Here is a 121,896-nt window from a genome sequence, read left to right as displayed (position 1 = left end):
TTTTAAAGATTAGTTGATAACCTGGATGCAACTTTGAGCTGGCAAATAAATTATACTTGAGAAATCAGTTAATTCCTTATTCTCTTTGTATACTGTAAAAGAAGTCCCTGCTTTTTAAATAAAACATACACAGTTCAACACCTCCCCCGCCCATGATTTTGAATGTTTGATTTCTTTCTAAAATATCCACTCTGCAGCCCACACTCAGTATTTCACTATCTGCACAAAAGTTACATGTTATGTCATGTTATATACATGTTATATATATGACAACATGTAACTGGTGTCAGCATCTTTAAAGAGCAAGAGTCTTTCACATGCTCAGGAAAACTTTGGACCTACACAACTGGTATAAAGAATAACAAATGTGCCTCACTGTATAAGTGTTGCTTTCCCAGCATGAAGATATATTTTATATGAAAACATGTTTGTTTTTGCTAGAAGTTTCTTTTGCAATCCATATGACGTTACTCATTATTTTAACGATCAAAGAACAAATTTTCACAAAGGCAAACCTAATGTGCATTTTTCATATTTATTTTTCAATTCAAAGACCATGGTGCTTAATCTAAGCAATAAACAATATCTTAATATCAGTATTGTTTAAATTATCAATCATGCAACTTCTCATAAAACATACAAAGCCAATAGAAGAAAATTTCACCTTTTATGAAACATAAGAAGAAAGCTATCTTCATCAGGGCCAAGAAGTTAGTTGATTGAAGAATTCAAAGTAAAGTAATTAAAAAAAATAAGAAGATCTACCTAGTAATTTAAAGGTTTTCCCCATCAGCCCAAGAGAAGTTGCAAATCTAAATTCTTCCATTCAGAGATATTCAGTTCACATACATATTTTATTAAATAAGCAATACATAGCACAAGCAGCTTGTCCTCCTCAATCTGCCTCCTTAGGAAACTTTTCTCATTTCAATCCCTTGTAATCATTAACTATTTCCTACCAAAATCACAGAAAAGCTATACTTGTGTCCATCCCATTACTGTTTGCATGCTTTATGAACAGACATTCCTTTCATCCTATATGTAAAAAAATCAAAGGAACACCTGAGAGTCAGATCAAAAAGTGTAAACCGTTTAGGTTCAAATCCTTACAGTATTTATTTCAGGAGGATATGGGCAGAAATTTCCCACAGATTCACGAGTCCTCTGTTTTGATTAATGGAGACATAGGAAGTTATTTTCCTTAAATATCATTCATCCATATTTTTGTCTTTTTCTTTCTTTACATATTTAGCAAAACTTTCTATCAGGTATTTAATTAATCTATCAGTATGTAATTAAGCTGAAGAGTTGTTAAAATATTGCTTTTTTAAGGACTTCAAACTGGTTTAACACCTGGGTAGAGAAATCAGGAATACTGCTTGTGAGAGCAGTCTTTACTCCTATGAAACACTGCTGGCTGGTAAAAGTCTACAAAAATATTTTTTTAAACACTCAGATTTGTCTTGATCATCTACCCTTCAAATAGCTTGAGCAGTCACTATCATTATTTTTTCTCTAAAGAATTATGCAGTATAAACAGCTACACATTTAGTATTTTTAGTCACATAACCAATTGTTCTGCTTCTAACAAGGAAATAACCAGAAAATAATGGAATTGTGGGGTTTTCATGGAATCTTCTAATGAGGAGGACAGAGTTTTCAGATAATGTCAGTGTTTTGCAAGATACACAACATTAAATGTGGGATAAAAGTATTGCTTAACCAGAAGAGAAGTAAATTAGAGAACAAACAACCTACTTTGTTGTTATTGTTGCTGTTGTTGTTGTTACTGCTAACTCCAATTATATTTCTGGAGCATAATCACTTCTTTTCTCCTATCTATAATCTGGCATTCACCCGTTTGGGGAAAAACATTTTAAAATAAAAAATATTCTAATGCCTGAGCTGTAGGATAATACAGATGGTAGGAATTATAATGTACTAAAAAATAAAAGTGAAGCCATCTTGGCTCTGCTTAGGACAGAAGGGGGCTAAAAGCTGCTGGTGCCAGTTGCTCTTAAGTTTTTTAATGCACAAGTGAAAAAGGTTTAGTATGGGTTCCCATACCAATCACCCTGATTCTGCTGCAGCAACTCAGTGACAACAAGATTCATGTCACATTTATGTTTCTGCAACAGATGGAGATTAACTTGTCTGTCACAGAAGCCCATTTCATGTAGGTGAGCCAGAAATGAAGCCATATGATTTTCAGTGTTTACAGAAGCAGCCTGGAAGGATGAAAAGTATGGAAATATCAATATAAAGAGGAAACACATATAAATGCAAAGTTGCATAAAGCAAACATTTATGTACACCTCAGATACTCAGATAAGAATTCTCCAACTACAGTCATCCCAGTAAAATTTAAATTGGAATAATTTCTACTATACTCAGTATTATTTTCCTTATTTGTAATAATTCACTATATTACCCAGTTATTATCTTTGCATTCACAAAAACTAGCAACCAGCTTTTTAGATTGCTGTTTCCTTATCTGTAAGGATTAGTTGTGAAACTACAAAATGTAGTTTTATCCTTACTCCTCCATATTTACTCTTATCCTTACTCCTCCATATTTACTTTTAAAATTTATAAGGCCAGGTACTTTAAACAATATGACTTGGTTGCATGCAGCACAAATAATTAAAAAGAAAAAACCCCATCATACAACAGTAATCAAATATATAAATATAAAAAGATGACTAAGCACATAATAAAACAACCAAACGGGGGTTCTCACTCAAATGGCATCTAATGCATCAGAGAATTGCCAGTTCTTAACAACTATAAGACCTGGGACTGTTGTATTGCACGGCGGGGTTGGGGGGATTGTTCCAAAGAGTAGAGGCAGCCATAGAAAAGGCATGTTTCCTGGGTCTCATAAGGTGACAATATGATCTATTTACCTGATCCATGGAGGCTTGCCCAACAAACAATGCCTTGTATGCTGAGGCAGCCACTGATAAGGCCCCTTTCACCAGGCCACCAGCAAGGCTATTTCCCGGGCTATGTCTGCAAATCAAATTGGAGTTAAAACATACAAATATAGGGAAAGGCCGTTTTCCATATCAGATCACTGATCCACCCAGCACAGTATAATGTACTCCAACTACCAATAGTTTCCAATTCAATGACCCAATATCTTCAGTGAACATGCCAGAAACTAAAATTAACATTTTTTGCATGAGTAGTGCAAGAGTAGTGAATGATAGTGAGTAGTGAGATTGTTCTCTTAAAACCATTTGTCTGCTCTAGGTTTTTTTGCCTGAGTGATGGCTTCCTGTTTCAGTAGAGCAGTTTTTTTTAAAAGCCTCAATTAATTTGTTCAACTGTAAGATTAAATCAACATTTCTGAAAAAAGGAAGAAACAAAAGGCTAACTGACACATCAAAAAGCTCACTTAAAAAATTGTTATTCACATCATGATGAAATCTGTTTGATTTTTTTTTTTACCTAGAGGATTCAGGATACATTGATGGGTTATTTATATTTTCTTGAGATGAATCCTCAGAATCATATCTCTGTAATTCTACAAGAAAGTGAAAATAAAAGTACATGAGAGCAAGAACAAAAAAAGAGAGAAAAGAATCCCCCTTTGTGCTCCAGAAGGAACAGAGAATATTCCTACAAAGCAAATTTGTAAAATTTACTGGATTTACTTAATAAAAATAACAATTTGTACATACATATACTTCAAATATACATAAATCTCTGGAGAGCAGCAGTCTATAAAGTGAAGACTTCAGTTAGAAACTACTGCTTACTGTCTATCATATAGAACATTGCAATACAATACCTTCTCTTATTCGGACAGGAACCAACAGAGCTTCGTCTAAAGTTTCTTCTTCAGAACTCTCAGAAAGAGCCCGAAATCTGTTAGAGAAAAACAAACAGATATTCATAATAGTGTAGTGTACATAGTGTAAGCCGCCCTGAGTCTTCGGAGAAGGGCGGGATATAAATGCAAAAAAAAAAAAAGTGTACCAAAAGCCCCATAGAATGAAAATTGGGGTTACTGGTCTGTACTACATGTTCAGGTAAGTTCCGTTATAATATATCTATTATAATATAGTAAAATTCCAGATGGCTTTATCATTTGGATTTATGTGTACATTTTGGCTTGGTATGTACACTCAGAAATCAAGAGAATTCCACTTCTCTTTGGAAGGCTACTTATAATTATAGGAAATACTGAAATCTTAAAGGTTCTGGAATATTCTTAGTTTACTTGGTACCTTATTAGCCGTGGTTCCCCACTCTGAGGGGTCAGTGACACTTCATCAAGGGTCTGAGAGGTAATCAGCATATCACTAGTGCTATTCACTGGTATGTGGCTTGCTTCAGGATTTGCTGGAGCCATGGTAACATTTTCTAAATTTGACTGAGAGAGTGCTGAACTATACATTGACTCGCCCAGAGGACGACTAGTATCAAAACATTCTGGAAGGACCATGATATAATCTTCAGAACCAGAAGATGCCTGACTGCTGGATTCATCCTGAGTATCACTGTCAGCTTCTCCATTTGATTCTTCACCATCTTGCACTGGGGGATCTTCTAGAAGACAGGGAATAGTGTTTCAGTATAAATGTCAACATTGCAATCCTTTCCACAATGCCTTCATCATTCTCTTTGGTAGGTATACCAAAATTACAACCCTCATAAACTAAAAATTTATTCCCCACCATCCAAATCATAGGTAGTCTTCAGTCACCTTCATTTCAAACATGTATCTTAGAGAGGAACAGAAACTATGAATGTGCGTGGGGTGTGTGTCATCAAGTCAGCTTTTGACTTCTGTTCAACTGAACTAATCCCTCCAGTTTTCTTAACAAAGTTTTTCAGAAGTGGTTGGCTATTGTTCCTTCTGATGGCTGAAAGTGACTGGCCCAAGATCACCAGCTGGTTTCATGCCTAAGGTGAGTTTACGACTCCTGATCTCCAGCCTGATGCCTTAATTATTACACCAGACTCTCATAAACTATGAGTAATTTAGTGAAATATTTAACTGTAAATCTCATTATTATGTTACTCTGTTCATCTGATCCAATTTGGGAACTTCCTCATTAAGCCAGATACTTACATTCAATTCATTAACTCTTCAGAAAAACAAAGACTAATCATCAAGCCTTACCGAATTCAGGAGTTGGTACTCTGCGCTGTAATTTCTCTGATACAGAAACAGGGTTAATTGAATCATTGTTCTCTGAGCTGCAGTGGGCAATATCGGAGAGTGTTTGCAGAGAATCTAAATCAACAATAACAAAAAGGAGGAAATAATCAATGGCGCTGGAGGTATTTTCTGAATATGGTAGATTTTTAACAAGATATTTGAAAGCACTCACTATGAAAAAGCTTCTTTTTTTGTGGGGGCTGATGGTCAGGTGCAGCATCTAAGGTGAGGGAACGAATGACTGTTTCACATACAAACTGGGTTCCACTCATGTCTTCCTCTCCTTCTTCTTGGTTTCCTGAATTTTCAGATTTCCCTTTGCTGACTTGAGCACCTGTAGGATGAGATTAAATATTCTTGGCAGTATTTACCAAAATTTTCAGAATAGAGAAAACTATCACAGACACTGAGTTTGCATTTAATCTCTGATACTTCAAGCAGTGAGATACATCAAGAGGAAGCCTGATACCATTCAAGCTACAGGGTTGCAAGAACAGGGTTTTCACAAAACATCAAGAGCCCAATTTGGAAGAGATTTCAGAACCTGCATATTGCAGCTTTTATACAAACATTAGAAATAGTTAAATTTCTAAGTCTATAAAATTTAGATTTTATAGTATTTGAATATAGGCCTAGTAAAAAGACTTATGTTGAGCCAAGAATATTCTGGTTATCAAGGGATGAAGGGTATATTGCAGCAGGGGCTACATTGTAAGAAAAAGGCTGAAGATATAAAATACAAAACTAGATAAATCTGTTGAAAACAGTTTAGATTATCTTGGTCTATAATATAGCTTTAACTAAGTGCATACAACCTTGCAATCATTTGTCAGTGTTTACTGACATAGCTATCACTAAAACTATCTGGTAAAAATTCCAAATTCTAAAGTTAACAGCTTTACAGCAAAATATATCGTCAATAATAAAGCCAATTAAAATGGTTGGTCATTCAGTTCTTAGTTGAGGCTTTTGACCTCTACTTGATAAGGAAACCCAGTGGAAGAACAGGGAATTCTTAGGGCCACCACAGTATTCTCATTGCTTACCAGACAGTAATTTATATGTGATTCTCTCATTCTCTTCTTGTTTCTGATCTAAAACAGTTGTTTTTGGCAGAGAGGTGGAGTCATGGATTTTGTATGGGCTTGGACCTTGTATGGAATCTGGAAAAGCAAGATAAGGATGATACCAAAGGAAGAACCATAACCCACCCCCCCTTTTTTTTTGTATTTCTGAAATTATTTTTAAAGATTCTTTCCATTGCCTCATCTGTAGGAAAGAAAAGTGGTGGATTGGTCAGCAAGTAAGGACTAAACATACCTGGAACCAAATAGAAAGAAATAAAAATTTCCAATAGTTGAGAGAAATGCATCGGCACATGATTAGCTGAGCATCAGTTTATACGGAACTGAAAGGTTCATAAATTTATCCTGTTCAGTTCAACTCTTATTTACAGTCAGGGATAATGTGGTAAATACATCCTAATATGTTGGCCTAGAGTATCAAAGGTAGCAGATGCTGATCCAGCTATATTTACCTTGAGGAAACTAATAAGGAGGGGACTAAGCCTCACAAATTAAAATCTCATTACAGTTCTATACTGTGAGAAACCTCAGAATCTTTCACAATAAGCAAATAGCACATTGCTTGCTTAATAGAGCAGGCAAAACACAGTAATTGCAAGAAACAGTAGCAGATCCAGAAGATTCCAGGAGCTGGCAGGGAATCCCCTACTGAAAAAGTATGGGCCTTAGCAGTCTAATGTCAATTAGACATACTATATTGAGAAAGCAGAATGAGAATGTATTTGCCACAACTTACCAACAGGAGTATTACGAGGGACCTGCTCCAATTCTTGCACTATGTTAATGTCCAGCAATTCAAACGAGAGCAAATCCTAATGGGAAGAAAACAAAATGAACAATTTAATGATAAAGAAAACTTATGGATTTTTTTTCTCTGAACCCATTTTGAATTTTGGTCTGTACCAGACATTTCACCTGGGCTGTGAGAAGATCAAGTGATGGGATGTAAAGCTCTCTAGCACTGACGATTCTTTTCATCTTTGATGAAGCAACTCGGTTGGCCAAATTTACTTCCCCTTTAAATTCTGAAGATCTTTCCTATAGAGAAAAGAAGTAATACTGAAGGATGCTCCAAGGTGATTTTGAGGCAAACTATTTTACTCAGGCACTTCATTGTATTGTTTATACTGCCTTTCATACTACTTTGATCTCCACATTTTCATTTTGTTATTCTATATATAAAAAAGACTGAATCTATTTTAAATATTTAGTATAGAGAATCTGGAATTCTATTTTGTTTAATTCTTCAGTTAAACAAAAATGCAAAATAAATCTGCAAAGTTTACTTCTTCAATACATCCTTGTATTTTCTAAAAAAACCCAAGCAACACTAGTACATATTCTCCCATTGTTTTGCTCATTCAGAAGTTAAATATTATTTTGCTTAAAAAATAATATATTCCTTATATTATTGAGCTGAGAAATAGATGGAACAACCATCTTGCAATTAGTTTAGAATGAAGTTAATAGTATAAATAGATTAGGATGTTTTCCGGATCCTATTTTTGCTTGGAGAACTATCTCATGCAGACTAAACCATTAATCCTGATAAGGTTTGTGATAGTCCTGCAAATGTTTTGGATGAGAACTCTCATAATCTTCAAGATGATTATAACTCGGCTTTCTATGTTATCTGATCAAGATCTCTCTTTTCTCAGTTATACCTTAAAACATTAGGGGTTCAAATTGTTAAAACAAATTAACAGCCCAAAGTTGATTGATTCTAGGAATTTAAATTATTTGAATCAGGAGAGAATATGCACATTAAAGAAGAAGGGCCACTGAGTGGAGACAATACAGATGTAAGGCAAAAAGAAAAAGAAAAAAGAGAGAAGGCAGAGATGTAATAGAATTACAAAATGGGAGAGGTAGAAAAAAATATTGAGAGGGAAAAAAAACATAGTCTTAAATAGATATTTAAGACTATATGAGGGCCTTACCTCTTCTTTGTAAAGAGACCTACTATTCTGGCAAAAGCTAGGCATCAATCTGCCATGGTCAGGCATATTGGAAATAGTGGAAGAAGAGGAGTCAACCACAATACTGCACCAGATCCGGGGTCCAAATTGTTCTCCTTTATGTGATAACCTCCAGTGGGATGTATAGGTTCCTTCTGTTGCTGGAGCTTTAAACTCCACTGAGACAAACCCCTCTTCCCCAGGAAGTAGGGAAGGCACAATCACATCTTTTTTTCCAGAAGACATCAGAGTTATGTTTCCCCACATAAATTTTAGCTGAAATATGAAGAGAAGAGAAGGTAACACCAACACATGCAAGTTTCTCATATTGGTCATGAATAAATGTTTTTAGGCCTTATGTCCTATAAGACTTTTTTAAGTAAATGTTGGTAAACAGAGACTCAAACTTCCATTCTGAGTTGAGCTTCATTCTGTGGCTCTCAGGCACTACACAACACAAAGAAAAATTACTGTGAAGAAGACATCAGAATCCGGCATTTAAATATCTGGGACTATGACATTGAAGCCCACCTCTCAAAAATCTCTAGGGCTGCAGAGAGAAAGTTATTAGAGCCATTATTTACTGGAATAGTAGAAAAAAAAACATTAGCACGACTCAGCCCAAAACATGCAACAAAGTACTACTGCACTTTACGAAGTACCGTCCCCAATATTGATGGCAGGAAGAACTAAAGGAGATGAGCAAAGGGAGCAGGCTCAATGCCAAAGCTAGACCTTTGCATGTATTTTTACAAATTAAATATTGAAAAACACCTTGGTATCTGAACTCCATGTCATATTGCCTGTGTTCCTCATACGCCAATGCTTCATGAAGATAATCTTTGGTGGGAGGCGAGTTCCGTCTGGTAAATTCTCATCTACAAAGGCAGCACTCAGTGTGGAGACAACTGGGCATCGCCGCAGAGAACTGTAAAACGGAGGAAAACGGAGACAAATCAGTAAAATTTCAAATCTGCAGGCTCATTAGCCATTCTAAGTAGGTAGTCTAGGAGCAGTAGCCCAACACACCTAGCTATCTAGGAAGCTAGTCTAAAATGTATCAGGGATTATGAATTTACATACTACTGAAACTCTAATTCCTGTAATCTTTAACTAGGCAAAACAGACCATCATAGGGCAACCATTTTTGAACCAAGGTACCTCAACCGGCTAACCTACAGAAGGCTAATCTGAGACCCACTGTGATATCCAGGAGACAAGACAAAGTTGTCCTCTGCCCTTTGTTTTATTTTGATTCACTATACAGGCTGGGTAGACTGATCCCTACCACTGGCTGCTGGAATGTGGTTAGTCATGGTAAAGCTGGCAGGAATTCAAAGTCATTCCCACTTCCAGAGTTTTTGCTCTGTTTCTCTGTTAAGGAAGTATCTCTGAAATGATGACCCAATAAATTGCAATTTATCTAATAGTCTGTTAAAACTATATTTTTAGAGAAGTAGGAAGTTAAAGACACTGAAAATACTAGAAATGCACAAATCATGAGCTGGCTAGAAAAGGAACTCATAGTCCACTAAAAGCCAAAACAGAATAGGCAGAATGTGCTTTCCAAACATAACCCAGGTCTAGGCTTGCTTACAGAAGTGTACTGGATTGTAGCCTCTCAGAGTTTGCAGCTGGCAAACCAGTGTGGTCAAGAGCATGAACTGATTTCCACAGATTAAATTTTTGATGCAATTTAAGCTGCTTCTTGAGTTCCCGTGTTTCAGCTTTACGCTGCTTCTTTGCTCCTCGTAAACGCTGCTTTTCTGTTTTCAGGAAATGCTTGTCCACCTGCTTCTGGAATCTGAACAATTAGAAATAAGGTATTAATTCTGCTTCTCCCCTATTAAAAAATATATGGAGCTGGATGCCCCCTAAGTTAGCCGGACAATCTATGATTAGAGGACCACTGGCAATAAACAAGCATCCTTTTCGTGACATCCAAATACTATTGTCGGTTGCCATCTTTTCAGCAGTAAAAGTCATTTAAAGAATCTGCTTTTTTCCTAGGCTTAATAAAACAAAGCAAAATAAATACAGCACCTCTGTTACCCCCGAAACAAAGCCCTTATCTATCAGAAATTCTGGCCTTTGTCCATTTCAGTAGGGCATCTACAACCATCATCCAGTTCTCCCTGAACAACAGAGTATTCCCTTGTTGTTAAAATGTTAGCCTGCCTCTTTTCTACCTAGGCTTAAATCAGATTCTAATTTTGTCCAATATCAAGATGGAGCCTTTGCCATTTCAAAAGAACTAATCTACTAGAGGTGAAAGAAAGGCATGGAGACAAACCAAATGTTGAATTTCCCATGTTAATATGAACTTAGCTATATCTTTGATTCCTCCATGAGGTTTACTTACTGTATGTTATTTTCATTATCATGAGCACTCTAAACATAAACAATTCAAGGGGAGTCACAATAAAAGCAAGGAAGTTGGTTGCTTACCTGATTTGCTCTGAAGTGACAAGAGATGATGACAGCTGTCCGAGACTCTTTGTGTCTGAAATATGGCAAGTGGGCCTCCGCAGTTTTAGAAAAACATGGTCAGGGTCATGGAAATATAACCCTGCTTCACACAATTCACAGATGTTATAGGTTGGGCAAACACTGGGAAAATAAGAAAGGCAATGTGGTGAATTACTGATCTGTTTCCGCTATTAACTATTTAGTTATCTGCTAAAATACTTTCCCAGCTGTGCTGATATATTGAGATATATCAGTGTATTTATAAGTACAATATATTTGGATGAAATTTTAGGGGAAGATATAAAAGCAGAATTATGAACCAGTGAAGCTTCTGTAAGGAAAATAAAACCTTAGATTTATTTTTCTCAAATGTTGTTTGAAAAACAGAATAGGGAGGGGATTTATAAGCTTTAAAAAGTGTTAATAAACAGTTACTTTTCTCTGCAGAACACTTTGTGTGGACATATATTCCAGCTGCCAAGATCAAGGAAAAGAACCTTTTATCCTACCGCATCAGCCCTTTAAGCTCCCACACTTCTGCCCTTCTGAAAGTGTATAAAAACCTGGTTTTGCCAGTTGGTTTGTGGCCTTATGGGGACATGCACCACTGAAGACTGATGAGGTAAAAGAATATCCGTGGGCTGCCCATCTCCTTGGTTCTAAATTTTTATATAGTGTTTTAAATCTTAATTATTTTTGTATTTATCTTTTCATTGTCTGCAAACCGCCCAGAGTTGCTTTATCAATAAGAGGGGCAGTAAATAAACTCTCTCTTAGAAAACTCCTATAAGCAAACTTTCTTGCCAAAACAGGGAAGTAATAAGAAATCAGAATGGGAAGAAAGGTTAGAATGGCTAATAGTCCTGAAACTGTTTAAAAAAAATTCTTTCTTTTTAGAGCCCCTTTATGGTTGGGTAAATTTTGGTAGTTCCTGAAGAAGTGCAGCTGCAGTAAAAAAATGTTATTGTTTCAAATTGTGTCCTAAGCTATTTTCTGTATTAACAAAATATAAACTGCTCAAGCTATGTGATTAGAGCAGCATTAGTCTCAGTAAACAAATCAAAAATATAAATGAAAACAGCTCCTTTTGCCAATGTAGTATCGTGCAATATTTATTGCCCAATTTCTCTCTTTTTGTTTTTGCTAAAGAAGGAAAATGGAGCACAGGTAAAATATAATATTTTTTAAAGCAGAAATGCTATTGAAAGGAAGAATGTGAAAATCACTGATGTTCCTCTCCCAACTACTCAAGAAATAGCACTAACTACCTTTGAGTCCATGAGATATCCCTACATAATGATATCCCTACATATATCCCTACATAATGATTAGAACATTTTTGTTTAAATCAGGGGCCTCCAACCTTGGTCCCTTTAAGACTTGTGGACTTGAACTCCCAGAGTTCCTTAGCCAGCAACAGTCACTAGAAAACCTCATTATACCGATTTCTAACCTCCTGGAAAACCATGGAAATTTGCATTTTAATCCCCTAGTCCTACCTGCACTGATAGCGAATCCCCACTATGGGCTTTTGACAATTATTACAGGAGAGCAGCCAGTCATAGGAATTGCCCTGCACCAAAGAACTTGCGGGAGTTTGGTGTCTTGAAGTGTTCATGGACCTTGGAAGCTGGTTGGTAAGAAGCAGCTTGTCATTCAACTTTTGATCCAGCATTTTAACAGTGTCTTGAACAACTTGCTCCCGGAACTGCAAAAGGAAAGGAAGAGAGAAAGAAAAGCAACCTGAACAAGTGTCTATTGGCTTTTAGTTTCTTGCTCTGATCTCTATTCCCAGAACTGATGCATGCACTCCACTAGAATGGACAGGCAGCGAGTTGGTTTGAAGAAAAATAGTATTGCATAAAATATACACTTTAATAATTTGGTGTATTTGTAATTTGGCAACCACCCTTACATGCCTTCAGTTATCACATACTAACCATGAGAGGTGAATGTATTGATTTTACCCACCTCCTGACCACACTACACTAAGCTGGACAAAACTGCCCTCTTAAATCAACTAGGAAATTTGGGTTTAGCCAATTTGGATCAAATATCAGTTTGTGGGTGAAGCTCTATCCATGGTGAATAATATCCTTTTCTTTACTTGTAAAGAAAGAGGTATTATTCTCCAACTCTCTTTGAATCACCCCCCCTACCCCGAAGCCCTTTCTGAAGGCCTCTTGCATAACAAGACAAATAGAAAAGAAACCACATTCACCTTTTCCAAGTAGCTTGTGAACCATTCAGGAGGGACCTCACTGTGAAGGTGCTCACTCTAGAGATTAAAAAAAACAAAAAACGCTAACAGCAAAACTTAACATAACTTCTTTGTACCTATTCATATTGAATTTGGCAAGACTGAGAGAATAAATAAAGGCACTCTTCAGACTTTGCCATGTTGTTTGTTTGTTTGGTATTTTTATTTAAAAATAAGGCCAGGCTTGCCACTAGAAACAATGTCATTGTTCTGGCAGAACAGAATGTAACCTGGAGTTTGATATTCAACGGGATGCTTGGAAGTTTGCAAATATGTTCAGTCAGCCCAAAATTTTCAAAGCCCAAAGCAAAACCTCTCCTATTACTTCTAATAGCCAAGAATACTGGTCGATTTCATAAAACTCTGAGGATCTTTTAGCATTATTTAACACAGCATTATTTAAACAGTATTATATCTTTGATATATCCACTTTGCATATAGTGGATTACTAACTGGTTAATTAAATGTAGCTGAATATTTTGATAATACATTTTGCTAGTGGTTTTAGAAAATAGCTTATGATTTCTTCAGCTTTTTACTACTTTAAAACTTTTAGCAAAATATATATTTAGGGGGAGGAGCAGCAAATTCAGTTAATAATTTGTAAGAAACAAATCTTTCAAACAAGTCTGAAATGTGAAGAATGGTTATGTACTTCAAAAACCAGGAAAATATTTACTCTTCAGAAAAAAAGCATACAGTCCACTCAATACCTAAAGATAAAGGTTGATTAAAACAGAATGAAGCATTGCCACACTATAATGCAATTAAAATCGTAACTTTTTGAAGTTGAGATAGAAAGACCCAAAAAGAAAAACACGGTGTTAATGGATAGTTGACAGGATAGTTCTAGATGCCAGAAAACACATCTTTTTACTTCTACCTGTATCCTTTTTGTCTTTCTTTTAGTATCTGTGTCTTTTATGAGAGTTTGAGAAAATGCAGCCTTCTTTTTAACTTCTGGAACAAATGGTTCCTCAGATGTCCCAAAGATCAGTCCTGAATTCCTGCCTGAAGGAACTCTTAATTCATAGACATTTATCTGGAGCCGACTGCCTTGTTTCATTGCAATCTGGGGGGAAAAAACCCCTTTCAGTAAAGTTACTTATACATAGTCATTCTAATAAATTACATGCCATTTTAAAAACAATCCTTTCTTTCTAAAGTAACATATTTTTTCTAAAGTAACAAAATATTAAAATTTTAAAAAAATAGCATTGTGACAGGTTGAAGTGCTTAGCAGAAGGAAAGCAGATGATCTGCACTAAGGTCGTAGTTTTCTCAGGACAAGACCATAAGCACCAAGACAAAATGGGAAAATTCTAGAAGGTACTTTTATTGTGGAATGTATATGTCTTAGATGTAGAATATAAAAGACAGGAAAAGCTGAAAAAAGTATTTTTTAAAATTGCAAAATTGACCTCTGATCAAGCCAGATGGATGTTGTATCAGTAACGGATCTTTTCAAACTCAACATATATGGAGCTTTTCCTAATTTCTAAGGCCCAAAAAGATAAAACCAATTTCCTCTTTTATGTAATTATTTCTATATTCACTTCACTTTTAATTTCCTAGAAATTTCCTCAATGGTCTTCTCATAACCACAACTGGGATACTAAGTGGTTTTGCCAAAATAGCTCCTATGACTTCTACATCTGGGACAAGAGAGCTAGTACCCTTTACAACCAGACAGATATCCATCATCCAGGAATTAGACCAGAAAAGAGAATCTAAACTCTCTAAATCTAAAGTTAGGAATCAAACCTTTGGGAATGGAAATAGTAATAATAATCTTTCACATAGAATAAATGACAAGGACACAATCACAACTTTTATTAAAAATCAGAAATGTTGCAAAACAAAGAAAGACTGGGTGCTTAAAATCTAATGTGGAAATTAACAGAATAACCATAAGAATGTGGAGAAAGTAACATAAAAACTGAAGCACTTATATGTATTCTGACCCAACTGAAGAGGAAGGTAATACAGGAGTAATTTGCTATTGTCCAGAGAATAACTCTTTACGGCAAAGTAAACAAACAGTATTGACTAAAAAGAATTTCAGTATCTTGGAATTGGACTAGGATGGACTAGTTTAAATGATTTTATTGGTTGATATAAAATCTCAGACACATCAAGAAATTTAAAAGACTTGATTTGTACTGCTATAAAAATAACCCTTCAAAGCTAAGCTAATCCATTACCTTAACAGCCTCTTGATATTCCTCTAAATAGAGAGACAAACAAACCGTGGTTAATATTAACATTATCATGTCCAGAATTGTATTTGTAAATAAATTACTATATTTTAATCACATTTGGTAATTCCTTCTTATTCCTTGATACAGATTTCAAGGAATTATATCTCCGAATATAATTTGAAGTTTAGGAAAGAAAAATTAATACACCCTGCAGGACTTGCTATAGCGTTTTATTATGGTGTACAATCCATCCTATTAATTTCATCTCTTCAAATGTAATGTAATTCTATATTCAAACTATTTAAAAGAAAGGAAAAAACCCAAGAAGAATCACATATCCTGGGTAGTATGAGCAATCCGCATTTCAGTTTTGAATTAATTTTGAGAAAATTTAAATTAGCATTGAACTTAATAAACTTTACATAATAGGAAGTGACTGAATAAAGAGCTAAAGATTTCATTAGGTTCAGCCTCCTCCTTAAAAGACTACTAAACAAGCTGCAGATACAAGCCTCATTCTAATATAGAAATAGACAAATGCTGGTTACTAGATAATCACCGAATACAGTTTTTACAGGGGAGAAACAAGGCATGATATGTTGTTTACAAAAATATACTTCAGTACTATTAAGTACTTCTATGTGTCCCTTATTTAGATCGCTACCACAGCAGGACTCCTCAGCAGATTCTATGTGTTAGCCAAAGGCAACTTACCTGCAGTGTTGATGGATACCTGTGAAAAGAAACCAAACCATGAAAGGAGGCTTTTAATTGCTGCTTATAATATTCGTAACAGGATTTTTCACGTGAACATTACAGAATAGATTAGCTTCTGACATCATAGTTATTACAGACATTTATTTTTTTATTAAAAAGATCTCTCCCCCCGCCATCCTGCCTTCCTACTAAGAAACTACATAGTTCAAAGTAAAATCAACAAGGCCATACAAATTAAGACTACAGAAAACGTTATTTAAACAAATATTGCTGGTTACACCATATTCAAATGTAGTCACTTTCTCTCCCCCGGCTCAAATATGCTGCCATCTCACTGTTATGGGTAATCATTTTGAAGATGACTGGTATAGATACATCACAGAGCCTACCAGTCCATCCCAACTTGGTGTTCCCTGGATGCCCCAGCCAGAGTTCTATGTTAGGTGGGAATTTTGAAAATTGTAATATAACTCATATCAGGAGGAAACCTTCTGTACAACTAAAGAATAAATCACTCCTCCTCCCACAAAAATATTTTCTGTCGGACTTATTTCTCAAGAGTGGACAAATTTGGAGCAAAACGCATGTACATTTTTCTTCTTTTAGACACACATTATTGGTCTTTTCCTAATTTCAAGAGCAAACTATTTTTAAAGCATTGTTATCAGGGGAAGGAGGGCAGGATTCAAGAAGTGTCCTTATTTCTTTATAAAGACGTAATTCGTTAACCCTTGACTTACAACTCTTTGTTCAGTGACCCTTCAAAATTATGATGGCACTGAACAAAGGGACGTACAGCTCCTGCCCAAAGTTCCAACCACTGCAGCACTGCCAGTCACATGATAAAAACCCGGACTGCAAGGATCACATCCTTATGATTACAGATTCACTGCCACTCCCACCCCAATGGGAAAGCGAAAGACCCAGGCATGATGGGACAGGAAAAAGGCTGACACATCTCAGGAATGGTAGGAGCAAGGAGGCGGCTTATGTGCTGGTGTGCCTAGCTGGCTGAGGTCTTCTGGCTATGGCAGGTTTCTGTCCATACCTTTAGGTAGGCCTAACAACCTGAGACTTCCAGGTATGATGGTAGAATGAGGCGGCCCAGGCCTCTCAAGAGTGGCAGGGGAAAGGGAGGAAGTCTGTGAGTCAGTGGGCTTAGCTAACTGCAACCTCATGACCCGCAGATTTCCATATGTTGGTAGGTGCCAGGATTCCCAAGGCCTTCATCACCCCTTGAGGCACTGCTGGGATTATGATCATTGAGGCAGTTACTTGAATGTCTTGCTTTATGACCATAATTTATGAAAAAAATTTCTGAGCTTTATTGTGGTCGTAAGTCAAAGACTATCTGATTATTATTTTTTAAAAAATACCTTTTCAATCCTGAAGAGGTAAGCAAGCCTCCAGAGAGATGTCAGAAAAATTAGATAATCTGTGAAACTATCTATTACACAATACAGACCAAATATTGACTGGAAGCTATTTTGCAAGGAGAAAAAAAGCTTCTTTATAAAAATATATGAAGTTCTTTTTAGTGTTCTATTCTTTCAAAAGTACAAGGATACACTTTTTACTTTTAAAATGAAGCCTTCATAGGAATATAGAAATGCAGTACCTCATCATGGTCCTCATCTAGGTATTTGATCTGGATATTCTTCAGTTCAAATGAGACTTTCACCTACAACAGAAATTATCCATATTGAAATGGCTCAGCTCCACGATGACAGAGAAACAGGCAGCTATGATTAATCCTTTTTATTGATATTTCAAAAGTGTAAATGAAGCCAAGAGCAATTCTACTCCTCCATGTCAAATCCAAGGTTTATATATATTTTGTACTTAAAAGAATCAAAGCTTTGCATCCCAGTGAATAAGTCTATAAACTGTTTAGAATATTTTGCATATATGTATCTTGTCCATTAATCAAAATGTGACTTTGGCAATCTTAATTTCCCCTCCCCAATAGACTTGAGTTTTCAACCACATTGCAGACCTACTAAAAATAAATCAAGTAAATAATTTCTTCTAACAGACCCACAGAATAAAACTAAAATTCTTAATATATAGTACAGCACAGTACAGTAAAAAGTAGAGTATTTTTTTGTGAAAAAAATGAGTATACACAAATATACTAGCAAGTTAAATATTTCCACACAAAAGGCAAAGCAACCTTATGTCAATATTGAATTAAACCACTTGCAGCAAAAACATGCAAGTTCATGCCCATTTTTAAATACTGTCCACAGCTGCTCTAAATTTACATTTAATCTTGATTAGAGTAATACTTTCCATTTCTTGTAATGTTAAATGCTGGTCCAAAAACATCTCAGATCTACTTTCTGCAAATATATAAAAAGCAACTTGGAGGTGCAAGCAATCTTGTTTGATCCTGAACAGACTGTAATTCAATCCCATCCACTTTCTGCTATGAAGCACGGATTTGTCAGTGAACAAATAACTTCAGCAAGAACTATTCACTTACAAAGAACATTAAAAAATGAAGAGAATACTATTGGGAGCTCGGATATATTTTTGATGATCATCTGGTAGCCTATACCAATTATTAGATTAGTGTGTAGATTTGATTACTAGAACGTTGTTGTTCCTTGTCACTAATCTTGCACTTATACAGCTCTGCATAAATTGAGGGAGAAAGTTGAAGCTGTAAAAGATGTCAATGTCGGCTGGCGGCCCCCAGGAGTAGGGCCTTCTCTGTTGGAGCAGCGACGCTCTGGAATGAACTTCCCCCTGGCCTACGCCAAGTGCCTGATCTTCGGACCTTTCGCCGTGAGCTAAAAACATACTTATTTATTCAAGCTGGACTGGCATAATGGTTTTTTAACATTTTAAATTGGGTTTTATTGTGGTGGGGTTTTAAATTTTTAAAATTTTAAATTTAAATTTTTATACATTAGCCTTTTTGTAATATGCTTTATTTTAATTGGGATTTTAATTGTATATATATTGTGTTTTATTTAGGCTGTACACCGCCCTGAGTCCTTCGGGAGAAGGACGGTATAAAAATTTGATTGATAGATAATAAATAAATAAATAAATAAATAAATAAATAAATAAATAAATGTTATACTAGTTTGACTACTGCATAGCTGGGATACCATAGACATGCAACAGCCAAATTGCCTTCAATCTTTTCCATTCTATGGAATTAATGAAGAGTGGGGAATTTAATGCAATTGCACTAATAAAATGTCCAATTTGCTAATCAAAGGATGGGAAGAAAGCTGAAATCATTCCATGAATGACTAATACTCTTAACATTTTACAGAAACAATCCTCTCAAATTTTATTAATTGTTGATTTACTACTTCAATTACAATATGAATTCTAAATACATATTAGAATTAAACAACAAAGATAGAAAAAAATAACAAATAATTAAAGCTTATTAACAGTCACATTGGGAAAATGGATAAACATTTACAACTCGTCCAAAACATGCATTCAGAGACCACCCTGCTCTAGGGCCTGCTGAAAAAGCCAGATGTTTGTGAAAACTTAAAACAATAAGTGATTTGAAGACAGCAAAGGGAAATATTAAAACTGTTATTGATCAGTAAATCAATTAGGAAAGACCCAACTCACCATGGCTTCCAAATCAGCCCATGCGGTTTTAGATGATACAAGGAAGTTCAAGGTGTTACCTTGGAAGGTCACACTGAAATTTACCTGGGGATCCATTCTGCGAATCTGTGGAAAGAAAATGAAAACATAAATTAAAAAAACAATATAGTTATTCCAAACTTAACTTCTTTTTGAGAGGAACCAAGCAGTCACAATATTTTTATATAACTCAAAGAACCAAAAACCTGGGATTAGAGTCACCTGAATTTTTCTCTTCCTCTCCCCATCCTTCTGAATATTCTCCTAAAGTGTGTTTGCTTATGAGAAAGATAAGAAAACAATGATGAAATTAAGGAAATTTCATCATGTTTTCTGACTGCTAATTGATGTTCATGGATACACTATGTGCTTTGGTTAAGTCAGGTGCACAGTTCTGTACTTTGTTAGGTCAGGTTCACCTAACCAAATACACCAAGATTAAAAAACCCAGAATCATGTATATAAAGTCAAGGTTAATATGGATTAATCATTATGTTAGTCATGCCATACTGAGAATATGGAAAAGATAAAAATCCAAACTGGGTCCAAAAACACCTTTATGATTCTCTGCCCAATAATTTTTTTATAGACAAGAAATAATAGGCAAACATAAAGGCTAACTTATTTTGAAATACTGAAGTTTTGTAAAGGGAAATGTAAAATACAATTTTAAAAATTGAGGCAGAGAGGGATATAATCGTCGATTAGATTCAGTTAAATATCCCTAGATAATAGGGATATTATTTACAATTAGATTTAAAATAGATAAAATAATTTATAGTTTTTAATATTCTAAGATTGAAACAGAACTGTGTACAAATATAGAATATATAATTGCAAAAACGTATACTATTGAAATTTGAAATGGAAGAACAAACAGTTATGGAACTTTTTTTATTGCTACAATATGCCAAAAAGATTTGGCATTATTCACAATGGGGGAATAGCTGAAGATAACGGATAATACAAATCAAGATTGGGAACACTAGAACTTTGCACATATTCGTGTGTTGTAAATACAATCATATCTGCAGTTTGTAATGCTTCCCAGAATGTACATGTTAACTTGTTCTTAGTACAAACCATGTTTCTATATTTGTAATAGTTTACAATGCATTGTATGTAAGGCATGTGGTTTCCCACCATTTTGAGGTAGAAAAGCAAGTATTCTTTAGACATATTTTTATAACTGTTAGGACTATCAACAGAAAAGCAGGTCTACAAAATGTATCCACAGTTATAAAAATAATCACTGTCATTATTCTAGAAGAGATTATTGAAATCACTTCTCCCCACAGAGCCATAGAAGGACAGCTCTGGTTTTAAATTCTATCGAGCTTTATTGTAGGACATGTACCATAAACACCAGTATGTTATATTACCTATAGAACAGTTTCAAAAGAAAAAAAAATATTCTGGAATATTTGAAAGTTCCATACCCTTACAGGAACTTAAAAGTGGTTTATCTGAAATAGTGTGTTTTGGCTACATAATAACTTCACAAACATTCCAGGCAAGCACCATGGGACAACTACCATCTTGAAAATCCTTGGAACAGGAAATTGCATATCATGGGATCTACCGGAAAGTCACCATCTTAACAGGCCTACTTGCTACAGTGCAAAGTATCTAGTTAGTAGGCTATTTCCCCAGGATTAACCGCAGTATTATTAAAACTACGAAAGCACAGGGGGTTGCTGCCTTAACGCTGCAATTATGTGCTTACGTATATGGAGGTAAAAGCATCAAAACGGACGAATGTATGTAGTAAGCATACATAGCATTTATCTCAATATCGCACATTTACTCGAAGGAGAGATTAAGGGCGTTTCCGTTGTGGCTTCGCATTAAAATAGAAATAACCAACTTGTAAAGCCTTAAGAAACAGTTTATTATAACGCGGGAGCCCGGAAAAGTTGCCTGCTGCTGCTGTTGAAGCAACTACCGAAAACGGGTCATTCCGCTCCTCACAGGGACGGGAGAAGAGCCGATTTAGTAACACAAGCGTTTCCTCCCGAGCACAAAAGCTACGCGGTGTCCGCTTCTTCTCCAGGACGGAGCTTACTCCTCGCTTACCAAACGCTCAGCAAACCCTCATCAGTCGGCATCCGCCACCTGGCGCCCTCCAGCTGCACTAAAGCCCGCAACCCATGGGGGGGGGGTTTAAAGCCGAGGCGGCTATTCTACTACCCCGCACGACTGGAGGACGCCTCTCGGGGGAGGCAGCGGACGTGCGGGACGGAACTTACTGGACTGCCCAGCAGGTTCTGGACGTCTGACGAGTGGACCTCGGTAAAGCCCAAGGTTCCACGCTCAGCGTTCGCCATCCCCTCCCCAACGCTATGACGCAAGAAAATCTCAGACCCGTCGACCAGCTCTTGCGACCGCCGCTGCTTAATGCGCCTGGGCCTCGCTCTTTTATACTATTGGCTACCCGCGGGGAGAGGGGCGGATCCCGTTAAAAGAACAACAATAACAAGTAAGGAGATCGACGCATCTCATTACCAGGGGAAAGGATTTCCGGGCCCAGAGCGTGGTAGAGGCCATTTTTACGTGCCGTCTGTGTTGCAACCAGCCAATGAAAAGCCAAGCGTTCGACTGCAGTAGAAAGATCGCGGCGAATACAAAAATCGTCCGAATTCACATTGGATTCCGTGTGAACGTTTTCCTTATCGGGAAGAAATTATCACCGCCTTTTCGAGATTATAGATTTTTTTTAAATTGGCCAAGTCTGATTGGACACACAAGGAATTTGTCTTGGTGCATATGGTCTCAGTGTACATAAAAGGAAAGATACGTTCGTCAAGAATCATAAAGTACAACACTCAATGATAGTCAGAGGGTACAAATAAGCAATCAGGAAACAATATCGATATAAATCGTTAAATTTATAAAAAACGATGGAGGGTCAGTTTGGGCTAGTGATTAAGGCAGGGGTCTTCAAACTTGGCAGCTTTAAGATTTGTGGACTTCAACTTCCAGAATTCTCCAGCCAGCTATGCTTAGCAAGTCTTCAAGCTGCCAAGTTTGAAGACCTATGAACTAGATGCTTGCATCATCTTCCCCCGAACTCCTTTAGTGATAATACTAATAAGCGCAAAGCTGGCTGAGGAATTCTGGGAGTTGAAATCCACAAGTCTTAAAGTTGCCAAGATTAGAAACCCCTGCCTTAACCACTAGCCCAAACTGACCCTCCATCGTTTTTAGCTAGCTTTAATTACATTTGAGTAAGGCTACATGGTTCGGTTGTCAGAAAATAGTGGTGGGAATCCTTTCGTACTCGAGCAGCGAGGACTGTAACGCCATTCTTTCCCTCCCCCGCCTATCTGGCATTACCAATTGCTGGGAATCTTGCAGTCATGGAATCCGGAAGCTACGAGGTGATTGGTTAGCAGGAGGTTGCCTTTCCCCCGCCCCTCCCGCCGGAAATCAAAGGGAGGAAGGCGCGAAAAAAAAACACATACAGCGAGAGACGAAAGGCGTAGAAGTCGCTTTTTAGGGGCGGCAAGAGTTTGGAGCGAAGGAAAGCAGCGTTTAGGTGAGTAATACCTATGTAGCAGTGTAACTCGGCAGTGACGGTAGACTATGGCTGGAGTTTAGATGCGCATTCTTTTAAAATCTCGGAGATTTTAATCAAGAGGCGCTTATTAGTTTTATCACTAGTGAGTTCGGGGGAAGATGATGCAAGCATCTAGTTCAGAGGTCTTCATACTTGGCAGCTTTAAGACTTGCTAAGCAGAGCTGGCTGGAGAATTCTGGAAGTTGGAGTCCACAAGTCTTAATGATACAAGTTGTATCATTAAGTGTTAAATTGTACCCTATGACCATCATTTGTGTTGTAAATGTTGTACCTTGATTAAGGTATCTTTTCTTTTATGTACACTGAGAGCATGTGCACCAAGACAAATTCCTTGTGTGTCCAATCACACTTGGCCAATAAAAAATTCTATTCCATTCTATTCTATTAAAGCTGCCAAGTTTGAAGACCTCTGATCTAGTTCATATGATAAAAGACTGGAATAAGCATAGCTGGCTGAAAAATTCTGGGAGTTGAAGTCCACAAGTCTTAAAGCTACCAAGTTTGAAGACCTCTGATCTAATTCATATAATAAAAGGCTGGAATAAGGGAGAGATAAATTGTCTTTGTCAGCAACTAACCTTTCTTTCCACAGTCTGTGTAAGCTAATTCTCCTCCCTTTTTGTTACTATATTCGCTGTATAACCAGGGAAAGGGGAGAGGCGCTGTGTAGTAAAGTGACATTATTAGTAACTTTGTGTGACATATAAATCCTTGATTAAAGTTTACTACTTAAAAAATGGCATTTGTTTCCTGTCCATAAAAAAAAAGGATTTACCTACAAAATGAAACAACTGGAGGTGGATAAAAAAAGAACAGTCACCAGTAATGCCTACTTATAACTTGATTTCATGAAATTATTTTGGATAGTTTGTGAAATTAGATAGAGATAATGCTGAAAAATACTTGGGCAATAAATCAACGATATTATTAATGAAAGTTTGTTTATCAAAATTTTATTAGAGACATTGTGGGAAAATTGAGTGTGACTCAGCTGAGTCACTTATAAATGAAGAAGGGAAATCCTTAGCAACAGCACTTAGACTTATATACTGCTTCATAGTGCTTTCCAGTCCTCTCTAAGTGGTTTACAGATTTAGCATATTGCCCACAACAATCTGGGACATCATTTTACCAACCTCAGAAGGATGGAAGGCTGAGTCAACCTTGAGCCTGGTGAGAAGCAGAAGTAGCCTGCAGTACTGCACTCTAACCACTGCGCCACTGCGGCTCTTATAACAATGTTCAGGATTCTGTGTTACCACAGATTAGTATTACAAAGAAACTAATTTGATGGAGTGGTTGAAATGTCAGGTTAGAAATGAGAGATTGTTCTAGTCCTGTTTTAAGTAAGAAAGCTGGCTGGGTGACTTTGGGCCAGCCACTCTCAGCCCAACTAACTTCACAGAGTTTTTGTTGGGAAAATAGAAGGAGCCCAAATACTTTTCAGCATTATCTCTATCTAATTTCACTGACTATCTAAAATATTTGTCACCCTGAGTATTTATAACATAATAAACGAAGCATATTTTTTTAAAAAAGCCTGCTGGATGATCTTAGACCATTCACTTTTGCTTTGTTGGCTTGAAACACTGGCATTCCAACTCTGTCAAGGAGCTGCTAAGAAATTGACCTCTGAACTTGAGAAAGACACTATCTTTGCAAAGGGGCTTCTTTATAAATATAAATCATAAGTAATTCAGGCAAAGAAAAAAAATTATGGAGTTCAAATTCTTTTTATTGAACCAAAACAAATTATACATCAGAAAGCAAATGGTTAAACGATAAAAGACATGAATATGTGTGAGATTTTAATAATAGAAAATATTGAATCTAGATAATTAGATTCAAAAAGTGGCAAATTTGTGGCTTATACTACTCTTTTCTAATTGGATATATATCTTTCTTAAAACTTAAAAATTATATTCAGAACTTTTAGAATAAGCTCTCTATAGTTTTGTGTTAAAAAGACAAGTTCGTGCAAACCAAAAGAAATTGCCTTGTCTAAGAAGAAGGCATATTTTGTCTAAAGTTAGAATATAGTATTCCTTTATTGTCATTGTACATCGTGTATGCAACGAAATTGGTTCCATTTCAATTGGTACAACAAAATAGAGACCTAGACCATGTTAAAATTGCTAATACTATCTTTTAAAACAATAATAATGAAGCCTAAAATACCAACCCAAGAAGCAGGCAATGGCAAACCACTTCAACATCTTTGCCAGAAATCTGCAGATATGCTGTCCAGATAATCTCCAGGTGTAAACAGTGATTCAAAGGCATACACACAAACATAGCACTATAGACACTTATTGAAATCTGGGCAGTTCGTGTTTCTTTGGTCTTCCTAGCTATGTGGGAATTGATAGATACCTCCATAGATCTTGTGAGGTTTATACAGATTCAAACCTATTCTAATCTTTCACTGCGTCTTGATTTTTCTAGATATAAAGCATTTTATTTAATTTGCAAACATAGAAGAATCTGAGACATCCAAAATAATGTTCCATAATATTGTGCAGTTTTAATTGCCTAATTCAGAGGCTACAAAAATACAAAAAAGACAAGTATCTTCCTCTTTTATCCCAGGAGGGAAAAATAATAGCTTAACAATAAATCATAAGTAGCTTAACAACTATTTTGCTTAGAAACATAGATTTTGGGCTTGTTTTCTGGTTGTTAGTCAATGACTACCTGGAATCTTTCTTCTACCCATAGTTAATTTCTTATGTAAAATAAAGCCAATTAATCAATCTTTGTCAGAAACTTCCAGTAATGGAAACCAAGTATAACTATTTTTTTCTTTTAACTCTGATCAAACAAGCATCTTATAAACCTCTAAATTTATAATTTTAATCATTATGAATGGAAATACAAATATTAGTTCCTTTATTGCTATTTATCCCAGTGTAAGTATGGCGTTCCAAAGGACAGGAATGGTTAGGAGGCAAGCAAAAGCCAAAGGAATGAAATTGATTAGTCTTGTCAGTTTTGAGCTTGATATCCAGGTGCCAAGATAAACATTTCAAAGGCTGGTGGGCAAAACAAAAATAGAGTTGTAGTCATGTGATTTTCCATTTAGCAACTGTTTCACTTAATATTCACTTAATATTAGAGATACCAGTCTTAATTGCGGCTGCTAAAGGAGAAGTACCTGTACTATATTTCAGAATGCTACACAAAATTAACATTTTTTTCTGTTTTCAAGGTGTATAACTAGCTATGGATTCATCTGTTCCAAGTGTTGGTGAAGTTCATGAAGTGCTGGTAGCTTTCCAGAAAAATTTGGAGTGTTCAATCTGGTATGGAAAAAAAATCTGTTTGAATATCAAGATTTTATTAAAAATGTATAATATCTGACAAACTCTGATCTCACATGTCTAGATATCAGATAAACAACATAGGGAATGCTGTTCCAGAAATATAAATTATATATAGTTTTATTTTCACAGTGCCGGAGTTTGTCTGTCTATAGTATAATATGTTTAGAAAGTTTCTGGACATTAGAAAAGAATATATCTTTACTACATACCATGTTTTTCGGTATATAAGACGCACCTTTTTACCCCCAAAAAGAGGGTGAAAATCTGGGTGTGTCTTATACGCCAAATGTACCCCTGTCCACCCGCCACCCCCATCCTTCGGAGGTTGTCAGCCGAAAATCCTCTGTGTGGAAAGCGGGTCGGCTGTAGGACATGATCCGGGCCCTCTTCTTCTTCTTCTCCTTTTGGCGTCGTTGATGCATTTCCACTTCGCTTGCTTCTTGGAAAATGCTTGCAGGCGCCATTTGGCTTTGAGGAGCTGAGGCAGAGGAGAAAGCCGTCCTTCTTCGCTGCTTGGGGAGTTCCTGCCATGGGTTGGGAATCGAGGGCGCGAAGGGGTGGCGGACTTTAGGAATTGGCTGGGTTGTCACATTACTGCGGGAATTGCTTTGGGCAATGGGGGAGGAAAAAGAGCCTTGCCTCCCTGCTTGGCATTTTCCGGTGTTTTTTTTCTCAATTCTCCAAAGCAAAAAAAGAAAGCTGAAGCATTAGTTTTGTCACCTGTCATTGAATTTCCAATTACTGACTACATCACTAAATGAGTTACAGTCCTAATTGTGATCTCTAAACGAGGACTACCTTTATAATACAAATGTTTAATATTTTCTGTTGATATAAAAAGTTGATGTGAATGATTCTAAGTTAGCAATCACACGCGCTATTAAAATATTATTGCATCAATACATGGTACATCTTACTTTTTATAGAATAACTTAACTCAATTATTTTTGCAGTGTAACATCAATGGTACTTTGAAGCGTCATTTCTTTTTGTAATTACAAAATAGTAGTCTTTAGATGGAGCTCTGCAGCCATATTTTTGAGCTAGGTTTTTTAATGGAATTTCTTTGAGGACAAGGCTAATTTGATATGCAGTATGTTCAGTAGTCTGTCTCTTTTGCTGAATTGTTCTTTTTTACTTCTATTAGTTTTATTCTTTTGTATTATTTGAGATGTTTTGGATGTTCACAATGTAGCCTAAAGTAAAATCATAAATATATATGCATGTAATGATTATAAAATGAGCACTGTACTAAAACAACCATGATAAATATAGCTAACAGCTCATAAAATATATAAAACAAATCAATATCAGTAGTTACTGGGAAAAAGTAACCTATTTTGATTTGGTTGTTAAAGGGACAATAATAGAAAACCTAGGCTTCTCCATAGTGTGGCAATGGGAGGTGCCATTCCGGGTTTTTTCAACTCTATGGCCTGAGTTGAAAAAATTCTGAGGATCTGCCTCCCTGGTGATGTTCCCCAGTTTTTTTAAACTCAGCCTCAGCTATGGTCGCTTAATTTTTAGCTCCAGAGTTTTAGAACTGAGCTATATTATTCCCTGAATATCTTTTTCTTATTTTTGGATTTTTGTTTTTGAGATACTATAACCGTATATAGCTTTCGTCGTGAGCTAAAAACATATTTATTCATTCAAGCAGGACTGGCATAAATAGTTGATTTTAAATTGGGGTTTTAGTAATATTTTAAATTTTTTAAATTATCGGCCATTTAGTAATAGTTCATTTTAAATTCTTTTAATTGTATATATTCTGTATTTTATTTTGGCTGTACACCGCCCTGAGTCCTTCAGGAGAAGGGCGGTATAAAAATTTAATAAAATAAATAAATAAATGTGAAAAACCTGGGAGAAATCTTTGATGGGACCATATAACATTAAGGTTTAGTAGTCTAATACAATAATATCAATAACATGTTTACTGATATATGTAAAACATTAATATATTTAATAAGCAAGGCCCTTCATGAATTGCTATCTTGTACAGAGAATGAGATTGTGTTTCTCATTCATGCTAACTGCTTTACCATTAGAAATATATACAGTTAATCCTCAATTTATAACCACAATTATGCCCCAATTTTTTGTTCCTAAGCAAGACAGTTGTTGAGTTTTGCTTCATTTTACCACTTTCCTTGCCATAGTGGTGTAATGTTTCCTGCCTGAGCAGGGGGTTGGACTAGAAGACCTCCGAGGTCCCTTCCAACTCTGTTATTATTATAGTTAAGTGAATCGCTGCAGTTGTTAAATTAGTAACACAGTTGTTAAGTGAATCCGGCTTCCCTATTGACTTTGCTTGTGAGAGGGTCACAAGAGGTGATCACGTGACTCCAGGACTCTTCAACATGATAAATACATGCCAGTTGCCAAGCGTCTGAATTTTGATCACATGATCATGGGGATGCTGCGATGGTCATAAGTGTAAAAAACAGTCACAACTCACTTTTTTCAGTGCTGTTGAACTTTGAAGTGTCGCTAAACAAAAAGTTGTAAGTTGAGGAGTACCTTACTTTCAGAAGGGACATTTATGACAGGTAATCATAGGCAAAAGATCAGAGTAAGTACAATTTACTGGATAAGAAAACAGCAAACCCACTCCTGAGGGGCGAGATCTTCAGCTCGGTTGGTATGCAAGAACTTGCTTCGAAAAAAACAGAGGACCAGTTTATATGCAGTGGTACTCATGATGTAACTGGGTTAAAGCCAAAAGAATATACAATCGCTGAAAGTTCAGCACTGCAAATAAATGGATACATTTATTGGTACATGGGATGTTAGTATCATGAAGTTAGTATCATGAACTAAAGCAAACTTTAAAGAATGCTTGAAATCAGTCTCCTGCACTGAGCAGAATTTGACCTTAATGGCCTGAATGAGTCTGGCTAGTCCTTTGATTTTATACACAGTATTAACCTAGGCCAAAATTCATCCTAGTTTTATTTTTTATGTGTGGCAGTGACCAACTGAAAGCATTCAGGAAGGTCACAAAACAGACCTGGAAATATCTTATCCGATTTTAATTCAAAAGGTTAAAATATACCTTCATTGTTGAAGTCATTTCTAACATCTAGGCAAACTGTCCCATAGTCTCAGGCAATGCACAGTTTGCCTAAAATAGTAGTGGATTTCAACCAGGAGCCACATGTTGAAAGATCCTTAGTGGATTTCTGCACATAGCAGAAAGTTGGACTACAGAAGATGATTTATAAACTATCTTAACTATGATTTTAAATACAAAAACTCAAATGGTATAATCTGTTCCCATAAGATTTGGTCATTTTAATTTGCATAATTTCTCATTCAATATTTTTGAAGCATGACAAAACAAATTGTACATCATATTCAGTTCCAGTTTTCTGCCCAAGTGACTGCTGGGGGGTCATGTGACTTGGGCGTGGCCAACTCAATGTCACTCACATCGAGTGGCGCCTCACCAGGCCTTTCCTCGCCCCTCCCCTCCCAGTCATTCCTCACTTCGTCTTGCATGTTATGGTGAAAGTGGAAACTTTTTCAAAGTCATCTGCCCCTTAATACTAGCCAATAAGATAAGATTTTGCTATCAGAAGACCTGATGTACATTTCCAAGTATTGTTTATCACCATTCTCTTGGTAGGACTGAATGGAGTGATTTATAAAGAATAAGAGAGTTGGACGGGACCTTGGAGGTTTTCTTGTCCAACCCCTGCTTAAGCATGAGACCCTATACTATTATGGACAAATTTCTTCTTAAAAACCTCCAATGATGGTATACCCACAGCTTCTGAAGGCATCCCATTCCTCTGATTAATTGTACTCACTGTCAGGAAATTTTTTCTTACTTCTAGGTTGGAGCTGTTTGAAAAGTTTCCATCTCACAGATCCATCTCACAATTACTTCCAGTTGAGCCAGGCACTATCTATTCTATACCTGTTCATTTGGGGTTTTTCTTGCCTAAGTGTAAAATCTTACTTTACTTGCCATTAAATTGAATTTTTGGTGAGAAATGATTTTCTACAGTGGCATTCATAATGATTTTTGCAATATACACTAAAGCTTGAAGAATATATCTCTGCTTATACTGATAAAGATTATTCTTTTTGAACATTAAAACATATAGTCAAGCAAATATTTCCAATCCATTGTAAATGAAAATTCATTTGAAAAGTATTTTCAAAGCAGTCAGTCAGTTGATGTCTTACCATTCTTCCTCTTCTCTTTTAATTAAATTTTTCTGCTTTATTTTTTTTTCTTGGGCCTTATCACAATATTCCAAAACTCACAGATCCTTCGCAAAAAACCACTTCTAATTTAACTGGAATACATTGTTTTCATTCTCAGTTTTTCTGGTTATAGAACTTCCCTTCTCCTTCACTCATCATTTCTCCCTTTAATGATGTTTGTAATTACTTGCAAGAAAGGGAAGCATTTAATTTTGGAGCTGTCTGGGCAAGGGCAGCCCGCCGTATCCAAGCCCGGCTTCCGTAAGCAGTGATCCCAGCACCGGTCCAGCAGTCACCACTGCCTCATGAGCCAGCCAGCCTGCCGAGCCCGAGCCCACCCCCGCCAGTCTCCTGGAGACCAGGTGCGAAGGGATGATCGTGCCTGGTCCCACGTTGTCCTGAAAGGCCGGCAGCCAAGGCTTCCAGGTCCAACAAAGGGGCTGGGGGCGGGACTTCTTCCCCTTTCTATTTTGGGGAGATTTTTAAATAAAGGGCTGGGAACTTCAAACGAGGCATACCCATCCCACTGACAACTCTGGGCAAGGCAGTGGTTCAGCTTTCCTGACTGGCTGTGACCTTACCTTCCTCCTCTGGTGGCAGAGGGCAAGGCGAACAAGCCAGGGCTGAGCTGTCGCCGCTCAGCTCTACCCCAGCCCGCAGCTTGCCCCCCGTTGAAATTTACCTGGGGATTACCTCATGCTCCCTGGTTGCCCGCCCCCCTCAGCAGGCAAGACCCAGCAGCTTAGGAGAATCCGGGCAAGGGGCGAGATACAGGCTGGCGGAGAGCCAAGCGGCAATGGCTCAGCCTTGGCTTGCCTTCCCCTCTGCCACGACCCATGGGAGAAAGGTAAGGTTGCGGGACGAAGAATAGAATAGAATAGAATAGAATAGAATTTTATTGGCCAAGTGTGATTGGACACACAAGGAATTTGTCTTGGTGCATATGCTCTCAGTGTACATAAAAGAAAAGATACGTTCATCAAGATACAACATTTACAACACAATTGATGATCAATATATCAATATAAATCATAAGGATTGCCAGCAACAAGTTATAGTCATACAGTCATAAGTGGAAAGAGATTGGTGATGGGAACTATGAAACGATTAATAGTAGTGCAGATTCAGTAAATAGTCTGACAGTGTTGAGGGAATTATTTGTTTAGCAGAGTGATGGCCTTCGGGAAAAAACTGTTCTTGTGTCTAGTTGTTCTGGTGTGCAGTGCAGTCATGGGGGAAGAAGTGGGGAGAGTGACCAAGGGGCTTCTGAAGGAGGGAAAACAGTGTGGAGGTAAGAGCCGATTCAGCAAAGGATGAGACAGCAGTGAAAACTTGCAGGAGCAAGCAGGGCAGTGTGGGGGGAGGTGTCCCTTTAGAAAGGCAGGAATTGGCATGTCTCCCAAGGCGAAGGGTGAGCAAGCGACATGCAGACGAAGGCCCCGGGAAAGGCCAGAGCCAGGGACTGGTACATTCCTGAGACGAAGGCTGAGTGGGTGGCATGCGTGCAGAGGCCCTGGGAAAGGCCAGAGACTGGTGCATCCCCAAGGCAAAGGACGAGTGGGCGGCATTTGGGCAGAAGAATGGCAAGAGCCAGGCCCGAAAGGCGTCCGGGCCTCGCTGTGTCCACCCCAAGGCAGCCCTTTGGCCGAGCGCCTTACCTTTGCGGGCAGCCATTGTGAGCAGAGTGAGCACAGAGATCAGCTGGGCTGGCGTGGTAGGCCATGGTGAAGGCAGGCAAGTGGACGAGGCACAGAGATCAACTGGGCTGCGTGGTCTGAGCAAGTGAAGGAGCCAGAGAGTAGCTGGGCTCGGGCATGACTAGTCACTGGTGCGACAGCCATTGATGCAATTAGCCGGTTCTCCAAACTTTGCAAAATCTTAACTGGTTTGTCTGAACCGCTCCAAACTGGCTGAATCACACCGCTGATCATATTCAAATAAGAGGTACATCATATATTCATGTAGCATTGCTACATTGACAGGTTTATTTTTTTATTCCTTTTCCAATTATTCGTAGCAAGAATTTGTCTTCTTTTTTCAGCTGTTTTCAGCACATCAGCACATTTTTTGAGATATTTATCACAATTCCAAGATTCCATTCTTACTTAATCAGTATCAGTTCAGAATCACATATATGTACAATCCAATAAATATTATTTTGTGTTTATTTACACTAAGCTATTCATGCTATTTTAAAGCTTGTTTATTCTATTTAGAGATATTTTGGAACTGTCCATAATTTTTTTTGTCAAAAACTTACCTACCGTATATACTCGAATATAAGCCGATCCGAGTATAAGCCGAGGTCCCCAATTTTACCCCAAAAAACTGGGGTAAACTGGGGACTCGAGTATAAGCCGAGGGTGGGAAATGAGGCAGCTACCGGTCGGGGAAACCCTCCCTCCCTCAGCCGAGAAGGCTGGCGGCTCCCCCGCCCCGCCCTCTCACTGCACCGGCAGGGCTTCCCCGCGCTAATGCAAAAGCCTGCCAAGTTTGCGCCATCCGGTATAATGTGAAAAAAAGAAGAAAAGAAAAAACTCGAGTATAAGCCGTATATACTCGAGTATAAGCCGAGGGGACGTTTTTCAGCACAAAAAACGTGCTGAAAAACTCGGCTTATACTCGAGTATATACGGTAAATAAGAAATTTTAACTTTGTGATGTATACATATGAAGAAGTTACTCCAATTTTGGCCAAACAGCTGATTTTTTAAAAACATTGATATTCTTGCTGCAGTAATTATTTGTTATCATGGCAGCAAGCACTTTATGTTGTATCAGGCATTATGCTTCATACCACCATTTTGTTTCTTTTACTTTTCCTCTCTGCATAGTTAATTTGATTAGATGGTTAGCTAAAGAAAGGACCACAATATAAAACTTCGTTCTGTACAGGGTGGTATGTCGGGGGTTTATAGACCACTGAAGCACAATTTTCATACCTTAAAAATGAGTTTTAGTTTACAAAGGCTTTACAAAGAATAAATCTATTATACTGCAAGATTAGAGTGTGTGTAATTACTATAATATGCTAGAATGGCTACTTCACTAGCATTAATTCTTAGAATTACAGCATATTGAAGGTACTTTGACATGCATAGCTCTGATGTTTTATTTCTTTCAGTTTGGAGGGGTTGAAAGAGCCAGCCGTAACAAAATGTGGTCATACCTTTTGCAGGTAAGCTTCCTCAATTATCAAAGCTTGACCATATCAGCTAATTGATTGATGGTGATGAGCGTTGTAGAGAGCTTCTGGAGGACATGTGACACCGAAAGGATGATGTTAGGATGTTAAGTGTTCATTCTCAGGATTTTTAAGAGGTTTTCATGTAGAAATCTTAGATAATTTCTTCTTGAAAGACAAGGAAGCTATAAACAATGTGGGTATGCAGGCATTTAAAAAACAAAATAGTTATAATTACCTCCATCCATATCGAAAGGCTGAGTCTCCAATATTCATCCTGAATATGTTTCAAAACCATATACCATATCACCAGCTGCCTGAATTGCCTGTTGCCATGATTTATTCTGTGGGTCCTTTTTTTGCCTGCCACCGGAGTTATGGTGTCCTCTCATGTCCAAAGTTTTGCCTGCTGCAGACATAAAAGTCATTTCTTAAAATTTAGAATGTTCCAATTTAGAATACAATAGAATAACAGAGTTGGAAGGGGCTTTGGAGGTCTTTTAGTCCAACCTCTGCTTAGGCAGGAAACTCTATACCATTTCAGACAAATTGTTATCCAATCCTTTCTTAAAAACTTCCAGATTTGGAGCATTCACAACTTCTGAAGGCAAGTTGTTCCACTGGTTAATTGTTCTGTCAGGAAAAATTTTCTTAGTTCCAGGTTGCTTCCCTCCTTAATTAGTTAAGGGACACATTTGATTTTTGGCGGAGCAAGGACCAAAAAATACTGGTCAAGCTAATACAGGGGTGTCAACCTGAGGCTGGAGGTCAGATCTGGCCCGTGTGGACATCCTGAAAATTAAAGGGCCAACCTGCATCACTTCAGCCTGGACCATGCCATCCTGGCAGGCAAATGTGTGCGCAAGAGGAGGCGGGCGCATGTGTGGACAGGCCCAGTTTGCCGTGGCCGCGTGCAGGGCAACAAAAGTAGTCTGTGGGAATATGGTAAAAAAATTAGTTCAGATCTTCCAACTTCTCACGGAAAAAAAAAGATCTTGCAAAATTGGAAGGTCTGAACTGACCATAGTCCCACAGATTACTTTAGTTGCCTGCATGCAGTTGTGGCAAACAGTGTTGGAAGGCAGATTAGTGAATGGATGTGGCTGCTCTTGTGGAGGTGAGGGTTAGGCATGGGTGGCCTGGCTGAAGGGCCCTTAGGTAAGCTGGTGCGGGATGGGTGGGGCAGCTCTGCAACCTCTGCCTTGCTTCATCCTACGCCCTCCACATCGCCTTGCTTCGTCCTACACCGCCCCCCCCAATCGACTTGCTTCGTTCTTCACTACTACTTCTTGCTTGCTGCTATAATAGAGCAGGAAGCTGAGCAACACATTGATGCGGCAGCCATAAAGCGAAGCGGTGAGGATTGGAGGACAAAGCAAGGCAGGGGGTGCAGAGCTTCCTCCCACGCCCCACAACAGCTTATCTGGGTGCCCCCCAGCCAGGCCATCAACATCCACCTGGCAGCTCCAGCAGCCCCAGCCAGGACCCCACATGTGTCACTCAGTTTCTTGCTTCATTGCGTCTACGAGCAAGTAGAATCGAGCCAACGGCTATATGGGGTCCTGGAAAGGGCACAGGTTTTGTCTGGAAGGGAAGGGGTGGGGAGAAGAAAGAGGGAAAGAGGCCGAGTGATAAGTGCCCTGCCAGCCACCACAGTGAGACAGCAAGAGAGAGCAAGAGAGCGATCTGATCCAACCTGTGTGTGTGTGTGTGAGAGAGGGGGGGGGGGAGGGTCTAGTTGCTCCGTTTGCCTGGGCATGGAGCCAGGGCTGGGGCAGGAGGTGCTTCCTCCTGTCTGGGCATGAAGCCAGGGCTGGGGCCAGGAGGTGCTTCTTCCTGTCTGGGCATGGAGCCAGGGCTGGGGCCAGGAGGTGCTTCCTCCTGTCTGGGCATGGAGCCAGGGCTGGGGCCAGGAGGTGTTTCCTCCTGTCTGGGCATGGAGCCAGGGCTGGGGCAGGAGGTGCTTCTTCCTGTCTGGGCATGGAGCCAGGGCTGGGGCCAGGAGGTGTTTCCTCCTGTCTGGGCATGGAGCCAGGGCTGGGGCCGGGAGGTGCTTCTTCCTGTCTGGGCATGGAGCCAGGGCTGGGGCCGGGAGGCATACTAGGACATTCCTCAGCGTTCGGAAGCAGATAAGAAGGCCCCGGCTGCAGTGAGAGCGGGCAAGACACAACAGCAGCGCCAAAAGTAGCTGCCCCGCCCCCTGCCTCGCTTCACCTCATCCTGCAGGACGAGCCTCCTGCTCCACCCACCAGAGACCACTGGATTCTCTCCCCAACCCCGCCCGGCCCTCACAGGCACCAGTCACGCGAGTGATATCAAGCTGGCCATGTCCCCGGGCAAAGCTCAATCAACCGCAACCACCCTGGCCACGCCCCTCCCCAGCGGACAATCACAATGCTGATCTTTCCTCAGTGACATCGAGTTTGACACCCCTGAACTAATAGATTCCAAGGCAGGCTCATTTAGTTTGTTAAAATTACTATAGCAGTTAGGTGCAAGTATAACATGAGACAGGAGTAGTGCATTTTTTTTCTAACCATTGGCTCTCCTTTTATTTTAATTAATGAGGCAATCAAGGGAATATCATTGCTAGTGCAGGAATACCACATTGAAGTGGGCTCAATTTTTAGATATGGCAGTAGGATTAATGTACCTGTGTATATTAAATATAAAAACACATAGAAAATCCAAGAGCTGAAATTTAGTAGTTGTACTATCAAATTTTAGAGATGCAGTTTGGGATGGTATGATGGTTTTAGAAATTATTCTAGAAGCCTTGATGTGTCCTATAGATTGCTGCCCCTCTTGTTGCATCGTATATTGTGCATCAGTGCTTAAAAAGGACATTTTAAATCCTATTCTCTATTATCACATTTTGCTATTTAAATTGTAGAATAGTGTTAGGATAACCTCTAATTTAATCTGATTTCATTTCATTTATTAAATTGGTGTGCTGTATAACTCTTAGTGGGTCTGTGTAATTCACAAGAAAAAAAAATTGGAAAAAAAGCAAAAACATTAAAAGATGGCTATGATGAGAAGAAGTGAACATAATGAAAGCAACCAACATGCTCACACTATCTACGCAAGGGTGTGAAACTTGTGGACTGCGGGCCGGATGGGTCACCTGCAGGCCATGCCCACCCCAGCTCCATGAAGGGGAAAAACATGAAATGTCACATGACGCAGTGAGTTTGACAGTGATCAACAGGGACTTCACTCACCTTTGCCAAAGTGATGTAAATAAGATTCTCTCATAGACATCAAGCTCAAAATGCCACATTTCGGAAATACATTTCTTCAGGCATTTTACTTTTACCTTTACCTTATCTTACCTTACTTTACTTCTATTGATTATGTTTGATAATGATATGATAGATAATGATTTTGACCCTGAGCATTGTACCAATTTCTGCTAGCATGGTGCTTGCATGCACCTACACATTTCCCTCTTTCTTCTCCCTGCTCTTCCTCCTTCAGGCAAAAGCTGCACTTTTCGTCCATTGCAGTGCCGTGCCCGGGATTTATTTTGACAGTGGCAGGGCTTGGGGGATGGTCAATACCCGTTCATGGTGTGACGGAGACGGTGGAAGGCAATCCCCCCCACCAGATCAGATCAGCCTGATGTGGGTGGAGTGGGAAACTGAGCAGCTGTCGTGTCCCACTCCTCCGCTGACGGCCGGGTCAGGGAAATCCGAATCAGGCGTGCCTCTGCAGCTCTGCCAAAGTCCTAGCAAAGTCCTCAGGGCAGGCAGGAGACCAGAAAGTGACTTCAGCAAGATATGTTTAGACTTTGCCTGACTCAGAGAATGCCAGAAAGCAGGTCCTTTATATAGGCCATGGGGTATGGCTCCATGACTCAGCACTTATACTGGCCTGCCCCTCCCTTCCTTCTGACGCCACCGCCTATCAATTCTTCTGAAGCGAGGGTCACTCCAGTCGGCAGCTGTTGGTAATTGACCTCCCTCAGGCTCACATGCTGTGGGGGAGGGGGAGGGGTCTAGTTGCTCCGTTTGCCTGGGCATGGAGCCAGGGCTGGGGCAGGAGGCATACTAGGACATTCCTCAGCGTTGAAGCAGATAAGAAGGCCCCGGCTGCAGTGAGGCGGGCAAGACACAACAGCAGCGCCAAAGTAGCTGCCCGCCCCTGCCTCGCTTCACCTCATCCTGCAGGCCATGCCCACCCCAGCTCCATGAAGGGGAAAAACATGAAATGTCACATGACGCAGTGAGTTTGACAGTGATCAACAGGGACTTCACTCACCTTTGCCAAAGTGATGTAAATAAGATTCTCTCATAGACATCAAGCTCAAAATGCCACATTTCGGAAATACATTTCTTCAGGCATTTTACTTTTACCTTTACCTTATCTTACCTTACTTTACTTCTATTGATTATGTTTGATAATGATATGATAGATAATGATTTTGACCCTGAGCATTGTACCAATTTCTGCTAGCATGGTGCTTGCATGCACCTACACATTTCCTCTTTCTTCTCCCTGCTCTTCCTCCTTCAGGCAAAGCTGCACTTTTCGTCCATTGCAGTGCAGTGCCGGGATTTATTTTGACAGTGATCAACAGGGACTTCACTCACCTTTGCCAAAGTGATGTAAATAAGATTCTCTCATAGACATCAAGCTCAAAATGCCACATTTCGGAAACACATTTCTTCAGGCATTTTACTTTTACCTTTACCTTATCTTACCTTACTTTACTTCTATTGATTATGTTTGATAATGATATGATAGATAATGATTTTGACCCTGAGCATTGTACCAATTTCTGCTAGCATGGTGCTTGCATGCACCTACACATTTCCTCTTTCTTCTCCCTGCTCTTCCTCCTTCAGGCAAAAGCTGCACTTTTCGTCCATTGCAGTGCCGTGCCGGGATTTATTTTGACAGTGATCAACAGGGACTTCACTCACCTTTGCCAAAGTGATGTAAATAAGATTCTCTCATAGACATCAAGCTCAAAATGCCACATTTGAAACACATTTCTTCAGGCATTTTACTTTTACCTTTACCTTATCTTACCTTACTTTACTTCTATTGATTATGTTTGATAATGATATGATAGATAATGATTTTGACCCTGAGCATTGTACCAATTTCTGCTAGCATGGTGCTTGCATGCACCTACACATTTCCTCTTTCTTCTCCCTGCTCTTCCTCCTTCAGGCAAAAGCTGCACTTTTCGTCCATTGCAGTGCAGTGCCCGGGATTTATTTTGACAGTGGCAGGGCTTGGGGGATGGTCAATACCCGTTCATGGTGTGACGGAGACGGTGGAAGGCAATCCCCCCCACCAGATCAGATCAGCCTGATGTGGGTGGAGTGGGAAACTGAGCAGCTGTCGTGTCCCACTCCTCCGCTGACGGCCGGGTCAGGGAAATCCGAATCAGGCGTGCCTCTGCAGCTCTGCCAAAGTCCTAGCAAAGTCCTCAGGGCAGGCAGGAGACCAGAAAGTGACTTCAGCAAGATATGTTTAGACTTTGCCTGACTCAGAGAATGCCAGAAAGCAGGTCCTTTATATAGGCCATGGGGTATGGCTCCATGACTCAGCACTTATCCAGGCCTGCTCCTCCCTTCTTTCTGACGCCACTGCCTATCAATTCTTCTGAAGCGAGGGTCACTCCAGTCGGCAGCTGTTGGTAATTGACCTCCCTCAGGCTCACATGCTGTGGGGGAGGGGGAGGGGTCTAGTTGCTCCGTTTGCCTGGGCATGGAGCCAGGGCTGGGGCCAGGAGGTGCTTCCTCCTGTCTGGGCATGGAGCCAGGGCTGGGGCCGGGAGGTGCTTCCTCCTGTCTGGGCATGAAGCCACGGCTGGGGCCGGGAGGCATACTAGGACATTCCTCAGCGTTCGGAAGCAGATAAGAAGGCCCCGGCTGCGGTGAGAGCGGGCAAGACACAACAGCAGCGCCAAAAGTAGCTGCCCCGCCCCCTGCCTCGCTTCACCTCATCCTGCAGGACGAGCCTCCCGCTCCACCCACCAGAGACCACTGGATTCTCTCCCCAACCCTGCCCGGCCCTCACAGGCACCAGTCACGCGAGTGATATCAAGCTGGCCATGCCCCCGGGCAAAGCCCAATCAACCGTAACCACCCTGGCCACGCCCCTCCCCAGCGGACAATCACAATACTGATCTTTCCTCAGTGACATCGAGTTTGACACCCCTGAACTAATAGATTCCAAGGCAGGCTCATTTAGTTTATTAAAATTACTATAGCAGGTGCAAGTATAACATGAGACAGGAGTAGTGCATTTTTTTTCTAACCATGGGCTCTCCTTTTATTTTAATTAATGAGGCAATCAAGGGAATATCATTGCTAGTGCAGGAATACCACATTGAAGTGGGCTCAATTTTTAGATATGGCAGTAGGATTAATGTACCTAAATATAAAAACACATAGAAAATCCAAGAGCTGAAATTTAGTAGTTGTACTATCAAATTTTAGAGATGCAGTTTGGGATGGTATGATGGTTTTAGAAATTATTCTAGAAGCCTTGATGTGTCCTATAGATTGCTGCCCCTCTTGTTGCATCGTATATTGTGCATCAGTGCTTAAAAAGGACATTTTAAATCCTATTCTCTATTATCACATTTTGCTATTTAAATTGTAGAATAGTGTTAGGATAACCTCTAATTTAATCTGATTTCATTTAATTTATTAAATTGGTATGCTGTATAACTCTTAGTGGGTCTGTGTAATTCACAAGAAAATTTTTTTGGAAAAAAAGCAAAAACATTAAAAGATGGCTATGATGAGAAGAAGTGAACATAATGAAAGCAACCAACATGCTCACACTATCTACGCAAGGGTGTGAAACTTGTGGACTGCGGGCCGGATGGGTCACCTGCAGGCCATGCCCACCCCAGCTCCATGAAGGGGAAAAACATGAAATGTCACATGACGCAGTGAGTTTGACAGTGATCAACAGGGACTTCACTCACCTTTGCCAAAGTGATGTAAATAAGATTCTCTCATAGACATCAAGCTCAAAATGCCACATTTCGGAAACACATTTCTTCAGGCATTTTACTTTTACCTTTACCTTATCTTACCTTACTTTACTTCTATTGATTATGTTTGATAATGATATGATAGATAATGATTTTGACCCTGAGCATTGTACCAATTTCTGCTAGCATGGTGCTTGCATGCACCTACACATTTCCTCTTTCTTTTCCTTGCCCCGTCCCACCCAACTCCTTCTCCCACCGGTATGTCATACAAATGCACACTTTTTTCCCCTTTGAAAAGAAAGGAAAACCCAGGTGGGATAAATTAGCTTACTTTCATTAGTGAATTGAAAAAGTTCTCATTTTTTTATTCACTACCAATGATTTTTAAATGGTTATGTTTATGCTATACCCATAATTACAATGAATGCTTTCAGTGAAAATAACAGGTGCTAATAATGTCATTGTATTCTTTTGTTCCTGAAAAAGAGACTGTGGAGGAGTAAAATTTTAAATATCATAAGCTCTTGGTGTTTGAAAATTTGTTGATATAAAAATCTGAGATACAAGCATAGAAAAGAAAAATAGTTTATATTTACAAATATGGGAATGTGCCAGGAGGAAGATTAATTTTTCCCAGGGTGACCTTTTTTTTTAGAAAAAAAGAATTTCAGTTACCGACTAAACACATCGTTTTTCTTCTTTTCTAGGTTCTGTATTTTGAAACTGCTTACATACAAGGAAGGTACAACACGGTGTCCACTTTGCAATGCCAAAGTCACTAAGAGGTAAATCCCTTCCAGCACAAAATATATTCCACGTGTTAGGAGACCAATGGATAAAATGCTGGATTGAATTGGACGACGAAGCAAAACTAGTCTCAGAAAGACTAGGGTACTCACTATTCAACTGCTAACACCAATCTGTGCAGTGAAGGCATTGATGTAAAAGGGTTGCAAATATTTAAAGCTTGCAGAAAAAGTTACTCTAGTTTATTGATAGGAGGTCCATCTAACATTTGTTGGCTTGTTTCAGAAGTCTGAGGGACGATATCTATCTTAAGGAAGTATCCAAAGGAATTCTAGAAACCATCCATGCTTTTGAGCGCGATACTGGACGGAAATGTAGGTATTGTGCCTTACCATAAACTTCATAGAAGGTTTTTTATTATCTTTTTTGTGTGATGCTGAATTGCACAACTGATCTTTGTGTTTTAAAGGTTGATTTCCACTTAATTTAAAATTCTAAATTGTATTATCTGTAAAGTTTGCATCTTCTTCAGCCTTGCTTCAGTCTCTGAAATAGGTACCATAATATATCTAATGCTACTTTGATTTTTGGGGCTACTGGTCCTTCAAACTCTTGCTATTGACTATTCTGGCTATGTCGGTGAATGCTGAAATCTGAAGTATGTGGAGACCATTAAGTCAGCCTACTCATGCTCTAATATATTTAGTACTAGTATCAGAAGTACAGCTTCCATACACCTGGCTCAAAGACCATAATTGGATTTGTTGTTTTGAAGCTCTGGCACTTTGTTTGTTTTCCTTTCCTTTTTTTGATTGATTAAGATCCAAGTTTGGATGATGTCTAAAGACACAGTCCAATTGGTGGAAGCATTTCGCAACTAAGAATGAGTATGCTTTTTAGGTTTTATATTTTAGAAATATATTTATTAAAAGTATTGCTATGATAAAAAATAGCTTGTATTCTGCAAATGTAGATTCATGTTCTTTGCCACTGCTAAAAGCCTCCCTCCCAAATTTAAATCAGAAGAATCACCAGAATGTTTGTATTATACCGTTCCATGTGCATTTTGGTTTTAAGTACACCAGAGCACAATGGTAGAAAATCAATGATTTTAAAATAAAAAAGCTAAACACAATTCAGTCATGTATAAAATACCTGGCAAATAAACATGCTTTGACTTAGTACTATAATTTTAATACTAGGGGGGCAGAGGTCGGCTGCGAGGTGCCTCACTTGTGGGGTGCCACAGGGGTCGATTCTCTCGCCCCTTCTGTTCAACATCTATATGAAGCCACTGGGTGAGATCATCAGTGGCTTTGGGGTGAGATACCAGCTGTACGCTGACGATACTCAGCTGTACTTTTCCACCCCAGGCCAACCCAACGAAGCTGTTGAAGTGCTGTCCCGGTGTTTGGAAGCCGTACGGGTCTGGATGGGGAGGAACAGGCTCAAGCTTAATCCCTCCAAGACGGAGTGGCTGTGGATGCTGGCACTCCGATTCAGTCAGCTGCAGCCGCAGCTGACTGTTGGAGGCGAGTTATTGGCCCCAAAGGATAGGGTGCGCAACTTGGGTGTTCTCCTGGATGAACGGCTGTTGTTTGAAGATCATTTGACGGCCGTCTCCAGGAGGGCCTTTCACCAGGTTCGCCTGGTTCGTCAGTTGCGCCCCTTCCTTGATCGGGATGCCTTGTGCACAGTCACTCATGCGCTCATTACCTCCCGCTTGGATTATTGTAATGCTCTCTACATGGGGCTCCCCTTGAGGTGCACCTGGAGGCTTCAGTTAGTTCAGAATGCAGCTGCGCGGGTGATAGAGGGAGCTTCACGTAGCTCCCACGTAACACCACTCCTGCGCAGACTGCACTGGCTACCTGTGGTCTTCCGGGTGCACTTTAAGGTTTTGGTTACTACCTTTAAAGCGCTCCATGGCTTAGGGCCTGGGTACTTACGGGACCGCCTGCTGTTACCTCATGCCTCCCACCGACCTGTACGCTCACACAGAGAGGGACTTCTCAGGGTGCCGTCTGCCAAGCAATGTCGGCTGGCGGCCCCCAGCGGTAGATCCTTTTCTGTGGGGGCTCCTACCCTCTGGAACAAGCTTCCCCCGGGCTTACGCCAAATATCTGACCTTCGGACCTTCCGCCGCGAATTAAAAACACATTTATTTATTCGCGCGGGGCTGGCTTAAATTTTATTGGTTTTAAATTTTTACTATTAATTTTTAGTGGGTTTTAGTTTTTATGTTCCAAAGTTTTAGGCCAATTATGTAATAAGTTTTTTAATTCGTATTTTAATTGTATATTACATTGTTTGTTGTCAAGGTTCCAGAAAAACCTCTTCTGCATAAAGAAAACTCAGAAGCCATTGTCTTTAAGAGTTCTTTATTAGCATGAGGAAACTGGCACACAATGAGTGAAATTCCAAAACTGAACTTCCGGATTCTTTTCCCAGTTATACAACCCCCAAGAGTCCCACCCCCCTGACCCCTTTGATGGTCACATGGTCCCACATTCTCCCAGTTCATTCGAATATCCTCTCGTCACTCTTCCTGCAGATGTGAACACCATCCGACCTTGACCGTCTGAAGAATGTTACCATACCCCTCAGCCCCCCTTATTCCCCTCAGGGGAAAAACATGGCAGCGTCTGGAAACGTAAAGTCTAGTATGGTTTCCAGGCCTGACATTTGTTTTACCTGGCTGTACACCGCCCTGAGTCCTTCGGGAGAAGGGCGGTATAAAAATTGAATAAATAATAATAATAATAATAAATAATAATACTATCTCCAAAGTTACCACTCTGCATAAGTACCATGAGGCTTTATCCCTTGTGCTTTTTAATAGAACGTACAAAAATTAACGTTCAATTCTTTGAAATATGATAATCTGGTTTATTTGTAAGTGGCCCAGTAATTTAAATGATTTCTCTGAATTAGTTCATACTGTTGCAGATTGTTCGTGTTTAGGAAATTAACTTGCAAAAATGGTAGAATAAGCATTATGACATGATTTACAGGAGAAATATAATGTTTCAGAATTTTAAGCCAAATACTCTCATATGATACGCACATGTGGTGTTTCTATGTGTGCGTGTATCTTTGTATGTAAGTGTGTGTATGAGTATAGATATAGATACACACGCACAAATGTAGGTCTTGGCATATTCGGGTCTTTTCCTGTGTAAGGTTGAGAGTATCTTAGCAGCGTTTCAACGAGGTCTCACTCATCATCTTCAAGCTGGTGCTTTCGGCTTCATGCTTGTGCAAGCAAAGCGTGGTCGGACCTGCCATCTTTCTATAAATACTGGTGGGAAGGTGGGGAGTGTTGCTGTGAGCGGGTTGGTTGGCTATGTGGTTGCATCTTGACTGGTAGATGGAGTGGGTGTTTGCAGATTGGTCGGCTGTTTCCTAGCATCCTATGTGGGTGTGGTCTTAGGTTTTTGTTGTTGTAATGACCTGGTTAATGGGCTGTGTGGAAACATCCTGAGTTCTGGGAATGTGACCTCCTGTAATGGTAATGGGCTTCCTGGAAATGTCCGAGTTCTGGGAATGTGACCTCCTTGAGTCTTCTGCTGTAACATCCTTGGTAGTAGGTTGTATTGTAATGTCCTGAGCTTTGGTGTTGTGGCCTCTAGAGTTCTGTGATGTGATGTCTTAAGCAGATAGCTGTGATGCAGCATCCCTGGGTTTTGGTTTGGCTCCGAGTCCGAAGTCTTGTCATATGTTCCTGGCATGTATCAGCTTGCTTTGTGTGGGGCTCGGAGGGGGGCGCAGCAGCCAGTGGTGCCAGCATGGTCTGGCTTCTGGATGGTGGTTGTGTTTCATCTTTGGGATGGGTTTGGGTTTGAATCTGGTGAGGATGATTGGTGGTGGCGTCGTGTGTTATCTTGGGTCCGGTATCAATTTTCATGGCTGGGACTCGTTTGTTGACTAAGGCTAGTTTGTCTGGTAAGTGGGAGGTGTCGTCCCATTTGTTCATGTTGTGGGGGTGTTTATTTTGATGGCTTCCATAATTATTCTCTTGTTATAGTGTTCAGTTTTGGAAATTAATTTGGTTCCTTCAAAATCAATTTCATGGCCTGTGGTTTTAAAGTGCTGGAAAAGGGAGGAGGTTTTTTTCTTCTTTTCTGACTATGTTCTTGTGTTCTGCGATGCGTGCATTTATTCTCCTATTAGTTTGTCCAATGTATGTGGCTGGGCAGATTTTGCATGGTATTTCATAGACTCTTTGGTTTTCTAGATGGATCTTATCTTTGGGGTTTCTTAAAATGTTAGCTATTTTTTGGTCTGTGCAGAAGGTTGTCTTGATATTTTGTTTGTGGAGAATTTTGCTGATTTTATCTGTGGTGCCTTTGACGAATGGGAAGAGGGTGATGCCATTGTCTTGTTCTGTGTCTTGGTTCTTGGGCAGTCCAGAACTCAGGACATTTCCAGAAGTCCATTACCACTACAGGAGGTCACATTCCCAGAACTCAGGATGTTTCCACACAGCCCATTAACCAGGTCGTTACAACACAAAAGACTAGGACCACACCCACACAGGATGCTAGGAAACAGCCAACCAATCTGCAAACACCCACTCCATCTACCAATCAAGATGCAACCACACACCTAACCAACCCGCTCACAGCAACACTTCCCACCTCCCCACCAGTATTTATAGAGAGACAGCAGCTCTGACCACACTTTGCTCGCACAAGCATGAAACCGAAAGCACCAGCCTGAAGATGATGAGTGAGACCTCGTCAAAACGTCGCCAAGATACTATCAACCTTACACGGGAAAAGACCTGAATATGCCAAGGCCTACATACCTATACCCGTGAAAACCTACGAAATCACACACAAATGTATATATCTGATTACCAGGGTCCCTAGAAGTTGAGATCAAAGCCACTTTATTCCTGTAATCAACATCACTGACTACATTCTGTTAATAGCAGTGGGAGAATGTTCTTTCTTAATTCACAGGAAATAGACAAGGGTTTCAGGTAACCCAGTTTCTCAGTTGTGAATTTTAAATCGTGAGAACTCTTTGCTTCTATAAAATGGTATTTAATAGATTGCATAAATCAAAGTCCTTTAAAAATCATCCCATAAGCTGTAAAATCTTTACCTACAACAACTATTATGTTTCAGGGTGACACTCTATTTCTCTCAGTTACAGATGATTTGTGTTACCCCAAGAAAGTGTTAGAAACTGTTTCTGCTTCATCCAAATATAAAGAACAACCGATTATTAATTGTAAGGGATATAGAGATAGATCGAAACATATGAAGAAAGAAGAAAAGAGAAATACTGAATCGGTAATAACATTTTTCCTTTCTTTTCCCTACATATTGACATTGCCCTCCCAATTGTTAACGTATTGGTTCACTTTTATTTTCATTTGAGAAGTTATTGCTTGAACTGAACAGACTGGGAAAGTGCAAAAATACCTCCTATTGCAATAGATTAATTTCAGAAGTTTCTGAAAGAAAAGCTGTGCTTCTTGCTTGTGATTGAAATTACTGCTGTAAGGACGCTGTAATTCAGGAAAGCTGCAATAAAGAATTGCAGTAAGAGACTCTGTAGAATAAATATCGGACAAATAGCCTTGGTCATATGAAATCAGTTTGTTTCCCTGATTGTTGTTCTCCCATCTTCTGTGTCCTGATCTGACTTTTAAGTCATACAGTTTTTCCCTTAGGGAATATTCATCCCACTGATGGTATACTATGGGCCAGTTATCAGTCACAGCTGCTTCTCCGGGTTCACTGCCTGCTGACAATTGTTGGAAACAAGTTTTTTTTCTGAGTGAAGGTTTAAATTATGAATGTTCGCGGCATCCTGAAACCGAGGGGGTGGAATAGGAGTATGTAAGGGGATTTAAGATGCGGTGGAAAGGCCATGAGTATTTTTGACTTTGTATGTCACTCAGTGCTGGGTTTCCAAGCTTTCCAGGTTAAAATGCTTCAAACAAAAACTGTGTTGCTTGTGGTTTCTTGGTGCTGGATGCACGGAACTTGACAACTCTATTCTACATCTAAGGACTATATACACACAGTATATATTGATTCTAAGCTAAGAAATACTTTGTTAGCTTATACCAACCATCTTTCAGTATCAAAAGGGTATATAGAATATGACTAGGCTAAATGGCTAGCTAACACTATTTTTAGTGCTTTGCTATTTTATGTTTTTGAAATGTTTTTAAACCTCTGATATTAAAATCATAGCCAATGAACTATGATTATTAGGGAGATTGTAAGTGCAGTTAATGATTAATTAAATCTATTAAAGTTAGAATGCTGCTCTGTGACTATAATAGAGATAGATTAAAGTTGATGAACTGTTGCAGGAATTAAAGGAGATGAAAGGATTCTATTTCTTTCTAAATGCCTGACGACCATTTAAGTAATATTTGGTTGTTGAAAAAAACAGGCACCAAATACATGGTGCTATATCACTATTAAGTCATACAGTTTTTCCCTTAGGGAATATTCATCCCACTGATGGTATACTATGGGCCAGTTATCAGTCACAGCTGCTTCTCCGGGTTTCACTGCCTGCTGACAATTGTTGGAAACAAGTTTTTTTTCTGAGTGAAGGTTTAAATTATGAATGTTCACGGCATCCTGAAACCGAGGGGGTGGAATAGGAGTATGTAAGGGGATTTAAGATGTGGTGGAAAGGCCATGAGTATTTTTGACTTTGAATGTCACTCAGTGCTGGGTTTCCAAGCTTTCCAGGTTAAAATGCTTCAAACAAAAACTGTGTTGCTTGTGGTTTCTTGGTGCTGGATGCACGGAACTTGACAACTCTATTCTACATCTAAGGACTATATACACACAGTATATATTGATTCTAAGCTAAGAAATACTTTGTTAGCTTATACCAACCATCTTTCAGTATCAAAAGGGTATATAGAATATGACTAGGCTAAATGGCTAGCTAACACTATTTTTAGTGCTTTGCTATTTTATGTTTTTGAAATGTTTTTAAACCTCTGATATTAAAATCATAGCCAATGAACTATGATTATTAGGGAGATTGTAAGTGCAGTTAATGATTAATTAAATCTATTAAAGTTAGAATGCTGCTCTGTGACTATAATAGAGATAGATTAAAGTTGAGGAACTGTTGCAGGAATTAAAGGAGATGAAAGGATTCTACTTCTTTCTAAATGCCTGACGACCATTTAGGTAATATTTGGTTGTTGAAAGAAAACAGGCACCAAATACATGGTGCTATATCGCTATTATCTACTCACCCACATATTTCAAACTACAGCTCCGCATCAATGGTGGATTGCTACCGGATCGGCCGAACCAGTAGCAGCGGCGGGATGCTCTGCCCACCTGCCCAGATACTTCTGCGCATGCACAGAAACATCATGCACACGAACGAACCAGTAGCAAACTAAATTGAAACCCACTACTGCTTCTCACATTTGATGTTTTCCCCCTCTAGGTCAAACTATTTGCATGTGACACTTCTCTTCATTTTGCCACAGAAAAATGCAAAAGTTCTGCAAATACCAAATACATATATTTAAAAAAACGTCTATAGTAAAATTGAGCAATGCAGGATCTTAAAGGAACAATGTTTTAATAATATTATTCTGTAATAATGTTTTGTTTTCTTGGCAGGATCATAACCCAATCTTGTCACAGAACAATAAAAATGAATCAAAATATTTCTTCAGAAACAAAAGAAATTCTAGTAAAACTATGGTTTTGGAAATCAATAAGGAGCACAGTAAGTAGTGGTAGTACAGGTAGTCCTCACTAGTGACCATTCAAAATTATAATGGCACTGAAAAAAGTGACTTATGACCATTGCACATCCCCATGGTCATGTGATTTACATGCGGATGCTTAACAACCGACTCATGATCTTTTCCAACCTTCTGACAAACAAAGTCAATGGGGAGATCAGATTCACTTAACAACTGTGTTATTAATTTAATAACTGCAATGGTTCACCTAACAAATGAGTCAAAAAAAGTCATAAATTGAGGCAAAACTCAATTAACAAATTTCTAACTAAGCAACATAAATTTTATTCTCAGTTGTGGTCATAAGTTGAGGACTGCCTGTAAAAATGCTTTCATTCTGTGTAGGTTAATTTTAAGGCACCATGGTCTTTTATCTTCTTAAATCTTCCTGTTTTATTTCCTTTATTTTATTTTTCTAATAATATTATGATGCAATTAATAATGCTAACAAGAACATCATTAGCTTTCCACCTGGCCAAAGCTACTGGAAAGATAAAGTTTGTGGGGGAGCAGGCTGCTCAGAATAATAGCTAGCACCTGTGCTGCTTTCTGTCCTGTCTCTTTTAAGCCTTTCCCCAGCCAACACAGTGCCCTTAGCTATAAAAGCTTTCATAAGAAACAGTTGCCTGTGGTGAAAGTGCCTATGAGGAAGAGATGTTCTTGCGAATTGATTGTGTGAGGTGTCTCGGGAGCTCTATGTGGTTATTGACTCTTGTGTTTGGATCCCATTATATTAGTATGGTTAAAAAAAAAATCCATGACACACATCCCAGAGGTCTTTTTCCAAAAGGCAGCTGGATTTCCTTAGGTTCCCCCCCGCCCCTTGAAAATGTTTTTCTTCTCCTCCAAAAAGCTTCTTAAATGAGTGATGGGGAATGGAAGGATCTGAGTGCAAAGAATATAAATCCTTCCATTTTTCACCATTCAGTCAGAACTAAAGAAATTTCTTGGATGAGAAGAGAAACATTTTCAAGGGAAAGAAAAACAAAGTCCAGTTGCCTTTTGGAAAAGCACCTTTGGGACAATCATGACGGGAATTATTGAGAATCTCCAATAGACAACCCATAACATAGCTGAACTGGGATTTATAAGTCTTCGTTACATTCAAGTCCAGTATGAGAGCCATTACAGGCACCAGTTCTCTTGCTCTCTCTCTTACTCTATTACAAGGGTCTGTTACCTCTTCTATTTGCTTATCCCTTAATTTACTCTGTGAAGTTTTTTGATTTCCCAACTCCAGCATTACCATCAATTGTTCCACATATATGTTGGAATTTCAACTCCTATGATCATTGGAATTACAGGAGATACGGTCCCAAATCAGTTGAAAAACAAGTTGAGGATGGTTGCTGTAGTCCATATCCTACCGAAATTGACTTTTTCTCTTCCCTATTCCAGATGCACTGTTCACATTCCAGCAGATAGCTTTGATTTAAATGTTTTTTATAATTTCTGATTTGATTAACTTGGATTTAAAGAGGTATTTGCTGGAAAACATTGACCTCAGAAATAGAATATTTGACAAAACATTAGCCTAGTTAAAAACCAATTTTTAACAAAAAAAAAAGCCCCCTTAGCCTCTGAAAAAAGTGGCTGTGATCCTGCTTTATTTAAATGATAACACTGGTATTTGAATCCTCTTTCTGAAAAATGTGCTAATTGCAAACTTTCCTCATCTAAGGATCAGTGTCATCTGAAGATACCTTTCAGGAACAGAACATAGTCAACTGGTAAGTTAATTTTCACTGGAGTTGTTTCATTTGCATATTTTGGGATGTCAGAAATGTTATTAAATACTAGATAGGGTACCTATTAAGGAGATATCATATTCTTTATATCATGAAAAGACAATTTCTGAAGAAGAGGCAGTAGCTTTTTCTGTGATAGGTACTTCTGAGAATATGTATTTTTCCCACTTTGCCTAGCTAGGAATTTTATAAACATGTGGAAAAGGACATAACAATGTGATTATATTACTTAGGAGATTTGCTTGAACATAAACGACATTGATTCCTGATCCCACTGGGTAATATTGCATTAATGCTAAGCTTGATTAAATGTTACTAGTTCAGCATTTATCTACATTTTCTAAACATGCCAAAGTAATTTGGATATTATTGGCAAAGTCCAGATAATACACTCCCGTTATTTAGGAGATTTCATTTACTTTTTACTTTTTCACTTGTGATCTTTTTAAAACGACATGAAAGAATGAGAATATAGTTAAATAGTATACAGTAGAAAGATAAAAAGAGTCTATTCATTTTTTGTAGGAGGAATTTCCCAGAGAGGCAGGCTAATAGAACATCAAGCCCAGTAAGGGCTGGTGGGAGGTCCTCTTTTCCTAGTCACAAAATAGGGAAGTGCCATCAATATCTTACCTGGTATTGTTTAGTTTTTGGGTTTTTTTTACATAGTATTCATGGTTGAATATAACTTTATGAACTTTTCAGACCTTTAATTTTCTAGAATTTTTGTTCATTCTTTTCTACAGGATGGATTGTGAAAGTCCTTCCTCATCTCAAGTTGATAAAGACTATATTATGAATTGGAGCCAAAGTTCTTGCCACATAGAACGTCCTGAAACAAGTGCCAAAATTAAACCATCCCTAAATATAGGTGAGAGTGCTTCCCCATAGATGGTAATGGTTTATTGGTGGGATACTAAATACAGGAGTCCAATAGTTAGCTGAGTTGCATTTTTATAGGTGGCCATTTTTTATGATATGCAAAAGCAGTATGCAGGGGATTGACCTTGGGCATGCAAATCAGTTTATTCCTGACATTGGCGAGAAAACATACTTCCCTTCTTAACTCCATGTATCACAGATTAGTCAAGAATTGTTGTCCTAGGATAATGCATATGGAGTCACAGTGTTTCTGTTAATCTGTGTATTGACAAATTTATAATTTGCAAGGCAGATACCAAAGAAGAACACCAAGAGATGCTGAAGCTTTAGTATAGCTTTAAAAAGGTTTAAGAAAGTGCCCTTTAATAATGACAATATTAGGAGGATGCAATCCCAATCAGCTGGGTGAACTCTTAATGGTAAGGAAGGTTCATGTTACGGAATTTGACTCAAAAGAAAACTGAAAAAAGACATAAATCTCATAGTCCTTTTTCCCCATTTCTCACCTTTTTGAAAACTTCACCTTGGTTCTGGGATAATTAGCGAGAGGGAAATCAATATTTGTATTTACATTATTTGGAAAGGAAGAGATTACAAGACAGTAAGCAAACATACAATGGAGGAGTACACATTAAAAGAAATACCTTGGCAACAATATTTCTGGCTGTTTAGGATACAAAAGAGAAGCCATGCCAATATTAGATGGCAGTGGAAACTAGCTCTGGATATTAATTAAGTAATAAAAGTTGTAGAATTAAGCTAACAGTAGTTAGCATCTTTCAGGGAAGAATAGCTTTCTTGGAAAAGAAAAGCAATTTAGGAAGAGATAGCTTGTTCAAACAACCTCTCTCTCCTGGGAAGGAGGGAAAGGGGGAAGAAAATACAAAAAATACAAGTTAGACAATCTGGCACAGGACACACGGCAATAGCCACACCTTCTGAAAGAGAAAGAAAAGAAACTTAAAATGGAATATAGAGCACCATGACAGAGAATAATAATATTGCATTTAATGATCACAAATCTTCCTTTAAATTAGAGTCACCCTTGAGGTCAGACAGTAATTTGTCACTCTTAATCCTTGCACCCATTGTTTACTTCCTAATTGTTTGTCCAGTGTTAATTTTGGTGTTAATTTCTGCTCATTGAGGTGAGATGTTTCTATCTTTTTGTTTCCTTTTTGGCTTTTAGACAGATGGCCAATTTGTTTGAATGCTAGGCTTCCAGGAATTCCCTAGGATAGTGGTGGCGGAACTTTTACTCACCGTGTGCCAAACAAGTCCGTGCTTTGTGCACTTTGTGCACATGCGTGCCATCTATGCTAATGCACGGCTCCTCCCCATGCACTGCAAACACAAATGCACATCTGTGCATGTGTACAGCTTTCACGCATGCGCCCCACCATGTGCTGTGCACACAATTGCACCATCTGTGCATGTATATAGTTTTTGCATGCACAATGCACGCACACGAACATTGTCTATGCGTTCAATGTGCACCAGTACTTGTACATATGCCCAAATGCGTGCACATATGCAGAAGAGCTCTAAAGACCAGCTGCATCCCCTGAAGTGCGCGCATGCACACAGGAGTCCCGAACACCAGCTGGGGGGCACAGGCATGCGCAGCTGCAGGTGAGTTGGGAGACAGATCGCATGCCTGGAAAAATGGCTCTGCGTGCCACAATAGGTGGCCGAATATTCAGCCGAATAGGTTGTAAAAAAATGCTTTTAATGGTTTTAAAAAAAGGCTCTGAAAATCAGGCAGCTGAACTAGGATTGTCAGAGCCTTTTTTTTTACCTTTACAGGGATTTTTGCTACTGGTTCTCCGAACTACCTGCTGCCATAGCTACCAGATCGGCCAATCCAGTCTGAACCGGGAGCATTTCACCCCTGGTCGCTTCCAACTCTGTTATTCTATATTCTAAATCAACCAAAGCCATCCAAAACATCCCAAGTAAGCTGAAAGACCAAGGTGTCCCAGAAGAAAAAACAGGAGTCAAACTCCTTAATTTCACAGCACATGGACAGACTTAACCGGGGTTAAATGTAAAATTTGTTACTACCAGTTCTGTGGGCATGGCTTGGTGGTGTTAATGTGACTGGGTGGGCATAGCCAACTTTTTTTTTTTAACTTTTAAAAGCATTTTTTCTACAACCACTTTGGCTGAAGAGGTTATAGAAAAAAATCTTTTAAAAGGCTCCTCTGATGATCCCAGCTGAGTTGCCTGATCGTCAGAGGCTTTTCTTTTCTTTTAAAAGCATTTTTTTTTGCCTTTAAAAGAAAAATAAGCTTCTGATGATCAGGCAACTCAGCTGGGATCATCAGAGGAGCCTTTTTAAAGAATTTTTCGTACAATCTCTTCGGCCAAAGAGGTTGTAAAAGCCTCTGACAATCCCAGCTGAGCTGCACGATCATCACAGGCTTTTTTTTTTACTTTTAAAAGCATTTTTTCAGCCAAAGAAAAAATGCTTTTAAAAGTTAAAAAAAAAACACCTGCTGATCGTGCGGCTCAGCCGGGCATGGGGGTGCGCAGGGATTTTTGCTACCTGTTCTCCGAACCACCCGCCGCCATTGCTACCAGATTGGGTGATCTGGTCCGAACTGGGAGCATTTCACCCCCGGACTTAACCATATGAAACTGAGAAACCTAGACCATGTAAAGTCCAAAACTGCTAGAGAATTCCTAGAACCTGGCATCTAGATAAATTGGCCATCAACAGGTACATAGTGATTCTCATTCAAAAGTGACAATTAAAGCCAAAGAGGAAACAAAAAGACCAAAACAGTTCCTCACCAGCAAGCAAGCAATAACCACATGAGCAAATAATAACATTACACTGACTGCTTAGCACTGATGATGTTATCTACTTTGGTAATAAAACATCTGCAAAGAAACAATCAAGTTCAGAGAGCATCAAAGACCCTATAGCTCAACCTTGAGCTACAAATATCTTCTATTGGGGTCATTCCATGTCAAGTGGTCTGGGCTCCCTGCTTGATGGATTTCAATGAAATTTTGTGTTAACATACACACATGCTCCCAATGAACATTGGTAAAGTGTTACATGTGCTGATGCAATACTTGCGGAAATATAATCATTTGTGTGACCCCATACCACAGCCTTCGACAGTATGACTCTGAGGTTCCAGCAACTTTGAAACATAATATCTCGGGCAATATTTTGTTGAGAGAAACAAAACCTGGCCATCTTGTACAACGTTTTGCACTCTATTAAACGAAATAATAAAAATATTCTCATGAGCGATCTCCAATTTGGAGCAAAGTTGGCCAAAAATATTGCGGCTCGAAAAAAAGGCTTCTTTCTTCAATTTCTTCTTTCGGAATGTATATAAATTTAATTCCATGAATGTTTCTGTCGCAAAAGTTGAACAGATCTGTCGGTGTCACTTTTAGTCGGTTGATGGTCGCTGAAGGCTGGCTTGAGCAGCCAAATATTTAGTTGTGCTGCCAACTTCATTGCATAGTAATTTCGTGAAACAAAATCACATGGTGAAACATTCAGGAAATTAAATATATATATGTTCCGAAGGAAGAAATCAAAGAAAGCAGGATGCTACAAGAAGAAAGATGGAAAATTAGCAGCACAATAGCTGGCACAAGTTTCTGCCAGTTGATTCAAATTCGATTTCTGTCAGCAAAGTTTCAAATGACATGATTAACTTTGTGGCCAAAATGCCCAATACCATTGATCTGAATTTAAAATAGGCCAACATATTTCCTGCTTGTTACGTTGCCTGCATTTATGACAAAAAATGGTGGGTAGGCAACGTCATGGAAATTTTGATAAAAAAAAATGATGCATTGGTAACATTTATGCATCCACGAGGCCCTGCTCATTCATTTTGGCCTGAAAAACAAGATGTTTGTTGAGTTACAGAACCACATCTTATTTGCATGCTTTCAGCGCCTGTAGTTACTTTGTCAAGTCGACAGTATCAATTCCCAGAAGTGATGCTAAAGAATGTGGCACATAAATTCAATAATAAATAAGCGATTGTTGGAATTTGGCAGTTCATATGAACAATATGGACTTCAACTTGGGAACCATATAAGATACTCACTCTAGGCTTCAGAACCTAGGATAAGCTGCCCAATTGTCGGCTTGGAAACTGGACAGATACCCACACAAGGCTTTAGAACCTCAAGGAAGAAACCAAACTACAGGCTTGGGATCCTGAACCAAGAAACCCACCTGTGGCTGGTATTGCACGGCTATCAGGCGTGCCCCCTATGATGATGGAGTTGATGGTTCAAGTACTTGAACTGCTAGTAACAATGTCATGAGCTCTACAGAGAATCATTAAAACTTCCCAGGATATAATCGGGCTCCAACTACCAGGACGACACTTCGAATCTCGCTGTTTGAGGAAGTTCCATAGCATTCTCAGAGACTCTTCCCATCCTGCTTACAATCTTTTTGGACTGTTGCCTTCAGGCAGAACAATTAAAACTTGGACCACACATTTTCTAAATAGCTTTTATCCCAGAGCTATAATTGCACTCAACAATGAACTAAAGGGCCACCATCAGTGAGCTGTTGGACAGCATTACTTGGTCTGTTGTGTGGATGTTTGGGTGGTTTAGGGGTGGGGAATTTGTGATGGGTGGGGGTTTGTTTGGGGATTTTTATGTGTGTTGGACCTGGTCTTTGGATGTTAAGTGAATTTCGTTGTATGGGTATACTGTGTATACACGTACAATGACCATAAAGTTATTATTATCATGGACCAACACAATATAATAGTAGTAATAATGTCTATATAAAACCAACAAGATGAAACAATAATAAAATGCAGTGTTTAACTTTGTTCCTATTTTTAGGGCTTTATATGTCAGCAATGAAAAATGAACCCTACTTTTTTAGAGGGTTTGAAACATGCTCTTTCTTATGAAAATGATTTAACAATTTCCAGAAGGTCTTTTTTTTTGTAAAAGCAGGCTGAAAATATCCTATTTTTGGCATTTTTACAAAAAATTTCAACTTTATACTAAATTTGTAAACTATTAATAAGCAGTAGGAGAATGAAATTTTATATTCAAAAATCTTGTGTTGCTAGGTTATTATGCAAAAAGTTTCACCTTTCTCATACCTTTCCTGCCAGAGATATAAAAAGCCAAACTTTAACCTTTTTTTTGAGCTGCAATATTTTTGGTCAACTTTGCTCCAGATTATCTAGATGGAAATTGCTCATGAGAATGTTTTTATTATTTTGCTTAATAGAGCGCAAAACGTTGTACAAGATGACCAAGTTTTGTTTCTCTCAACAAAATATTGCCAGAGATAATATGTTTTAAAGTTGCTGGAACCTCATACTGTCGAAGGTTGCGGTATGGGGTCACACAAATGACTATATCTCCGCAAGTATTGCATTGGCACACCTAACACTTTACCAATGTTCATTGGGAGCATGTGTGCATATTCACACAAAATTTCATTGAAATCTGTTATGGTCGAGCAGGGCAGTTTTCTGAAATCAGACCACTTGACATGGAATGATCCATTGGTATGAATAGAGTTTTTGGAATGAGAGAGACCAAGTATTGTTTATTACACATAATAATGAATCAAGCAGCAGGGAGGATGAGATGAATATGAGTGATAAATGGATTAGATAAACTGCCTCTAATTTGTTGACATTTTTCTTTTTTAGGTATATGTGGAGCCTTACAAGGGAGAAAACTAGGAAGCCGAGATGATACCAAAACAGTCAATGAAAACTTAGAAGTTGTTGAGGGAAACGTGACTGTCAAACAGCAACAGGATGTATCTTTTCAGATAGATAATGGAGACAAAACTCTCACTGAACAATCTGCTGGAAATTTATCAGTTGTATGTGAAAATAAGGAACGCCAGTTACAGGCCCAGACTATACCTGACTGCTGTGTGAGTGAAAGTTCTTGGAGGAAAATGAGACAAAGCTTGGATAAAGTCATGCATGAGTTGGTTTCTAAAAGCAAGGATATCCTTTCTTCTAATTCACTGGTGAATGGTTGCGATGAAAAGCTTCTTCAGGATCCAGATCCAGATTCCTCAGATTCTGAGATCTCTCAACCGCTGAGAAAGGTATGGGCACAAAGGAGAATACCAATAGATTTCAACGATTGCATTAAAAGTCAGGATGTGAAAGCAAGCAATAAGGAATTAGTTAGAAAAAGAGAAGACCCTGTTTTGGAAAATAGTGATCAAGCCTTTGATGCTGTTAAAAAATCCCCAGCAGAAGAACCGGAAGCTGCTTTTTCAAAAACAGCCTGTGTTGTGGAAGCAGTGTCCATGTTGAAAGGAGATGGAGATAAGCAAACTCAGAGTGAATGCCACGTGTTACCAGAATTGAACCTAACAGATACGAAAAACAAAAAAAGTTATTTGAACAAGAGGAGTAAAGAATTAATCAAACCACTTGGTAAATGGCAAGTGTTGAATAAAAGCCCTATGCTCTCTGAGGAGACCCAGGAAGCACTGGATATTAAGGAGCTGAGAAAAATGAATCAAGACCAGATGAGAGTCAAATGGAACAGGAAGCGTCAGTTGTTCACAAAAGATGCCAGGAGACAAAGTGAACCAACTAAGAGAAAAATAAATGTGTATGAGAGAGATGGTATCAAAACTGTCAATGAAAACTTAGAAGTTGTTAAGAGAAACATGACTGTCAAACAGCAACAGGATTTATCTTTCCTAGATTCCTGCATGGAACAACCTGGTGTTAGTTACCGACAGGATGATAGATGTTCCTTTTTCTTCAGGACAACACAAGTACAATTGGCTGGTGAAGCCATGAATATGAGTACAAATGAACAGATAGATAATGGAGAAAAAACTAACACTGAACAATCTGCTGGAAATTTATCAGTTGTATGTGAAAATAAGGAATGCCAGTTACAGGCCCAGACTATACCTGACAGCTGTGTGAGTGAAAGTTCTTGGAGGAAAATGAGACAAAGCTTGGATAAAGTCATGCATGAGTTGGTTTCTAAAAGCAAGGATATCCTTTCTTCTGATTCACTGGTGAATGGTTGCGATGAAAAGCTTCTTCAGGATCCAGATCCAGATTCCTCAGATTCTGAGATCTCTCAACCGCTAAGAAAGGTATGGGCACAAAGGAGAATACCAATAGATTTCAACGATTGCATTAAAAGTCAGGATGTGAAAGCAAGCAATAAGGAATTAGTTAGAAAAAGAGAAGACCCTGTTTTGGAAAATAGTGATCAAGCCTTTGCTGCTGTTAAAAAATCCCCAGCAGAAGAACCGGAAGCTGCTTTTTCAAAAACAGCCTGTGTTGTGGAAGCAGTGTCCATGTTGAAAGGAGATGGAGATAAGCAAACTCAGAGTGAATGCCACGTGTTACCAGAATTGAACCTAACAGATACGAAAAACAAAAAAAGTTATTTGAACAAGAGGAGTAAAGAATTAATCAAACCACTTGGTAAATGGCAAGTGTTGAATAAAAGCCCTATGCTCTCTGAGGAGACCCAGGAAGCACTGGATATTAAGAAGCTGAGAAAAATGAATCAAGACCAGACGAGAGTCAAATGGAACAGGAAGCGTCAGTTGTTCACAAAAGACGCCAGGAGACAAAGTGAACCAACTAAGAGAAAAATAAATGTGTATGAGAGAGATGGTACCAAAACTGTCAATGAAAACTTAGAAGTTGTTGAGGGAAACATGACTGTCAAACAGCAACAGGAGTTATCTTTTCTAGATTTCTGCATGGAACAACCTGGTGTTAGTTACCGACAGGATGATAGATGTTCCTCTTTCTTCAGGATAACACAAGTACAATTGGCTGGTGAAGCCATGAATATGAGTACAAATGAACAGATAGATAATGGAGAAAAAACTATCACTGAACAATCTGCTGGAAATTTGTCAGTTGTATGTGAAAATAAGGAATGCCAGTTACAGGCCCAGACTATACCTGACAGCTGTCTGAGTGAAAGTTCTTGGAGGAAAATGAGACAAAGCTTGAATGAAGTCAATGAGTTGTTTTCTAAAAGCAAGGATATCCTTTCTTCTAATTCACTGGTGAATGGTTGCGATGAAAAGCTTCTTCAGGATCCAGATTCAGATTCCTCAGATTCTGAGATCTCTCAACCGCTGAGAAAGGTATGGGCACAAAGGAGAATACCAGTAAATTTCAACGATTGCGTTAAAAATCAGGATGTGAAAGCAAGCAACAAGGAATTAGTTAGAAAAAGAGAAGACCCTGTTTTGGAAAATAGTGATCAAACCTTTGCTGCTGTTAAAAAATCCCCAGCAGAAGAACCGGAAGCTGCTTTTTCAAAAACAGCCTGTGTTGTGGAAGCAGTGTCCATGTTGAAAGGAGATGGAGATAAGCAAACTCAGAGTAAATGCCACGTGTTACCAGAATTGAACCTAACAGATACGAAAAATAAAAAAAGTTATTTGAACAAGAGGAGTAAAGAATTAATCAAACCACTTGGTAAATGGCAAGTGTTGAATAAAAGCCCTATGCTCTCTGAGGAGACCCAGGAAGCACTGGATATTAAGGAGCTGAGAAAAATGAATCAAGACCAGACGAGGGTCAAATGGAACAGGAAGCGTCAGTTGTTCACAAAAGACGCCAGGAGACAAAGTGAACCAACTAAGAGAAAAATAAATGTGTATGAGAGAGAACTGAAACAATCTATTTCTTTTTCAGAAACAATGCTATCTTCCTCTGTAACAGAAGTTGACTCCTGTGTCCTGCAGAAAAATATGAAGAAATCAAAGTCTTATTCATATACCAGCATGATTGATAAACTGCACCTATGTGATGTAGACATGGTTTATGCTAACCATGAAAAGTTTCCTCATGTGATTGGGAAAGACATTCTGAATATTGAAGAAACTGCAGAGAACCACAATGCAGATTCCCAAGACAGGAGCTCATGCTTGCAGTTTCATCCTGGAAAGGTAGAACAAACAGTTTTCAAGGATAAGCAGGTCGTGATACATCAACTTGATAAATATGCAATTAGTTCTGAAATAATACAGAGTGATGGGATTTGCACAGATAATTGCAAGTCCCCTGAAACCAACAATAAAGCTAAAGGGAGTTGTGAATTGAATCTGGAAACTGAGAGTGAACTGGATACAGGTTTCATGCAGAATATATTTGGCTGCTGCAAACGCCAGTCATTCTTGCTACGTCCAAGTGCAGTAAATGAATTGGCTGTGGATATTAAATATTTGCAACGGCTAAGCCCTGACAAAGGGGATAAAGATGGAACATGCAAAGAGAAATGTGATTTTTCTTGTGACAAGAATAAAAGTACCTCTATCCAAACACTAACATTTTCTACATCCAGTTTTTCTGAAAATAGCAGTCTGCATGTTACAAGTTTCAGCCATATTAATAGGAGTAGTTCTGGTTCAGTCCACTTTCAAGAAGCAAAATTCAAAGATATTGAAAACAAAAAAATGGATCTGAATCCTCAGACAGAATTAATGAAGAAACATTATTTAAATTCTGTACAATTTTTATTTGGATTCACCAATGCTGAAAAGAAGAACCCCATGGAAGAAAAGCAACTGAACAGTGACACAGAAAAAGCTGTTGATGTTTCTAGCACTGGTGGGATTAAGAGCGTGATTCCCCAACTGAATTTAGAAGAGCATCAGCATTTTGAACTGTCAGAGACACCCGACAACTTGCTGGACCCACCTACCAAAAATAAAAAGGGTTCACCAAATCTTTGGGATAAGAATGACATCTTGGCCATGGCTGCTAAAGTAGACAAGCAAACCACTAATGGGACAGATCTGGACAGCAATAACAAATGCAGTCCCACGTTGAAGAGTCAGGAGTTGGTTTTGACTTACCAGAAATTGCTACAGAAGCTGCCATCCTCAGAAGAGGATTCTGGTGAAGATGAAAAGCTTCCTTGTTTTCAGGCACTAATAAATATGCAAAGCACACAATCGCACCCAGTAAAAGAGAAGGAGATACCAGAAGAGGTGCTAGGATCAAAGAGCAGCAGCAGAAGTTGTTTCAAACGCAAAAAAGAAGATATCTGCCAAAGCCAAGAATCAGAATTCTCTCTGAATTTATTTTCCTCTCAGTCAAATGTATCTGTGATCTCTGACAAGACTTGTAATTCAAAGGATTTAATCCCATTCTCTAATTCCAAAGAGAAATTGCCCAGTCTCAGTGAGAATAACAAAGACATTTCACCTAGTGATAAAGTCTCTATAGATGCCGAGCAACTAAAATGTGAGCAAGAAGACTATGCACATTCAGAATCCAATTTAGGTACAAAATTGCCATTGCAAGTATTACCTAGAATTGCTTTATTTTTAAATACCTTTCTGCAATTTTGAATATGCATTTCTAGCTCCAATGACAGAGAAAATGTATTAATCTTGGTGCTTCTTAATGAATTAATCCAAGGATTCTCAAACTTTACTAGGTTATTAATTCCTTACAAGTAACACATGGATTTGCTTTGCCCACCAAATAAAATCAAGGGAGGTTGGAGCAAGTAATAAATGACTTTTATTTTGTGACCCTGTTCCCCCCAAAATAAGACATCCCCTGATAATAAGCCCAATCCGGTTTTTGAGCGCATGGCAATAAGGCCAAGTACTTATTTTAGGGTTCAAAAAAATATAAGACAGGGTCTTATTTTCAGGGAAATACGGTACTTGTATTGCCGTATTTTTTGGTGTATAAGACGCACACACCCCACACCCCCGGTCAAAAAAAAAGTAGGTGGAAATATCTGCATCTTATAGAGTGAATGTTGCTAAAGCCCTGCCGGCCCCCACCTACTGGCTTCTGCCTCCTTGCAACAAACAGCCTGATCAGCTTCAGTACACCCCGATTTAGCATGAGCAGCTGATTGGTTTTTGGATCTCGGTACATTTCATTTTCAGCCTCCGCGCCTCTCATTTTTGGCCCGTTCGAGGCAGCAGGGATCACCGCCGCAGCCTATCCCTACTGCCTGGAACGAACCAAAAATGGGACAGGTGGTGGTGATAGGTGGCAGCAGCGATGGGCGGCAACAGCGATCCCCACAGCCTGGATCAGCTGAAAGGCGGTATTCTAGGAGGCAGATCCAACTGCCTATTAGCTGGTCATGCTAAATCAGGCTGTGTTGAAGCTGACCTTGCTGTTTGCTGCAAGGGGGCAAATTGCTGGGAGGCAGAGACAGATTTTTTTTCTTGTTTTCTGTTGTGACCTAGGCTTACTGAGTCATTAAAACACACGAGTAGTCCCAAAAAACTTTTATGAATTACTTTCATAGGTGAGTCCCAATTAGTTGCAAAAAGTTCTTCGGGAGAAGTCCTTTGGGATAATCATTAACCTTTATCTCCCTTGACATGCTACCAAAGACCTACTTGGCAAAGCCACACAGAGTCCAGAATCAAACAGATGCTGACTGGGAACAGAATTAACGTTGCTTTCCTGCAAAGGGCCCACGTGCCTTTGCTCCTCTTTTAAGCCTTATGGGAGGGGCCAATCATCTCTAGGCCTTACTCCTGAGTCGTCCCTTTTGTTTTAACTGTTCTTGCCTTCTGGCAGCTCTGCGCATGCACACACTAGGAACAGGCTCCTCCTGTTCCTCTGCCTCCCTGTTTCAACTGGAGGCTCCGAAGTCCACGCATAACTCCCAGATGGCCCTGGCCCCATCTCTGCCTCCGATGCAGAGCCCTTGTCTGAACCTTCCTCAGACCGCAGGACTGGCCCATATTCTTCCCCAGCCTCCTCACTGTTCGACTCTGCTGCCAGCTTCGCAGGCTGCTGGCGGACCACAACATTTTCATCCCCAAAAACTAGGTGCATCTTATAGTCTGAAATATCTTTTAGTCCAAAAATTATGGTAATTACATTTTATTTACATAACAAAATAATGGTACTGTAAAATTTAAAAAACAAGTTTAACCATCCATTTTTTTTAATTCAAAGAATTAACTTTTTTATTTTTGCATTATTACTGAAATCTGGGTTTCATTTTTGAGACAATTCTCGTTTCTTATCCATATTAATTTTTAATCAGAATTTGCTCTATCAATTTAATCAGAATTTGCTCTTTCTATCAATAATTGTTAAATATTGTTTCAAAAATGGGATGTTGTAAATGTAGTTATTCATTTTACACATAATAGTAGCTGATGTGTCAATTGAAATCCCTAAAAAAATTGTCAAATGCTGAAAGAACTTCATGTAATTCATAATTTTTATTATAATTTTAATCAATTTCAATTTCTTATTTTAAACTGAATTTTTATTCTGCTTGTCTCCCAAAAGAACTGGTAACTAGATTTTTTTTTTTTTTTGTCTATTATGGTTTGTCATGCAATCAGCCAGATGTTCAGGCTGTATTTGGCATTTTTTATTCATCTACTGAATTCTTCCCAGGGACCTGGGATAGGCAGATATGGATGTTATAGGACAGTGATGGCTAACCTTTTTGCCATTGCGTGCCAAGGGGCGGGGGTCGTGTGCGTGCCCACACCCATAATTCTATGTGTGCATGTGTGTGCGACACTCTCCACCTGCTCCTGGCATGTGATGGCCTGGTAGGCCCATTTTTCTCTCACCTGGCTCCAGAGCCTCTCTATGAGTCTGGGGAGGGTGAAAACGGCCTTTCCCACCCTTCCGGAAGCCAGAAATGGCCTGTTTGTCAACTTCTGGTTGGACAGGAAATGACTTTTTTGCTATCCCCAGCCTTCAGAGACTCCTTGAGAGGGTCTGGAGACTGGGGACAGCAAAAAAGTCACTTCCTGTCCAACCAGAAGTTGGCAAACAAGCCGTTTCGGGCCTCTGGAGGGCCTCTGGGTGGATGGGGAAGACTTTTCATCCTCCCCAGATTCATAGAGAGGGTCTGGAGCCAGGTGAGAGAGAAAAGCGGCCCTTCCCCACCCCCAGCCCCTCTGGAGGCAGGCAAACAGCCTGTTTTCCTACTTCTGGTGGGCCCAGAAGGCCCGAAGCTGAGCTTGCGTGCCCAGTGATATGGCTATGCATGCCACCTGTGGCACGCGTGCCATAGGTTTGCCATCCTCGTTATAGGACGTTAGGGTGGAAGCTGATTCAAGTAAAACTGAATTCTGCAATTGACTGGTAGTGAATTTGTCAGTGTTGATGGTATTGCTCCAGTTGTTTTGGGATGGTACCCAAGGCGCCTAATGCTAATGGAAGTACATTTGCTTTCTTTTGCCACAGTCATTCTTTTTAGATTTGCAAGTCTTTGTATTTTGTTACCTTCTCAATTTCCTTTTCTTGTATTCTGCTTTCTCCAGGTACTGCCATGTCCATCATCCAGACTTTTTTGTCTTATTAACCATTGTTAAGTTTGATGTATTATGTGATAGGGGCCTGTCTGTTGGAATCCCGGAGGACATTAACATTTAATTCTCTCTAACTTTCTCTGTTTTATGGTCTCATCAGTTTTTGCTTGCAGAGAAATGGTATTTCTTCCAATGCGCTATTGTTGCTACTTTGTTCTGCTGTTGCTTGTAGTCAGACTGCAATCCTCTTGAAGCACCTAAGAAGGTAGTCCATTGTTTCTTCCACTTCTTTACAGTGGTGGCACTTACCACTGGTTTTGTATGTACAGGTAGTCCTCAACTTACAACAGTTCATTTAGTGACCATTTGAAGTTAGAACAGCACTGAAAAAAGTGTCTTATAACTGTTTTTCACATTTATGACCCTTGCAGGAGGGCCTGGTCACATGATCAAAACTCAAACGCTTGGCAACTGACTCATATTTATGACAGTTGTAGTGTCCAAGGGTCATATGATCCCTCTGCTGACAAGCAGAGTCAGTGGGGGAAGTCAGATTCATTTAACAGCTCTACTACTAACTTAAGCATTACAGTGACTCACTTAACAACCGTGGGAAGAAAGATCATAAAATTGGACAAAACACATTTAACTGTCTACTTAGCAACGTAAATTTTGATCTCAATTGGGGTAGCAAGTCAAGGATTATCCATATTTGTTTTTAAGGCTTGGTCTTGTGCAGTCAGAATTACCCTCTCCATTTCTATTTTTTTCAACTTTCTTGCTCATAGCCATTGCCAGCTCTTGTTATTATGTGCTTTACCTGTTATTTTTTTTAAATTTTCTGGCCATGTAAAATTTTCCCATAACTCTTTTCTGTTCTTCATTTGGTTCTTATAGGCCTGTTTGGCCTCTCCAGTACACAGTAACTCTTCCTGATATATATACTGGCTTTAGTACATCTTCTTCATTGTCTTTCAGATATTCTTCCAATTCCCTTATTTCTTCTTCAACCTTCTGATGTACTTGCAACGTTCCATGCCTACATATTTTCTTTGGTAAATAGAATCTGTCAACAACACTCTGAGAATAAAGGGCATAATTCATTGTCATTATTTTTTTAGTCTTGCTGTTCAGGGTTTTTGTTCCTTGAATCCAGTCTACTATTCCAATTATCCTGTTTCCCTCCAAAATAAGACATCCCCTGATAATAAGCCCAATCAGGCTTTTGAGCGCATGGCAATAAGACCAAGCACTTATTTCAGGGTTCAAAAAAATATAAGACAGGATCTTATTTTTGGGGAAATATGGTTATGTATCTAATGATTGGAACTGTTCAGAAGTTAATTGCCTTAATGGTATTTCCTCTACTGAGTTTGAAGTTTAAGATCTTCATTCTGTTGATATATTCACATCTAACCTTTTGGTTGATTTCATTGTGCTTGATGTTGCCAGCTTGAAGGATACCCAGGTATTTGTAGTAATCATCTTCATCCAGATGTAATGTTATTTTTGTATGGCATCTAGATTTCACTATTTTTCCCCATTTGACGGTAATCATGGCACATTTGTCCAATCCCAACTCCATTGCAATATTTTGGCTGTATATACAATGTTATGCAGTGATTCTATTTCAGATGGTGTTTTTCCATACAGTTTCAGATCATCCATTCAAAGGAGATGGATTAGTCTAGCAGATGTTTTTGATGTTTGATAGCCATGATCTCAGGTACTCAGTATTGCTGATAGAGGAATTTGTGCAATGACAAACAATAATGACTTTGAGTCTCCTTGCAAGATTCTTCTCTTGATATTAACCTCTCCCAAACTATCACCATTAACCTGCAGCCACATCTTCTATTGTACCATCGATCTTTGCACAAAGCTTCTGATGTTTCTCCCGTGTTTCTCCACCAGAGGTCTTCAGGAATGGCCTCCGCAGCTGAGAAATGGGCTCTGGATTGATGCACGTGGCACCCCCTGCCCTTGTTTCGCTGTCGATCAATCCGGATCTCTCTTATCAGCTGCAGAGGCAATGATGTTAACCCTCTGGAGCGCTGTCCTATCTGCCACTGTGCAATTGGCAAACCATACACAGGTGCAGTAAATTAAAATACACTCTTATGTTGCAGCAGTAGAAGGTCACCAGCAGTTTTTCATTCAGTTGTTGTTTACTGACAAGTCTCAGGTAGTATAATCTCTGCTGAGCCCTTTTTACCAGTGCTGCAATGTGAGCGCCCCATGTCAGGTCCTCTTTTATGATAACACCCAGAAACTTAAAACTAGCTACTTGCTCCACTTGGTCTCCATTAATAACCAAGGGCTGGATGGTCCAAATTACCAAATGGTCCATTGTTTTTTCAGTTTCTTTGCATAGGCAGCACTTAATGTCTGTTGCTGTCTTCTCAATACTGGTTTTGTATACCTTTGTTCTTAAGGGTTGATCTTGTGCAGCCAGAATTAGTCCCTCACTCTCTTTCTTCACTTAGCCAGTTTTTAACCATTGTCTAAAATCTGGTTAAAAAAGTATTGTTTAAGAGCAGAAAAAATGAAGAAAGACCAAGGACTTAATTCTGACTGCCTTAATCATATTTATTGTTGTTGTTGCTGTTAATCTTCAATTCGATTCACAGTCTGGGACTGGTAAAAAATTAACAATTCAAGTCCTAACCAAGGACCTCAGAACTCTTAAGGTAACATCTGAGTATATAGGCAGTTCCAAGTAAAGTAATCTTTTGCAAAATCAGAATATTCAGCTCTGATAAGTTCAAATTTTCCATGTATCCAGTGGTGGGATTCAGCCAGTCCGCATTGGTTCGGGATAACCATTATACTTTGTTAATTTGTCTCTTTAACTTGGCATTTTTAGCCCAAGTATGCTCACCAAATTTCTGAAGAACTTAAATGACCTCTCTGCTAAAGGATTTCACTTTATGAGCAAGGGTTGGCTGCTGATAGTTATCTTTCCATTTTAACTATTTTAATTCCTCAAGGTGCTCTGGCACCCTGCCTGATTTGTAACTCTGGGTTGCAGGGATTGCTGATGAAAAGGAAGGTATTCGGACAGAATGGTTTGGGTTTCCATGATGGCTGTGACTGTCATTGAATTTCAGTATGTCAATGATTTCAATGATTGGTGTTTAGGGCAGCTTTTTGCAAGCAAAGAAGCTTTTATATTTTTTGTACACGTAATCCTTGACTTGACAGTTTATTTAGTGACCATTCAAAGTTACAATGGCACTGAAAAAAAGTGACTTATGACCGTTTTTCACATTTGTGGCCGTTGTAGCATCCCCATGGTCACAAGAGGCTGGGCGAGGTGAAGCACCCCTCGATGTGAGTGATGTCGAGTTGGCCTTGACCACCCAGTCAGTCATTAGAGCAGAGAACCAGTTGTTAAATTATTTGAATCCCACCACCACTACAACCCAGCCCACCTGGGCTCCTATTATTATTGGTATAACCATTGATTTCTTCTTCCACAATTGCTGAATTGAAATTTGCAGATTGCAATATTTATGTTTTTTTCCTAGTTATTTCTCTTCAATTTGTTCATCACCTGGTATTGCAATATTAATGAACCAGACTATTATCATCATCGTTGTTGTTATTATTGTTAGTGATTTAATCTTCAATTTGATTCACAATCTGAGGATGGTAAAAACTTAGCATTTCAAGTCCTACCCAAGAACCTAAGAGCTGTTAAGGTAACGTCTGAGTATACAGATAGTTCTGAATAAAATTATATTATTATAATTATTATTGTCAGTTTTAGTAATACTCAAAATATCCTAGCTTGATTACTTAAAGCATTTTTTTTTAAAAAAATTGGTTTCCCAGTCTTGAAGTTACTGATGCCACCTTGGTCCATCAGTTTGAGAATCCTTGAATTAAAATATGTGTCTCTGTCCATTGAAATATTTCATTTCGCTTTGTGCTTTTATTCTTTTTTAATGTCTATGAAGAATTCCATTGTAATGCATGTTTGCATTTTGCATTTCAGAAGTTAACTAATTCTTTTTAGCATAGATATATACAAAATAGTAAACATGCTTTGTTTTAAGGTCAGGAAAACAGCCACCAAATATGTTATTGGAATAATCTTGGATGTATTATTTTGGTTTAAAATATGAAACATTTCAGATATTCCAACCATAGAAGATAATGAAATTCGGAATAAGGTTCTTGCTTCACTTTTTTCACTCCTGGACTACTAAGTAGATGGACAAATAATCTATGTTTCTACTCCATGCCAACCAGCTGGCAGTAAAACGTTAATGACTATTTTTTTGAAAAAGTTAGAACTACCTCAGTCAGTTTGGAATTTGGATGGCAAATAGCTCGGATTGCTATCCCCCTTCACATTCTATGTATCTGCATCAAGTTCACAGATAAGTCTAGCGCCCTCCTCTTCCAAAATCCAGCCTGTTTGTTTTACAACTATTGAAAAAGGCTACAGCTGTATTGTTGGTTCAATAATAAAGAAACATTACAGTACAGCTTTTTTAAGTAAGAGAAAATCATTATTCCCTCAGGCTTTAAATCCCAGAACTTCCATTTCAGTGTACTCTAAAGCTCAATATCAACAGGATGCAAAAGTGTATAAGTAAATACTATAGCCTAGCAAATGAATTACAACCATTATTTATTTATTTAATAAATTTATATGCTTTCCAACTCTCAGCAATTCAATTTTGATTTCTTCTAGCAAAGCGTTTATTCAATAATTTTACCAGACATACAGTTGTGACCAGTTATCTCCATATTTATTCTCTTTCTCTGCAAAAGAATAAGCAGAACAGTCCATAATAACTTGAATTCTGAATTATATCCTTAGTATCTTACTGTGCTCCAGCATTCCAGCATCCCTATTAAATCATTCCATCAAAGTGCAACCCAGTAGCAGCCCAATAGGATCATGATCCGGCCATAGGTTCGAAAAATTTAAAAAAACAACAGCAGTCCATTGCTGTTTACATACTAAGCTACAGATACATCAACTGGCTTAGCATAATGTGTGAATCAAACCATATTAAATATGTGACAAAAGGGCTATCCGGGTCTCTGCTGTATCAGTCTTTCTAAATCAGACTTGAAATTACTGTAATAAAATTAAATCCTCATAGGTTGAGACCACTCATAAACAAAGGTATAGCTTAGAGAAACATTTCTACTTTGGGGTTCTGCTCAATTTCTTTCTCATATATTTTATTTATTTTATTTTATTTTTCATTACTTAACATTAGGTAACCTCAATACCCAAATAGCTGCCTGTCATATAGGATGCTTTATTGCTTGTATAGCTAGATTGTCTAAATTCAGATGCTGAAAAAAATCTATAGAGTTCTGTAGTTTCTTGAACTTCCTCATGTTATTCTTTAAAGAGCTTTCCACACCCAACTCTTCCCAGGAATTGTTTGCTCTCTCTTACTCTCTGTAAAACATTTTGTTTCTGTAAGGTGAAGAAATGATGCCCTATGCCAGTGAGGCAACCCCTCTGGAAGATTCATTAGGTCAATTCTCCCAGAGTGAAATTCTCACCACACAGGTATGAGATTGTATGTTTTCAGACATAAATGTGATCATCTAATTTATGTGAATGGCAACATAAGATTAGTTAGATGCTACTTTATAAGGAAGAGTTTGCAATGAATGTGAATAATTTGAGAAGGATTAGCTAAAATTATAAAAGGTTTGAAAATTCATTTAGGTGATAATACAAACGTCTGGGTATGTTTAATCTGTTAGAGTTTATTAAAAAGTGCATAACCATGACATTCAAATATGGGGAAGATACAGAAAAAAAGATGCTTTTACTTTTGGTTCAACTATTTTTTCCCCTTAACAATTCTTATTGGATCTTTTCTCTTATTTATCCTGGCTAGTAATTTTGATAAAGATGTCCTGTTCTCACAATTAAATTAGAAAAAGTGAGGAAACTGGTATCTCACCAGAGGTCTGTAGAAACCTCATTGCTCTAGGAAATTGTTTCACTTATTGTCTATCTGTATCTTAACACATATCTTGCATTGTTTCCTTTGCTCTGTAAAATGGATTTTTGGGTTCTCCACCAACTGTGTTGTCTCTGAAAGTTGACATGAAGTTTATGATATTCTAGCAGGCATCCTTTAATTTTCATGAATTTAAAATCCTATATAAGGTGAAATACTTTCTTCAACAGGGCCTCATGGTTGACTAAGCCACAGTGAGATCAATGAAACCCCATTTCCTTCAGTTTGAAGCCATCCTCTGTGTATTGTATTAGATTAACTTGAGCTGGACAGTTTTTGCTGGGCCTGAAAATTAAAGTTCAATTATTAAAGTTAAAAAGATTAAAGTTAAATATCAAAAATGGACTAACCCAAAAAATATAATTGTGAAATTTGAATAAATGGTGGCCAGAAAATTACAGGCCCAAATTTATTAATTTACTTTGTTTTCAATTCTGCAAGCAATTGTATAAACTTGATGAACTGACTGATTCATGACAATGCTATGGACAGTGAAGAAAAGAAAAGAAAATGAATCATTGAACAAATCAATCCTGAGATTTCATTTGAGGCACAAATTAACAGGCAAACAATACTACTTTGGATATATAATGCAAAGACCTAGCTCTGTGGAAAAGAAGGGTGAAATGGCATAAATAGGAGACCAATAGCAAGGTCAATGGATCCAGTTACAGAAATGATAGTTGTGCTGTTGTACAGGTAGTCTTTGACTTATAACCACAATTGAGCCCCAAATTTATGCTGCTAAGTGAGACATTTGTTAAGTGAGTTTTGCCCCATTTTATGACCTTTCTTGCCACAGTTGTTAAGTGAATCACCGCAATTGTTAAGTTAGTAATATGGTTGTTAAGTGAATTTGGTTTCCTCATTGACTTTGCTTGTCAGAAGGTAACAAAATAATAATCATTTGCCTAAATATGAGTCAGTTTCCAAATATCTGAATTTTGATCATGTGACCATGGAGAGTCTGTAATGGTTATAAGTGTTGTCCCCAAAACTGGGTTCTTGCTTGGTGTCGAAGCCGATAAATCACCAGACACAAGGTGTGATACAAAATTATACTTTTATTTTGGTACCAAGATATAAGGACCCTGGTTTGAAAAGCTAACCAAGGGCCTCGAATAAAGTCGTACAACAATTCTTATAGTCGAAGGGTGGTCCCATACATTCCCTTTGCCCTTCACCTAATAATGCATGCATAGCATATAATATTGATTGGTTGTTTTACAACCCCCTAAAAGTCCTATGCTTCTTATGCTAATAATAGCTAAAATGTCGCGTCACCTATATTTCACCCCAGGTCACGGGTATGTTGCAAAGTGTGCCAGCTATGTGATTTTTGGGGGTTTTCTTATAAGCGAGCTATTCTTGTTCCTAATATCCTGGCTAGTGGTTTTCTAACAGATAAAATGCTAACTTCTGTGTGCAGCCCCCCCTTCCTATTGCAAAAAGAACAAACAGTTTTGTCTCAAGGCAGTAGCACCCCACTCCCCGCGACCCCTGCCTCCTTCTGCAGTAAGAGAAGACAGGAAAGAGCAAAGCTCTTATCTGTTTGTTATAAGGCAAAGAAATGAAGATGAGAGAAAACGTTTTATCAGAATTCATATTCCTCACTCTCATGTCCATTCCATCCATAACTGGGTCCTATCTCCACATGTGACCCTTCCTCTGATTCCCAGGGCCTCATCTGTACATACATTCCATCATCTGATCCTTCATAAGTATGAAAAATAGTCATAAGTCACCTTTTCCAGTACTATTGTAATTTCAAATGGTCACTAAATGAACCATTGTAAGCCAAGGACTACCTGTATTATTTTTTTGGCTTGAATAATCAAAACTATCTTCCTTTTTTTTATACTAACATTTGTACCAACAATTTAAATAAATTAGATGTAGATAGAAAATTCTGGAAGTCTTTTTTGGAAATGAAAAAAATGATCAGGATGGGTAAAAGGGGTCCTTTTTATATGAAAGATTAACTATTCAGGACAAAGAACTTCCTGATGCGGAGAAGGATGCTGGAAAATTAAAATTTAAAATGGACAAGGAGAAAGAGTTTGGTGCAGTGGTTAAGGCAACAGGCTAGAAATCACAAGACCCTGAGTTCTAATTTTGATATAGGTATAAAGGAGGTGAACTTAGACTAATCACCCTCTCTTAGACCTAGGAAGAAGGCGGTGGCAAAGTACTTCTAAAATCTCACTAAGAAAACCTCAGAGATTAGTTCAAGCAAATTCCAGGAATCAAAATGGTCTTAAAGAAACCCAAAAAGAAAGAAAAAGAAAATAGACAAGAGAAGATTGATCTCATGAATAAAAATGGACTAAATGAAAGCTAATTTTGCATAAACTCAAAACAGTTAATGTTGATGCTATTTGCCTGCAAGAAACATATTCATTAAAACCATGGCAATTTAATTGGGGGGAAAACTAGGGTAGATATATACAGTAGTAGGAAAGACAAAAATTGAGTAGTATTTCATTTTAAATATTAGGAATACTAGAAGAATTAAAAGATAAAGAAGGAAGAATTTTAATCCTGAAATTAAGAAAAGAAGATCTCAGTGCTGGCATGACTTTATGCTCCAAGCTCAAATAAGGAAAATTCTAGAAAATATTATTTCAGTTATTGATAGGCATTATAGGGGAGGAAATCATTATTGTAGGAAATTTGAATAGAGTGCTAGGTTGAAGCTTAGACAAATCATCGCAGGGGGAAAAGGAGACAGCACCTTTTGAAAAGCTTTTCAATATGTGGATATACTGGCATTAATCAATGCTTGGAGATTTTAAAACTATCCCAAAGCAAAAAATTAGAGGTGTTTTTTTTCTAGCAAGATATCAAATGTATTCGAAAGTTTATATGTGCTAGATTTCAAAGGCTCTCGCGCCATCTATTAAAGAAGTATGGATATGCTCAATGGTGTACACAGATCACGCACCAATTCTAATATCTTCAGAGAGAAAAATGCCTTTCAGATGGTGAATGAATTATGCTCTGTTACTTCAAAAAGTATATTGCAGAAATACAAAGAAAAATTAAAGTGCTTTTTGTAAATATATACAATTCTGGGGATATCAGAGGTAACTATTTGGGCTAACTATATTTTAATCCAGCCTGATCTTCGGACCTTCCGTCGTGAGCTCAAAACATATTTATTCATTAAAGCGGGACTGGCATAATTAGGGATGTATTTTAATTGGGTTTTTTAATATTTTTTAACTTCTTAATTTAAATTTTAATAATCAGCCTTTAAAATTTGCTCTTTTTAATTGTTGTTTTAAATTGTATACATTCTTGTTTTATTTTGGCTGTACACCGCCCTGAGTCCTTCGGGAGAAGGGCGGTATAAAAATTTAATAAATAAATAAATAAATAAATAAAATAATAAAGCTTGCAGCAAATAAAAAAAGAAAAATCATAATTAAATGAGAAAATAAAGGAAATAGAGCAGATTTATAAAACCAGGTTGACAATACTCAAATTACTAAATATATTGAAGATCGCAGAACTCCCAAAAATTATAAAAATATGTTTATTTTTATAATAAATGTTTATTTATTTATTTATTTATTTATTTCGATTTTTATTTATTTCGATTTTTATGTTAAAATTCCCTTTTCAAGAACATTTTAAAAATGCAAAGAAACATTTCATATATCAAATTAGAAAAGAGAAAGAAGGATGATAAAAGCTATAGAGAACAATAAATTATATACAAGATCATATCAGAACATGAAAAAAAATAGGAATTATATTCCAGTCACAAAATTGACAGTGAATTTGAAAAAAAAAATATTGGGCCTAAAGGATTTACAGAACATAAAGATTTATTTCAAAACAATTACAGCAATTAATGGAAATAAATAAAATTGTGAAGAAGATAGTTAAAAGTTTCATTACAAAATGTTCCGCGGATGACATACAATTGTCAATTATTGCCAAGGAGGGAAAAAAACATATAACAATAAATATGATGGTTTTGTAAAAAGACTCAAAAGTACTGGAAAGAAATAAACTTTAGGAAATTCTGGAAATAAAATTTGAATTAAAACCACAAATACTTTTATTAGAGGTGATCCCAGAAAACATAAATGTACAGCATCATAATTTATTAAGATGCATGTTGATAGAGACAAGACTCAATCTGTTACAACATTGGAAAAGAAAAAACTTTCTGGCAATACAATTGAGAGACTAGGCAGCTATGAAAACAATGACACTATGATATTTACAGCAGATATTTTAAATTCAAGTAGCAATGATTCCCTTATACCTAACATTACACAGCAAGTTAACTTAAATGTTTTCTGGGGGGGGAAAAGGAAACTATTTAAAAGAAGTCGAAAGATTCAAAGAGAAATTTATTTATTTATTTATTTATTTATTTATTTATTTATTTATTTATTCAAATTTGTATACCGCCCTATCTCCCGAAGGACTCAGGGCGGTTCACAGGCACATAAAACATTTATATACAATTAAAATAACTATTAAAAAACTTATTCTAATGCCAAATATTAAAAATATAAATATAAATCTTAAAACCAAATTTAAACCCCTGTAAATTTAAAAATCTATAAATTTAAAATCTAAATTTAAAATCTAAGCCAGTCCTGCACAAATGAATAAATGCGTCTTGAGCTCGCGACGGAAGGTTCGGAGGTCCGGAAGTTGTGAGTCCTGGGGAGTTCGTTCCAGAGGTGGGAGCCCCACAGAAGGCCCTTCCTGGGCGTCGCCAGGCGACACTGTCTAGCTGACGGCACCCTGAGGAGTCCCTCTCTGTGAGCGCACAGGTCGGTGAGAGGTATTCGGTAGCAGTAGGCGGTCCCGTAGATAACCCGGCCCTATGCCATGGGCGCTTTAAAGGTGGTTACCAACACCTTGAAGCGCACCGGAAGGCCACAGGTAGCCAGTGCAGTCTGCGCAGGATAGGTGTCATCACGGGAGCCACGAGGGCTCCCTCTATAACCCGCGCAGCCGCATTCTGAACTAACTGCAGCCTCCGGATGCCCTTCAAGGGAGCCCCATGTAGAGAGCATTGCAGTAATCCAGGCGAGGCGTCACGAGGCGTGGTGACCGTGCATAGGGCATCCCGGTCTAGAAAGGGGCGCAACTGGTGGACCAGGCGAACCTGGTAAAAAGCTCTCCTGGAGACGGCCGTCAAATGATCTTCAAACGACAGCCGTTCATCCAGGAGGACGCCTAAGTTGCGCACCCTCTCCATCGGGGCCAATGACTCGCCCCCAACAGTCAGCCGAGGACTCAGCTGACTGTACCAGGATGCCGGCATCCACAGCCACTCTGTCTTGGAGGGATTGAGCTTGAGCCTGTTTCTCCCCATCCAGACCCGTACGGCCTCCAAGCACCGGGACAACACTTGATAACCGTTGGGGTGGCCCGGTGTGGAAAAGTACAGCTGGGTGTCATCAGCGTACAGCTGGTACCTCACACGAAGCCACTGATGATCTCACCCAGCGGCTTCATATAGATGTTGAACAAAGGCGAGAGGATCGACCCTGCGGCACCCCACAAGTGAGGCGCGCGGGCCGACCTCTGCCCCCGTCAACACCGTCTGCGACCGATCGGAGAGATAGGAGGAGAACCACCGATAAGCGGTGCCTCCCACTCCCAATCCCCCCAATCGGCGCAGCAGGATACCATGGTCGATGGTATCAAAAGCCGCTGAGAGGTCTAACAGGACCAGGGCAGAGGAAGATCCCCTATCCCTGGCCCTCCAGAGATCATCCACCAACGCGACCAAAGCCGTCTCAGTGCTGTAACCGGGCGGAAGCGGACTGGAGCAGGTCTAGATAGACAGTTTCATCCAGGTGTAGGGAAACTGATATGCCACCATACTCTCTACAACCTTCGCGGCGGGTTGGAGACCGGACGATAATTACCTAAAACAGCGGGTCAGGAAGGCTTCTTGAGGAGGGTCTCACCACCGCCTCTTTCAAGGCGGCCGGAAGACTCCTCCACCAAGGAAGCGCTTGTAATTGCCTGGAGCCAGCCTCGTGTCACCTCCTGAGTGGCCAGCACCAACCAGGAGGGGCACGGGTCCAGTAAACACGTGGTGGCATTCAACCTACCCAACAACCTGTCCATGTCCTCGGGAGCCACAGGGTCAAACTCATCCCATAAAATGTCACCAAGGCCGCCCTCAGCCGTCTCACCCGCGTCACTACAATTCTGGTCCAAACCATCCCGAAGCTGAACGATTTTATCGTATAGATAACCGTTAAACTCCTCAGCACGTCCCTGCAACGGGTCATCCCGCTCCCCCTGATGTAAAGGGAGGCGAGTCACCCGAAACAGGCGGCTGGGCGGTTATCTGCCGATGCAATGAGGGAGGAGGCGAGCTACGCCTCGCTTCCTCAATGCCACTAGGTAAGTCTAGTATAGGACTTCACTAGTGTCCGATCAGCCTCGAGCGGCTAGACCTCCAGGAACTCTCTAGGCGTCTTCTCTGGCGCTTCATCCTCGCAGCTCCTCGGAGAACCAAGGGCGGTTGGGACCTGCGCCGGGTCAGAGGCCGCAAAGGCACGACTCGGTCTAAGGCCCCCGCCGCGGCCTGTTCCCAGGCCGCAACAAGTTCCTCAGCCGAGCCGTGAGCCAGACCCTCAGGGAATGGCCCAAGCTCCGTCCGGAACCCCTCCGGGTCCATCAGGCGCCTGGGGCGGAACCAACGCATCGGCTCCGTCTCCCTGCGGTGGGGGGTAGCGGTCAGAAAGTCCAGGCGGAGAAGAGTGATCTGACCATGACAAAGGTTCAATGACTATTTCCTTCAAGTCCAGATCTCTCAACCACTGACCAGAGACAAAAATCAAGTCCAGAGTGCCACCCCCAATGTGAGTAGGGCCATCAACTACTTGGGTCAGGTCCAAGGCCGTCATGGAAGCCATGAACTCCCGAGCTGCTGTCGATGACAAGCCGGAAGATGGCAAGTTAAAGTCCCCCATGACTAAAAGTCTGGGGGTCTCAACTGCCACCCCGGCCAGCACCTCCAGGAGCTCGGGCAGGGCGACTGTCACGTAGCAAGGAGCCAGGTACGCGATCAGTAATCCCACCTGACACCTATGACCCCATCTCACAAAGAGGGATTCGCACCCAGCAATCTGAGGTACAGTGGTCTCCCTCGGCTCTAGGCTCTCTCTAATCACAACCGCCACCCCTCCACCCCTACCCTGGGCCCTTGGCTGATGGAATGCACGGAAACCTGGCGGGCACATCTCAACAAGGGGCACACCCCCTTCCGTGCCCAGCCAGGTTTCCATAACGCCTATAAGGTCCGCAGCACCTCCCTGAATAAGATCGTGTATTAGGGGGGCCTTATTGACTACGGACCGTGCGTTGCATAACATCAGCCGAAGGCCCAGGCTCTGAGGGTCTTGACCATCCGGGGAACGGGAAAAGGACGGGGGATCGGGGCGCGTGATCGCCTGCAAGCATCGACCGTGCGCCCCCCCCAAAACGATATGGTCCCCTCCTTTCGCCATATCTGCCCCTCCCACTTACCGTGCAAATCAGACCACCCTCACCAGCAGGAACGCAATCTCCCCTAACCTCCGAACCCATTAAAAACCGTCGCGAGCACGCGCAAGGACTGGCTCCCCACCCGACGGGCTACCCCAACACCCGCCCTACCCTCCACCCCTTAAAAAGCCCTATCTAAAACCCCAAAGGCTCTTTTTTCGCATGCCACCTCTGTGGGTCCCAAGACCCGTCATTGAGGCCGGCCCTTGATAATCTGGCGGGCCATTCCTGCGAGGCAGGGCACCTCACAGGCGCAAGAGTTCCAAAGCAGAATATCGCATAAATGTTCAAAAGCATAAGCAGGAGAAAGAAGACAGCGAGAGGTAGTAGTATAATGTCTGGGGTGGCAGGATGTAATGCCAAATCCTAATGGATACCCATCTGCCAGAATATCTTCGGATGGTGGCTGGCTTAACGCTGACACAAGATAGTACAATAAGCAGATGTAGTCTGATGGTAGAAAGTTATTACTACTCTGCACCAAGCTCAGTCCTAAAATCCATAATCTAATAGAGGTGGTATTCCTCTCTCTGTCCATGGCGTCTCAGCTATTTCCAAGGTAGATGGTTCCACAGTAGATGTTTCAAGATAAAGTCCCACTGCAACAGTCGGTCTCCAATCATCCTCCCGGGAAGTTCCAAAGATGGCCGAACCCAGAAAACTCCGGCCGGCCATACAAAGTGCAAGATGACAAATGCAGGTGACAATGTTACAGATGGCAATGTAACTTCCTGGTCCGGGAAGAAGCAGGCCTAGCTGGGCCCAACCAGGCCAAACTAGGCCAGGACACCTAGCCTAGAAATGAGCAAGAATCACAGATGTTCAAACTATTATAAAGCAATGTTTAAATAGCATTTCAAGTGGGAAGAGGGGAACTACTAGAATGCTTTATCCGTTCATGTTTTTTATTCCTTTTTTTATTTGTTTTGCCTTTTAAAGTGTATTTTAATAAATATATTTTTACTACCTTTGCTCTAATATAAAATATTTATAAGTGTTCATTTCCCTTTTCTTTGTTTTTGTTATTGTTTGTTTTGCCTAATGATGAGTAGATTCAAGAAATGTGTGACTTGCCAATTTTTGACAAGACATTTTTTTCTATGAATCAAGGTATTAAAATGATTTTCCTTTTGCACATATTCCATAACATTCAAACAATTCCAAACAGACAATTTTTATGTGTGATTTGATAAATTGCTTTTATATATTTGTAATTTATTTAGATGTTTTATTGAAATTTAATATGTCAATTGTTAGGATTTTATTTCCCTCTCTCTCACTCTCTCTCTCTCTCTCTCTCTCTCTCTCTCTCTCTCGTAATAGAGCTTAATTAGTTTACCTGTTGGATAGAAGTGTATATTACAATTTTAAAAATCAGTTTTGTTTATTTTTTTTTAATTACAGTCTAATTACAATGTATTTTTAAAAAATTAAAATGAAATTTACAGTGAAAAATATTGTCTCTGACCAAATGAAAAGGGATCTTATTTTAAGTAATTCCCCTGCAATATAGTATTATTATTTTGCAATTTAAGGCATATTGAAAGAGCTCCTGATCTTTGAGTTTTAGATCAGGATTGGAATCCAGAAAAGAAATTATTTATCAAATTTAGATATCACCCATATCACTCTCAAAAATTACTCCAAATGGTTACAAATAAAAGCACAAAAAGTTAAGCACCTAAATTCTCTTCTTGATACTGGTTTTATTAGTGCAGCCAGAATTAAGAGTAGAGTTGGAGGTTTATCGTGTTCTTATTTTCCCTCTGTTTTGTAAGTTGGGAAGATAAACAATTGCCCTCATTTTTGAGCTGAATGACAGTGTTACCCTTTTATTTATTTATGCCACTTATATTAACTCAAAACCTGAAGTTGTTAGATGACTAATGAGACAATTCTGACTAATAGTTCTGTGTCAGAAGCACTGAAGTGCTTCCTTGATGAAAGGATTTGCTTGTGATATCACCATGTATTTCTCTGTGTGTCTCACTTCTGAATGTTTTATTCTCTGTTCATTGATGAAAAGTTATCTGAGGCAAGCCTGTGTCCTGTTCTTTTCTGTTTGTAGCAAAGGGATGCTATGCAAAATAACTTAAAGCAACTGCAGCAGAAGATGGCTATCATTGAAGCTGCCCTCAAAGACGGAAGCCAGAGTGTTGGCTCTGAAGGATGCTCACTGGAAAGAGAGGAAACTGATTTCAAAAGAGAGCAGACAGAAAAAAGAAAGGGTGAGCTGGCAATGTTCTGAAACTGCCTTTCTTTCAAAAAACAATATTCCTGAGAATTTAGAAATGTCTTCCTATTTATAAAACATTAACAAAGTAATTCATTTTTAAATGGAATATCTTGTTATGAATTTATGTATTAAATGCATACGTTATTGAACAAATGCATTTAATACATAAATCCTCTGTTTTTTTATTCTCAGAGAAATATTAAATCTTCAATTATTTGCTGGATTTAGTATAAACTGTATAGGACTCAAGCATCCACTAGGGATTGACTCAAAGCTGAGAGGAGCAATCCATTGTAGATGCTCTCTATTTATTTTCTTCTGGCAGTTTTACTCTTTCATTCGAAACATATGCCTTCTGTGCAGTATACTACCATGGTATAGATTGTCACTGATGAATTATAGAGTTAATTTTGTTTTGTTACTAGTGGAGTTTATGAATATTAATTCAGAGTTCTGTTGCCATGGCAGTGGTTTTAAAATGGATTTTGATTGCATTGTTGTGATGGTGTATTAGCTAGTTGAGGGAAATAAACTAGTTTGGTCCAAGAAATGAACTTGTTCCAGGATTTTTTCTTTGCAATTCTTTTGAACTGTGCTTCTATACAAAGAAGATAAGTTTAATTATCATATCATCAGAAAACCCAATTACATTTCATGGAACAATAAAATATACAATAATGAGATTCCAGAGGCTTATAACTTTTGACATTTTATTGATGTAGAAGAACTGTAGTTAATAGACATAATTAAGAGCCTTCTACAGAAGGATACTTCAGGTGAACAGCAGAAATGTCTGTCAGTTTCAATCCTCTCTGGGATACTGCCATGAGAACCAGATTGAAAATATCAATGGGAACAAAATAGTTGCTTCCAAGTTTTCTAGAAAAGCACCATTCTAAATAGACAAGGTGGATCAGAATTATTAGGACAGCTGAATTCTTTCAAAAGATTCTGTTCAGTAGATTGCCACATTGTGTTGGAATCCCTGTAAATCTCTAGGATGAGAACATTCTAGTGAAAAGTAGAATAGCCATAGATATGAAGTACTCAGAGATACTTTGTTTTGCAATCCACTTTGGGAATGTTACAAATTTTAATTTAATCTCAATCTCAAGTAAAATTAGAGTTTGTAATCCCCATTCTCAGTCACCCTCAGACAGCAATTCCATAGCATGGCTGTCTAGGTGAAATTAATTTAAGCTTGTGCAAGGCTGGCTCTGATTTGTATTAAATATAATATTTTGAGATCAGGATCATTGATGTTTCAATTGCCCATTAATCCTCCCACTTACCCAATTAAATATGGAATGTAATGGATTTATCTAATTTCTCATGAGTCAGTTTCTAATTCTCTGGAGATCAAAGGAAAACTTACTCTAGATTAGGGAAATAAATCAGCAATTATTTTACTTAAATAGTAATAGTTGTAAGGGATGCGGTGGCTCAGTGGCTAAGATGCTGAGTTTGTTGATCGAAAGGTCGGCAGTTCAATTTGAATCCCAAATGCCGCGTAACGGGGTGAGCTCCCATTACTTGTCCCAGCTTCTGCCAACCTAGCAATTCGAAAGCACATAAAAAATGGAAGTAGAAAAATAGGAACCACCTTTGGTGGGAAGCTAACAGCATTCCGTGTGCCTTTGGCGTTTAGTCATGCCAGCCACATGACCCCAGAGACGTCTTCGGACAGTGCTGGCTCTTTGGCTTTGAAACAGAGATGAGCACCGCCCCCTAGAGTCGTAAACGACTAGCACATATCTATGAGGGGAACCTTTACCTTTACCTAGTAATAATTGTTTAATCTGGAGAAAAAGGAAGCCAACATTCCTGATTCTTATAAAATATTAAGGAAACTACAACTGCAACTGCTTGCATTTCTTAGCTGTAATGGCCAGGTTGGAGGGAGTTAATTAGTAGTGTGTGGTGGAATTGTTCTTGAATAAGCCAAGTATTTCACAATTCTCTATATAACGTATACTTTAAGAACAGAAATTTATTACTTATCATAAATTCCAAAAATGTTTGCAGTTTTGGGGCCCCATGATCTTTTCATGTATGCTACTTATATACAAGTCCATTTATTAATACCTCCCATATAGTGAGTGTGAAATATTATTTTCTGGGTTTGAAGAATTATATCCTGAAAGAATCTTATTTGCTGGGAGGAAAATACATTAATTAAAATAATGTAAAAATACATTCATTTTGCTGGAACAACCTTATAGATGCTTGTTTTTTAGGATCTCCAAATCTAATCAAAGCCAGTTCCTTTGATTGCTATAAATAATAGAACTGAAATATTAAATTAGTGAAATCAATCAATCAGTTTCCTTTGTACCCCAAAACAAACTGAATACAACATAATAAACGCAGCCCTTGTTTGTATTTATTGGTAGCTTGATTACAAATTACAGTTTGTTCTTTTGGCTAGTTTAAAGTCTTTTTCTTCTTTTTAATTGCATTTTGGAGAGACGAAATACATTAAGACTGTTTGAAAGCAGAATAAATGTGCACAAATATTATTGCCTCAGGTCTTTATATTTTTTCCATGTTTTATCTTCTATTTTATCATTCATCCTATCATGTGCATCACTTGACATTTTCTACTTTTAAAATGTGATTGACAATTAGAAGTATAATTTGAATATTGTGTAGGTCACATTAAGCTGCATTGCCTAATAGATAATTAAAAGATACAGGCATTCCTAAGAAGGAAGAATAGATATATATATATATGAATGAATATATATATATATATATATATATATATATATATATATATATATATATATATATATATATATATATATATATATATATATATATATATATATGAATGAATATATATATATATATATATATGTGTGTATGTATGTTTTCTGAGGTTTTCGCGGGTGTTTGGATGTAGGTCTTTGGTTATTTGGGTTTTCTCCCGCGTAAAATTGGAATGTCTTGGCGACATTTAAGTCTCATTCGTCATCTTCAGGCTTCAACCGTGCTTCTGGGAGCAATGTGTGATGCAGCTGTTTCTTCCTTTTAACTGCTAGTGGGGTTTGAACTGATTGGGTGGGAGCTTGGCTGTGCTCTGATTGGATGGAGGTTTTGTGCTCTGATTGGCTGGGGGTGTGTCCTGTTTGGGTGGGGGCTTGGTTGTGCTCAATTTAGTCTGTGTTGCAGGGGGATTTGAGCTGGTGAGCTGCATAGCTGTTGTTTGGCTTTGTGGTGGTGCTACATCTTCATAGTGGGTGTCAGTCTGCTGCATGTATGGATTGGAGGGGTTTGAAATGGCTAATGTTGCAGCTGCGGTCTGGCTTCTGGTCCTTGGTCGTGCTTCATGATCAGTGTGGGTTTGGGTCTGCTTTCTGGGTGGATGTGCGGTGGTGACATCCTGTGTGGACCTCGTGAGTGTGGGTCTGGTGTCATTCCTCGTGTTAGGGACTCGTTTGTCAATAAGGGCAGGTTTCCAAATGGCTGGTAGGCGGGAGGTATCATCTCGTTTGTTCATGCTGTGTGGGCGTTTTTCTATCTCAATGGCTTCTCTGATTATTCTGTTGTTAAAGTGTTCAGTTTTGGCAATAGTTCTGGTCTTTTTAAAGTCAATATCATGTCCTGTGACTTTAAAGTGTTGGACCAGGGAAGAAGTTGGTTCCTCTTTTTTGACTGAGTTCTTGTGTTCCCCCCACTAAAATCCAAGACAGAGAACAAGAAAACGGCACAGCCCTCCTCCCATATATAAAAGGCACCACAGACAGAATCAGCAAGATCCTCCACAAACACAACATCAAGACAGCATTCTGCACAAACCGAAAAATATCCACCATCCTAAGAAACCCCAAAGACAAAATTGAGTTAGAAAATCAAGGAGTATATGAAATCCCATGCACTGCCTGCCCCACCACATACATCGGACAAACCAACAGAAGAATAAGTGCACGCATTGAAGAACACAAGGACCAGAAGCCAGACCGCAGCTGCAACATTAGCCATTTCAAACCCCTCCAATCCATACATGCAGCAGACTGACACTCACTATGAAGATGTAGCACCACCACAAAGCCAAACAACAGCTATGCAGCTCACCAGCTCAAATCCCCCTGCAACACAGACTAAATTGAGCACAACCAAGCCCCCACCCAAACAGGACACACCCACAGCCAATCAGAGCACAAAAAAAACCTCCATCCAATCAGAGCACAGCCAAGCTCCCACCCAATCAGTTCAAACCCCCACTAGCAGTTAAAAGGAAGAAACAGCTGCGATCACACATTGCTCCCAGAACCACGAAGCTGAAGCCTGAAGATGACGAATGAGACTTCGTCGAAACGTTGCCAAGACATTTCCAATTTTACGCGGGAGAAAACCCGAACAACCAAAGACCTACATACAAACACCCGTGAAAACCTCAGAAAACAAATATATATATATATAAAATATATTTTTGTTTCAGAAAAGTAACTTTATAATAATTGTTGTCAAATATAAAAGAAGTCATTAACTAGATAAACAAGTTTTTTTTTAATTTTCTTTTTTAGAAATGCATAGTGTATTGGAAAAACCAGTCTCTCCCTTGGCACATACCACCTGCTGTAACACAAAGAAAAGGAAAAGAAAGAGTCTAATTTTGACTGGAGGGCAAAAAATGTCTCTGGTAGGATCTGGTTTAAACCAGAGTGAATTGGTAAGCATGCTCTGATATGCTTGTAGATTTTTCATAGCATCAAATATAAATTTTTCTGAGCTTTAACATTTTGTGGGAAGCATTCTTTTAAAGATAACCCTGCTTTCACAGCTATTTTGTAAAATATATAAAGCAATAAAACAGTAAAAGCAGAAATCAGTGGTGAAATCTGAACTGGTTTACTACCGGTTCACTGGCAACGCACATGTGCAGTGCGCACCATGCACCAATGTGAGGTGCGAGCGCACAGTGCACGGCAAAAGGAGGCATGCGGTAAGTAGAACAGCGCAGGGAGGGGAGTGATCAACTGTGGCGCATGATCTTTTTTTTTTACTTTTAAAAGCATTTGTTTTACAACCTATTCGGCCGAAGAGGTTGTAAAAAATGCTTTTAAAAGTAAAAAAAAGCCTCTGACGATCGTGCAGCTCAGCTGGGATCATCAGAGCTTTTTAAAAGCATTTTTTACAACCTCTTCAGCCAAAGGTCTGCACGTGCATATGTCGTGCATGCGCAAAGCGCATGCGGGCAATGCGTGCACTTCCGGACCGGTAAGGAAGGTATGTAGATTTCATCCCTGATTTAATTATAACCATTACAATTTGACAGCAGGAGAGATAAAGGATTTATTTCTCCTATAACAGCTGTGGTGGCACAGTGGTTAGAATGCAGTACTGCAGGCTAACTCATGCTCACTCCAGGAGTTCAATTCTGAACAGTTCAAGATTGACTCAGCCTTTCATCCCTCCGAAGTCAGTAAAATGAGGAGCCAGATTGTTAGGGGCAATATGCCAACTCTGTAAACTGCTTAGAGAGGGCTGTAAAGCACTAAAAAGTGGTATATAAGTCTAAGTTCTATTGCTCTATGAATGTATTTATTGGCTCCTCACTGATGGCGTTCTGCTGCTATGTGATGATCTGTCAAACTAATCATTCCCTAAATCTTTGAACTATCCTAATTTTGGATTTTATCTGTTCTACCATGGTTTTATAGTTCATAATCATAGTATAAAAGTAAAGTAGTTAATGTAAGGGAAAAGCGAGATATACGTTTTTTTAATAAATGAAATATTCCATTCAGAAGTCAGCAATCTCCAGTGTACTAATAAAACCACAATTATTTCTAATTCAGTTTTATTTTTCTTATAGAAATTAGTACGTAAATTTGCCAAGAAAACTAAGAGCACTTGGTCTAATACAATTACTGAAAAAACAACCCATCTAATAATGAAAACAGGTGAGTTAAAAACACAAAAGTGAACTTCCTATTTGTTTTATCTTCGTAATTGATTGGGTAGGTATCTATACCTTTAGGATTGTGAGATCTTAATAATATGGAATAGCTAGTCTTGCCTATTTTAGATCTTTCATAAGGATCTTCAAAATTCTATTTTACATTGTTGCTCATTCATGTTCAGAGGTGATCTTTCTAATTGTTAAATGTTGGATATAGTGATTAACACAAAATTCATACTATATCATATGCTGCTAATATTTCTCCCTGAAGCATCTGGCTAGCTGTTCCATATTGGTCAATATATCTCCTAATAATTGTAATGGTATGTAATGGTCTTGGAAGTCCTGAATTAAAATCCGTACATTTCCTGTCCATTTCTTTTTTCACACTCATATGCAAAAGTATAATTTTTCTTTTTCTGTTCCAACATTGTAGCAGCAGAACACAATAAAATATGATTCAATGTTTGAATTTATATCTAGATTGCAAACAAAAGCAACAAATCAGCTAGAAAAGTTAACCGTTAGTAAAGAAAGTTCAAAAACAAATAAATTATCCTGGTAAACAAATATATGCGCCTTATTATTTAGGATACTGTGTCAGCTTTCTTTGAGTTAATATGGTATTTAAATTGGGTGTATTTCAACTGAGAGATTGTGCAGTTTTGGCAAACTTTATGTTTTCCTCAAATATTCCTATAGCTCCTGTATAGGTTGGGAATTCTGGGGTTTACAATCTAATAAATATTGAAGTGAGAAAAAGTATGGTAGTGGATGAACCAGAATTCCTAGTTTATTTCTTTCCCTCTTTTGAATGCCAGAAGTGTGATTGCAAACTGTACCTATTTTTTTCAGCTTCTAAAGTTATTATATGAAAGATAAAAGTGTTAAAAATGAAAAAAAAACTTTTAAAACAATTGCACCTGATAGGTTTACTAACTCCCATGATTTTTGTAATTTTGCTCCAAGAGCTAATAAGATCAAATGCTAACATAGAAATCTTGTAAGATTTCAGTTGCTTTTCTCTTACTTCATTTGGACAATCTGTAATCTGTGGCTGCTTTTCAGCAATTTTGCAAACTTGGGAGGCATCAAAAAAGCCACTGATCTTTGTTTGAAGGACTGCTTACCTGCCTCTGTACTATTGCTATCGGTGACTATAATACAGTTCTTATATTCTTTTATCTACCATTAAAAAGACTCCATTCCTTCCATTTATATAAAGGAAGCTGAGCTTTTTTTGTAGCCTGCACTTTAAGACACAATTTGTAATCTTTCATTTTATATTGTTTCAAACTGTTATTTTGGCCAGGCTATGAAAAATATCATTTTAAAAGGAGGTATGTAATCATTTAAAATAAATCAGTAAAGTTCTAGTTCAGTGACGGGTAACCTTTTCGGCACCGAATGCCGAAATGGGAGTGCATATAATCCTTTTTGTCACCAAGGGACAGAGCGCGTGTGCAGGCCAGAAACCAGGAAAGCAGAAAAGCCCCAGACAGGGAGAGAAAGTTGGGCTGCCTCCCTCCGCTGGAAAGCTGGAGCTCCTTCCCGGCCTTGGCAGTATGGGGCGGCGGCGTTCCCAGGACTTGGGGTTGTGGGGCCAGCAGGCAGGAGAGTTTTGCCCCAACTCTGGCTGGGATGAAGTATCCCCCCAGCCCGCCACCAAGAAGAATCCAACGCAGCCCCTCCCCTCTCCTTCCTGGTTGCTTCCTGGCTGGCACACCTCTTACCCCTCAACAGCATCTCAATACTGCGCTCTCCTCTAGCCCTCCTGGGGCATCTCACCTCCCTGACAGCAGTGGCTCCTGCTTTTCCTGCTCCAGCATCCCGGCCAGGAGCAGCAGTACAAGAACTGCCTCTGCCCCATTGCAGCAGCAGGCAGGATGGCTGGTTGCCCAGCCAGCAAACCCTGCCTCTGTGTGCCTGAGCTGGCTGGGCACTCCAGTGCCATGGGCTGGAGGCTGGGGCCACGAAAAGCCCACCCAGGCAGGGAGGGAGGAAAGCCCCAGCCTTCCTGTCCTGGCTGCCAGCTCTGCTCCCCTTACTCTTGCTCCCCTTGTGGGTTCCGGCTCGTCCATCCGCATTGGCCAGTTGGTCTTTGTGCATGCATGCGTGCCAGAAACTGGAAGACGAGGTTTTCCAGCGCGCAAATGCATACCGGGCGACTGCTCTTTTTGTTTTTGGCGCTCCCACGTGCATGAAGACCAGCTGGCCAGCACACTGGAACCCAGAAGAGCACAGCTCCGTGTGCGCAGAGAGATAGCTCTGCATGCCACTTCTAGCATGCATGCCATAGGTTCACCATCACGGCTCTAGTCTCTATAACTCAACAAGCTGCTTTTGAAACTGGACATATTTTTGAAAGCAGTTTCTGACATTGTGTGAAGACCTGCTATAAAGGAAATATTTTAAAAATAGTCAGTGGTCAATTTGTTTAATATTGAACACTGGTTTTTCTCTCTCTCTTTAATCTTCAGATGACAGTCTGGCCTGTGAGAGAACCCTGAAATACTTTATAGGTGTTGCTGCAAAAAAATGGGTATTGAGCTACCAGTGTAAGTGTGAATATGCAATTTTTAAAAATCAATTTTAAAAAAGGACTTCCTTTCTGGTACTCTGTGTATTTCAGTTTAGTGTTCAGGCATAGATTCTTATTAATAAACAGTTCATATCATTAACATACAATAAATTATTGTAAGTTAGCTGTGCAATTATATCTGACATTTTGCCTTTAGCTAGGCAAATTTCATCAAAATTTATCCAATAAAACAATATAAACAATATAGGAAAATAAAGGCAGAAATACAATATTGGACAGTTCCATAAATCCATGGAGTGTCAATTAGCCAAAAGAAAATGTTTATCGTTAGTAAATATCAAACACTGAGTAGAAAGAAAGACATTCACAATTTCTAGGTTGACTGATACCAAGGATAGTTTAAGACTGTTTCTTGAGCAAAACCAGATAAAATGCTTGTAGATATTCAGAGTATATGCTACTACCATTCTTTGCATGACAGAGTGAAACACACAAATATACAGAATCTTGCATGAGCTTTCAAGATCATGTATGAATTGTGGGCAAATGATCTCTGGAATTGTTAGAGGAAACTAATGCTGTGGTCTGAATTTAGTTTGCATACATTAGATCTTTCAAATCCTTTTAGCTAAGCTAAACTAAAATTAATTGTTCTGATACTCTGATACTATATTTTCTCATTTTATCTAGGGTCATACTAATAAAAGTAGATATATTTTTATATTTGTTTCATTTTCATATTTCTTATACCATTCTCCTCCAAGAATTTCCTGGAATATGATTTAAAAATGTGGGAAATTATTATTGAAAATATGGGAGCAAAATATTATTTGAAAATACGGCTGGGATTCAAAAATTTTAGCAACCAGTTCTCTACCCGGTTGCTGGGTGGGCATGGCCTACTCAGCCTCCTGCACCACAGGGAGGGGGGCCATTTTCACCCTTCCCAAGCTCCTTCGCCCTTTCCTCAAGCCTCCGGAAGCCCTCCAAAGGCCGGAAATGGGCCTGTTTCTAGAACTTCGGGGAGGCCCATTTTTCACCCTCCCCAGGCTCCAGAGGCTTTTCTCGAGCCTTCCGGGAGGGTGAAAATGGCCTTCCCCAAGCTCTGGAGGCCCTCCACAGGCCAGAACCTGGTGTGTTTCCAGAACTTCTGGGAGCCCTGTTTTTCACCGTCTGAGACCCCCTGCATTTATCTGGCATCTGAAACAGGCTGCGTGGAGACTCCGCAGGGCCGGGCCAGCCAGTCCTTGCAACTACCGGTTCAGCGAACCAGGTGTAAAATTAGCATTTGATTCACCTGAACTGATCCGAACCGGCTGAATCCCACCCCTGGGACAAGAGAAGAAAAGAATACCAAACATTTAAGTGTCCTTCTTATTTCATATAATTTAATTTGATTGTTTCTTATTGCCAAGCATGTATTTTTTTTCTTGTGACATTGTGATACATTGTTTTGCCTACAGTTGCTCTTAAAGGAACTGGCATTATCTCCAAAAATTAACCACAAACTATTTCAGCACTGGAATTCTTGTAGAGAATTAATTTTAAAATCTGTATGGGATAAGGAAGTGATGTTTCTAGCGGTGTATAGTAATGCTGGTGGCAGGCACTATTATGTAAATATAGACTTACTCTTTTGCAACCCTCCATGCAGTTTTCTGTTGTATTTTTAAAATAAATGTTACAGATGATAACAGGTGCTATTTTAAATAATAATCATAATCATAATAATAATAATAATAATAATAATTTCTGCTTCAACTGGTCTAGGGATTATACATTCATTCGAAGCAGGAAGAGTTCTTAAAGAGGTAGGTCTGGTGTTTATGGGAAGGGATAGGTTTTGTTTTTTTAACCAATGTATAATGCTTGCAGAATCCTTAAATGAGGAAGGTGGGAGAAATTAGCATATCTTTTTTTAAATGCTTTAATGCTTAGTCTTATACAATTCTCACTATAATATTGTGATAGTAATTTAGTGTATGTAAATCTTATAAATCTTCAACTGCAAAGTATCTGGCATATTTTAAATATCTAAACCAAGAAAAAATATTTCTGACTATGTAAAAAAATTTTACTTGCAGATGAAAATCCACAATGGCACGGTTAACTGGCTATAAAATTAAAGCTATCAATAATGAACCAATGATTTGCTTAAAGTATTATGTAATATTTACTAAATTGTTTACTTGTTTTATCCAGTACTAAGTTTACTTGTAACCTGCTTTTGGGCCTTTGGGCTGTAAACAAAATTGATTGATTAATTGAATACTTAGTAGATTCTAATGACCAAGAAGAGAATAGACATGAAAAATAGAGAAATCCTTAGTATGTCTATAAATTGCCTCTTGAGAGGAGAGGAGCAAGTAACAACAGGGGAGGCCGTTCTTTAAGGATTGGAAAAAACAATTTCCTAACTTCAACTGGAGCTTCTTTTTTTCTTTCTTCAGGCACTGCATCTGACATTTTGCCTGTGACATGCTAAAATGGAATCAAGCCACTGAAAGGCGTAGCATACATTCAAAAATGTAGAAATATAACACAATAAATGTTCTGTTTCCCAAAGTGACAAACAAACTTTGGACAATTTGAATGTCTTACCAAATTTTGTTGGATGAAAGAAGATAGTGATATTTAGCAGGGATAATTGCTGGGATGCTATACAGACTGGGGCCTGTATCTTCCTGGACTAACTAGGACCCTTAATCTTGCAAGGAGCCAAAGAGATTAAGATTGCTGAGAGAATTTCTTCTCCTTTACTGAGTTATGGAGAAGCACTGATAGTTAGGCATTGCTCTGCGTGTTTGGTTGTTTGAGGTTCCTGATTTGGCAAATAACTTGAAGGTAATATAGATTGATGGCAGAGATTAAGGATCTGCTGGGTCTTATTTACCAATGTTAGCAGAGGAAGAAATTATAACTCGTTATCTATGATGGCATCTATCTCTGATTCTTTTTCTGAATGACAGCTAGAATAACTGAATTATTTTTCAGTCCCTTCCTGGATTTCATTGTATGTTGGAGAAACAAGATTATTATTTTTTAAAATGTATATCTTGGTCTCCTGCACTTTATTTTTTTCATTTCCCCACTCAACTAGAGCAGACTCTAAGCTTCAGAAAAATTCTGCTTCAGTCCTGCTTGAGCTGCCTCTTATGTTGAAGGAGGAAGTTGAAAAGAGGAGAGGCCAGCAATTAGACGATGGATAGATTTTTTCCAAAAGCTTTTATGCTATAATTTTGATCCTCAGTATATAACTAACCTGTATGTTCAACTACCGTCCTATTATTGATCATATTAGTGTATTATTACTGAAGTGCTAAAGGGGATTTGCTTAATTATATAGTGGTTTCCACTTAAATATAATTTAAATCTCCTTTTTTTAATACAATAAAATGTAGGATAAGAATTGTATTGCTGTACTCATACATTCTTTCGACTGCTTCAGTTTGGATATTTGATTTCTATGTGCCATAATTCTTTTTCTGCTTCAGTTATAAGATATGGCTCAGCCAGGAATTCGTTGGCATATGATTCTATTTGTTTTGTTTTCAGGAAGATTATGAAGTGAGAGGAGATATAGTCAATGGGAGAAACCATCACGGACCTAAAAGAGCAAGAGAATCACCTGGTGGAAAGGTATGGCAATCGTAAGTGGTACCTCACAAAAGAAAAAAGTTGTCCTCAAAGTGTGCCCCTCTTCTTTGTCATTACAGGAAGTGAAGAAGGTTGAGAAAAGGGTTGCTTTCACAAAGTAGAATCCTGAGAAGGACTTTCATTTTTCCACGGGTCATGATGATCCTTAGGAGAAACATAGAATGCAGTTATATGGGATATAAAATTCGGACAATATGTGTTATCTATCTGGATAACACAGTCTGCCTGAATAATTTTTGCAGCAATGCTTACAGCTACTAGCATGTCTCAGCCTATCTTGAAGTTTTTCAGATTTGTTTAAGTGGAATAATATTGTCCCAAATGAGGATGGAGATGGTATGATTTCCTCTTTAAAAAGTGACTTATTTTCTGAGCATTGATAATACATTCAGAAATTATAAGGAAAGGGAAAGTTACAATTCAAGATGAACGTAACTAATCCCCCCCCCCAAAAAAAAAGAGGGAGGCAGATTATAATGAGGAATCATCGCTGGGAGTTAGTGCAAGTAATGTCGCAGAAGCAGTAGTGCTTGCATCCTGCTATTTTGTTTTTATTATTTAGTCCTCTGTTCTTGGAATCCAAGGATTTGGAGTCTTGTCTCTGTTCCTGCATAGAGGTGAATGCTGGATAGTATGTAGGTGGGAAAGAGGGGAGAGACCAATTTAAGTTGGTCCTTTCTTTTCCCCATTTTAATAGTCCCAAAAGATATTTCCAGATTTTCTCTTGCCTTTCCTCTCAGTAGGAAAGTCTCTTCCAAGCTAGGTAGAAGCTTGGTAGAAAGGTGAAATTGATGAAGCCAAGGCAACAGACATTAGCTATAGTAAAAGTGGATAACATTAGCCAGTAGTTATTTCCGCTTCTTTCCCAGTTTCATTGGCTTAATTTTTTTCTTTCAGGTGGAAGATAGAGTATATTTGTGTATAGTACTTGATTATCTTTTCTTCCCTATGATTTTCTCTGCCTTTAAGAATTTTATTTCCCAAATTTCTTATTTCTCAGCCATTTCTGTACTCAGTACCTAACCACTTTTTAAAAAAGAAAAGACAATGAATTGAATTTTCTTCTGCTTAACAATCTAAACTGTTCAGAAACCTCATATCAGATCTTTCTCCAGTCTCACTGAAATGTCTCATTGTCAGTCTTCTGCAGCTCACCTGTTCCGTTGTCAATGAATGATATTCCTGAATGTAGTTTTTACTGTGTTCAAATCATATGAGTTGAACACATTCCAACCTAGCTGGTAACTTAAATCACATTATTTGAGTTTAATTCTATACCATGCTTACATATTTGTTTTCCTTTCCTTCCCAGCTTTTCCAAAGATTTGAGATTTGCTGCTATGGGCCATTCACTGGCATGCTCCCAGGTAAGGGGATTGGGATTCTTGAAGTAAGTTGAGGGAATGAACCTGACTAAAGTCTGTTTATTCCCCGTTTTGGTTGTGAAAATAATTGAGTTCTGTCAAAAAACGATCCAACTTTTTGAGAAAAAGCTAACTAGCTTTAATAGCGTAATATTCTTTGCTCACTCAGTGATATTTATCCTTTAGTAAGGCAAGATTTATGTCTTGCTGTAGAGACATTTCTGAATCTTGAATTTTTAGCTAGATTAATCTACATACGTTTGCCCATTTTTGCATAATTCATTCTGCTCCTGATTGTCATTAACAGAGACGATCATTCTGGGTGTGTAGATAGTTTTATCTGTATTCTTTCTCAAATTGTAATGTGGTTTGAATATCTGTCTCCTTATCTTTATTGGCTTACTTGATGAATAGTTCTTAAAATGCAAGTTGCAAGATTGTATGCTGTCCTGATTAAATGCTATCTCTTCATCTTTTTTTCTTAAAATTAAATAACTTAGTATCAGGAAGAGGGAACGCTTAGAAAATTTGCAAATGGCACAAAATATAGGATAGCTAATATCTTGAAAGACTGAAATAAAATTCAATATATCATCTTAATAATATTATTTAGCAACAATCTTGGGAAGGGTGGTTTATAGCCTGTAAAGGATTTCCAACTGTTGCAACATGTCCCCACTATGATCCAAAATCTCCTGCTGGCTTTCTCAGAAACGCAATTGGAAAGTTGCCCACTCCTCGGAGGCACTCTGTTCCACTTAGTTGGAGCTCTGTCCACTTAAGAATCCACAAGCTTCTTAATGACCATAACTGATAGTGTTGGAATAGCAATCATTGTGCAAAGCAGCCACTTAATGGCTTGCTTAACAATTGTTTTGTTGAAAAATTGAGATTCTAATCCCAATTATGGTCATAAATTGAGGAACCTGTACAAGTTTGCATTTGGTGATTAAATTTTGTGACCAGTACTAAGGTCCATTTTTACAGGGTTCAGAAAGCTATATATATATAAGCAAAATACCACTCATACATCATCACAAAATCTCCAGAACCATAAAGCCTACAAATTTGAAATTTGGCACGTATGTTCCTCTTGGCTTCTAGGTGCTCGCTAAGAAAGATTTTTCAAAATGACCATCAGTTCATTAGGGTTTCTTATATTGTTATTAACACGCTCTGATGCTAAGGAGTTAGATGTTCTACTCCCCCTCCCCATCTGAAAAGAACTCTATTCCAACTACCACTTGGGCGTGGCCAGCACATGACTCATCTGGCCTGTGGGCTGGGAGTTTAAACATTCTACTCCCCGCCTGAAAGAGAGAGAAGAGGAGAGGCCTCTGTGGGGCCAGCCTGAGGGAGAGAAGGGAATAAGATGGGAGGGGCCTCTGTGGAGCAAGTCTGAAGGAGACAAGGGGAGAGAAGAGGATCATTAGGGCCAGCCTGAGGGAAAAAGGGATAAGATAGGAGAGGCCTCTGTTGGGCAAGCCTGAGGGAGAGAAGGAGAGAGGAGAGGATCATTAGGGCCAGCCTGAGGGAAAGAAGGGGATAAGATAGGAGAGGCCTCTGTGGGGCAAGTCTGAGGGACAGAAGGGGAGAGGAGACGCCAGTCATAACTACTCATTAATTTTCAAGCTGTAAGTATCGATTTATCAAGCCCAGTCACATAGTTTCATAGCAGAGCATGGGTATCCAGCTAGTATAGAATATGCAGTTGAAGAACCTGAAACAGATTTGATTGTAATGTCAGTAGTCATCAATTTGGGCTTAACATCTTATGGGGGATAAAATACTTTGCCATTATATGTAATGCATTTTGTTTATCTTTTGGGAATTTCTCAGAACAACTGGAATGTATTGTACAATTCTGTGGCGCCACCGTTGTGAAGCAACCTCACTTATTTACACATGCAACGGTAAGCCTGATAACTATAGGTGACACCTATCCTGCGCAGGCTGCACTGGCTACCTGTGGCCTTCCGGGTGCGCTTCAAGGTGTTGGTGAACGTCTTTAAAGCGCTCCATGGCATAGGGCCGGGTTACTTACGGGACCGCCTGCTGCTACCGAATACCTCTCACCGACCCGTGCGCTCTCACAGAGAGGGACTCCTCAGGGTGCCATCGGCGCGACAGTGTCGTCTGGCGACACCCAGGGGAAGGGCCTTCTCTGTGGGGGCTCCCGCCCTCTGGAATGAACTCCCCCCAGGACTTCGTCAACTTCCGGACCTCCGAACCTTTCGCCGCGAGCTCAAAACTTACTTATTTATCTGCGCTGGACTGGGTTAGTTTTCTTAAGTTAATGGGTTTTTAATGGGTTTTATCTTTAATTTTAATTGTGGCCAATTCAAATAAGTTTTTAATTAGTATTTTAATTGTATCTACAATGTATTCATTTTTTACCTGGCTGTGAACCGCCCTGAGTCCTTCGGGAGAAGGGCGGTATACAAATTTAAATAATAAATAAATAAATAAATAAATAAATAACTATATAGGCCAGTTTGAGAAAGAAAGATACCAACAATCAGCATTTCCCACCTTCCCTTTATTCTTTCAAGATTTTGGTAAAATTAGCTGGTTCTGCTTAGATATAAAATCAGATCAATGGCGTATCTTTCCCTGTATTGCTACTAGAAATCCTTCACCCAAGTCATTGGGTAAATAAACATAGATGCATGCAGTTCTGTGGGATTGCAATATGTCACCCACTTAGAAGACTTATACAGTACTCATTTCTTTTTAAGAGAAAATATATTTGCGAATGAGTGGTAACATATCAGTGTAGGGCATCTTTTAAACTACAGTGTGTAACCTTTATATTCTGTCATGGCTTTCCCATGAATATCATGTATCTCCTTTAACTTTTATTTTGTCACATAGAGTAATTGTTTCCTTGTGAAATGGTTATTTCTTCTGTGACTCCCCATCTGATTGCAGTATTATAGCAAGCTGAAGAATAGTATGCCTTAGCAGTACAAATTATAAATAGGAAAGATGCATTGATCCTATATGCCACTTTCCTTTTCTTTTTTGTCTTTTATCCTGCAATCATTTAGGATTCCACTGCTGTGATAGTTGTTCAGCCTGATGCATGGACAGAAGAAAGCACCTGCCAAGGTGAGATGATAATGCTCCTTGTGTCTCCCCAGTCATAAAGGCTTTACAAAATGTCTGACTGACTTCTTACTTAGTATAATAAAATACTACAGCAGATAAACATGTGACAGAATAAGAAGTATGGTTGGCTTTAATCGTCAGGCATGACTGTCATTACCACCCAACTTCTCTTTCCCTAAGAAATTGGTAAAAGACATTACTGTTCTTCAACAGTAGCAAAGTTGGAAGGGACCTTGGAGGTCATCTAGTCCAATCCCCTGTTCTCGCAGGAGACCTATGCTATTTCCAATAAGTGGCTGTCCAGTCTCTTCTTAAAAACCTCCAGTGATGAATGGGGTACTTACAATGGAACAATGGAACAAAGGCAATTTGTTCCATTGGTTAATTGTTCTCATATTAGGGATTTTTTTTTGTAATTTTAGGCTGTTTCTGTCCTTGTTTAGTTTCCATTCGTTGTTTCTTGTCCTGCTTACTGGTGCTTTGGTAAATAAATTGCCCCCTCTTCCTTGTGGCAACTTCAAGTATTGGAAGATTACTATCTTCAAGTATTGAAATATTACTATCATTCTTGTCCTATATACTTGTCCTTCTTTGCATTAGACTAGGTATACCAGTTCCTGCAATTGTTCTTCGTATGTTTTAGCTTTTAGGCGCCTAATAATTTTGTTGCTCTTCTCTGAACTCTTTCCAAAATTTCAACATATTTTTTGTATTGGGATGACAATTGGATGCAATATTTGAAGTGCAGTCTTATCAAGACTTTATAAACCGGTACTAGTACTTCACATGATCTTGATTCTATCTCTCTGTTAATGCAACCTAGGATTGCATTGGCTTTTTTGACTGCTGCCGCATACTGTTGGCTCATATTTAGATGGTTGTCCACTGGGACTTCAAAATCCCTTTTCCAGTTACTAGTGTTAAAACCAGGTTTCATCTAGTCTGTACTTGTACTTTCAATTTTTCTTGCTTAAGTGTAAAACCTTGCTTTTCTCTGTTATATTTCATTTTGTTGGATAGGGTTTAATGAACTAGTTTATTGAGATCCATCTGGATCTTGAGCCTATCTTCTAGTATATTGGCTATTCCTGCCAGCTTGGGTTCATTTGCAAATTTAATGAGTTCCTCTATTCCATCATCTAAATTCTTTATGAAGATATTGAAAAGTATTGGGTCTAATACTGCTTACTTCCTTCCATGTAGATATAGTTCTAATAAGAACTACAAGTGGAGTGCAGTTTGTCAGCCAGTTACAAATCCATCAGGTGACGATGCAGTCTATTCCACATTTTTCTATTCTACCAAGAAGAAGATTGTGATCAACTTTTTCAAATGCCTTACTGAAGTCCAAGTATACTATGCCCAGTGCATTTTGCTGGTCCACTAATTTAGTCCACTTTGTCAAAAAATGAAATAAGATTTGTTTGACATGATCCGTTTTTGTCAGACCCATGTTGGCTACTTTGCTTGCTTTTAGTTGTTTGCAAATCTGCTGATTGATTGTCTTTTCCAGGATCTTCTCAGGTCTTGATGTCATGCTGATCTGTTTTTTCCTTTCTTAAAGATAGAACCACATCAGATCTTTTCCAGTCTTCTGTTAGTTCTCCGGTTCTCCAGAATATTTGAAATATACGATTTACGTCTCTTACAGGGAGAAAGATACAGAACAAGAAACTTTGAAATGCCTGCCTCTACCTGAACTGTTCAGAACAGGCTTGTCAAACTCAAGGCCCAGGGGCCGGATCCAGCCCGCAGAGTGCTTAGTTCCGGCCCATAGGACTGCCCTGGAAACAGCAAACAGAGCCTGTGCTAATGAAAACAGAGCTCAGGAGTGCTTCAGGCGGCGCTTCAAAGCTCTGTTTTCGCTTGCAGAGGGTTCCAGGAATCCATTGCAACCAAAAACAGACCTCAGGAGCCCATTTTCATTGGCAGAGTGCTTGGGCCACCACAGGCGCTCCCAACCAGAGTGACGTCGAGCTGGCCATGCCCACCCTGGCTCCCAAGGTCAAAGACAACTCTGATGCGGCCCTCAATGAAATCAAGTTTGAGACCCCTGGTTTAGAAGTTTCTCCAAACAGTAATACAAGTGAGAGTTTGTTGTCTTTCAGTTTTCCATATCTGCTCTTGGAAAATCAGAGAATGCAATTGAGTTGCATGAATAAAAAGCTTCTCTCTTACCTATACGCATTATCTTGTAAAAGGATGGTTGTTGTAAACCTTAGGATTTTCCATGCTCAGGTTAAGGCATTTGAAATGTTGTTCATCAAAGTGGCTTAAAAAAAGAACTCTGAAGAAGAAGATATAGGCATCAAATGCCTGACTGCCTGTCTGGTATTTTGCAGAGCTCCCGCTGCAATGCAGCATTGCTGTAGTTTCACGTGAGTGGGTGCTGGACAGTGTTGCCTACTATCAGTGCCAGCCATTCAGTGACTACATCGTTGCACAGGTATGATGGAATTAGCTCTTAGAATTATACCTGAATGTTTTTGGAGTAATTTTCTTTACAAAGAATGTGATATTATAAATATTTCTGTTGGCCTAAAATGCCCTGCCTTTCACTAAAGGTAGAATTAGATTGATAAATGTCAATTTTCAACACAATTATTGCAGTGGATAACAAAATAATGTGTTCTTTATGTTCATGCAGATTATTTTACAATCCATTGTTGTCTTGTTTGCAAAGATGTTTTTTTCTTACTTCATAATGTCTTCAAAATGTAATCATTTGCAAGTGTTAGATAGAACAAAGAGCTTCAATTATCTGGATAGCAGCAGTTTGTCTGCTTGCTTCATGAGAGAGTGTTCAAAGAGGCAGTTATGTGGGATCATTGGCATAGCATACTAACTAGAATCAACCACATTGGGGATGGCCCAAGAGACCACTGCAAAGGATCATAGGGCAAATAAGAGGCATGTGTGGAATCAGATGTTTGTGTTTGATAATAAATGAATCAGAAATGTAATCTGTTAGAAATTCATTATCTGTCTAGGGAGTTAAAAGCAAACTTGACTTGATCAGTACCACAATCACTATAGTGAGTGCAGTTGGCCTTAAAATTGTACAGACTTTTTTTTTAATACAATAAAGAAACTGAAACGGGAACAATCTCAGCAGCAGACAGCAGATGGTATATGCTAAAAGGGGAGACAGTCATTATCCTCTTTCATTCATCTTCCCATTTCAGAAAATTAAGTGGATAGGTGCAGAGAAGGCAGATAATATTATTGTTCTCAGCAAGGACTCCCTCACTGGTTTCTCATTTCTTCCAATAGTAATTTCACAAGCATATTTTGGGTTATCTCACAAGCATATTTTACTCCCTGCCCATGTGTGCACATGTTTAAATTTTATGTTCATTTCTTGAACACAAATATAACATTCTGTTTATTGAGGGGAGGGGGAGGGAGGAGAGAGAGATTGAGATTTTCTCTGGATGTGGCAAATTTTCTGTTAATTGATATAATTTGTTTTCTGAAAGCAAAGATGCTTATCTGAGTCCCTGAATCTAAGCCCAAGGAACCACTGACGCTTTGCACATGTTTTGTTTGGCTATGTTTTTATTTCATTAGCTATAATAATCCTTAATCAAAGGATATTTCCTTTGATTAAGAAAGTCAGAGTATTTTATTATAAGCCTCACCCTTATATATAGATAGCTCCCAAATTATGACTGTAATGGAGCCTGCCCATTATGATCACAGGTTGTAAGGATTGTTAAATGAGCTGCCCACATGATCACTGGCTTAGTGATCTCAATCTTCCTCTCAAAGTTGCATTTGTTAAACAGAGCACTGGGTTCCCCAGGGGTGGGGGAAGTCCTGGGAAGTCTGGTGCAGGCCCATACCCACTCTGTAGGACTTTCCCACTTCACATGTGGCCTTCCAGGGCCTCCCTCTGTTCTTTGTGGCATCCTATGCTCTGTTTCCCAACCTGCTGGATTCCCACAGGGCTTGGGCCTACTTTCCATCCCACTGGGATACACACCCTCCTCCCAACCTGGCTTCATGGCTTGGCGACTTACTTTTTTTGTAAATCTCCTTTGAAAGATGCAGCTGTTCAGCTGTGTAGCTTTTCTATACAAAGGCCGTGTGGTACTGTCCCGGAACTATATCTCTCCAGTGGTTGCATTTGGGAAGGAGAACAGGCCAAACTGTCCCTGAGCCTTCCTATTCAATACAGATACCATGTACTGCTGCTCAGTAGCAGCCATTTCAGAGCAGTCACAATTCCCCAAATGGTACCCATTTTGGCAACTGTGCCTCATGGACTCTATGTAGAAAGGCCACTGATGGAATGGCTACTTCCCAAAGGGGATTTACAGAAAAGGTAAATGATGGGGGTAGGGAAGAGGTGTGGGGCCAGGTGAGGTGGGAAGCAGGCCTAAGGCTTATGAGAACTGAGCAGAGTGGGAGTTGGAGAAGATAGACATGGAGGCACTGCAAAATCCCTGGAGTCTGTCATAAAGAGCAGGCAGATTGCCAAGTGCCTGAATTTTGTTCACGTGAGTGTAGTAGCCATAAGTTCCTTTGTTAATTTCAATACAGTCCCTGAATGAACAGTTGTAAGTCAAGGACTACTTCTATATAATTTATATAGCTGCAATATTTAAAGACACGTGCTAATATGACTTTCTTTTTTTTACTACAAGTTATCAAAGATTAATTTAACAACAGATTTTTAAAATAATTCAGTGTTTAATGCAACTGCTTATAACAATAAGTAATATGCATTGTGTTGCTTTGAGGCACTAAATACTGTAAGCAACATGGGAGGCAGAGTGTGACGATGCAAATAAGAGTCAGTGAAAAGGGTAGTAAAGTATGTAGGCAGATGCAGCCAGCTAATAAATGTCTGAACTTCAGGAGAAGCAAGAAGGTCAGTGCTGCTCATCAGAGGAATGATTGCCAAGGGTCCTAACTCCAAATGATTGGTCTTTTACCCTTTTATCTCCCTCTGTTCGCAGGAACCATCTTCCATGTCTGAGTAATAAAGCTCTTGTAGCCCAAATGGGATTACAGCTTTCAAAGGGTTTCTCACCTACACTAATAAGCAAGTTTTGGGAACTGGAGAAGTATCTAGCCTGATGGATCGTGGTCTCTTCCATGAGGTTTCAAGTCCAGGAGCAATCTCTAATTTATTTACTCATTTATTTTCTTTAATTTATCTATTGCTTGTCATGTCATGTGCTTCCAAGTGATGTACAAAATCAGCATAGCTTTTGTACAATTCAGTTATAGTTAAAAAGTAATAGTTGAAATAATATGTAGTCCACATTAAAGACTAACAATAAGAGGCAGAAGACTACCACCGCGAAAAATTATCAAATAAAAAGTTTTCTCAATCAGATTTGTGCATATTTTATTTGTAGTTGTATGTTTTTCTCAGAGGACTGATTGCTTTGCAGTTTCTGTTTCCATATGTGCTAAGCTCAAGTTCAGGGTCTAGTTTTTACTTCTCGTTGAGATGCAGGTGGTGTTGATTGAACGTGCTCTTCTCTTCCATGTCCTAGTCACTGCTCAAGAAGAGATTAAAACTATCTTGAGGCAATTTATTAATATGACACACAAGGAGTGCCTCTTGCAAGTTACTGCACGTGAAAGCATAGTTTAAAACAATGTTGTTTTAAAATTATCATGCTTTTGTGTATACTAATTCTAAATTAACTAATCAGATGAAGTAAAGTTTTCTGGAAGTAAATTCAGCAAAATGAATTAGTCAGGCAAAAGCCTTTACAAACCTAGGATTCAGAAAAATTGAGTGTACTGTATGTATGTGGAGTTTGAGCACCTTATTGGGAATATGTAAAACTAATGCTATGAAAAATCTGATTTAAATTTCTTAAAATGTTTCATTCAGTTCACTTTTCCCCACAGGCTTCCTCAGTTTAAATCCCTATATTTAAATTCCCTTAATAGCTATTTTTCACTCTATTGACATTCCTAGACTAATATATATTGCAAGGACAATTATTCATAAAGTCTTTTATTAAGGCAGAAAGATACGATAAGGTGGCCTTTTTAAAAATGTAAAATAGCACTTTCATTGATAGATTTCTCTGCTTGTTCTATTGGCATGAGAACTAGATGCATCAGTGCATGTTACATGCCTTCATAATGAATAACTGGCTAATGAATGTTCACTAGCCAGCAGCATAATCCATAGCTTGATTATATCAAAAATGCCCCATCTATTGCCAGGAGTTTATGCAACAACACTTTTAAACTGTCAATTCAGCTTTGCCTTTTGACTGTCAGGTTTCTTATCTTCAGCGTTCACCTGGGCTTCTGTTATCTGTCTTCTGGAAGATTTCAAAACATTGCCTAGATAATATGAGGAAATTGGCAACATGCCCCCATAGTCACTGCTCTGAGTTATCTTTCCATTTGGAAGCTGAACAGATGCATAGCTATTGGAAAGGTAGCTGCAATCAAGATGATGAAGGAGAACAAAACATTTTTGCATGACATTTAAACAGGATTGGATTGGATTGGATTGGATTGGATTGGATTATTTGGCCAAATGTGATTAGACATAGAAAGAATTTGGTTTTGATACAGAAGTTCCCAGTATATATGCACAGCAACAGATTAATAATCATAATACAAATAAGAGGGGGTAATGAATATAAAGATAATAATAATCAATAAATAGTAACTTGTAATTTAGGACTTTCCTACCATGCAGTCATATTGGTTTTTACCAGTTTGAGCAGGGGGTTGGATTAGAAGACCTTCAAGGCCCCTTCCTACTGTTATTCTGTTCTGTTCTGAAATAGGCAACTGTTTCTCTTGCTCTTTAATATGAGAATTTTTCTCTAGTTTCCTGTCCCTGTTCTTGGATGCAGGAATTTCCAGCACAGATCCATTTTTCTACTATGCATTTGATGTATTCAGTCTTGGTGTTTTTTTTCTTTTACCATAAGCCATAAGCAAAGGAATAACCAATAATCATAGAAAGTGGAGAAAGTATTTTCTGTTCTATTGGGTCTGTCAAAACCTCCAAATTCTGAGATATATTAAACTTGCTCATAACTTATAAGATAGCTTGACAGCTGTTGTTTGCATCCTTTTCTCTATTATATAGCGTTTTCCCCTCTGTGCTAATAGTTCGTAGTTTCTGATCCTCTGCAAAAGAAAAATAAAACACCTGCAGGATCCAATGTGGATCAGTCACGGGGTGCAAAGATTTACTCTTCCAAGCTTTCAGATTCATACTGGAACCCAACCTCAGGGAACTTTTCTCTCACCAGAATATGACATCAGACACATTCTGGTATGGGCTCCAGCATGAGTCTGAAAGTTCAGAAGACTCTAAACCTCTGGTCCAGTGACTGCAATATCCTGGGGCACATATATTTGCTTTCATTCGTGAAAGAAACTCTCAGTCAAATAATCTACCAGTCTTAAACTTTCTCCTTTACCAGTTTTCTTTTCTCTTGAGCCTATTATCATATTCTAGGCGTAGCCCAACCAGTGTCTCTCTATTACTTGACAGGCACATTTTTTAGTGACTTAAATTAGCTTAGCGAAAGGAGAGTTATATTGGAAGCTGGAATTATCAGAAAGGCTCTTTAACTATCTTACAGTAGAATTGTGAAAGGAAAGATTCAGTTTATTTAGAATTAGTTTCAAGCCCGTGAAGACGAGACAAATTGGATTTAAGAAAGTATTTTCTAAGAGTGTTAAACAGTACAATATCAACTGATATAGAGAGGATTTGCTTGCTCTGCTATATTTTAACAGGCAGTTTCTATCCAAAGTAGACACTGTTGAAAATAAAGTATTATAATGCTAAAATAACTAGTTCCTGTTATTATTTACATATTTTTTCAAGTCATTCAGGTAAGTTAATAAACTAGAGTTTAGTCTTCCATTCCAGAATAATCTGCTGGAACCATAAAAGATCCATAACTGAAGAGTTCTCTCTTTTAACATCAATTGAAATTATTTCCAATCAAAATAATTACCATTGTGCAACATTTTTAAATAGAACAGTAATAATAAGAAATTATATTTGTACAAATCAAATTTTAGTCTATCGTCATACATCAATTATACAGAGTAGGAAATAATGTAGGAATGTCTAAGTCAATAGTTACTTTTATTTCAAATACTTTGATCCCAGAATGCTAGAAATAGCCAAAACATATAGAAATTGTTGTAAATCGTATAGTCATTTAGGTGAAATGGACAGTGTAGGAATAAATAAATAAATAAATAATAAGTAAATTGAATGATAAACTCGTGTATTTGAACTACCAGTTCCTAAATTCTGCAAGACAGTTTATACAATAACATCCATCTCAACTCTTGAAGAATAGAAAAGTCATTTGAATATGTATAGGTAGAACCAATAGCTTCATTAAGCGAAAGCCTTGAAGCCTAATGGTTTAGAAGTCTGCTTAAGAAATTGCAAATATTCTTAAGACTTAATGTAAGAATTTACTCTAAGAGTTGCTTTCTAAATAGAGAAATATAAATGGCTGTTCTTGATTAGATTAAATTGGGTAGAATATTGGAAATCAATTTAGTTTAAAGCAGGGGTGTCAAACTCACCTCACGTCGTCACCTGACATATCAGGATGTTTTCTCCCTTTGCTAAACCAAGGGTGGATGTGGCTGGCACATGACACATCCGACCCGTGGGTTGTGAGTTTGATACCCCTGCTTTAAAGGCTAGATTCGTAGAACACTGAAATACAGGATTGCTAATCAGTTATAGTCAAGCTTTTTAAATAGTAAATTCTATAAAAATTAAACCACTTTAATAATAATAATATTATTATCTATTGATGTCAAAGATTTCTTGAGGCTTAATTTACAGTCTTTTGTCTTGCTGATTTTAATGAGTCTGTTCTTAAAACTGGATTCAGGCTCTAGTGCTACAGATTGTGTTAGAAAACAGTTTTAGGCTGGGGTTGGCCAGAGTTTTGAAATCACCTGCTTGAAAATTCAGGGGGGAAAGGATATTATTTAAGAACAGTACATTTGGTCTTTTGCAGTACCAACATGATTCTTATTTTTAGTATTTTTCTAGTGTTAACAATTAGAACTATTCTATTTTTAAATTGGCTTTGTTTATGGTTTTGTTGTTTGAGTTTGGTGTATATTTGCTTTGTTGATTTTTAGGAAAATGTATTTGTAGAAATAATAAATAACATTAAAATACTACCTCTTTTGTGCACTGACTAAAATATTACACAGTAGCTTATTTCATCTGAAAAATTAAGCAGTGGAATGCAGGGACAGTTACTACTGAGTATCTGAATTATCTTACTAGCAGGGATTATCCTATAGTAGAACCTAATTTGCAGGTTAACTTCTTTGAAAATATTGTACATTTTATTTGGATGGGTATAGATGAGTCCAGAGGGTCAACAAACATCTGATTGTTCAATGATGTGAACAAATAATGGGAAAAATCTACCTGGCAAGTTCTAGTAATAAGAATGGAATAGAAGATAAAAACCTGTGGACCAATATAGAACTGCTATTCCTGGAACCCCTGAAATCAGTCATAAGCTACTAAAAATGATGCTATAATTTGCTGTGCAGATTTTTACAAAATATGGGATATATGAAAAATACAATTCTGTTTCAGATATATATTTTTTTCTGATAAGGGACTATAAATATATAGAAATATAATTTTTTTCTTGGATGTTGGGAACATCTATGTTTCTTATTTATTTTGTACTATAATACATACATATGCAATTTTGATTAAGTCTTCTTTGGACACAGTTACTATCATTATATAGCTCGTATAAAATTAATATTGGAACCAATTAATTGAATAGCTACATTCCACTTATGTGTAACAACTAGGGGAGCAAGCCTATTTTGGCAGCATGTGTGAGGAATGGAGTGAGCTAAAGTGCCCAAAAGGCTACAGGTATATCGAGATTCTATTCAGTGCAGGTGGAACAAGATTAGGCAAATACTTAGGAAGGTGTGGTGCTTTTGAGTAGCTCAGCTTCATAGCTTTATTTACATCATTATATATTTAGCCTTGTTTTGCTACTCTGTTGTCCCAAATAAAAGTTGGTTCTTATAGTGAAACTTGCTTTGCATGTTTGAAAGTTCTTCAGATTCAGTTTACAAAGAACTCTTCATCATGCAGATTCTGTAAAACTTAAAATGCAAGTTCCTCATAAATTAGTCTGTTACATAAAACACCAACAATTGTATTTATTTTTTCTTGGTATGATAAATGGCAATCAGAACTATTTTAACTACATTTTCATATGGCATGTTCATAACCCATACTCTTGAGTTTACGTTCAGTAGCCCTTGTTTAGCAAACACAGTTGGGACCAACAATTCAGTTGTGGGCACTAGGGGAAAATTGCATGACTGCAACTTATGATTTTACATCTGCCTTCTGTGTTTACTGTGCTTCTTACAAGCCTGGTGATTCATAACAGTGGGATGCTGCCACAGTCCTAAATGCAAAGTTTGGTGAGGTGCTTTCAAGAGATTCATAAGCAAGCCAATGTAAGAGATTTGGCAACTTACATTGAAATTCCAAGTTAAACACCTGTGTTTCATGTTTAATATGAGAAATGAGCCAATTTGTCCAAACTTCAAAAGCTTTATTGTAATAGAAAGAAAAGAGTGGAGAATCCCCACAGTTTAAGAGGAGGGAAATTTGCAAATGTCAATTTCGCTATCATTATAAGATACAATAATAAACTGAAAAAATATATAGAATTTTTAATGTAGACAGACCATGGAATTTTATCATGCTGAAATTTCTTTCTCTGATATGCAGATTTGTTCTTTGGCATGCAATCACTTTTGAATTTAAGTTACAGTTACCCTCTTGGTGGAGTATTTTCTTAGGATTTGATGGAAGTAACCATTTTCTATGACTGCAGGAAAAACTGAAATACAGACTTCTACGCATTCCTTCAATTTTCTTCTCGCCACTATCTTACTGAATGCTGATTTCTTGCCATTTTGAAGTAGAAATTCATACAAATTGGAAGATTTAAAATAATTGTTTTAAAGCTCTTCTACTTTTTCAATTTTTTTGCCCTGCCCAAATGTCTCCATCTACTTTGTAGATGTCTCCATCTACTTTGTAATATTATGATTTCTTGGCAATTATAATTTCTGCTAACATTACTAAATGCAGAAATATCTTCTGATCAAAAGGTGTATTTAAGATTTTAAGATTTAATTTGGCCCCTTGCTATTCCAACTACAAATAGGAACTTGAGCAGTTTTGACTCCTCACTCCCCGCTTGCATAAAACCAAAATATTTTTGGATCTTTAACGCAAATTCTATGAGATTGAATTACTAGAATAACTCCTGGTAGGTAGTAGGAGAGGATAGCATCTGGGTCTTGAATGGCATAGGAAACAAACAGGACTTTTGAAACAGGACTAAATAGGCAGACCACACCAGTATCACCACCAGCCGTAGAGATATAGTAAACCTAAGACTTCACCTTGTAGTTTCTGATGTTATTTTAAGAAGCTGTTTTCTTGAAAAAGTCATAATAACCTGAGCTGCTAGGGAGAAGTTCCTTTTACACTTGTAAAAGGTTGGTAGCATATCAATGAGCTTCTTTAACTTCACTAGTATACCAATTTTTCACTTCCCCACCCTATTCTTTGTTTGCTGAATATAAAACATGATATATTTCTTTGCCAAATGCAAAAGATCCTGAAGCAAAGACAGTTGCAATAGTTTGGATCATAGGAGAGAAAGGCTATCAATTGGAAATGACAAGATAAAGATTTTCTGGAATGGAAAGTATAGCCCTATAAAATCATTAACCAAGGCCAACTCAGAACTTCCAATAATCTTTCTACCTTTGCCTTTTCATCAGATACCAAAAAAATAAGTTCTAAGGTTCTACATAGACAGCACATATACCTTGCATTGAAAATATCAATTTTGGCATTGTGCTATATGCATGGTTCTTGTTGTGCCTAGAAACTCTTGATTGAGACTGGTTATTGGGATATATTAAAAGTCAGAGCTTAGCCTAGAATACATCTGATCAGCCTGATGGAGAATCTATGTGGGAGAACGGTCCTTTTAATTTTCTTCGATATTTAAATTGTGTTTGATCCCATTGACAGTGGTCTCCTGAAATATTTGCATTCTTATGAAGTAGTGATCAAGAATTTACTGTATTTGTATGGGAGATACAATGTGGTGTGCTACCCATAGTCTCATGAAACCATGGGATGAGGTTATGGTCATGTCTGTGGTTGTCAGGTTCACGGCAACCATTCTATTTCTCTTCATATTCTACTGGTGCAGTAAACCAGCTCTGTACTTTGTGGGTATATTTATTAAAACATAAATTATTATTAGAGGCAAATTGCTCAAAGCTTTTCTAAAGCAAAGTCAGAGTGACATTTCAGTTGCATAAATAAAAAAAATCACAGATACTTTTTCCCAAGATCTGTCAATAGCAGAAATTGCAGAGAAACACTTTTTTTTTTTACACCTAAGGTCTGAAGAATGAAACAAAAGCTAACATGAGGCTGTATTCCATTCCAATTGGAATGATCTACAGTTTATTTATTTCTCACAGTCGCCATCAAGTCCTAACCTGGTATACAAATCAAATTTTTGAAAATGTAGGTTTTGCACCTCAAAGGGAGTCTGCACATTTTGTGCCTCCTCTTCTGAGCAAGTGTAAGCCATCCTACTGAGCAGTCACACAGGAATAGAGAGATCAGATATCAATCCAGTCATATTACTCCAAAAGACTCTGCTTAAGATTAAATTCTGTACCCAACCTCTCTGAAGCATACAGTGCTCCAAAATGATTGTACAAAATGTTCTGTGGGATGCTGGGGAGAAACAAGCAATAGCTCACAATGAAATCAATGGGTGCCTATAAGCAGATGCTGCATGTGTTTTCCTGTGCTCTCGGCCACAGCTGTTCATGAACCCAGCATGCTATATAAATGTACCCTTCCTAGGGAAACCTTTGACTTGCAGCAGAGAGAGCTGGAAAATAGCGCAATGCAGGCAGCTGTTGTAGGCAAGGCCCTCTTGGCTGTGCTTGTTCTACAGTACGTCACACTTTGCTTGGCAACATAATCTGCTGTACTGGGGTGGGAGGGGCTGCGTGCATGTGAGCTTAGTCCCAACAACTGCAGAAGAGCTGGGCTGAGCTTGACTGAATTAAATCCACTCGAACAGTTGTGGCAGTTAACTCTTGTTCTGGGAGTGGTGGTGGTGAGATAATCTTCTGTAACCTCACAATTTTTAAATCTGTAGCATAGCCACAATAATGCTCAGCTGGCTTTATCATGCACCCATTTAAGACGCAGAAATACAGAGCAGCATGAGAAAAATGTTTCTGTACCTCTGGCCTTATGACCAGTCCCTTACAAATTGCTATGTTTCATATGCACAGAGCAAAAGGAAATGTTTACTTTCTTAGAATTAACTTTCATGCATGGAAGGGAGCTTAGAGGTACAGTTATCCAAAGTGCCTCTAAATTTGGTAACTGAATAGACAAATCTGCCGTATTCAAATCAGCGACAACAAAAACACATCATTTTATAAATGATCAGTCCCTATCTTCAGTCCCTATCTTCAGGCAGAGCTGAGAGGCAACCCTGGCTAAAATCCTGCACAGCTGCTGCTTCCAGCTGCTGGTTATGCCCTGAAACCCTGATTTTGAAAGGAAACTACAGCCACCTATCTCCACAACCCACATCTCAGACACACCAACAACAGCCTAACCTCCTACAACTGACCTCATCTCAGACACACCAACAACAGCCAAACCTACAACTGACCTCATCTCAGACACACCAACAACAGCCAAACCTCCTATAACTGACCCCATCCCATTGGGTTCACAACCCTTAGTGATCACAGAAAAAGAAGTGCAAGACCTATTTCACAGACAAAAGCCAGGAAAAGCTCCAGGCCCAGACAAGATAACTCCTTCTTGCTTAAAAGTCTGTGCTGCCCAAATGGCCAATATCTTCACCCAATTCTTCAATAAATCGCTAGAGATGTGCTATGTTCCTTCTTGCTTCAAATGCTCTACTATCATCCCAGTGCCGAAGAAACCCACCATCAAGGAACTGAACAACTACAGACCAGTTGCTCTAACATCTGTAGTTATGCAACCCTTTGAAAGGCTAATGCTGTCTCACTTGAAAACCATTATGGATCCGCTATTAGACCCCTTGCAATTTGCATACCGAGCAAGTAGATCAACAGATGATGCTGTTAATATGAGTCTGCACTACATCAAACAACATCTTGAATATCCAAAGACCTATGCAAGGGTCTTCTTTGTAGACTTTAGTTCAGCATTCAACACCATCATTCCAGACATTCTTCTAACTAAGCTAAACCAGCTAGAGGTACCTGAACACACTTGTAAGTGAATCATAAGCTTCATAACCGACAGGAAGCAGCAGGTGAAGCTAAGCAGAACCACATCAGATACCTGTACAATTAGCACAGGAGCCCCCCTGGGTTGTGTGCTCTCTCCACTTCTCTCTATAGATCAATGACTGCATCTCAAATGATCCATCTGTTAAACTACTGAAGTTCTCAGATGACACAACAGTGATTGGTCTCATTCAAGACAATGATGAATCTGCATACAGACAGGAGATTGAACAACTAGCTTTGTGATGCAACCAGAACAATCTGGAACTGAACACACTCAAAACCACAGAAATGGTGGTGGACTTTAGGAGAAACTCTCCCATACTACCACCTCTTACAGTACTAGACAACACAGTAACAACAGTAGAGACCTTCAAATTTCTAGGTTCTACCATATCTCATGACCTAAAATGGACACCCATCATCAAAAAAGCACAACAAAGAATGTCCTTTCTGCGCCAACTCAGTAAGCTCAAACTGCCCAAGGAGCTGCTGATTCAGTTCTACAGAGGAATTATTGAGTCTGTCATCTGCACCTCTATAACTGCTTGGTTTGGATCTGCAACCTAACAAGACAGACACAGACTTCAGAGGATAATTAGAATTGCAGAAAAAACAATTACTACCAACCTGCCTTCATTGAGGACCTGTATACTGCATGAGTCAAAAAGAGGGCTGTGAAAATATTTACAGACCCCTTGCATCCTGGACATAAACTGTTTCAACTTCTACCCTCAAAACAACTCTATAGAGCACTGCACAACTAGATACAAGAACATTTTTTCCTGAACACCATCACTCTGCTAAACAAATAATTCCCTCAACACTGTCAAACTGGTTACTAAGTCTGCATTACTATTAATTTTCTCATCGTTCCTATCACTCATCTCCTCCCATTTATGATGTATGACTGTAACCTTGTTGCTGGTATGATTTATATTGACTATGACCAACATTAAGTGTTGTATCTTATGATTCTTTTTTTTATATATTAAAAAGTTTTTTATTTTCCATAATAATTCCCACAATTTGACCAGTGTACAGTACAATCACTTATCCAACAATTGATCCTATACTTAAATTATGCTCAATCGGGCCTGCTCGGTCGCCACTCCCTTCCTTAATTCTTTCTACCCTTCTCATCCTTCTTCTACTTTCCCCACCATCCTCCTCCTCACTTTCCTACTTCCCCTCCTCCTTCTCACTTCTCACTTCCATCCTATCTAACCCTCTATCTTCCCCTCCTTCTTCTCCTCCTATCCTTCCTTCCCCCTCCCTTCTTTCCTACCTATCTACCTGCCTACCTACTTGCTTCCTTCTTTACTCCTCTTTCCTTACCCTTTCCTTCGGAGTGGTTACCGAGCAGCCCGACATTACACCATTCCAACTTGTTTAATTCTACCATTATTCCTGTACAATGGCAATCAATCAATTTATAATCTTCCCCTTCCCCCCCATTTCCCCCCCCCCCGAGACTTCCCAGAACAGAATACAGGGTATAGTAACTAACAAACATAATCTAAAATATAACATAAAGCATAATCCATTTCACACCATCACACTATCAATTCCCTTCTTTCTTAAACTCTAATACATAGCAAATCCTAACTTCACTCAAAAACTAATTGGTATTTTTTAATCTGATACTTATTTTGAATATAACCGATCCACTTTCTCCATTCCAAAATACATTTTTCTTGTGTATAGTCTTTCAAGTAGGCAGACACTTTTGCCATTTCTGCTAAATTTGATACTTTACTAGTCCATTCTCCAATTGTAGGTAAGTCTTCTTTCTTCCAATATTGTGCAATCAATAATCTTGCAGCAGTTATTAAATTCAAAATCAATTTTGTATCTATAACAGTGCAATCTGGAATTATTCCTAATAAAAAGAACTGTGGAACAAACCTGATCTTCTTTTTCAAAATGTTCTGCATATCCACCATATTTTAATCCAAAAGCTTTAACTTTTTTGCAAGTCCACCATATATGATAATAAGTAGCATCCTCACAATCACATCTCCAACATTTTGCTTTCATATTTGGATACATACATGACAGTTTTTTCGGATCTAAATGCCATCTATAAAACATTTTATAAAAATTTTCTCTTAAATTTTGTGCTTGCGTAAATTTAACATTCCTCACCCAATTTTTTTCCATGTTTCTAACATTATAGGTTGTTGAAAATGTTGTGCCCATCTTATCATACAATCTTTAACCAACTCCATTTCTGAATCAATTTCTACCAATACGTTATATAATCTCTTTATATGCTGTTGACCTTGATCTTTTATTTGTTTTACCAAGTTATCATCACTTTGCCTAATACCAATTTTCTGATCTATTTTCCATCTAGATTGCAATTGTCCATACTGGAACCACATATAGTTTCTCCCTTCATCCCTCAATGTGTCCCTAGATTTTAATTGTAATTCCCCCTTTTCCATAATCAAAAGCTCTTTGTAAGTAATAACCTCCATTTTTTGTAATATATTTATATTCTCTATCATATGTCTGGAAATAGCCCATATTGGTATCTTACCATCTAACTTATATTGATATTTTTTCCAAACCCTCAACAAAGCACTTCTGACCATATTATTCTTAAATATCTTATAATCAGTATTTAAAAGTGATATTGGCCTATAATTCTCTGGTTTAACACCATCTCGATCTTCTTTAGGTATTAATGAAATAAAAGCTGTCCTCCATGAAGGAGGCTTCTCCTCCCTTTGTATTCTGTTAAATAACTCCTTAAGTGGTACAATCATCTCATTTTGTAAATTTGATACTTTACTAATCCATTCTCCAATTGTAGGTAAGTCTTCTTTCTTCCAATATTGTGCAATCAATAGTCTTGCAGCAGTTATTAAATTCAAAATCAGTTTTGTCTCTATAACAGTGCAATCTGGAATTATTCCTAATAAAAGAACTGTGGAACAAACTTGATCTTCTTTTTCAAAATGTTCTGCATAATCCACCATATTTTAATCCAAAAGCTTTAACTTTTTGCAAGTCCACCATATATGATAATAGGTAGCATCCTCACAATCACATCTCCAACATTTTGCTTTCACATTTGGATACATACATGACAGTTTTTAGGATCTAAATGCCATCTATAAAACATTTTATAAAAATTTTCTCTTAAATTTTGTGCCCATTTTACCATACAATCTTTAACCAACTCCATTTCTGAATCAATTTCAACCAATACATTATATAATCTCTTTATATGCTGTTGACCTTGATCTTTTATTTGTTTTACCAAGTTATCATCACTTTGCCTAATACCAATTTTCTGATCTATTTTCCATCTAACTTATATTGATATTTTAATCTGATACTTATTTTGAATATAATCAATCCACTTTCTCCATTCCAAAATATATTTTTCTTGTGTACAGTCTTTCAAGTAGGCAGAAATTTTTCCATTTCTGCTAAATTTGATACTTTACTAATCCATTCTCCAATTGTAGGTAAGTCTTCTTTCTTCCAATATTGTGCAATCAATAGTCTTGCAGCAGTTATTAAATTCAAAATCAGTTTTGTCTCTATAACAGTGCAATCTGGAATTATTCCTAATAAAAAGAACTGTGGAACAAACTTGATCTTCTTTTTCAAAATGTTCTGCATAATCCACCATATTTTAATCCAAAAAGCTTTAACTTTTTTGCAAGTCCACCATATATGATAATAAGTAGCATCCTCACAATCACATCTCCAACATTTTGCTTTCACATTTGGATACATACATGACAGTTTTTTAGGATCTAAGTGCCATCTATAAAACATTTTATAAAAAAATTCTCTTAAATTTTGTGCTTGCGTAAATTTAACATTCCTCACCCAATTTATTCCCCATGTTTCTAACATTATATGTTGTTGAAAATTTTGTGCCCATTTTATCATACAATCTTTAACCAACTCCATTTCTGAATCAATTTCAACCAATACATTATATAATCTCTTTATATGCTGTTGACCTTGATCTTTTATTTGTTTTACCAAGTTATCATCACTTTGCCTAATACCAATTTTCTGATCTATTTTCCATCTAGATTGCAATTGTCCATACTGGAACCACGTATAATTTCTCCCTTCATCCCTCAATTTCTCCCTAGATTTTAACTGTAATTCCCCTTTTTCCATAATCAAAAGCTCTTTGTAAGTAATAACTCCATTTTTGTAATATATTTATATTCTCTATCATATGTCTGAAATAGCCCATATTGGTATCTTTCCATCTAACTTATATTGATATTTTTCCAAACCCTCAACAAAGCACTTCTGACCATATTATTCTTAAATATCTTATCAATTTTCTTGTCATATAATACATATCATCACTTTGCCTTATACCAATTTTCTGATCTATTTTCCATCTAGATTGCAATTGTCCATACTGGAACCATGTATAATTTCTCCTTCATCCCTCAATTTCTCCTAGATTTTAACTGTAATTCCCCTTTTCCATAATCAAAAGCTCTTTGTAAGTAATAACTCCATTTTTGTAATATATTTATATTCTCTATCATATGTCTGAAATAGCCCATATTGGTATCTTTCCATCTAACTTATATTGATATTTTTAATCTGATACTTATTTTGAATATAATCAATCCACTTTCTCCATTCCAAAATATATTTTTCTTGTGTATAGTCTTTCAAGTCGGCAGAAATTTTAGCCATTTCTGCTAAATTTGATACTTTACTATCCATTCTCCAATTGTGGGTAAGTCTTCTTTCTTCCAATATTGTGCAATCAATAGTCTTGCAGCAGTTATTAAGTTCAAAATCAGTTTTGTCTCTATAACAGTGCAATCTGGAATTATTCCTAATAAAAAGAACTGTGGAACAAACTTGATCTTCTTTTTCAAAATGTTCTGCATAATCCACCATATTTTAATCCAAAAAGCTTTAACTTTTTTGCAAGTCCACCATATATGATAATAGGTAGCATCCTCACAATCACATCTCCAACATTTTGCTTTCACATTTGGATACATACATGACAGTTTTTTAGGATCTAAATGCCATCTATAAAACATTTTATAAAAATTTTCTCTTAAATTTTGTGCTTGCGTAAATTTAACATTTCTCACCCAATTTTTTCCCCATGTTTCTAACATTATACGTTGTTGAAAATTTTGTGCCCATTTTACCATACAATCTTTAACCAACTCCATTTTTGAATCAATTTCAACCAATATATTATATAATCTCTTTATATGCTATTGACCTTGATCTTTTATTTGTTTTACCAAGTTATCATCACTTTGCCTTATACCAATTTTCTGATCTATTTTCCATCTAGATTGCAATTGTCCATACTGGAACCATGTATAATTTCTCCCTTCATCCCTCAATCTCTCCCTAGATTTTAACTGTAATTCCCCTTTTTCCATAGTCAAAAGCTCTTTGTAAGTGATAACCGCCATTTTTTGTAATATATCTATATTCTCTATCATATGTCTGGAAATAGCCCATATTGTTATCTTACCATCTAACTTATATTGATATTTTTTCCAAACCCTCAACAAAGCACTTCTGACCATATTATTCTTAAATATCTTATCAATTTTCTTGTCATATAATACATATGCATGCCAACCATATAACAAACCATAACTTTCTATATTCAAAACTCTTTCTTCTGTTAAATTAATCCAATCAGAAATTAAAGATAAAGCAACTGCATCATAATACAATTTCAAATTAGGCATTTTTAAACCCCCTCTTTCCCTAACGTCTTGCATTATTTTTAACTTTATTCTTGGTTTTTTACCCTTCCATACAAAATTACTAATCCTTTTTGCCATTCCTGTAAATTTGCATCTTTCTTCAATATTGGAATCATTTGAAACAAAAATAAAAATCTAGGCAAAACATTCATTTTTATAGCTGCCACTCTTCCCAACAATGATAATTGTAACTTCTTCCAATTCTCCATTTCTTTAATTACTTTTCCCCACAATACCTCATAGTTATTTTTATATAACTTTACATTCGATGCTGTAATATATACTCCTAGGTATTTGACCTTTTTAACTACTTCATATCCAGTTATTCTTTCTAGTTCTTCTTTCTGATGTGTATTCATATTTTTAATTATCATTTTTGTCTTCTGTTGATTCACTTTAAACCCAGATACCTTACTATACTGATCAATTGTCTCCTTTAGATATACGGCTGAATGTATTGGTTGAGATAAAGTAACAACCAGGTCATCTGCAAACGCTCTTAATTTATAATCTTGATTTTTAATTCTAATTCCTTTTATTCGATCTAAACCACGTATATTGCTCAATAATATTTCCAAAGTTAGAATGAATAATAATGGTGACAAGGACATCCTTGTCTAGTCCCTTTCTCAATCTTGAAGATTCTGTTAATCCAACATTTACTATTATTTGAGCTGTTTGCTTTCGATATATAGCCTTAATTGCTTGAATAAAATAATCCCCAAATTGCATTTTTTCTATTACTTTAAATAAAAACTGCCAATCCAATCTATCAAAAGCTTTTTCTGCATCCAAAAAGAAGAGTGCTGCTGAGACCTGGCTGTTTCTTTCCAAATATTCAAGTAAATTTACAATTTGTCTCATATTATAACTCATCTGTCTCCCCTTAATAAATCCTGTTTGATCATTATGTATTAATTGAGTCATCAGTGGCATCAATCTATTCGCTAATATCTTAGCAAATATCTTATAATCAGTATTTAAAAGGGATATTGGCCTATAATTCTCTGGTTTAACATCATCTTGATCTTCTTTAGGTATTAATGAAATAAAAGCTGTCCTCCATGAGGGAGGAACTTCTCCTCCCCTTTGTATTCTGTTAAATAACTCCTTAAGTGGTACAATCATCTCATTTTGTAAATTTTTATAATAAGTAGTTGTCAAACCATCTGTACCTGGTGCTTTATTCGCTGTAAGCTGCTTAATTGCAAACACTATTTCCTCTGAAAAAATTAATTGATTCACCTCTTCCCTTTGATCTACTATAATTTCTAAGATACCATGGTCCTGTAAATATCTATCTATATCTTTATCATTAATCACATCTCTAGAATATAACTTAGTATAATATTCTAAAAAAGCTTTTTTAATCAAGTTTTGCTGATATAGTTCCTTACCTCTATATACTATGTTATCAATTATACAAAGTTTCTGTTTCTTTCTTGATAAATCCTGTTTGATCATTATGTATTAATTGAGTCATCAGTGGCATCAATCTATTCGCTAATATCTTAGCAAATATCTTATAATCAGTATTTAAAAGGGATATTGGCCTATAATTCTCTGGTTTAACATCATCTTGATCTTCTTTAGGTATTAATGAAATAAAAGCTGTCCTCCATGAGGGAGGAACTTCTCCTCCCCTTTGTATTCTGTTAAATAACTCCTTAAGTGGTACAATCATCTCATTTTGTAAATTTTTATAATAAGTAGTTGTCAAACCATCTGTACCTGGTGCTTTATTCGCTGTAAGCTGCTTAATTGCAAACACTATTTCCTCTGAAAAAATTAATTGAGTCATCAGTGGCATCAATCTATTCACTAATATCTTAGCAAATATCTTATAATCAGTATTTAAAACCGATATTGGCCTATAATTCTCTGGTTTAACACCATCTCGATCTTCTTTAGGTATTAATAAAATAAAAGCTGTCCTCCATGAAGGAGGAACTTCTCCTCCCCTTTGTATTTTGTTAAATAACTCCTTAAGTGGTTCAATCATCTCATTTTGTAAATTTTTATAATAAGTAGTTGTCAAACCATCTGTACCTGGTGCTTTATTCGCTTTAAGCTGCTTAATTGCAAACGCTATTTCCTCTGAAGTAATTAATTGGTTCAGCTCTTCCCTTTGATCTGCTGTAATTTCTAAGATACCGTGGTCTTGTAAATATCTATCTATATCTTTATCATTAATCACATCTCTAGCATATAACTTAGTATAATATTCTAAAAAGGCTTTTCTAATCAAGTTTTGCTGATATACTTCTATATTCTATTTTATCAATTATACATTGTTTCTGTTTCTTTCCAAATATTCAAGTAAATTTACAATTTGTCTCATATTATATCTCATCTGTCTCCCCTTAATAAATCCTGTTTGATCGTTGTGTATTATTTGAGTCATCAGTGGCATCAATCTATTCGCTAATATTTTAGCAAATATCTTATAATCAATATTTAAAAGTGATATTGGCCTATAATTCTCTGGTTTAACACCATCTCGATCTTCTTTAGGTATTAATGAAATAAAAGCTGTTCTCCATGAAGGGGGAACTTCTCCTCCCCCTGTTAAATAACTCCTTAAGTGGTTCAATCATCTCATTTTGTAAATTTTTATAATAAGTAGTTGTCAAACCATCTGTACCTGGTACTTTATTTGCTTTAAGCTGCTTAATTGCAAACACTATTTCCTCTGAAGTAATTAATTGGTTCAACTCTTCCCTTCGATTTGCTGTAATTTCTAAGATACCGTGGTCTTGTAAATATCTATCTATATCTTTATCATTAAACATATCTCTAGCATATAACTTAGTATAATATTCTAAAAAGGCTTTTTTAATCAAGTTTTGCTGATATACTTCTTTACCTCTATATTCTATTTTATCAATTATATGTCATTTCTGTTTCTTTCTTAATAAATCCTGTTTGATCATTATGTATTATTTGTGCTGTTTGCTTTCGATATATAGCCTTAATTGCTTGAATAAAATAATCCCAAAATTGCATTTTTTCTATTACTTTAAACAAAAACTGCCAATCCAATCTATCAAAAGCTTTTTCCGCATCCAAAAAGAAGAATGCTGCTGAGACCTGGCTGTTTCTTTCCAAATATTCAAGTAAATTTACAATTTGTCTCATATTATATATCATTTGCCTCCCCTTAATAAATCCTGTTTGATCATTATGTATTAATTGAGTCATCAGTGACATCAATCTATTCGCTAATATCTTAGCAAATATCTTATAATCAGTATTTAAAAGCGATATTGGCCTATAATTCTCTGGTTTAACACCATCTCGATCTTCTTTAGGTATTAATGAAATAAAAGCTGTCCTCCATGAGGGAGGAACTTCTCCTCCCCTTTGTATTCTGTTAAATAACTCCTTAAGTGGTACAATCATCTCATTTTGTAAATTTTTATAATAAATAGTTGTCAAACCATCTGTACCTGGTGCTTTATTCGCTTTAAGCTGCTTAATTGCAAACACTATTTCCTCTGAAGAAATTAATTGATTCAACTCTTCCCTTTGATCTACTGTAATTTCTAAGATACCGTGGTCCTGTAAATATCTATCTATATCTTTATCATTAATCAGATCTCTAGCATATAACTTAGTATAATATTCTAAAAAGGCTTTTTTAATCAAGTTTTGCTGATATACTTCCTTACCTCTATATTCATCTTTCTTTATCTTCATTATTTTCTTATTATATTCTATTACATAATAACAATATCTATATCATTCACATCTTTAAACATAATATATTCCTGCCTTATTAATTAACTCTTATTTTAATCTATCCTGAACAAATTGTTTTTATCTTATTCATTAAACACATTAAGACCTTTCACAATCCCTCTAGATTCTCTTTTCATTCCATCAACCACCCTATTTCTTGTGATTAAAATTCAGAGCTAAGACCACTGTGTCTCAGATTGCTGTAATCCTCTTGTGAGATTCATATGTCAGATTTTGCTGATCACCTGGCTCCTTGCTATGTGACAGCTGCCCTGAGCTCCTATGCTCTTATTGAGATCAGACTTTCCTACTTATAATCTTGGCCATGAAGCTCAGTTCAGGCTTCCATGACGGCCTTAAATAATTGATGGCCCTACTCACATTTATTATATTTTCTCTGGTCATTTTAAATCTAAAATAGTCTGAACCTTTGTCATGGTGATCATTTCTTCGCCTGGACTTTCTGACCGCCATTCACCACCGCAAGAATCAATGGTTCCATGATGGA

The 121,896-nt window shown here is 38.2% G+C and overlaps 2 protein-coding genes across 5 annotated transcripts; one reads left to right on the top strand and one right to left on the bottom strand.

The window, feature by feature from the left end:
* Window positions 1–516: 516 nt before the first annotated feature.
* NBR1 (NBR1 autophagy cargo receptor) lies at window positions 517–21,896 on the bottom strand. Of its 2 annotated transcripts, none has more exons than XM_058180161.1 (22): window positions 21,737–21,896; window positions 19,470–19,574; window positions 17,482–17,544; window positions 15,861–15,879; window positions 15,150–15,172; window positions 13,829–14,017; window positions 12,907–12,963; window positions 12,185–12,393; window positions 10,665–10,826; window positions 9,814–10,020; window positions 8,991–9,144; window positions 8,199–8,492; window positions 7,174–7,296; window positions 6,995–7,070; window positions 6,220–6,336; window positions 5,346–5,507; window positions 5,135–5,248; window positions 4,236–4,557; window positions 3,797–3,873; window positions 3,454–3,529; window positions 2,907–3,012; window positions 517–2,228 (listed from the first exon to the last, which is right to left on the bottom strand). In XM_058180161.1, the coding sequence occupies exons 1-22, from the start codon at window positions 21,812–21,814 to the stop codon at window positions 2,049–2,051; spliced, it is 2,913 nt and encodes a 970-aa protein (XP_058036144.1). In that variant the 5' UTR covers window positions 21,815–21,896; the 3' UTR covers window positions 517–2,048. The 2 variants fall into 2 exon arrangements, with proteins under 2 accessions (XP_058036144.1, XP_058036146.1); XM_058180163.1 differs by lacking the exon at window positions 21,737–21,896 and adding an exon at window positions 21,564–21,730.
* A 1,041-nt stretch (window positions 21,897–22,937) lies between these two features.
* Window positions 22,938–113,105, top strand: BRCA1 (BRCA1 DNA repair associated). 3 transcript variants are annotated; one of them, XM_058182896.1, is made up of 22 exons: window positions 22,938–23,025; window positions 26,276–26,369; window positions 33,733–33,786; window positions 41,467–41,544; window positions 41,792–41,880; window positions 46,664–46,809; window positions 49,135–49,243; window positions 50,944–50,992; window positions 51,757–51,881; window positions 57,568–62,166; window positions 70,601–70,689; window positions 80,760–80,919; window positions 85,457–85,602; window positions 86,749–86,836; window positions 89,316–89,393; window positions 91,148–91,188; window positions 92,933–93,016; window positions 94,347–94,401; window positions 96,238–96,311; window positions 97,449–97,509; window positions 99,852–99,955; window positions 102,474–106,558. In XM_058182896.1, the coding sequence occupies exons 2-22, from the start codon at window positions 26,290–26,292 to the stop codon at window positions 102,495–102,497; spliced, it is 6,333 nt and encodes a 2,110-aa protein (XP_058038879.1). In that variant the 5' UTR covers window positions 22,938–23,025; window positions 26,276–26,289; the 3' UTR covers window positions 102,498–106,558. The 3 variants fall into 3 exon arrangements, with proteins under 3 accessions (XP_058038879.1, XP_058038881.1, XP_058038882.1); XM_058182898.1 differs by lacking the exons at window positions 99,852–99,955; window positions 102,474–106,558 and adding an exon at window positions 111,076–113,105; XM_058182899.1 differs by lacking the exon at window positions 99,852–99,955 and having other exon boundaries at window positions 102,474–106,560.
* Window positions 113,106–121,896: the final 8,791 nt, after the last annotated feature.

The sequence above is a fragment of the Ahaetulla prasina genome, chromosome 4, assembly GCF_028640845.1.
Source record: "Ahaetulla prasina isolate Xishuangbanna chromosome 4, ASM2864084v1, whole genome shotgun sequence".
NCBI classification, from domain to species: domain Eukaryota; kingdom Metazoa; phylum Chordata; class Lepidosauria; order Squamata; family Colubridae; genus Ahaetulla; species Ahaetulla prasina.
This window is presented reverse-complemented; position numbering and strand designations above follow the sequence as displayed.

What these genes read in the sequence shown, in the direction of transcription:
- BRCA1 (XM_058182896.1), top strand. Translation starts at nt 26,290, where the DNA reads ATGGATTCATCTGTTCCAAGTGTTGGTGAAGTTCATGAAGTGCTGGTA. An exon ending in AAAAGAGAAATACTGAATCG is followed by an intron (nt 46,810 to 49,134) that starts GTAATAACATTT and finishes TTTTCTTGGCAG; the next exon opens with GATCATAACCCAATCTTGTC. An exon ending in ACTTATTTACACATGCAACG is followed by an intron (nt 96,312 to 97,448) that starts GTAAGCCTGATA and finishes GCAATCATTTAG; the next exon opens with GATTCCACTGCTGTGATAGT.
- NBR1 (XM_058180161.1), bottom strand. Translation starts at nt 21,814, where the DNA reads ATGGCGAACGCTGAGCGTGGAACCTTGGGCTTTACCGAGGTCCACTCG. An exon ending in AGAACCTGCTGGGCAGTCCA is followed by an intron (nt 19,575 to 21,736) that starts GTAAGTTCCGTC and finishes TTCTTTCCACAG; the next exon opens with ATTCGCAGAATGGATCCCCA. An exon ending in CATGGAGTTCAGATACCAAG is followed by an intron (nt 8,493 to 8,990) that starts GTGTTTTTCAAT and finishes TTCATATTTCAG; the next exon opens with CTAAAATTTATGTGGGGAAA.